This window comes from Emydura macquarii, unplaced genomic scaffold (assembly GCF_026122565.2).
Source record: "Emydura macquarii macquarii isolate MOO-44397 ecotype Brisbane River unplaced genomic scaffold, CSIRO-AGI_Emac_v2 contig_1790, whole genome shotgun sequence".
Taxonomy (NCBI): domain Eukaryota; kingdom Metazoa; phylum Chordata; order Testudines; family Chelidae; genus Emydura; species Emydura macquarii.
The window spans coordinates 25,315,092-25,459,270 of NW_027131927.1; the positions used below are offsets into that span (position 1 = coordinate 25,315,092).

The window sequence follows — 144,179 nt, forward strand, 5'->3', positions numbered from 1 at the left end:
TTCCTTCCTGTGGTAGGGTGTTTACCCCACACTTGCCCAGAAAGAGTTAATGCAGAGTTAGAAGAGGGCTAATTAACCCAACAAGCCACATCTGAGTGGAATCAGGTGGCCAAGTAATCCCCTGACTGAGTGAGGGAGCCTACCTGCAGAGGAACGAACTGGGTTGGGACTATAAAGACAGGAGATTGGAAGCAAAAGGGGACTACTGGAAAGGTCTACAGTTGCTCCCTGGGAGAAGGTGCTTGAGGTTGGGGTAGCAAACCTAGAGAAGGCAGAAGCCAGAAGCCAGGAAGGCAGACAGGGATCAAGGAAAGGTAATAAGGTGTAGAAGGAAATAGACCTTGACTTCTGGCTACAGGGTATCTGAGCTGGAACCTGGAATAGAGGGCAGCCTGGGTTCCCCTGCCAGTCACTGTAGGGGTGGCCCTATGAGACAGTGACTGGAAAGACTGCCTAGGGCTGCTGGTAAAGGAAGACTTTTCAACCTTGGAAGGGGAAAATGTGTACAGTGACCTGGCCAGAGGTCTGAGTCACAAAGAGGCAGCAGAAGGTCATGGAGTGAGAGGGGGCAGCAGTCGTAGAGAGGTGGAGGACAGTGCAACCATGGGAAAGGGTGTCAACCTGGTGAGTTATTCCCCAGAGTGACCAGGAGGAGGTGCAAGTCTAGTGGTGAGTGAAACACCCTGTCACACTTCCCCACTCAGATGGTGACCTACTCTCCCTTAGCTCCTTAGTTCACTGTTGCCTGATGTGCTTCAGAATCAAGCCACCATCAGTGCTATGGTGAGCTGAGTCTGTACGAACCACATACAGAGACTTCATTACCTCCATAGCCCTGCTACATAGGAAGGAACTCCCTAGGTAGCCCCACTATTCTCTCTCTCCACTAACAGCCCCACTCTACCCTTCACGGCCTGACAGATCTCCAGTCTATCCCCTATGGCTCCAAAACCTCTCTTAATACCTGCTACTGCCCATTTTTCTTCCTCAGCTCCTCGGGGTCTCTGTGCTGAGCAGAGACAGCAGGAGTCAAGCTGGCAGCATCAGACAGAAGTAGCCAGCAGAACTCAACATGTCTATTGACTTGTCGTCATAGATAGATATAAATGAGGTTATAAGGAGTAAAGGGAATAAGTCTGTTTCTGTTTAAAGTTTACATTTCCAAAAATTGCCTGTGTCTGAGTTGCAATGGAAATGTGTGTCATGTGTGTGTGAATGTTGGCATTGCTGTGGCTCTTTCGATAGAGGATGGGGGGACATTGTATAATCACTGGCAAAAATTCAAAAAGGGTTCACGTAGAAATTTTTCCTCTGCCAAAGTTAGTAAATCTTTAACCAAAAATATTACAGAAAATTCAGCTGGCCCACAGAGTGTGTCTTAAATTTTGAGACTAAATTCAATTGTTAAATATAAAATAGGCTTTAAGTGCAACATTTGAATGTAACTTTAACTCTGGAGTTACTGCCAATTCTTCCATAATAATTATAGTACTCCCTTCCATACCCTGCAGGGTAATGTGACAGTGATGGGGGCGTGGAGTATTAGCCAATGGCACATAGATGAAGTTATTACATTAAAGGTTTTATTGTATTCATTTATATTTTTCAGTCTAGTGCAAAGGCAATCTCTTCCTTACCAGATCCACTCCTGTATCAGTTGTTGGCTTGACTAGTCAAACCACAAAGAGAACAACAGCAAACCTTAAATCTTGCGTCATGTACCAGTGTTCTGCAGCGTATCAAAGTCCATCCACGTCCTTTTCTAGGTAACTCAATAGCAAGTTCACAACAAACATGAACAACCAAGTGACACACTTGACAAGTAACTCATGTTCTGTGCATGGATACACCTGAAAAGGAAATTACTTAACAGTTTTGATGTTTTTCCCCCTCAAACTGATTTCACTGATAATATGTTTCCACATTCACATTGTGCCATTAATCTTCATCCGGTAGCTTCTGCGGAGAATCCTTTTTACTTTCCCCTAAGGCTTTCAGGCTCCAGCACTCCAAGGGGTCACAGGTTGCAGAAGAATTCACAGAAACAGGAAATCGAGCTTCCTCAGTTAGTTTTGAAACACTAAAACCTGTTTCCTTTTCTACAGAAGCAAAACTAGCAGAGCCTGCCCTTGCAGGCTCACTCTGAGAGCTGCGGCTGAGGAGGAGGAGGTGACAGCTGCAGGTTCCTCACACAAGGAATACATGAGACATCTTGCGGCTCTTACTAACCAACAGGATGAAGGAGATAATCTTCTTATTGCTCGTATCACATTTACAGAGTGGCAGCCTGGAATCTGGTACCACTGGCAAGCCCTGGCCCACGACTAGAGATGGTGAAACCCAACCAAGCCACTCAGACTTTACTTCACCTTCTCCTGCAATTCACAGCCTCAAAAACTTGATGGCAAGCCCTGTATCCACCTCTTCTGAGATCCAAACAGCTGCAGCAAGTACACCAGGGGAACATGCTGTGAAAATCACCCCTGCATCCACAGTAGAAGTTCAGAGATTGAAAACCCTTCCAGGGACTCAGGAGAAGAAAACCTCCACTTCTACAATGCAGTCCAGTGGAAACAGCAGTCATGATCATGCTACTGCTAAGCAAGGAGCCTTATCCAACAGTACAGGGAGCTTTCCACGGAGCGTTCCTAGAAAGATGCCGCTCCAACAAGAGGTTGCTAGAAGCCAGCAAAGAACAGGGAACAGATCTCCCAGGATGTCTTACTACAACTCTGTCAGCACTAGCACTAAGAAGGATGCTGACTTCAAAAAATCCAGCTTCGAAACTACCAGGGGAAAGTAAGGAAAGCTACATATTTTATTCTCTTCTCTTATGAACTGCTTATAAAGGCTCTGGATCATATCATGGTCCCATTGAAATCAAAGGCAAAATTCCCATTGATTTTAATAAGTCTTGGATTTGAGGAAGGCTGTCAAAAAAAATAAGCCAGGGCCAACACCTGCAGTCGTTACTCAGGGTATGTCTATACTCAATGCATCCAAGTCCACGCACTTGCACCTGCAAACTCATGAGTGCCAAGTTCCTTTGGCCCCTTACCATCATCAAAACTCTTGTTGTAGTGACTGAGTAAAGACTGCAGGGTTTAGCCTATCATGATGATTATTTTAAAGCCAATGTGCAAGTCCTTAGTGTCATGTATGATTTGGAATGGAAGATGGAATAATGTAATTGTCTGTGGTCAATATACTTAAAAGGTTTTTAAAGACCTGCCCCCAACAAAATGTTTGTTGTAAATTGTTTACGCATGCTGTTTTAGGCACTCATATTGAGTAGTGAGGTGTCTATATTCTCCCTCTTCTAAATTTTTCTTTTTTGTGGGCGCAAGAGATTTCACACCCACTTGTGTGGATGTGCAAACATAGAGGCCTTTTCAAAAATGTTTGGCTTAATATTCCTGAATTGCCCCTGTTAAAGGGTACGCAATGGTGTTGTATCTGTATACGTCCCAGGAGATGAGAGAGACAAGGTGACTCAGGTAATATCTTTTATTGGACCCATCTCTTTTGGTGAGAGAAACAAGCTTTCAAAAGATAAGAGATGACCTCACCCACCTTGTCTCGCTGTTAAAGGGTTCAGGGAGCTGCACAAGTCATTAAAATAAAATGATGCCTAGTAATTAAAACATTTTAATTGAAATCCAGACTAAGTGGCATTCGCAGCAGAGTTTACATTCATGACTGGCTACCTATTATACCTACTGACTTTACTGAATAATGTTACCACTGAGCAGAGTAACATGGGCAAGTCACTTACTTTCTTTGTACCTCAATTTCTTAAAGTTTAAATGGGGATAATAATCCTTTCTTATCTCAGACAGGTGTTGTTAGGCTTACTTAATTGTTGATATGGATTTGGATATTTGGAGGAAAGATGCAAAGTATTGCTATTTTTCAGTAATATCTATGGCTATGTAGCTATACAATAGAGGTTCCATTTTCTATAGCACTTATTCTACAATTTTTGGTATTAATATGTAAACTGTTTTTCTCTTTAATTTAAACAAAAACAATTAAGAAACTCCTAGAAACTTCCCCAAGCATATTACATAGGGACTTGATCTAAAGCCTTTTGGGCAAGGACAAGATTCCCATTGGCCTTGTGGGGCTTTAAAGCAGGCCCTATGTGAAAGTGGTAACACAGAGACACAAATGAGCAAAGTCCCTTTGGTTTAGCCTAGGAAGAGAGATTATTGTAAGGAGAGTACTTCCATAAAGACCTTGAATGGAATACTGATTCTAAGGTGAATATAGTGTGTTATAACAAACACCTTGCTACAGTGGTCTAGGTAAACTAACTGGATCATTTTACTGGAAAGGGATTATGCAACTGCATCACTAATTTCATATTTGTCTGGATGAAGAAACAGGTGAAAGCTTTAACACACAACAAAACTGAAGTCCCTAGCCTTTCCCAGCTTGATTCAGCACCCAGTTGGTGTAACTACTGATCAGGAAGTGGAATTTCCCAGCCTTCCTAAGCCTCTCAAAAACAGCCATAGCACTCTGGCAGACTCCCTGAGCAGTATTCCACAAATTATAATTAATCTTCACAATACCCCTATGAAGTAGGTGAGTATTGTTCCTATTTTATAGAAGGGGAAATGGATACAGAGGGCTAAACTCAGCCCTGCGGTAAGTAAGCTGACTGAAGTCACAGACATGAGGACTGGATGGGGCTCAAAGACATAGAGAGAACCATACCTCATGTTGAATAATACTTATTCTATGAATGGCCCCATTGAAGTTAGTGGGGTTGCTTGAGGACTAAGCTACAAACAAAGATCTTGTTTTGCTGAGTTCCATACAGCAAGTTAGTTAAAAAGCAAGAACTAGATACCACACTCAGATACTATGGTGATGATTTGCAGTATAGGACAATAAGTTAAATCAGAATGCCAAGCTCCTCAAGCCAAGCCAAGGCAAGTCACTTCACCTGTCTGCCTCAGTTTCCTTATCTGTAAAATGGGGAAACTGATCTCCTTTGTTAAGCACTTTGAGATGTACTGATGAAAGTGCTATATAAGAGCTAGTATTAACTACTATTGCTTTAATAAATGTGTTTTAATGTCTACACCCCAAGTACTTAAACATGTTATGGCTATCCCTTTTCTGCAGTTTGGTGCTAAATAAAAATAGAATGGCACACCATAAAACTTGATATCAATACATATGGCTTTCTTTGAGTTTCCTTCATTGTGTAATACACAGTCATAGCACAAATATGTCAATAGCAGTTTAATAGCTTTAAAGTCTATTATCTTGAAGCTAAAAATACAATTGCCCTTTATTTTATTTTGAATGGGCACATTCAGCTTTTGTTAGACTGTGTTTCAAACAGAATTTTCCAGTGACCTTCTAGAAACCATCTGACATCATACTCTTCACAGCAACCCATTGAGTTTTCATATGAACAGGCACATCAATGGCAGTAGGTTCCGTATACAATGCACAATAGGAAGAGACATTGAAGGAAAGAAAAAAGATGATAGAGAAAAAACATATCACTTTTATATGATAAATACAAGCAAAGCTATTTTGTGGAAAGAGGAACTCAGTTTCAAGTGCTGTCAAATCAGCATCTTTCTCAAGATGGACAGTAAGTATGTACAGTACAACTTTAATTATCCAACTACTCTACCTTCTGAAACAGGGTCATGTGCCCTGCTGACTATTAATTACAATGAAAATAACTTCAGTAATACCTAACCTCGATTAATTGAACTTATTCATTGTCCCAAAAGACATTTCGATATTTGAAGTTGTATTGCATACATACACATCACATGTACATTAGAGCATTTTCATGAAAAACCTATTCCTGGTAAATATTCTAAATTTCACTAAAAAAGTCAAAATTGTCAAATTTTGGAAACATTCCACCAGCTCTGTGTTTGTATGCTTGTGTATATATGCATATAATATGGTATGTGTGCCTATGGGAAATATTTTTTTTTAAGTTTATCATAGTTTTAAATAATTTTGTGCTAACTACATATTATTTGTGATCATTATTTGCTCCCACCAGCAGGCCATTTGGTGTTGTGCAGACAATCAAAACAAAATTAAATTAATTATAAAAATCCCTAACAAAATAGTATGAAGTCAAACAATGTGGCAACACAAAAACAAGGGGATTCTATACAGAAATAGAATTAAAAACTGGATTAGCCACTTTAAAATTTTATTGTTCATTCTAATGTAGTTATAGAAATGTGGTAAGTGCTTACTGGGTAAGTGGAGATTTAGGTTATTGATTCTTTAATTGGGACATTAACTGTAATGTCCAATGACAGGGTTATGTCCATTAACTGACAGTAATGTATTCAGCACTACAAGATGAAAAATGAAGATAGTGCTTGTCCCAAAGAGCTTAAAATCTAGTAGACAGAAATACAAAACATAGGCAGAGACATACTGGATCAGAGCAGTGGTCCATCTAGTGCGGTCTCCTGCCTCCAGTGGTGGCCAGCACCAAATGCTACAAAGGAAGGTGCAAAAAATTTTGCAGTAGGTAGTTATGGGATAACCTGCTTCAAAAGAAAATTTCTTCCTAACCTCCATAAGCCTTGAAACATGAAGGTTTATATCCCTTCAAAACTTTTTAAAAATGATTTCCTTTTATATTTCTGGATTATCCATATAAATGTTCAAATCATTTCTGAATCCTGCAAAGCTCTTGGCCTCAGTGATATCCGAGGGCAGTGAGTTCCCCAGTCTAATTATATGGTGTGTGAAAAAAGTATTGCTTTTCCTCTCTTTTCAATTGCCACCTTCACTTTCAATGAATGATCCTTTAGAGATGGGACTCACTGGGGAACCCTGTTGGAGGGGGGGAAGAAACTAATAAAAGCATTGCTTGGTTTTGTATTATGTTCAGTTTAGTTCATTTCCTGTAGAGCTTGCAGAAGAAATGAGCCTCAAAGAAGGATGTAAATGTATCCATTGAATAGTCGTCTTCTTCTTCACCTCTCTTGTCATGATACCAAAGGCACCAATCACTCAAACTAATTTCTGGGTGACAGAGCAGGGTTTAGTCCTTCAAGTTAATGGGCATGCCACACCAGACGGTTTGCATAATTGAACACTAAGTAAGTGCTGGATAATTACTGGTGGGCTTAAGCAGTGAAGAATGAATCCTGACCCACAAAGGTCAACATTGCTCAGATGTGGGGTTCTAGTCAGAGACCCTTTCTGTGTCTCCTTGTTATCTACTAAGGTAATTAGTGATGAACCCTACTAACGTTGAATCCACATAAGAAAAATATTATTTGACTGGACAATTGGACAACCTGCATCAAAGCTAGTTTTCTGGCACAAATTGACTTGCTAGATGATTTATGTGATCAATTAGGACCCAGTTCTGCTCTCTATTACTGTGAAATTCAGAGTAACTCCATTGACTCTGTATGAGCAGAGCAGCAGGACAGCAGTGCAACATATCTTGCTCTCCTTTCCCCACACCCAAGCCCAGCATGGCTATTCAGACTGGCCGCTGGTCTGGGACATTGGACTTAATTACATTCCTAAAATGGAAAATGCTATAGAAGTGCAAAGTCTTATAATTGACTTTCAGTGGGCCTCAGAGAGAGAGAATCAGAGATGGAGTTTAATATTAACAACAATTTATCAACAACTACTCTCAGGCTTTACTGCTGTAAGTGATTTTAAAAAAAAATCCTGAATTGACAGCAATTTACTATTTTAGGACGAGTTCTCATTTAAATACTTAGAATGCCATAAGCAAGCAAGTTACCATGAAAATCAAATGAAGAGTTGTTTTGGAACTACACCATTGAATAATATCAGATCCAAAGGTATTAACTTACAACAAAGGCTACACTACTGCAATATTTCATTGCAAGTGGCTGTGTAATGATTTTATTTCTTTGGGGTATACAGCCAGTTAGAGGTTAGTCTGTACAGGGTTGTAAAGACATCTATATACCTACCCTTACACCCTGCATGCATTAATAGATGTAATAATAGTAATGAATAATGAGCACAGTAAGGTTTAATAAACCAAACATCAATGATGGATTTACTCAGTTTTCATAGCTGATGTGTGTGCTGCAAAAATTCATAGAAATAACCAGTGATCTGACATTCTCCGCAGTTTCTTGTATATTTGTTGTAATGTCATTAACGTGGAGGAATGTATAGTGTACATGGAAATAAAAGCTGATGCACAATGTTCACCAGTACAGTCTGGCTGCTTCAATGACAGATAACAGCTGTACACCCAGTTTAACTGTTTAGTTAAGACAAGTTTATGGATGCTTTGAATCACCAGAGTAGCACACCATGGTGATCTGGCCTTTGGACTATTAAAATCACTGGAGAGAGATTCCCAAGGGGATTTTGGAAGAACTTCTATGTCCATGTATTTTAAAAACACACCATTTTAAGCCCAGCTTTTTATTTTACCTCTTGGCTCTGATTACTGCACTTTCACAATGGTCTGTATGTAGAGAGGCCTCCTGTGTAAGGTTGTTCTAGTAATTAGCTATCAAAGATACTTGAAGAATGAGCGGTCCTCGTCCTTCCTTCCCAGAGCCTAAGTCCAGTACTTCTGCAACATGCCCTTCGTCTCCAGTAGTGTAAGGAGCATAATGGTACTCTTAGACCTTGTTTCTAATCCCAGGGTCTGGCAGCTCTTAATTTTCTTATCTGTGCACACTGAGCACATTTATTACCATTATGATCCTAACTCCCAAAGCACATTGCTAAGCCAGGTATTGGTATTATTTCACCAATTCATTGCCATGTTATAAGGCCTTAGGTGTAAAAATGCACCGTCACTGCTGGTCCATGTACATACCTGATATGTCACTATATCACCTTGGCAAGAAAATGCTAATGTCCCTATCAAACTTTGACAGGGAGTACTTACAAGAATTTCACTGTAAGCTGCTGAACACAGAAGTGAAAGGTTTAGTATAGATAAGTACTGATGTGTCACTAAACATGCTGATGTAAGGTGGCAAAGGAACTTCCAGGTACACTCTACCTGAAAGTTCTCATTTAGCTAGGTTGAATACCGCTGATACAGTTCAGGGAAGTGGTGGTAGACTGATTTATTTGTGTCAGTGCTGCAACGATGTTATGTTAAGGATGATTACTCTCACTAGTACTGCCACATGCACGGAAAGAATGGAAGGGTGATGGAGCTTATTTGTGATATTTACATTACAAATAACTACAATATACAGTTTTGGATGAATCACCTTTTGTAGATGGCATATATAGTGACAGTAAAGACTATTTGGACTTATTGGAGGAATTCTGCTCTACAGTTTTTACAGGTACCAAGCTAAAAGATATCACTTGCCTCTTTCCCCAACCACTCAGGAAGGAAGGAAGGAAAGAAGGAGGTGTTATGTGAGCTGCCCCTGTAATTCTGGAATTTAAGTGAAAATGTTAATTGCTGAAAAGAAACACTGTGGCTTAGAAAAACAGCAAAACCTAATATCCAGGTTTCCTAAGCCTCAGACTGGTGGTTAAGATTACTAGGTAGTAGAGTAGCAGGCTCTGTTTTCCACAGTATTGGAAATGCAGTACTAAAGGAATCCAGCCCATCTCATTAAGTGGCATTTTTGCACCATGAACTAGGAATTTATTACAGAGGGACTCTCTTGGTATCTCTTCCCTTAGGTTCTTCAGTAACAGGTCAAACTGGGGTACTTAGTTTCCTCTTCAGATCAAACTCAAATGAAGTGATGCTCTAAATGCTGATGATTTTGATTTCTCAAGTCTGCAATATTTTTAAGGAAGTAATAGCTGCTCCCACTCTCCCCATTATAATAATTACTTTAATGTTATCTATGTTTATTCTCTCTCTCTCTCTCTCTCTCTCTCTCTCTCTCTCTATATATATATATATATATTAAGGTAACACATAAGAATATATATATGTTTCCAGTGGTTCAGTCTTAGTCGATAACAATAAAATAGTGAGACAGGCGTAGTCAAGCTTGATTGCCTTTATTAATGAACAGGACATGCTCATAAGAAAAAGAGGTGTGCAATACCTAATGTTTATGGAACTGAAGCTTGCAGCCAATGACATGAAAGACAGTCTGGTCGCAGTATGGTCTGTTCCATAAGTAACTCAAACGTAGTCTTTTATAGATAGTTTGTTGCCAAGCCATAACTTCCCTTTTTACACACGACATTTAGTGTAATTTCCTCTGGTACATATTGCAAATTTTCAAGCACATATTGCAATATCCAGACTTTCCATAGTAATATGATTAGTACATTTTGCAGTTTAAAAACCCTTGTTATGATGCACAGGATATTATACAAAACATTCCACGCTTACTAAACGAAATTTTCCACTTTTAGTAAAGGTTGCACAATTTAACATTATTATTGCAAATTATTCTTAAAGTTTCATGTGGTTTGGGTCACTTAACAATAGGCCTTTTCTTAGCAACAGGCTCTTTGGCTTAATGGTCAACATACGCTTTGTTTCACTTTCCATGTGAGCAGCGAGTTTCTCACATTAATGTCACTCCTTCCCATTACACAAATTGGCTAGTTAGTGTTAGGATTTAGTTCCAAACCATTCACAAATGTCTGCCATTCAATTCTTTGCTGTACTTCATATCAGGTGTACCTGTAATATCTATTTAAATTTGCACAGAGAATCTGAACTCTCACCGATATGAATGCAATTAACACTATAGAAAATTACTGCACTATAATTCCTAGAATAAATGTGTCAAGAAAAAGAACAGTGCGGTGTCTCCATATATTCTCACAAGGTGTTGATTGTGTCGCCTGTTTCTTGTGTGCTGAAAGTGGTTTAAAAAGCAATTTTCCGACTGAAAAATCAAGGAAGGGAAGATTTTGCCATTTGTGCTTCTAGTAAGTATGCTAGGACCTGATCCATAGCCCATTGAAGTTCATGGAAAAACTCCCATTGACTTCCATGGGTTTTGGATCCATGGGTCTTACTCTGCAAAGAGTCCCACTAAAATCAATCAAACCATCTGAAGAGTAAGGTACTACTCAGTGGTGGAATCAGGTAAGTGATTGGTAATTTGATTTACAACATTTCCTAAAACTGAATGCAAGAAGTCTGCCCTTAGTTCCACGTGGTCTCACTGACCTTCAATTACTGCTACCCAGAAGGTGACGGTACTCAAACCAGTGAAGTGATCAGGGGTGGTTGGGTTTAACCAAGGGCAAACTTTGTCCCACTAAGCATTATGGTACATTTTAACATAACCAATGTAAATATCCTCTACAAAGACTATTTTTTCTTGTCAACATTTCCGAAAACAGAGAAGCCATTGCTGCTGTACTTTACTTCCACAGTAAGGATATCCTATTATTTGCAGATTAGAGGATGATTTAGAGGACTGAAAACCAGTTCTGTTGAATGTCAGGTGAAAAGCAATGATGTAAGTAGGCAGTAAGTCAAAAGGATGCTAGCATATGGGACTCTATGCTTGTGGCTGATTAGGTTATGGGAGATAATATTCAAGAGTAAAAAACATCGAGAGTCCTGAATTCATGACGAAGTGGGTTGCAGCCCACGAAAGCTTATGCCCACAGAAATTTGTTTGTCTTTAAAGTGCTACAGGACTCCGTTTGTTTTTGCTGTATATAGACTAACCTGGCTACCCCTCTGAAAATATTTAAGAGTGAAGATCTCAAATATAACTGTAACTATGATCTTTTTAGAAAACAGATATAGGGCTGGTTTCTCAGGTGTATTTTGAGGGCTTACTCTCAAACCAAGCTAATGGAAGTGGGGTTTTTTTTGAATGCCTAGTTTAAACTTTGACTGTGGGAAATGTTGGTTATTGACTGGGCTCCGAAAGGTCAGATGTACTGGTGAATTGGACTTTGAAATAGTGGAGTAAAGGTCTCAAATCCAACCCCAGCTTACCTGACACATCAATCACAGGATGGTCCTTATTTTATTTGACCCAGTGTACTGATCCTTAGAAATGATGATAAGCTAATAAGTGAGTGGAAGCTGTGGGTTAACACTGCAGCATTGGAAAGAAGATTTAATGGGTCATAGCATTAAAATAAAATTTGGATGACACAAAGGGACTGTTCACAGTCCAACAGTTCAGCATGGTATGTGTGACAAAGGAAATGAATGATGACAGAAAAGCATGTGTTTTGGAGTATTCAGGACAAAATGTCAGGGCCTTGAATCCTGAAAAAACAAATAGTAAAAATTTATTTTCCCCTATTCTTCTATATCAGAAAGAACGCTGTCTCTCAGGATAATAACTACATATTTAAAAGACAGCTTCCATTGCATGTGTTACCATTACATGCTGATTGATTTGAGCTGAATGAATTCAAATTTACTTTTCACATAGTTCCCTTTTTGCATTCCATTTAGTTTGGACAATGAAAATAGACTAGTCAATTTCACTTTTTATCGTCAATTTCTAGACAACATAAGCAATATTTACCTTTCAATTAAGATTAACAGAAGCAGAGATTTTAAGGCCAGAAGGAGCTATTACAGTTATCTATTCTATGCTATGCAGGAGTTCAGGCCATAGAACCTCATTCAGTAATTTCCCCATCAAGCCCATAACTTTGGCTTGAGCTACAGCATATTTTTAAACAAAATATCCAGTCTTGACTCCGGTTACGTCTACACTTGTGAGGTAGGGCTGTGATTCTCAACTCATGTACACCTATTTGTGTGAGCTCAGCGAGAGCTAGCATCAGTAGAGATGGTAGCATAGCCGCAGAAGCACGGGCAGCGGCAGCGTGACTCAGCCATGCTGAATACAAATTGCCTGTACCCTGTGGCTGCATATTCAGCATAGCTAAGACATGTCACTGTGACTAGGCTACCACTTATACTTGCATTAGCTCTCACTGAGCTAGCATAAGAACGTGTACTTGGGCTGAGAATCACATGCCTAGCTCATAGTGTAAACATAGCCTCAAAGAGTGCAAGTGATAGAGAATCCATCGCATCTTTAGGTACTGAACAGGTGACAAACCTCTTATTATGTCACACACTGGGTTCCAAGAGAATCACTGAAGGGAAAAAAAATGGATCCTGTCATTTTTGGGTACTCATGCAGTAACAAAATGCTGTGGTGTTTTTTTTCTGTCCTCTCAGTATGCTGATTTGCATGATATAAATGTGTAGACTCACTACAAATACTTGGCAGGTTGTTGAAATCAAACTAAGAAATATTCTCATTGGGATCTTTTCTAAAAAAAAAAAAATCATGGTAATATTTCTACTAATCATAGGCTTTGAAATACCTTGTTTCTACACAATCTAAATTGAAGGCCTGACTCAACCTAACAGTGGGACTTGAATAACACTCTTTTTAGCTGGGCAAAACTTATTATGAGGTTTAATTTTTTTAATAAAAGATGTAATCATTGCAACCCTTACTCACATAAGTAGTACCATTGAAGTCACTGAGGCAAATTCTACGCTGCCTTGCATCTTGCACAGCATTTATATTTATGCAGAGTGAGTGTAAAATGCTATCGGAACAGAATTCTTCTCTCAAGGTTTTTTCTCTGCATTGAAACTTGCACCAGTTCAAGGAAAACTCTTTGTTTTTTAAATGAAGTAATTAAACAAGTGAAAATCTGTCTGTGGACCCTTTTAAGTATGTTAGCTTAATTAAGATAAAGCTAAATCAGTATAAAGCAATCAATTTGAAATTGCCCACAGAAGGGTTTGCACTGTTTTTAACTTTCGATTTAAAAATACACCTTTAGTTAAACTGGGGCCATTTCTAATACATGCAAGGGCTCAGGCATATTACACTCACTCTATGCTCCTTTTGAACTGGTGCAAATAACTATACAAGGTGTAAGGCAGTGGAAAATTAGCCTAATGGATCTACATGCATGAATGTGTAGTAGCTGAATGTGCTAAAGGCTACAAGATGAAGCCCAAAGAAAGCAAAATCATCCTTTTAAGAAAAAAAGTAACATTTATTTGCACACCATACTGTTACACAACAGTATAGGGCCCTGCTTTAACAAAGCAGAGAAGCCTGTGCGTAACTTGAAGTCAGTAAGACAGTTCACGTGTTTAAAGTTAAGTAGGTGCTTGTGTTTTGCTGCATTGGAGCCTTAGAAAGGAAGTGAAGAATCTCATAACCTGTTGAAAACGGAAGGGGAATTTATGCAGATGCAATGTAATTTCACAAGTTGGAAAATGTTAAGAATGCTGGGCCCAACACGTCCATTCTTGCATTTTAAATTACTGTTCTATGAGCCTGATTCTCCACAGCCCTGTTTCTTGGGGAGACGTATATGTCTGTGCACAGCAGGTGTAACATGCTATCATTCTCAATTGGTAGCATTTTACATCCATTTTGCCCTGTTGTATATAGGGTGACCAGATAGCAAGTGTAAAAAATTGGGACAGGGAGTTGGAGGTGGTAGATGCCTATATAAGAAAAAGCCCCAAATATCAGGACTGTCCCTATAAAATCAGGCTATCTGGTCACCCTGGGTGTAAATGATGAAACAAAGGGCAAAGTAGAGGAGAATCAGGCTCTGTATCTCCTACACTAATCCATGCAATGTATATAGATACTATCATCTGAGTCACAGAGCCATGTGTTGCCTTTAACCAAAGCTCCACATCTAGGTCCTTTTGTATTCCTGCAACTAGATCGTTCTCCCATGGTTCAATGCAGTTCAGCTGTGCTGATTCAATATCGCATCAGTGAAAAGCAAAGTAATCTAATTTACTTGTGGATAAAAATAAAGCCTATGTTCAGCAGCAGTACAAAAGGAGTAGGGGAGCAAAACAAAATCCATGACCTTTGGGCTTTTGGCTACCAGCAGGGTGCATGTTGCAAGTGTTTAGGGACAGTTGCAAAGATTATTCAGAAGTATCATCTGTGTTTATAAGCAAATGAAGCAACTGCTCTAAGTTACATAGCTGGCAGTGGATGTTCTTTTTTGCTTTGCCATGTATTTACAGTGGCAACATGACCGGGAAGGGGTTATTACAGTCTCATAAACTTCCAGTTGCCCCAGGGAAATAAACATTTTTGATGGTTGATTAAGTTACATTTCATGTGACATTTGCATCAGTCATCACAGTAACAAGGGGCCTGAGCTGAAGCCCATAGAAATGTTCCCATTGACTTCAATGGGCTTTGGCACAAGCCCCCCAATAAAGAAGCTGATTTTGTCAGCAGGCTTGTAAATTGTCATGACGATTTTGCAAGGCTAGCCTTCTTTATATAAAGGGGGCTGATTGAACTGTTCCAAAGCATGATATACAGGTCCCAGCTTAAAAATACCCCTTTTTTTCTCATAGCTGTTAGAATTAAACAGAATATTTTTGTATTGTTTTTTTAATTACAGTTCAGTGATCCTTATCTTTCCTAAAATCCCAGGCTTGGCAGTGTCATTAGAATAAGATTTCTGGTCTCATTCTGCTTGTTCAAGGCAATACATGGTATCAACTGGTGTGCTTAGAAGCACCTTTATGGCTACAAGTGAATTTTGCACAACCACAAAGTGCAGCTAAGCAATTCTGGCTCACCAGCCACACCCAGGAGACAAGACCCTCAGTTGGTGTAAATTGGGGCCTCTTTATTGACTTCAGTGGAGCTTCACTGATCTATTCTTGTGGAGGATCAGGCACTGTGAAGGGAAAGCTATTTCTCCACATGCCTAACAAATATTTTTTCTAGTGCTGTTTAGAGTGTAAAAATGGTTTATATTAAGAGATTTTTTTAAACAATTGTTATTGATACGGGAAGTTCTCTTAACCAAATGAAAGATTTTCAGGTGCACGCACCACACTATACAGGGGAAAACAGAAACAAAATCGCAGTGTGTGTGGCCAGGTATACAGTTCTGCTGTAGTTAGTTAATGGCGTGAATATAGTGAGTGAAACCTTGTTCATGGTTCTTTTAACTGCGTATGTTGGGAAAGTCTGCCACCTGCTGGCTTTTACTGTTAATGAGTGAAATATAAATATACTGAGATGGACGATTTTAAAGCAGAAATTGAAAGAAACTCAGCAACCCAGAAACGGATGGTTTCAGCATATATGAAACCAAAGAAACCAGAACAGACCTCCAAAATTGAACCCTGTGACTGAGCAAAGTTTATGATTTACTAGTCTTCCCGTAATTTTTAACTAGATGTGGGGAATTTGAAAGGTCAGATGCTCCAACCACATTACAAAGGGGAAATGGTATTATTTCTAAACTCCAGTTCAGCAATGGACTTAATCATGCGCAGATCCAACTGGGCCCAAGAATGAATAACATATATTTTACTTTCAATATACCTGTTCCTGCAATCCTGCATTTTAACCAACCATCTCTTTCTTCAACATATACAATCCAACATCCATGCCAACTTCAGAAGTGCAGACAATCAGTGAATTATGTCTGCTCATTATCACGAATGTTATCATAAAATCATGACTGCTGTGGAGAAATTAAATAATGTAGTGTTATTTACCCCTTCACATAACACAAGAACCAGGGGTTACCTAATTAAATTAATAAGTGGAAGGTCTTAAAAAAAAAAAAAAAAAAAAAAAGGAAGTTCCTTTTGTAGTCAATTTGCGGAACTCAACTTCCATAGTCAACTTGTGGAACTCATTGCCAGGGGATGTTGTGAAGGCCAAAAGTATAACTGGGCTCAAAAAATATTACATAAGTTCATGGAGGATAGGTCCATCAATAGCTATTAGCCAAGATGGTCAGGGATGCAATCCTATCCTATTCAACCCTCCGACTGCCAGAACTGGGGCTGGACGACAGGTGATGGATTACTTGTTAATTGCCCCATTCTCTTTCTTCCCTCGGAAGCATCTGGCACTGGCCACCGTTGGAAGACGGGAAGAAGATGGACCATTGATCTGACCCAGTATTGCTGTTTTCATGTTGTTATCAAAGGTTAAACCAAACAAGTACAGTAAATAATGTGTGCAGTGATATTAGCTACTTTTCATCTGCTAAGGATGCACCGCAGCTCAGGGTAGGGTTAGATATGCTACTTGTTCTTATTCCACAGAAAGAGAGAGCATTTTTCTGGGGATTGGGATCCTTTTGAAATTCCAAAATGCTGCTCATACGCATGCTTCACACCATTCGATCATGAGCTTATTGCAAATCACTCAGAGATGGCTCAATCAGCTACAAATGGGTAAGCACCCCTACCCAGCAGTTAGCTTCATGATTTCAGAAACAAGTTCCACCTACTGAGGAGGAAAAAGCATTATTAGTGAATACTTGTTACAGCCTGGCAATGTGCTTGGTGGACAAGAGGTGGGGGTCCAGATGCTTCATGGGTCTGACTAGTCCTACTCTCAAGCCCCTACAGGATGAGAATTGTTTACATTGGTCTCTTAGCTTGTGCTGGTGGGAGACCTGGACCCTTAACCTCCATAATGCTTGCATGGGTGCCGGTGGGAGTGAGGTTTTGGTAACCTTTTCTGTAAGTGTAGTATGGATTTTCTTAACAATCCAAAACTACCCTGGCATGCATCCTAAGGGGCATCAGACAGGCCAACCACCAGCATGGCTGCTCCTTATATTGGAGCACTAGGGGGAAAGAAGGAAGCTTCCTGACTCCTTTCCTCTGAAGTGCACCATAATTGCATCCTTTGTCACTGTCCAGGCAAATGGCCTTGTCACTACTTAGTATGACCCTGATTCTCAGATCAGGCCATGAGGTGCTTGATGCAGAGGGAATTGTTCAGCAAAGTGGCTTTACACCCAAACACCACCCTAAATCTGGCCCCACTTAGAGGATTTTCTAGCAGCCAGGAACAGTGGGAGTGTAGAGGGATTTCTACCACAGCATCTTTCCAGCCATCATTCCCCCTATGCTGGGAGCAGCAAGAAGATCATGAAAAACTGCTACACTGGCTTTACACCACCCGGGATTCTTCCACAGTTGTTACCAATATGGTTGCTTTTGTTTTTTAAATATGATGTTTCACGAATCAAATCAAAGTCAGTGAAAATGGAACCCAATAACAACTGCGGGTCTTGACAAAGCCCACATATTTAGAAGTCAGTATTTCCAATCTGGAATAAATTATTCCATGAAAGGTAAAGAGGATTATTTTCAGGTTGAAATTCCCATTATGCAAAACAGTTGTTTTGAGTGGCTGCCTTTGCCTTTACATTGCCCGTCACCATCCTTCTGCCATGCTTCATTTTCTATTTTGAAACCTACAATGCTTTTCAGACCATTTGGTTTCAAAATTATATTTACATTTTCAACATCACTTAATGAGCTTATTTCATTGGTAGCACAAACCTAATTAGGAGTCACACCAGGGGTCTTTTCCTGTCGATATTTCTTCCAATTTAGGATGATCAAAGATTGCTAGGCTATGAGAGAACCACTTCAGCCATTGCCCTGATGCAGCTTGAAATCAGTTTAACCGTTTTAGATTCAAATGCTCTTTACACGTAACACTAGAGTTATTTTTTTTACAGAAATCAGAGATTTGTGTTGACTTTTTTTTTAGACAAAGCAATGCCTACCCAGTATTTTGGAGTGGGCTTTGCTGCTTTCTTTCCTATCACCCATTGGAATGCATCTAGCAACAACTATATGTGCCAGTTCTACTAACTCTTCCACTCTCAATAATTATGATAATTAGTGGATTTGCACCATGAATTTTAAAAAGTAGCTTACACTTTTGAAAAGTAAATGCTCTTTGTCTTTCAGGCCTTTAATACATGTGAAAGTTGATTCTCGTGGCTGCTTTCTTCATTTTGTCCAGGTGTAAAAAGACTATCTAATTTTAAAACAGCGCTACCAGCTTTATCTTTTTTAATTTATTTCTGTGGGCAGGAATGTGATCTAGCAGTTAAAGCACTGGTGTGGGGGACCAGGAATTCTCAAATTCTAACCTTTCCCCTGGCTTACTGTAACTGTGAGTGAGTTATTCCAGGCCAAATTTTAAAGTTTTGCCTCAAATTTTGGGTGTCTCTATTTCTGGATGGCCAGCTTTAGAAATTCAGAGGTATGATTTTTCTGACATTCTGGATACCTGCAACAGTTGGAATTAAGGATACTCAGCATTACTGCAAATCAAGCCCTAAATGTCATAGGCAGGCCACCCAAAATTATAAGCCAAATTCATCTTTAGCATAAACCACTAGCTTCAATGGGAGTGTTTTGGTTTGGTCCAGTTTTGTTTGCCAGATCTATAAAAAAGAGATAATACTCACCCCACATATGTGATGGGAGACTTAGTTTGTCTTTGTGCTGTGCATCAAAGACAAGTACTATCTCTGATCTCATTGTTATCCATGCAGAATCCCCACTTAAGCTACATCGGGTGCAAGGATTAGACATGCAAAGCATGGTGGTTCAGATGCTGGAGGAGCGCCCACTGAGGATTACTGTTCTAAATGGGAGTAACCAGTAACCTATTAGCACTTGTTGCCAATCACATCATATGCACAGCAGGGGAAGACGCCTGGCTATGTCCATGCACACAAGGTATATTTCCTTGGGATTACAGAACACAAGCCAGTACTATAGCCTGAATTCACTCCTACCACTCAGTAGCAAGGAACTGCTAGAAGCATATATTTTCCTACTGGTGCATGAGTGATCTGGGATGGAAGAGGCTACCTATGCCCCTTTCTCTCCTTACCTAATTCTCCTGTATAACACAGGGCAGCAGGTTAGCAAAAGTGTCATTATTATTCAGAATAACTCTTAATCATTTTTGAAGTTTCCTAGTTCCTCACTCTACTGATGGACATTTATGTCCCATACAACCACAGGATTGTTGTAAGTGATTTCATGATCTCTCTGATAAACCGCAAGTTCTCAACTTACTTATACCAGTTTTGCATGAGTGTAACCCCATACATGTCCATAGAATTACTCGTGACATACACCCTCTACGTGAGAGAAGAAGCTGACTCCGAAATTTATTGTTGGAGGCTGCATTTATGCTTTCCAAATATTTATTTATACAATTTGCAAATTGACATAAAAGAATGAAGCTACAAGTCCCAACTGTAGGAAGGAGAATATAAACAGAGCTTCACACACCAACACAGAATTTTTACACCCCCAGTTAAAAAAAATATTTTTCCTGATGTAAACCCCCAAGGAAATATACAGTGAAAGTTAGAGAAAAAACCAGATCAAAGAAACTACACAACAACTCTTGTATCAAGCACATTCTTCAATAATTAAATAATATGGGCTGTGTGCTGGTGCCACATAATGTGGTGTATGAAATGGAAAGATTCAGGATTTCATTTTTACACCGCAGAACCTACTCCAGGGGTTGCCCCACTGAGTTCATTGGGGCTACTGATAAGTGCTATACAACATAAGGGTGGTAATATTAGGAGCTCTGTAAGCAAACTTATTTACCTGCAGCTAGATTCTGATATTCTTCTTCATCTGTAGTACCATGGCTCTCACTTGCACTGGTGTAAATCTGAAGTAATTTCACTGAAATAAATGGAACTACTTCAGATTTAAATGAAAAATATTATATTGCATTCTAATCCTGCTGTTTCTGTCTTTTGCAGATCATAATAAGACATTAATTTCATAGATGGGAGGAGAATGAACCCCCCCCCCCACCTTGTTGATAATTCCAGTTTTTAAATGAATTTGCTTCAGCCTTATTTTTGTGTTTGTGTCCCATTAATGTTCAATATGAAGCTAGCAAATTTCAAAGAGTACCTGTGGAAACCAAACTTTGAGTTTTCACAGGTAAGTTTTAGTGCTGGAAGAACTTGTATGTTCATCTTGTTAGACAATAGGAATAACACATGCAACTTATTGACCAATTACAGCTAATTACCTATGAAATTAAAGACCACAAATACAGGTGACTTACTAACCAATCAAAACTAATAATTAGTTCATGAATTAAAATGATTAAAACCAATAGTCAAGGAAGGAGTTCAAACTAACAGACATGAAGAAATCACAGCCTGCTCACAATTGCATCCTGCCAACAGAAAAAGAGGATAAATTATTCTATTAAAATATTAATTGGAATGTATTTATTCAGCTGTCGTCATTTTCATAAGATGATGGTCGTGTGATAATGAGGTAGGGTAGGGTTTTTATCTCCGCCCTAAGAAAGGTGGGGGGTTGGATTTAAGCCGTTTTATGTAGCAGAAAATGGGAACATGACTCCTTCTGAATAAGGAAATACCTTCTCAAAATGAAGAAAAGTTTATGTGGATGTAAAATCTCAGCAGTCACAAGCATATACTTTATGCTCATAGCATCTTTCCTATAAGGATCTTAACCCACTTTACAAAGTGGGTATATATTAGAACTAATTAAAAATGGGGGAGTAAAATCTTTTGTGAAAACCTATTAATGAAACAGAAATAGTGCTAGCTGTAAGGATGCTAAAACTCTAGGACTCACCTCTTTGAGTTCTAGAGAACTAGTTTCTATGGCCTCAAAGCTAGAAAATGCCTGCTGAAGTATCCTATTGTTACTTATTTGTGTTCCTGTAGTACCTAAAGACCGCACCTGTTATTAGGATCCCTTTGTACTAGGTGCTCTACAAGTATTTAGTATGCAACAGTCCCTGCCCCAAAATTTACAGTCTAAATAGAGGGGCAGAAAGGAATAATGTTCCCCTTTTTACTGATGGGAAGCTGACACTGAGAGAGTAAATGAACTGCCCAAGATCACATGGAAATCAGTGACAGAGCTTGGTGCTGAACCCAGATCTCCTATATCCCAGTCTCCTGCCTTAATCATAAGACCATCCTTCCTCTTGAAAGATCATGTTCCCATCATATTTGGGGAAATGTTATTTGGATATTACAGTTTTGATTTAAAATCAGTGACGCTTGTTCCTTCTTTCTTGTACAGGAACTGGTGTGCTTATGTTCACACTAGACTCTCCCCTACTGTTGTTGTGGACAACATGGAAACCTTGACATCAGGCAGAGCGAAGCCATGTACCTGGACCACTGGAGCCTGCAGTGTGAGGTGTGTAATGCTGTGCAGAAATAGCATTTGCATGCACTTTAATTATGAATGATTAGGTAACCTGCTGTTACTTGGAATGAAAAATAGTAATTTAATCCACCCTGTTTATATGTTGGGACAAGCAAATTGTATGATTCTTTGATCCTATCAATGTAAAATTCTGAAGCAAAACGTATTAGGTGAGTCAGTGAATGCTGTTCAGCTACTGTTCAGAGTTCAAATACTGGCCCTTTAGCAACCCCCGCAAAGAGAGGCTAACAGGCTTGTGTAGGATTTCCAAGAGGTCTTATGGAAGAAAGGAATCCCTGCCAGGGACTGACTGACTTGATGCAGAGCAACTGTCCAGATACTCTGATACTAGAAGCAGTGGTGGCACTTGCAGTCCCTCAGTGTGGTGCTCCCTCTGCCAATACAGACCCTTCTATAGATGACTACAAGAAGGGCTGCAAATTGTTGTGATGAAAGGCGTATGAGAGCAGAGCTCTAAAGCGGGTATGTGGTGAGAGCCTCCTTTCCTTTCAAGCTCCCACAGCCATGAGGCTTTCCCCACACAAATGGGGAGGGCAGCACGTGGTCTGAAGGCAGTAGTGATCTAAAGCACGGATATAAAATTCAGCTGTGATATAAAGCACAGTGTAATGTGTTCAGAAAACGGGCGTACATAGGTTTAGCAAAGCAGTACCACCTGAACTGAGTTGGTATTTGGTGGATGTACAAAACTTGTATAATTTACCCCTATTTGTATGCCATGGGGATCAAATTCAAATCTGCAGTAAGCAACTGTAACTCCTGCTGGAGGCAATGGAAATTTCACTGTCTTCTGTAAGGGAGGAATTTGATTATTTGTGTGGTATATGGCCATTTAAGAGCTATGATGATTCTGTTGTTATTGCACCTTTAGGGTCTTGAAAGAAAGAGTTCATAAAACATGGCGGTCAGAACTGTTGCAACTGGAGTTGGCTGAAGACTGAGTCCTCGGTGCAGTTTACAGATTAGGAGCCGCTCACGGTGCTAAGCATATGCATATGGTCTATTCCAACTGACATTGCTATAGTTGAATTGCCTCATTGGATTCTGCAAACATTAGTTTTCTGTAGTCTCCTAATAGAGCTTGAGGGGGAGGGGACAAAATTTTTGCAAAACAATTGGCGAAACATTTCATCCCTCATTTTGTTGAAACTTTTCAGAATTTGATATATATTTTTTAAACAGCTCTACCTTCCAACCCCTCTGTTTGGCCTGGACTTTTACATGCATTGTCCATTTGGTGGCAGGATTGTGAACAGAGGACAGGATTCAAGTTTAGGAGTAGATTGAACTTTGGCATTGCTGTCCTTCATCATGCGTTCAGATCTGTCTTTCCTTGTCTGTGATACCCTTCATCTGAGGCTAATTGCCTGTTCTGAAAAAATTCTATTTCCAGAGTCCAGCTGAATTTCACCTCCTCTGTTCTTTAATGGTTTCCCTATTACAACTGCACTGCTAGTTGGGGTGTGTCAAGGGAGAAGTCCCTTAAGTGTGCATGAGTTGTTCTAAACCCAGAAGGTAGGATTTTTTGGCTCTCAGTCTGTGGCTCTGACCTCTAGGCTACACTTCTCTCTTATACTGTATAACCATCATGTGCAGGAGTCTGCTTTGCTACAGCCTATGTGTAGCAAGGTAGAATACTCTCAGCATTTTGGGAATGCTTTAAGTGGCTCCAGGGAGGGCCATAACATGTGTAAGTAATGCACTGTGCATAAGATGAGTCTGGCAATAACATTGTCTCTTTTAGGGTTCTTTTTTTTTTCATTCAAAAATTTCAGGATGCGAAAATCATCTAACTTGGTAGGAAAATAAGCTTTTTAGACTGGTTCTGTAAGTAAGTCTATTGTAAGTAAGTCAATCTTACTCATCTAGTCAGAGCTCAGCCATTTGAAGAACACAGGGATTGCTTCTGGGAGCTGCAGAGATGATGTAAGACTCTATCCCTTGGGATAAGGTGTTGAGATAAACCGTAGAGTAAAATAAATATAGCATTTTGGAGTTCACTGGGAAGATGTTTTCTGACACAAACCTGGTGTTAAAAGGGGCAGAGGAGATTTCACACACACACACACACACACACACCAGCCATATGCTTCCAATCTAGACTGATTCTTGTATGAAATTAAGGGGAAAAAACAAGAAAGACTAAGTGTCCAAGAGCGATTGTGGCATGTTTGTGCTGTCTCTTTAATGGGCCACAACAACTCTAAGAACAAAATGGCTACTGGCTATGGACCCAGGCAAAGTTCTTAATTATAAAGGTGCAGAACACCCCAAATGGAGGCAGCACAATTACACAGCTAAATCTGCCTTCATTTAACTTTCAGACTGGTTCTTGGGTTCTCTTTTCCCATCCTCTCTCAGTTCTTCACCAAGAGCATGCATCTCTGTCCCACCCCACAAGGTTTTCCACCTTAAGTCAATTCCTTGAGGGATCAGAGCTCACATCCCTGTTCAAATCTTGTACAATCTCTGTTGGAAAATAAATTCTGAGATACTCCACAGAGGGGAAGACACTGAGAGCATGATACCTGGATGGAGCAGAACAGACTCTCAGCCACTCTGCTGCAGGCAACATCCTGCCCCATAGTTTGATGTTGCATGAGGAGAATGATGTTTTAGGATATACAGGAAGGAGGAAGGTCCAAGACTACTTAGAAAGATTGGACATACACAAGTCCATGGGGCCAGATGCAATGCACCCGAGGGTGCTGAGGGAGTTGCCTGATGTGATTTCAGAGGCATTAGCTATTATCTTTGAAAGCTCGTGGCAATTGGGGGAGGTCCCTGATGACTGGAAAAAAGCAAATGTAGTGCCCATCTTCAAGAAAGGGAGGAAAGAGGATCCAGGGAACTACAAACCGTTCAGCCCACCTCAATTCCTGGAAAAATCATGGAGTAGGTCCTCAAGGAATCCATTTTAAGGCACTTGGAAGAGAAGAAGGTGATCAGGAACAGTCAATATGGATTTGCCAAGGGAAAGTCATGCCTGACCAACCTGATTGCCTTCTATGAAGAGGTGACTGGCTCTGTGGATGTAGGGAAAGCGGTGGACGTGATGTACCTTGACTTTAGCAAAGCTTTTGATATGGTCTCTCACAGCATTCTTATCAGCAAGTTAAAGAAGTATGGGTTGGATGAATGGACTATAAAATGGACAGAGAACTGGCTAGACCATAGGGCTCAACGAGTAGTGATCAATGGATCCATGTCTAGCTGGCAGCCGGTCACAAATGGAGTGCCCCAGGGCTCGGTCCTGGGGCCGGTTTTGTTCAACATCTTCATTAATGATATGGAGGATGGTAGATTGCACCCTCAGCAAGTTTGCAGATGACACTAAGCTGGGGGGAGTGGTAGATACCCTGAAAGGTAGGGATAGGATACAGAAGGACCTAAACAAACTGGAGGATTGGGCCAAAAGAAATCTGATGAGGTTCAACAAGGACAAGTGCAGAGTCCTGCACTTAGGAAGGAAAATCCCATGCACAGCTACAGACTGGGGACCAACAAGCTAGGCAGCAGTTCTGCAGAAAAGGACCTAGGAGTAACAGTGGATAAGAAGCTGATATGAGTCAGCAGTGTGCCCTGGTTGCCAAGAAGGCTAATAGCATATTGGGCTGCATTAGTAGGAGCATTGCCAGCAGATCACGGGAAGTGATTATTCCCCTCTATTCGGCATTGGTGAGGCCACATTTGGAGTATTGTGTCCAGTTTTGGGCCCCCCACTACAAAAAGAATGTAGAGAAGTTGGAGAGAGTCCAGCGGAGGGCAACAAAAATAATTAGGGGGCTGGAGCACAAGATTTATCAGGAGAGGCTGAGGGAACTAGGCTTGTTTAGTCTACGGAAGAGAAGAATGAGGGGGGGATTTGATAGCAGCCTTTAACTACCTGAAAAGGGGTTCCAGGGAGGATGGAGCTAGGCTGTTCTCAGTGGTGGCAGATGACAGAACAAGGAGCAATGGTCTCAATTTGCAGTGGGGGAGGTCTAGGTTGGACATTAAGAAAAAGGTTTTCACTGGGTGTGTGGTGAAGCACTGGAATGGGTTACCTAGGGAGGTGGTGGAATCTACATCTGTAGAGGTTTTTAAGCTGCGGCTTGACAAAACCCTCGCTGGAATTATTTAGCTGAGGTTAGTCCTGGTTAGTTCTGCTTTGAGCAGGGAGTTGGACTAGATGACCTCCTGAGGTCCCTTCCAATTCTATGATTCTATGATCTAGAAGCCAAGTTGCAAGAGGGTCAGTGAAGCATGAGAGGTAGGCACATGTGTGATTAAGGAAACCTAAAGAGGATCCTGGAAATATGAGTGGAGGGAGTGGATGGCCTTGAATATTTGGAACCAGAATCAATGTTCCAAACACCACATATTTACGTTGTTGATTATTCATAGTCATGCCCATCTTTTAGGACTATGCATAATTTTAGCAACTTAAAGATGAGTCCTTACTCAATTTGCACTCTGCCCTCATACATAAAAGCAGCTGGCTTTTGTATGCAGGAAGAGGGACAATACAAACACCGGCTCTTTACTGTGGTGCAATGGCATCAGTATGGTGACTTTCTTTTTTCAATGTATAGCAATGTTCTCATGAAACTTTTTCTGAAAAGAAAAGAAGGCTTAATCTTTTAGTGGTGATTTCCTCTGTGTGCGGGGTGGGGGGATAACACTGGACCAAAATCTAAAGTTCTTATTCAATTTATACTCTATCTTTACTCATAGGAGTTTTGCCAGAAGAAGGACTGAATAAAGACTTGAGGTGAAATTTCGATCCAGTTGAAGTCAATAGCAAAACTCCCACTGACTTCAATGGGGCCAGGATTTCACCCTAAAAATTTGTCTTGCTATATACAGCAGAGCATACACTATGGCCAAGACCTTCCAAAGTAACTAGGCATTTTGTACTCCTGAACTTTTAGGTGGCCAATCTAAGATACCATAAAGGGGCCTGATCATTTTTTAAGAAAGCACTGAGTTACCCATCCTCTGAAAATCTGGCCCCTTTAAGATGTCTCAAGTTGGGCACCCAGAATCCACAGTTAGTACTGAAAATATAAAAAGGGTTTTTTGGTTTTTGTTGTCTGTTTTTTTTAATTTGTTTCATTCCACAGTAATTGTAAAACAAAAATTCATAGATGATCTTGTGCAATGTAATGTGCTGATTACAGATTTCTTCCAATCATCTCAATCATCTAAGACAATCCAATCATCATACTCAATCATCTAAGACAGACTTATAACATTTGATTTCCAACATCTTCTTGATCTCCAGATCCCAGATGATGACCCGTCAAGCCTACAGAATCAAACATAAAATTGTGACATCACTGGAGTGGAAGTGCTGCCCTGGGTACAGTGGAGAACAGTGTCAACCCAAAGGTGTGTAAGAGTTGTGTTGGTAGGAATCCAATTCAGTTAAAAGAAAGAAAAGGCAATCTGATTCAAGAGCAAGAGTCCCAGATGAAAATCAGTCCAGTTCAAATCTTTTCCTAACAGAATGAAATCCATCTAAATCAGAAAAGTGCAGGTTGGGCTAAAAATATTGGGAACATTTATTTATTGTACCTGTCCCTACTTTCATTTTTACTGTCCATGCCACATTACTCAGAGAGAGAAAGAGAGAGAGAAATTACCTCCCACCCACCCTTCCCTAAATAAATCAAACTCATGAACTCTTGATTCTCGTTCTGTTCTTCAACAACCTGGAATTTGTATTAAATGCTTCACTACTTTTGTCTGGCATTTTGGTGGCGGGGGCAGAGAGGACATACAGTATTGCAGTCTCGGGGATATTAAATCAAGGTCCTCCACTGAATACCTACTGTAAAATTAATCGACCTAAAGTAGGCTGATCCCTTTGCCTTTTCAGATTCAGCCACTTGGAATATGTTTCAGTCAGTAGATAAGATAAGGTGCCCAATCTTTTTAGTACTGAAGTCAATAGAAAAATTGTTACTGATTTCAGTGGTAGCAGGATTGGGCCTGCTGACTGACTTTTACAAAAAAAACGCACAGGATATTATACATGTCCTGTGTATAACTGTGCCTTTTTAATACAAAGAATGTAGCGTTTTACCATTGCCCCGATGATCAAACATATGGCAATGTGCTGTCATTTAACATCTGTATAACTGCTACTACTTTGCTCCTAGCCTTAAACAAGCTGCCCTTGAAAAATATGATATGGCATCAGCATACATATTTTAAATGAATGACTATTACAAGAAAGGCTATTAGACGTGGTAGGGAATTCAATCAACAGTGGTAGAGTAGAAACTGTGATTAAAAATTAATGTAGAGGAATGTAGAGAAGCCACAACCATTCACATCGAGGAGAGGGAAATCTTAATATTGAAGAGCTAGTATCCCATTAGTCATGGACTTCTCTTTTAAAGTACTGAAAGCAAGTCGGCATTGGGTCAAGCTCTAATGTGGCACAATCACCAAGATTTACATCCAAAACTCTTGGTTGTTTTCAGTGTCTACATTTTAAAAAAAATACAAAACATTAACAAAAACAGATAAAAATCTAAGTAACTGGTCCAGCATCAAGGAAACATGGAAAAGTGAAGAGGGAAAAGGGATATATACCCCTCCTCCCCCAATTCATTGTACTTTAGTGTACAAAAAAATGGAAAGGGGAGTTGTCTTGGGTTACAGCTAGTAACCGAGAGTCAGAACGCCTGGGTTCTACTGCCAAATCTTCTTCTAAATTGCTGTGTGATTTGGGAAAGTCACTTTATGCTCCACATCTCAGTTGACACATCTAGAAAAATAGGATTATGCATCTCACAGGGGCATAGGGAAGTTTAATTAATAAATGCTTGTAAAGCACCCCAAAGGCCTTGGATGAAAAGTGTTATAGAAGTGCAAAGTATTCTTCTTCTCTGTCTCCAGAATCCTGTCCCCACTGAGAGTGGACCACCTGCACCACCACTCCAAAGCCACTGACACCCACCTCCCATGTGGGGGTTTCAGTGAGTGAATTGGCAGAGTTGTGAGCCAACGGCCATGTCCCCAGGCCTCCCTTTCACACAGCTGCAGAGAAAGTGACTGTGTACACACTGCTCTATCCCACACAGAGCTGAGTCTTCTATGTGGCTTCTCCAGACCTTGCCCACCCTACACAGTAGAACTGTGGCTATCTGATGCATTTATGGGAGTCACGCAGCTATGAGTGCATCATGGGTGATGTAGTCCATTCAGGGAGCTTGACCCATATGTAAGAATGAGGTCATCAGGTTTCCAAATTATAACTCCAATGAAGCAATATAGCGTCATACAAAAACATAGTTTAATGCTGAATTGACTTGAAATGAAACATTTCAGGTAAGTTCAAAACAAAATGTTTTGATATGGGAATATTGAAATGTTGTTTTGATCAAGAACGCAAAAACAGAATGTTTCACCACTTCCAAATCAACATGTTTTGTAACATTTTGTTCTGCAAAAAAAATTTGTCACCTTTTCATCCCTATATGGGATGAAAACAAATGTTGAAATATTGAAGTTTCTCATGGGATAGAAGTTCTGGGTTTTTGTTCAGCTCTGCTTATATACAGTGCATTGTGCATCAGGAATCATTTCTGAAAAGGGAAAACTGCACCCTCATGAATGTAAGTCAGGTTGCATCCAAATGCAGTATTGCAATGAAGGGCAGTAAGTTGATTTTAAGTGCATGGATTCAATCACCCCCAACTATTCCATTGACTCTGGCTGTGGACTAGAGCACACAATATTCTCAGAATTGCTGAGAGTATGGTAACTATTGCTAACTTTAAAAATATCTGCAATAATGCCCTTTTTCCAGCAGATGGCTCTAAAACGTTCTGAACAGGAGTAAGTGAGCCAGAGCATAGAGTGAAAGACACAAAGGGCAGCAATTCAAATTTAAGCACAGAACTGTCAGAAGGATTATAATAGGGATGGGAAGGATTCTTGTAATGAAACTCAGAAATTCCCTATAGTGATTCTCCTTTAGCTGCTCCTGCTGCATCAAAAATACATTCAGAGAGAAAGATCTAATTTCCATATTTTAATACTTCCTGAAAATCATTCCATGCATATATGTATTTAAAAATACATGTGACAATATATTACATATCTAGCCCAGGATTTTCAAAGTAGGCGTCTGATGTTGGGCTTCTGAATAAGTGACTTAATTTTTCAAAATTAAGCCCAAGAGCTGCTGCAGGTTGCTCAGCATTTTGGAATAACAGGCAGTTCTTTTACTTATTCTGTCAAAAAGTAGATTTCAGAGCCTAACTTCAGGCTTGTATTTTTGTAAATCCTGGCCTACATTTAACATCATGGGTGACACTTGTAAAAGGCAGCCTCATATTCCATATGTGCAATTTCTTCATTTAAGCCTGTACAAATTTCTGCGCACAACATTAAAGGCCAGGCTGGCTGAGAAATCTAGCCTTAGACCTGTGGCCAATTCTCCCAGTTACATGGGAAGCAAAAGGTGTGGTGTAGAATGCAAGTGTTTGCCATTTGATGACTGTTTACTGGCCTATGGGAAACAAATGTAGTGCTTTCAGTCCAATGCCCACATTACAACTGGCACTATTCTCACCCTTGTTAGGACGTCCTTATGTCCAATGAATAGACAAGCATAGAGATTCAACTACCATCTTATCCCTCCAGATAGTTCCTTCAAAACTGACACATATCAGTGGGATGAGAGAAGTCACCGTGCTGCTGACTGTTCGGGGCCTGTTTTGTGGATGAAGGACCTGAATTTCTAATGTTATCCATCAAGTATCTTTTCCATATGGGCAGGTTATTCCATAATTGGTCATTCTGGGTTTTCTTGTACTTTCCTCAGAAGCAGTTTGTTCTGGCTACAGTACAAGACAAGATACTGGACTAGAGAGGCCACTAGTCTGATGCAGTGTGACAATTCCTATGTTCCTGTTCTCAAAGGCATTAAATTAACTAGAAAATTTAAAACACTAGTGAAATAAACTTGAATGGACAAATGTAAATCCCTGAAACTATAAAAGTGGATAGAAAGGGCTGTAAGGATCAGGAATGTGCAACCTGTCTGAAGCACTGAACAAGCTACTTGATTTAATGGGGAAGAGGAAAGATAAGATTGATTGTCTGAAAAATGTGGTGTCTTTCGAAGTAATAGTGGTGGTGAATACATTTGGGAAGACAGAAAGATTAGTAAATGAAAGAATAGAAGGATGCTGATCAGCTGGTCCTTTATCTCCGGAAAGTAACTGACTCCACGGTCATAGATTATATCATCACATCACCACCTGATAAATCCTATGTAATGAATTGGGATGAATGCAAGTGTTTAACTGCTGTCAACAACCATGGTCAGAAGATGAAAACAGAAACTATTGAAATTGTAAACAGACCTTTCAGTTTCTTACCTGGCGTAACTGCAGATCCAGTCGGTGCAGGGGAACGGTCTGGTGATAATTTGATGTCATGAGCACTTGTGCAATAGCTAATTGTTCCTTCCCATATTCATTTACCACATAGTACATCTCCCTATGTCTTCTTTAAATGGAATCGATTGATTATGATAAATATTGCTGGCTGACGGAATTTAGGGAAGTGTGTGTGTGTGTGTATACACTTCATTCCATTCAGTTACCTTGGAGACTCAGTTTATGACTAAACTAGATTTTAGTTCTTGACTTGAGAATAGTCTCTCTAAACCTAGCCTTTTCTCCTTCTCCTGTATTTGGGATCAGAAATCCTGACAACCAAATTAACATCCTCACTCCCATCTATAAACTTCCAACTAGAGCCAAGTTCTTTGTGAAACATTTTGCAAACTTAGTAGACATATAGTGTCTGTTTCAGCCACCCTTACTCAGTGTAAGTAGTACCTTACACTGCAAACAGTCTTATTGATTTCAATAGTAAGACAGACATAAAAGAGGCAGCATTGTCTAATGGTTAGCGCAGGGAAGTAAGAAATCTTGGTTCTATTCCTGACTCTGCCAGTAGTTCCCTGTTTGGCATAGGCAAGATAATTACCATTTCTGTGACTTTGTTTCCTCTCCTGTAAAATGGGAATAATACAATTTGCCTACTTTTGTAAAATGCTTTGAGACCCTCATGTGAAAAGTGCCACACATTTGTAAGTGGATGGCGTTCCCACCCAGCTGCCGATACAGACAGTGGATGTTTTTCAAACTTACCACCTTTCTTGGATTTGCCTTTATTGTTAATTTACATACCAATCAATATCACCCTCGGACTAAGCCTGCTCTTCTGCTTGGCTATTTGGAGTTGTTCCTTGCAGAATCTCACTGTCCCTGCCACGAGTTCTCTTTACATTACAGTCACACTCAAACCCCTTAATATTCAAAGGTTGGAATTTATAGGACCCATCTGGTCTGGTTGCCAGAGAGAGTCACCAGGCTAGCTCTGCATCTGCATGAAGGTTCCATACACGACACCTTGCCAGGAAGTGCAAAGTATGTATTAATTATTATAGGAGTAATGAGCAAACTTCAAAAAGTTCATACAATTCCCTCAAAGTTTGGATTCATGAATTTATCTGAACCTTTTTCAGATCGCACCTTGCCTCTTTTCCATCTTGCCTTTGCCTTTCTTCTCTCACTCCAAACGGATCCTTCTCCCTTCCCCTGTCCTCACCTTCCCTTTAGCCTGACTCTCAATTCCTCCTCCCTGACTCTGAGATTTTGAATGCTATTCTAGGGTGTAGAGATTTTTAGTCTAAATATTCCTCTGAATTCTGGCCAGATATTACCCTCATATGACAATCGCCACATCTTGTCTTGAGTCAGATAACCCCTGAATGAATTGGGCTAGATTTATCCCTTTTCAGTTTGGGTTCACCCTCCAGGAGATTAGATAGTGTTTGCCTTAGCACCCTGAATCAAGGTTTCCAGAGGGAGAGATGAGCTTTAAATTACAGTTGTGGTCATTAAGTATCATACCAGGAAAGGTTGCCCAGGGCATGTGCTGAATCAGCACATTCCATGACCATTCCACTCCACCCCAATAGGGCTTCCCACTTTGGATTTGCACTGACTGGTGACAGGACCCCGCAGGTATCTTGCTCTGCTGTGACCCCTCATTAGGTAGACTTCCTGCTACCAGAGGTCCCCGCTTCTCAGGTTTCTATTACCCACCCCATGCCCCTAGGGAAGTCTCATAATCCCTGAGATCTGAAGAAAGCAGCCAGCCCAACAGATATACTGATACAAAGAGAAGAAAAAGTGGGGGAGGGAACTACTTAGCTGAAAGGTTTTTAATCTTCAGAAAGTCTCTGTTTTAGTTTCCGTTCACTTGAAGATTTGAGCTGAGATCCCAACCCCACACATTTGAAAACCTTACCATAAATACTGCTTGTTTTAAGTAAACTAATATAATAGGAACTGGGTTTTCAATAAATGATCACACAACCATTTCTCTTCTTTTAGCAAATCTCCTCTTTAAATAGATAGGGAGTTGTTAATTTTATTAAACGTTGTGGTTGGTTTGTAGAAAAATGCCCTGTAATACTTTAATATCTCCAGTCCCTTCACTCAGAAAAGCTCTATCCATTTAGAGAGGAGCCGCAGTACATAAAAGCCCTAATCTCAAGTCTCCCTTTCCTCCTCCTCCTGCAGGAAAGTTCAGATGCAGACATGAACCTCTACTTTGCAGCTCAGGCACATCTCTTATTTCTGTTGTAGCTTAACTCTTAGCAAAAGTTGATCCAATTAGCTGTGTTGTTCACGTATTAGTTATAATAAAACCTATCTCTTTATGGCACTTTTTATCTGCTGCTTGAAGTGGTAATGAGAAAGTACTGATAGTTCCCCCAGATATGACTGGGGGGTCTAGGCACAGAGAAATCACATAAAGACCATAGAGTGAGTCAGTGGCAGATCTGAGTACAGAATTCCTATCATTAGACTATACTGCTACCAGTATTCAACTAAGGCAGCTTTCATTACTTTTCTGTACTTAGTTTGATGCTCACAAAATGTATAGTTTACTCAGTTCTGTTCCTTTAATAAGGTCAATTTTCAACAAGCAAAACTCCATTCTCTATTCTTTGTTAGACACCAGCTGACAATTTTTTAATTAGTCATCAGGCAAAGACATAAGGTATTTTTATATTTATATATGTTAGGTTTTTTTGTATCTGTCTTAAAGCCTTCACTCCAAATTTAATACAGATTTCTGATTGTTCCTAATTACAGGGGAGGTTTAGCCGTGTTGTATAAGCAGCAGCTTCCACAAATCACAATCAGTTGCAATTTTAATGGGCATTTATAATCTTCTCTGGTCAGAATTAAAGCCCAGTCAGTGTCTTCACCAATGGTCCAACTTGTGTTACAGATAGGCTAAGCAGCTAACGCAGGAATCACCACAGACAGTTAGGTTTTGGCAGAGACAGAATAGAGAAATGAAGAGCAATAGCAATATCGCTGAGCACTGGATAAAGTAGTCATGCTGAATGTTTTGCTTGCCTCCTTCCTTTTTTCTCTCTTTTAGACCAACATCAATTGCTTATACATAGCAACCAGGCTGAGAGCAACACAGCTATCAATGGGGAGACACCAGGAAACCAGCAGGACTCCAATGATCCAGGTCAGTGGCTGTAGTTGCTGTCATCTTTAACACAATCATTGTCAACACTATTTAAGCCACTACAAAGGAAATCTCCAGCAGCCAAAAGCACTGGACTCTCTTGCCATCCTGTTCCACTGGTGGTGCTACTCTGAGATTGGTGAGGGGAAAGAACTGAATCTGAAGGACATCACTGATGTAAGGATCAGAGTATTTAAGGGTATGCAACTAAAAGAGTCTATCTCCAAAATAAAACCAAAACCCACTGTGTTACTAGCCATTAAAAATATACATATCTAGGCCAGATCCACAGGCAGTACAGGGTGGCATTGCACCACAGGAGAAAGGGGAGCTATGCGGACTTACACCAACTGAGAATCTAGTCCTCTCTGTTGAATATTTTCTTGTCAGACTGATGTGTTTATTCTAAATCAGTTCAAGACATTTCCGTCAGAGCACTCAACCTTTGACCAGAGGAGTTTGGTGTAACTTGAACGTAATATTTCCAAATGGAATCATAAGCAAGCAATACAACATTGCTTCACAGCTCTGTTCTGCATACAATCTGATGTGACCACTGCTTATTGTGCTTAATTGCACTTGTCTTTCTGTTATTCTGTTCTTCCCTTGTCTTAGTTGCAACCATCTGTTGTCTGTCATCTTATAATTAGATTGTGAGATCTTTGGGGCAGAGATTGGCTTTTTTGTTATGCATAAGTAGGCAGAGCCTAGCCAAATCAGATCCCAACTAGTAACAACAGTATTTTATACAAACAGTAAGCTAACCTAACTATTGATAAAGGTAGATACTGTAAGAAAGGACCCCTCATATATTGTATTCTCTTGCAGCTTTGGCCATGCTCATTTCCCTTTTGTATTCATTTTCCACTACTATTTATGTTGTTTCAGTTTTATTAGAACAAATGTTCCAGAAAATGAATTCCATAGTAGCCAAATATTCAAGGAAACCAACTTTTATTCATGCCAGTGGGTGAATCAGGAACACATACAATAAAATTTATTGTCAGACCAATTTAATTAGCCAACACAGTTTATATATCAAATACTCACAGCAAACTACTACTGATTAGTGCACTATATTTTTTAAAAATCACAACATAAATATGCTGAATGCTTTTGAATGATGAATATGTTTGAAGAAATTATTTGCTTGTGATATATTTATTCCCAAGCAGAAAGCAAGCCTCTATTTGCCAGATAAATTTTGCAGCAAACTATTTACTCCTCTCTAAATGGTGCTGTTAGCCACACAGTGGCAAGTCAGTGTGAGCCCCTGTGAACTGGTGTAGCTTACCTGGTGAGGTGCCAGAAAAGGAATTTGTGGGGTATAAAAGAAAGTGTAAGATAAAGCTAAATTACACCTTTTGTACATGCTCCTGTTAATTGTTTTTTCCTTTGGTCCCATTGGTGTTTGACTTACTCATGACTGCATCAGCTCTTTGTGTAACAAGTACCTTGTTACTTACCTCTCCATTTACGTCACCTCTGCATTTGGCCTTGTATCCAAAATACTTTGCCTGGTCAAATAATAGTAACAGATAAAATTCAGATTGCTGTATGCTGCTCCCCCATTGGGAGATCCTTGCACATAGGGGGAACAAAATGTCAGAACTGAGAGCTGCTGTACTGCTGTGAGAGAAGAATGTCCTCTTCCCCCTCCCCCCGCCCTTTAAATAACAACAGTAAGAGAGAAATTAAAAGGAAGAGGCAAGAGAGAAAGAGACTGGGTGCAGCACAGGCATACAAGGGTGTTGCAAATGGGAGCTACAGAGGAAAAGGCTCTCATATCAGCAAGGGTGAGACTATGTGAAAGGACAAAGAAGAGCTCAGTAGAAGACAATAGCAGGAGCAGGAAGGTGAGCAAAAAGAGAGATGCAAGTGACTCTAGATAATGTATCAATAAAAATAAACAGGCAAATGAATGAACACCACCTCTTCTCGTTTTTATTTCACTCCTAAATTCATATAGTGCAAATCTATCCTGAAAAGTGACTCTATAAAGATTGTATTTGAGGATTTCATGTGTATTTTCACTCAATGATTTTTATGTCAAATTTGCTCAGTTTACCAGTAAGAAGACGTCTTTTCTGGCTGCCATCCCTGCAAACAAAGCCTGGGACAAAACGCTCAAATCTTCATGTCTTAGGATTGTGCATGCCAAATTCTGTTCTCAGTTACACCTGTGCCATCCCATTGCCTGCAAACTCTTGCCTCGTTATATTTGTGTAATTCTACTGTCTGCAATGGGAGGCGAAGGGGCGGGGGGCGGGTCCACACACAGCTGAGGAAAGAATCTGCAGATGTTTTGTCAATTATACATGAGCCAAAATTGAATTCAACTTGCTTTCCCATTTCTGAAGTGAGTGAAAACAGGAGTGAAAATTAGTCAAAATCCCTTATTAATGTCACTAAGGCCAGCAGCTGACTAAAGATACCTCTCTACTGCAACCAGGGGGTGTAACTGCAGCACTCATAGACATACCTGAGCTATCTTATTCTAGTTAATTCAGGTATTAATAACAGTGAAACTGCAGCAGCATGGCCTTCAGAGCAGGCTAGTCATCTGAGTAAACCCAGGGTCTGTGCAGGCTTGTACACCCTGTGCTAAAACCCATGCTGCTGCGTCTCACTGCTACCCGTACTCAAACTACCTCAAGTATGTCTGCCTACTGTGGTCACGTCCCCTGAGAAGCATACCCTGAGATTACACACAGGGAGAACTGTTAAGTAAGAAAGTGCCAGTGTTAAATAGCCACTTTTCAACGTAGACACACACTTTAAACAAGATAGTGTAAAATTCCAAGTCTGCTGATTAGAATCTTGAAGAATCTTTGTCCCGTAACAGTACTGTACCATGGAAAGAAAATTCCTCTTTGCATGCTACTTCCTTGGTGCAGCTTTTATACCTCTACACTTCCACAATATTTGTGATTATTGCCCTTTGCTGCCATGGAAAAAGATACTGAACCCATAATAAAAAGTGCCACAAGATCAATACTAATGCTATAGATCTCCACTAATAAATATTTGTACAGATTACTAATGGATCCATTCCAAGGTAGTTTATTAAGTCAAAACATAATTTGGTCCATACAGGGTAGTCCATTCTTATCTGTCTTTATCTATCTATATTTAACATAATCATTTAGGTGGGATTTTCAAAGGCGTTAGGCACCCAACTCCCTCATATCTGAGTGCTTAATTCTCTCAGGTCCTTTAGAAAACCACAACCTTTAGCCCCACTCCTGAAAGCTGTTCAATGCTGGCATATGCGTGAACCCATCATGGAGCCCCAATAATGCAGGATCAGGCCTTGCTTCTCTACTGGCTCCTTTAAAAGCTTGGAACCAGTCATCCACCAATCTCAGTAGAGTACAACCAACAGGATGGGCAATCTGGATTGATATTTTAATAACTGAACTTCCCAAACTGGATAATTTGTTATTTTTGAATGATAGTGTCAGAACAATAATGGTTTTATAATTTATTATTATTTTTTATTTTTCTATTTCTCTGGTGCTCATTCTTTAGGATCTGGCCACCCTGCCCAGAGAGTCCTTCTTTTGACCCCCATCACTCATAAATGGATGAATTTTCTTTAGCCTAAAACTTCAAAACTGCATGTGGTCATTGATTTGTAAATGATAAGTGAAAATAAATATATTTGTGATATTAAGGGACAGAGAATTAATGAGCGTGGTAACTGAATCCTTCACAGGGTGCAAGGTGGGAGAAGATTGGGATTATGCTGATTAAAATAGGTTAACCATTCAAACTACTCTTCTAGAATTATAAATACTTGATAATTGATATGTGATGCTTCAGTAATTACTGCTATGCTTTTGAATGTCACTAATACGTGACACATGACAAAAATGAAGATGACTCACTCATGAATTATAACTCAGAAACTTTACACTCTACTTTCAGCTAATGTTTCTCAAAAGACAATTCACTTCCTCTTTCCCCTGTGATTTAATAAAGCTACTTTTCTGCTCTATTCTTCCACCAAACAGTTACACAAAAACTGAATGAGCAGATCAACAGCCAGGAGATTAAACTGACTTTCCTACAGAAGAAGGTTGACAACATTTCTGCTGCTGTGAGTGATGTGAGCAAGACACTCTCCTCTCTGGAAGGCAAAATCAATGAAGATAAGGGCAGAGACTTCCAGTCTTTCCTAAAAGGTAAAAGAAAGAAATTAATGCAATCACTCACCCAGTTAAAGGTGCCAGGAAAAATGTTCTTAGGCTGACCTCTATTATTATTCCATATTTGTAGGGGGAACTCTTTCTCTGTTTCTTTTGAGAGTAGAATTTTTAAAAGGCCTTTATTTTTGTCTCTTTAATAATAACAAGAAATCTATTGCAATGTGGTGTGTACTCTCCAACACTTAAACCAAGTTACTGCTATTAGGGTATTTGAGTTTATTTACAGCTTCTGCAAATTTCCTTTCCTTTGTGCTTTCTCTGATTTGCTGTGTTTTTGAGACATCTGAATAATATATCTGCAATACACATTTCATAGAGGTGTGGGGCAAACCTTTGAGGAGATGGTTTGTTGTTCAGTTTCCAATCCAGCATTCATTCTGTTGAAAAATTGGCCTGTGTGATAGAGTAAAATTTTCCAAATGGTAAGTGTGGGTATAGCCATATCCCTGAGGAGAAGAATAGCTGTGGCTAAGGCATTGAACTGAGGGTTGTCTTCACTGCTAAAAAAAAAAGCTGTGGTTTTTTACTTTGCGTTAAATATGGTGAGTTCTCCTGAGGTAAAAACACGGCGAAGATAAAAGACTTCAGTTTTAGCATGAGGTAAATCTGCTGAGGTCAGCCTAGACAAGGGATTTTACTTCGGGGAGCTCATGTGCATTAGTTACCTTGAGGTAAAAAAACACCTTTTTTTAGCAGTGAAGACAAGCCCTGATGTAAGAAAACTGGGTTCAATTCCCAGCTTTACTACAAACTTCCTGAAGGACTTTGGGTGAGTCACTTTGGCCCCAGTTCATCAAAGCATTTCAGAATTTGCTTAAATCCCTCCTTTAGTACTTATGTCCCATTGGCTTCAAATCAAGCGCCTGCTTAAGTGCTTGGCCAAATCTATCTATCTTAATATATCTGTGTGTCTGTTCACCATCTGTAAAATGGGGATAGCATTTCCCTGCTCTGTCTTGTCTATTTAGATTGTAGAGAGACAAGGTGGGTGAAGTAATATCTTCTATTGAACCAGCCCGTGTTGGGGAGAGAGACAAGCTTTCAAGTGTATACAGAACTCTTCTTCAGGTCTGGGAAATGTACTCAGAGGATGTGTCTACACTGCAATTAAACACCTGCAGTTGGCCAATGTCAGCTGACCCAGGCTCATGGGGCTCAGACTTACTAGGCAGTGTAGATGTTGTGATCGCCTAGACTCTGGGACTCTGAAGGGGGAGGATCCCAGAATTAGGGCTCCAGCCAGAGCCCAAATGTCTACACTGCCATTAAACAGCCCGATAGCCTGTGCCCTGTGAGCAAAAGTCAACTAACCCAGGCCAGTCTTGCGTGTTTAATTGCAGTGCAGACATATCCAGACTGACACTGCGAGATACAAAGTGGAACAGACTGCTAACATAAGTAGTTAACATATTTCAAGGGACCATTCAAGGTGAAGTGAACTGTTTAGTACCTCTCCAGTCATAGGGGGGAAAAGAGAAAATAAAAGTTGGGTGTGGGGTGGGTTGTAGATTGTTGTAATAAGCCATCAACCCAATATCTGTATTCAGTGCATGATTTTTAGTATCTAGCAAAGTTATGAATTTAAGCTCCCAGACTCATCTTTTGAAAGTGTTGTGCAGATTTCCTTTGAGGATGACATTTTTTCTCTGGATATAAAGAAGGGGCACCCTCAGTTATGTGAATCCAGGGAACATCCTCTTCCCCAGCAATCCTGATGGATGCCAGGTGGAGGACAGATTTCCCAAGAGAGAGGAGCTTCCAAAATGGAAGATTCTAGGACTGTTAATACAACTCCTCCTACACACAGACTGACAGAAACAGAATAAAGACTGCCCACAAGATGCTCAGCTGCACCAGTGATGAGCACAGTATAGACAGGTTTAGCCAGAGAAAATATAAAAAAAGGAAAGATTAGATTAAACATACACAGTGGAATCCTGGCCTCATTAAAGTCAGTGCCAAAAGTCCCATTGATTTCAATAGGGGAAGGATTTCACCCATAGAAAAGAATTCTTCATGACCCCAAAGAGTAAGTGGATCTAATTCACAGAGGGAAAACTCAAGGAAATATTTATTAGCCATGATCTTCCTTTTATGAAAATTTGCCATCTGTCTATAGTTAAGTCAGGTTCTTTCTTGACTTATATGTTTAAAAAAAGTGACATGAACCCCCACACCTAAAGTATTTAAGAAAATAGCCCCAGATATTGCTATTTTGGGAGGGTGACAAGGACACAGACAATGGGTCAGTGCAGATCCACCTGTACAAAACAAGGAGGAGCAAAGACGGACGTCGACTACTCCCCTGCAAACCCTGTAGTAATACCTATGGTCCAGCTGCACAGATACCTCAGATGTTCAGGGCTGAAAATTCCTTCCCTCCAATCAGCAACATTTTGCTCTGTTTCCCAGGATTTGCCCCCAAGTACTTATTTTGTTTGTTTTTATCCACTGGCTAAGAATAATTTTAGGAAACATACTGTAGGGATAAACAACATGCCTTTACTTCTCCCCATTTCTAATCCTTCTGCCTCTGGAGTGCATACTCCACATACTGAGTGGCTCTCCTTTACCCTTGATCACATTTATACTGTCTCTCTCATTCATATTGGCCTGCTTTCACTTCTACATTTATTGACCCTTGGGCATACATTTAATTTGTCTTTTAACATTTGCCATTTCCCTGCTGCATCTTTTCCATTCATTTCTTTATTCCATTCTGCCTTATCCACATTTCCACATTCTTCCAAGATGTGTGTTGCTGAAATCTCATGCCCTTACTCCCCCCCCCCCCCCAACCACCCCTTTTCGGGGCTCATTATAAACATAATTACAAATGCACATTATAAGAATAGCAGTTTTGATACTATATCTACAAATGTGTTTCGAGACTTTATTGCCTTTACCTAGCATGCCCCACGTTATACCTGGCTAGATGAAATCTCTCATTATTGGTTCTGTGTTAGATTACCAACATAAATCAATCTCCTAATCAAGTTGCTTTGATGAAAGTGCTGCTACCAATTGCCTTTATTAGCTCTAATTATAAACCTCAGGCCCAGGTTGTGGCTGATCCTTATGCAAGTTCACCGTGGGGAGACAGGAAACAAGGCTCTCATCTCCCCCCTGAGCTGTCTACACAAGGGCTAGGAACAATTGCAGTTTCTGCACTCCAGAGTACACAGGTACTGCTCCCTCCATATTCCCCCTGAGGCAAACAGCATACCAAATGGTGGGGGGAGGGGAGGGATGGAGAAGGGCCATGTCCTCAGACCACTTCCACACTGACCGGAGGAGCAGGACAGATGCATAGTGGATAGTCTGCTGCACCTCATGAAAAGCAGCACATTTCTCAGGAGCGCTGAGTGCTCCCCAGCTTGGGGCAGATCTGCACCTCCCCCAGTGCAGAGATTTGCTTGTAAGGCACTACTGAGCCCATAATGATTCTACACCGCTCGAAGTTCATCCTGTTTCAGTTACAGCCAGTCTTTCTTTCCACTCAGGTCTTCGGCTCCCCGGATGTTTTCCTCTCCCTCCTTATCACAACACTTGTAATATCTGTTACTTTTTTCATTACGGGTACATAATACCTAGCTCTCTTAATCAGTAAATCTTAAAGCACTTTACAAAGGAGGCCAGTATCATTTCCCCCAATTTACAAATGGGGAAACTGAGCCACAGGTGACTTGCTTGAGGTCACTCAGCAGGGTACCAGTGGGCCAGGACTCACATCCATGTCTCTTGTGTCCCAGTACAGTGCTCTGTCTGCTCGGCCACAATGGCTGCTTGTTGAGATCTGTTCTGTGAACAGTATCATATAGGCCACAGTCTTCATCTCTTGTTTGTACCTGAGAGCAGACCTGGATACGTCTGTCTACCTTAGACATATGGTACCAATCACCAAGGTATCTGTCATGCTTCTTGCATTTGAATAATGAGACTCATATACTCAAGAATAAAGACCTTTTCAGTGAGTTCTTCACTCCATTCCCAGACCTCCCTTCCTCATGCCCAAGTTATTCTCTCTGAACATTTTTCCTTTATTTTCTGTCTATGTTTTATATCCGTTTTCTCTCTCAAAGTATGTTCTTGTTCTCCCATTTGCTTCTTTCCTTTTCTGACATTTTTAAGTAGAACCCTTCCGTTACTATAATCATAGTTTATATTCTATTTAAAACGCTAAATTGACTGTCCAAGGAAGATAAGGGTACAATGTAGCTCCTAACCAACACCTCTTTCTACAGCACCCAGGTTTTCTTTAAAGGGGTCTCCCATCCAAATATTAACAAATCTTGATGCTGCTTAGCTTAAGAGATCTGATAAGAGACCTTGTCCCTCTCCATAACCGTTAAGGTCCTGTCTTGCCCTCTGTTTACTCTCTCAAAAATCCAGAACGTTTTCCAAAATGAAGCAACTCGACTAAATCCTGGGTGAAGACACTGTTTAATATATGTAAATTATTTTATTTTTAAACCACATCTTCAGTTCATCACCCACTGTGTTTTCATTCTCAGCTTTCCCCACAACCTTCTCTAACTTTGCTGCTTTCCTGAGGGAGCAAAGTCATGCCCAGCAGTTTAGCAACAATGTATTATCTATAAATTCTGCTTGTTTGTGCGGGGTGAAAAGTAAAAAACAGGAAGCAGTTCAATTTTCTTCCTTTGCTCTATTATTCTATGTATAAAAATCACCCAAACATCTGTGACCACAGAACCTGTTTGGTTATTTGTATTTTGCTTCTTTTTTTATTAGGTCTCAAGTCTAAAAATATTAATGAACTAGTCAAAGACCTCATCAGAGAGCAGTTTAAAGCCTTCCAAAGTGACATTCAGGAAACAGTGGCCCAAATTTTCAAGACTGTGTCTAGTTTATCAGAGGATCTTGAGAGCACAAAAGAATTAGTCAAACATCTGAATGAGACCCAACAAAAGTTTGCCCAGGAGAAAGGAGACTGGTCAACAAAGAATGAAATCCTGGAACTAAAGAGCGATATGGTGCAGCTGAAAGAGGAGATGAGCTTGGCTTGTGACAAGCCCATCAAAGAACTACAGGCAAAGCAGAAATCCTTGGAAGTTGACTTGAAGCATGAGCAGTCAAGAAGCACCATTTACTATGCATCTCTGAATAAGACTCTTACGGAAATGAAAGAAACCCATGAGCAACTATTATTAGCTGAACAGATGTCGGACCCAAATGTCCCTCCAGGAGATAAAGCAATGGATGATAATGTTACAGAACATATTCTGACTCTACATGAGAAAGTGAAGAAACATGGCCTAATCATGCTTCAGCTGTATGATGACTTAAAAGAACAAGATATCAAGATCAGCAATCTTACTGTTACATTAGAGATTCAGAGAGATTCTTTTCAAACAGTATGTGAAGACACATTGTCAAAGTGCAGGAATGATTTCCAAACAAAGCTAAAGGGCACAGAAGAAAATGTGCATGTCTTAAACAAAACCCTATCTGCTGTTGTTCTTCCATTGGACAATAAGATGGACAAAATGAATGAGCAAATTAATGATTTGTGTTATGATATGGAGATCCTCCAACCCTTGATTGAGCAGGGACCACCGTTTAGTCTGACAGAAGATTATGAACAACAAATTGAAGCAGAAGCAATCAGCAGGAAATTGGAAAACCTAACCACTGTTGTTAACAATCTGAGTTCCACTATCAAAGAACTTGTCAAAAGCCAGGAGGAACTTAAAAATGAGGCTCAAACTCGTGATGAAATCTTTGAGACACGTATTAATGAATGCCTAATGGACCTAGAAGATGGCTTAAATAAGACCATGATAGTTTTAAACAATGCTGTTGATTCCATTCAGGATAACTATGTTCTGAAGGATACTCTAAATATCCTGCAAAATAAGACTGAGGCCTGTTGTGGTGGTGCTGAGAAGATGGACAGCATATTGGCATTTATTCCCCAGTTACAACAGTTGAATGAGTCCCTTCAGACACTGGTCAGTGACAAGCAAAGGCATCAATATGCTTCAAAAGTAACTCAGGATCTTTCTGATTTTCCATCTGAAGGACATGAGAAAAAAAGCCTCTCTGACCTTAGAAAAGTTTACCATGTTTTAAATGAAACATCATCCAAAATGGCTGAGCATCAACAAGACATCAGTCGTCTAGAAGAAAAGCTTTTGCACTCTACAGAGAAATCAAAAAATCAAGAAGTTCGCCTGCAGACCATTGAGTCAAAAATAACCAAGCTTTTGGTGAATAATTGTATTTCACTAAAAAAAGGCAAAGTTGCTTCAACAGAAGAACAAATGAGCTCTCTCCAACTTCAGACACTGAGTTCCAGAATCAAGGCACTGGAAGCCAAGTCTATCCGTTTCTCAACTAATATCCCCCTTTTAAACAAGACTGTTTATGAAGTGTGGGGGCTGTGTCAGGATGCATCAGCCAGCATTCGAAAAGTGAATGCTAGTGTACCCCAGTTAATTAAACTTGCTCAACCAGATATCCTGCTACTGCAGAGAGGCCTCAAAGAGCTCACAGAGTCTGTGTTAGAAATAAAAACAGGGACTATCCTGTCTAATTTAACCTGGTATGTGGATAAATCCATGGCTGACGTTCTGAGCAATATTACCAAACTTCAGAAGCAGATGAAACAAGCTGTAAAGAAACCAGCTGCAGCAAAAAAAGGGACAGTGAATGCCACCACAAGTCTGGCAGGCCGAAGTCAGAGAAACACAGACAACGCTATCGAACCAGGTAATGGATTTTACAGAAACTAACTGCTGGGGTCTTTAATGTTATTATAAAGGCTTATGTAATCAGTGTGATAAACCAAATCAGTTAACAGTTCCAACGGAGTTGGCAGCAGAGTAAAAATGACTAAGAGCAAATAATGCAGCAGATCACTCTCAACTCAGGCTCATGGGGCCCAGCTGCAAAGTTGTCTAATTGCAGTGTAGATGTTCAAGTGTGGGCTTGGGCCCGGGGTCTAGGACCCTGTGAGGTGGGAGGGTTCCAGAGCTCGGCCTGCAGCCTAAGTCTGAGTCCTTTGAGCCCAAGTCAGCTAGCACGAGCCAGCCATGGATGTCTAATTGCATTGTAGGTGTCTCTTAAAGTGCATTTTCCTCCGGAAAGGGACTTCTTACAAAACACATCCTGAGGTTCCATGGTCTTTTTTCCTCAGTGATGTCACATCTGCTCAGTTTAGGATGTAAAAGTAATGATGGGTTAGCTTTTAAATACCAGCCCAGCCTTTGATATTCAACTGAGAATCCGAAAATCAAGTGGCGGTCCAGTTAATGCATCAACTATAAAGATTCTGCAGTTGGATCTCATTAACAATTCTGCTAAAGATGTGAAAACCAGAACAGGAATCCAGTTTGCTCTTCAAGAGTTGCATCCGCTTTGGAGTACTAACAGGAGTAAAAAACAATAAGAATGTAATTTAGGCCCCAAGCCTGCAAATACTTAGGCACGTGTTTAACTTTAAGTATGTGAGCAGTCCCATTGATTTTTATGGGGCTACTGCTAGCTACTTCAAAATTTCATTAAGACTACTAGTGTACTTAAAGTTAAGTATATGCCCAAGTATTTGCAGGGTCAGGACTCTAGTCAGTAAAATGGGTGTGACTGAGTACACCTAGAGAGCAGATCCTGCCAAGTAAGAAGATGCCATTTTTACAAAGGCATTTTCAGAGAAGAACCACACCCGTATGGTTTTCTAACTTGATGTCAGAGGTCTAATAATAACAAATAAAAATAGAAAATTTGAGGTACAGTATTAGGCATCAGATCTGACTGAAATTCAACAATACAAGCAGATGCTTTCTGGGAAAGTTAAACAAAATGAGGAAAAAATATAAGATGCTGAGTAAGACTTTCAAAAGTGATTTAGTGACTTAGGGTACGTTTTTACTGACGGTGGCAAATTCGCTGCCATCAGATCAATCTATCCAGATTGATTTAGCAGTCAGTGAAGACCCGCTCAATTGATCCAGAAGTTGACGTGTTAAAACCACCCCCTCAAGTGGCACAGCGCAGTGAAGACACCGCATAGAAGATGAGTTATGAAATCAAACTCTCCATAGTTTGCATAACTCCCGTTGACTGCCACCAAATTTGAAGGTAAGCGTAGACCAGGCCTTAGGAGCCTACGTCACTTTTATAAATGGGAGTTGGGCACCAAAGTCCCTTTAAAAAAATGTTATTCACTGTCTATTCAGGGTAAGTAATGGTCAGGGAAATAAAAATGTCCATGCTACAACTTCTTTGTTTACAAACGCTGGCAAACCTCTTTGTATCTCTCATCCATCTTTTTCTATCCCATCTTCTCCCATGTCCTTTGCTGGGTTTAACTGGAATCTGCATTATGTGCAGGAGCCTAGCCAGTTTCTTTCCCACTTGTGGTCAAGTTTCCAATTTCCACATATCCATGACTAAAGCAAGGCAACTGGTGCAAAAAAAGGATATTTCTAAATATCTATTTGATTTTAAAAAGCGAACTGCAGTTTCACTCCGAGACCCTTTTGTAGTAGCTTGCAAGTGCATGAGCGTTATTGGAATGAACACTGACTAAAGCCTCAATTCAAATATTTAAGTGTGTGCGTAAGTCCAACTATTCAGTAGAGTACTTAAACACATGGTTCACTTTAAACACATATTAACCTCATTAACCCAAAGATCACAGCATTGAGCCCAAAGTTGTCTTTAAGCAGAGCTTTCATCTGGCAACTGAAAGATGCTTAAAAACGCACTGAAATCCGCAAAACCCTTTCCATAAAATAAAAGCAATTTCAATTATTTATGCTTAGTACAGCAACTCCTTCTGAGTCAGCTCTGTTTTCTGCCTGCCTCTGTCATTGCAAGAGATGAAAATTCAAAAACCTTGATCCTAATTAAAACTAAAGAGGGGAAAAAATTGATGTCACTCTGATCCCTCCTGGATCTTCCACTTTGCTGGAAACTGTCACCAGTGCCACCTGCCTGGAGCACAGGAAGCTGCTTCAAGAGCTTCGTTTTAAGTGTTAGTGAATAAATGTCATTCCTATTTATTATTTAACTGACTCTGAATTTTAACAAATAGCTTTCTTGATAATTTTGGATGTGTTCTCGCTTTTTGTAGAAAGCAGGGATCTTTCGCAAAAGCAAACACCCAATTTTTTCAAGAAATTTTTCTATAGAGTTTGAAAGTAAAATTTCTACAGGATTTTTTAAAAATGCGGAGGCTTTGAATGCACTGCAGATAAGTCCCTAGCACTGTCACTAGTTTATTACTATACATTTCTACAAATAGTCAAACCATTATGCCTCTTATGCATCTGGTCTGCTCTGTCCTATTCCTTGTGGGATGGATTTTTCCCCTCCAGAAAGGCACCTCCTATTCATATTTTAAGAAAACATATACAACACAAGTGATATGTGTCAGCCCTACAAGAGTCTCCAAATACAAATGGTTAGCATCACCACTGAGATACAAGTCTCTAATTATACATTTTATTAGTTCTTAGATGTTTGTTTTTCTGTTTAGTTTTGTGACAGATCCAAGAGGCTAATCCTGCAGCCCATACACACGTAAGGCCAAAGATTGGTCCCAATGAAGTCAAAGGCAAAATTTCCATTGACTTCAATGTGACCAGGATTTGGCCCGACTTAAATGAATGGCAATTTTGTGACTGACTTTAATGGGGGTCAGGATTTGGCCTCTAATCTATATTTAGGTGAGTAGTCCCATTGAAATCAGTGAGACTGCAGTATGAGTTTGGACTATGTGTGTATAGAAGTATGGGTTTGCAGAACTGGGCCTAGCATCTTCATGTTGTAGAATGACTGAAAGGAAGGGCCTGATACTGCAGTTCTGAAGCCAGCTGTGGTTACAGGTGTACACAACAAATGCAGAGTCCATTCAGGCCCTTTCATCCTATCTAAGTAATAGCTCCAAATAACCAACTTCAATGGGATGATAGACTTTGAGCAGGTGATGTATTTTGTGCGTGTGTAAGGGAATAAGAGATGAGGAAAGGGAGAGATAAGCATAAAAGGCATTTTTCTTTGTTCTCATCTCCTGTATCTTATTTCCATTTCTTCCATCTCGGTACACGCACTAAAGTCAACCGTTCACAGTTCATCAGAGAACCAAGCACCCTATAAATTATAGTTTATTGAGGTTTCAATAATATTTCCACTTTATTTCTTATCTTCCTGCTTACTGATTGTGGCCCAGAGTCCCAGATGCGTGGTATGCACTGCAGTGAAATAATGGATAACAACAGCACAGACTGAACGTTTTTGTCTTTCGATAAGTGTATCAGACCATTTAATTTTAATTCATAATTCCCATTGGGGGGGTGGGACACTCAAAATGAGGGTGAAGTTGGAAGTTCTGCAGTCTGTAGATGTGGAAATAGAGTTCTATTTTTGGTCACATTTTATGGATACATGTAAATTCTGACTCTTCCTGACAGAAATGTTAAGCTTCCATTGTTACCTTATCATTCAAGCCTGCAGTAAAATAAGCCCATTTGTATTTTGCATTAACTGTTTTAATTGCAAGAGACTGATCATTCTTCTGATTCAGTTTGACTCTTCATACTTCAGTTGTGCATATTTAGTTTGATAGAATAATAGATGAAAGGTGATTGTGATAGTGTTTTTTTTTTTTTCAATTTGATGCTCACAAACGATATTGCAGTGGAAGTCGTGGAGACTTACATTCTCTGTTTTAAAAAAGAACCAGTAAGGATAGAGCTACTGCAGTACAAGACACGTCCCCAATGCAAGGCCAGTGTGCTTCTACCCTGAATGTTACTGGTGAGGCGAGAGGGTAATTCCATGTGTCTCCATGCCCGCTCAGTCTTTGGCCTCTCTGCTGAGATCACCTGTAGGGGAGTCAATCAATCTGTGCATTTTGTGCTAGGGACACCTAGCTGCTGGACTGAGACCAGGAACTCATTTCACCTATGCCACTGAACAGCCATCACTTTAATCACTCTCAGACTGGGCCCGATTGAGACTACTGAACTAATTGTGACTACAGTGTGGTATAACAATCTATGTGCGTGTTAGCAGTCATTTTGGCTCAGAATATTCCCACACTCCATCCATAGTTTAATGATCACAGGTAGTTAGACAGCCACAGTTACTGAAAACCAAGCATTGAGAAAGGACTTTTAAATCACTTCCTCTCAGGCCATTGTCAAATTAAATAATTGGACTCATGCCTCTCCATGAGCAGACCAGCTGCATTAATCTGTTCCATCAGATTATTAAATAGCTGATTTGTTTCTAAACAGCACTTCAGTAGATACTGACAAAGTTTCATTACTTGTTTGTACCATAATCGGCAGACTATTCCCTTCAGCTGTGTGCCTTCCTAAGAGTAGCAGAACTCTGCCTTAATACTACATCTGTTCTCCGTCCCACTGTATTGCATGTAACTAGGAACCTCATTTATCTTACCCTGTGCAGTTATTTCTGCCATTTAAACCTTTCATTTAACTGTCCTTGCAAAGTCTCTCTTCCACTTACCTGTCCCCGAGACTTGTGAAATCTTAAATAAAAAAAGACTAAATGTTGTGCTTGGAGACATTTCCCTAAGTGAAGTGTGTTTGCAACTCCATAGAGAGGATGTATGTAGATTGGCAGTTGTGTTTAGGGATGTCATGTAGAGCTGAATGGTGGAAGGAGAAGGGTGGCATGACGGGGCCATAGTGCGCTACAAACAGCACCAAGAGACTACAGGCATCAAATGATTCAGTAGACAGAGGATGAGCTCCTTCTGGACAATTCCTCACTTTGTATGGATGATTGAATAACTTGTCTTGATCCTCTCTAGGAACTGGAGGACCAAGAACACAGGGCCAGATGCTCAACTGCTGTAAATTGGTGTAACTCAATTGATTTAAGCCAATTTATATCAGCTTTGCAGACCTTTAACCATCCTTCTCTTCCCCAATGTTGATTGCTTCACTGTCCTCTCCTCCTGGCTGTTTCATGGATATATTTGTTCCTTTTTGGTTGTCCCTGGCAGCTAGGCACAAACACAGGCCAGTTAACAGACTGGCTGAGATGCATTCAGCATCCCAGGCACTCTGGGCAGTCCACCAAGAGGAGCAGATACTTTTGGACTATGGCACAATCAGCCCCTTTTCATCCTTCCTTACACATAAACACAACAAAAGCTGAGTGGCTAAGCAGTTGTGAGGGTCTGAGAAATGTGAGTCAAGAGTAACTTCAATTAAGTCTAGAGCAAAGCGATTATCCAGGGAAGAGCAAACAAGTGTTTCATCTTCGGCTGCCTGTGTTGTGACTTTTGACACTGCAATCTTACATTGCTTTACTTCAGGCACTATTGTGATGGATGATGCTCCCTGTAGGAAAAAATTACATGAGATATATAAGAAACTTTTGGTATTTCAGTCCATAAACCTCATCAGTCTAAACTCAAGGGACATTGCACAAAGAGAAAAAAGCTTTAATGTTGTGCTTGGTGAAATAAAATTCATCATATAAATGATGTGACTAAATGCAGTAGCATCTGAAATGGCTATGCTTGGAATAAAAGCTAACTCTATGACTGTTGGTGAGGTATCTGTGAAAAGAGACGATACAAAACTCCCCCTGGCAATCAGCGTTTATTTGAAAGGACCTTTCATCTCACAACTACCCCTTTAAATTTGCCATCCTATTCTTACTAACCTAGAAGTTGTCCAACTTCTTGTCTTTTCATAGGACTATTTACAATTTCAACTATTGTACTCTGCTTTTAAGACGCCAGTCTATTGTATAGTATAGCTGAGACCTGTGCACTGCAAATTACAGCAAAAAAAACAAAAGTTCTTTAAGGCTTCTGACTTTGATTGACCAATACAACAGGAGGGGAAAAGTGCATAAGCCTGCAGGCAGTTAGTGTGCTCTTAATCTTCAGCATTTTCCATTGAAGAGTATGAACATTGTACAGTCTTTAATTTCTGGGACAAATTTTCAAGCAGTCTCTTTAGTAGCATGCCCAAAATTGCAGGGGCAAGGTTCTGAGTGAACAAATCATGGTGTTCCAGTGCTCTGATGAAATATCTGAGGGATTGCCTCTGTCCCTGTGCCATATAGGCATAACTTCAGGGGAGTCCAAGCTAAATCTTGCTCCCTTTATAAGAGAGGGGCAGCTGCAGGGCTTCAAGACATGAGAACCTGATCCCCATCTTGGTCCAGAGTAACCCAAATTTGGTGACCTTTCCCAGTTCCGCTGCCACCAAATGGAGTTGTGGGCAATGAACTCCATCCCTGAGACAGCTTGCAGTTTACTAGTGGACAATGATTCAGGGCCAGCGATGGGCCTACTTGATGAGCACCCTTTACTAGATGAGCCTGGGCCAGCCATCCACCCACAGAAGGTGGGGTTGTAATATCTTCCACCTTATCTCAGAGCAACTAACGTGTGTGTGTGTGAGAGTGCTTGTGAAACTGACTGACTGGAGTGAAGATGTGCGGATAGAACAGATTGATTGACTGATAGAGGAGGTCCTGCACTGATGGAACCCTCTCTGAGCTTGGCTTTCACACAGAAATTCAGAAGGGGAATTTCATCTGATTTTGGGTGTGGATGAAAAAGTTTTATGTGGCCCTATTCAAGATCCAGGGCATGTTGTTAGAATTAATGTTTGTGCATATATCAACCATGTCAATTCAGGTTATTTTTTTCCCTTTAAAACAGGTGAGTATTTGGGCTGTGCTAGCTCCCCCTGCCAGAATGGAGGAACCTGCATCAATGAAAAGCAGAGTTTTGCCTGTGCTTGTCGCCACCCCTTTGGAGGAGTCAACTGCAGTACGAAGCTGGTAGATGACAATACTGTGACTATAGGTAAGTACAGTATTTAGCAAGGCGACATACTCATGCATATGAGCATTTTGCACCATGTACTCATAAGCCAGCATTTGCTGACATAATACACTGGCTAAATGTTTTGTGGCCCCCTCTAGAGACTGTCTCATAGAGGATAAGGGCTTACTACTGCTACCACTTAAAGTTGCTCCTTTAGCTCAAGTAGAAGAATCCTGTGCTTTAGCATTGAAGGACTTAATCCCTGCTGATGAGCCATAATCCTCTATTTTCATGTGGCCCACAGCACAAGATTTAAATTGGTGTGGGTCGCAGGCCCAATCACAAACCCAGAAATCTCCTTGGTGGATTGAAGAGACAGGTTTCTGGGGAAGGTGCGTTATAAATGTATTTGAACAAGCTGACATGGAATTTTGTTACAAAATAGTGAAATCCCTGGGAAATGATGGGCCCAGCATGTCTTGGGGTGTGCTGTAAATCCCAGTAGCTACTACTGAGCCCCTGGGGCCAGATCTTCAGCCAGACAATCAAATCAGAGGAATTACCAAGCCACATAGGTATCTGAGACCCTGAAAGGCACATAAATGTTACTGGTAACAGGGAAATCAGAAATGATACTTGTTCAGCCAAGCTTAAAAATAAATAAATACACATTTTACATCCAGGCCACATGAAATGTGATCTGATTGCTGCTTGCAGCAGCTGGTTGGCTGCTTCTCATTCATGACTACACATGAATAGTGAGTAAAATCATTTTTTACAGTAGCAGGGATATTAGCATGTATGTTCAGCTGGAATGGGAAAAAAAAACGTACATTTTTATTTCCCCCATTGGTTGTCAGGCGTGCTAAATCTTTCCAGTATTTGTCTAGGGCTTATGAGCACAATTCCTGGCTTCAGGACAACCATACACTGTGTAAAGATTTGTGACAAAGGGAAAGAAAGAAACCCTAGGGTGGGAGCAGGAGGGGAAAGAAGAAAAATAAAAGCTTTTCTTAATAATAATAATAATGCAGTACAATCAAGAATGAATTTCCCTTGCTATTTCTGACATACAGCTTTTGTAGGTGTGCTTGGCACTAATTGTAGAGGAAACTGCATTTTCTGCAGTGCATAGGAATTCATTTCACTTCTATAGTAGCTGCTGAAACTCCTTGACAAGATGACTTAAGAAACGTTTCTACACTGTGACCATTTCAATTCCTACTTGAAACTCTGACATACAGTACGGGTCCTCTTTAATTATGCAACACATGGGGAGTGGGAGGGAAAGACCAAGAAAAACATAACTCAAAAATACTCTTTACTCTTTGCAGATTTTTCCAAAGGATCTTACAGATATGCACCTATGGTGGCTTTCTTTGCCTCTCACACCTATGGAATGACTACTCCTGGCCCCATCAGATTTAATAATCTGGATGTCAACTATGGATCTTCCTATGTCCCAGCAAGTGGAAAGTTCCGTGTTCCATATCTTGGGGTGTATGTTTTTGAGTATACCATTGCATCATTCAGTCCTCGCGTCTCTGGCTATTTAGTTGTTGATGGAATAGACAAGCTTGCTTTCCAGTCTGAAAATGTTAACAGTAACAAGAACATTGACAGGGTAATAACTGGGCATGCTTTACTGGAGTTAAACTACGGTCAAGAAGTCTGGCTCAGACTGGCGACTGGCTCCATCCCAGCCAAGTATCCACCAGTCACTACGTTTACTGGTTACTTGTTGTACCGTACATAAGTCAGCCATAAACGCAAACTATCACTTTCGAATGAAGCAGCCTGCAGAGTTATTTATCTGTACCTTGAATTTCCTCCTCTCCTGCAGGGTAATTCACTGTGTCAGACTGAGTGTCTGAAAGAAAGATACTTCCATCCTGCAGGATAGGGGAATATCAAGAGTCAAGGGGCCTGATTATCCACAATCTTGTTCCTTGAGTAATCATTTACACCTGTGCAAAGAGAGTTCACAGTGGGTGTAAAAATCACCAGCATAAGTGAGTGGAGAATTCTGATCTGGTCATGTTTTATGCTCGCTGTGAAACGGGCAGGTCTGCTTATACAAGGAAGTGGAGAATCAGCCCCCAGGCCTGATTTTTGTCCTGACTTTCCCTGTGCAAATCCATTCACTCCAGAAGTGTTGCATAGGTTTGGCAGCTCAGAATTTGCACCCCTTTTTAGCTTATTGCATTACATGAGAACTATGTATGTTTTCTTTTTTGGCTTTTTGTGATTTGTGAATATCTTGGTATTTTAAGGATATATTTACTTCATTATTTTGTACAAGGTCTTGTTTGTAAACAACATAATAGTAAAAACTCTTTACTAGAAAAAGGCATAACAAGATACAATGGTTGGATACTGATGCTAGACAAATTAAGATTAGAAATAAAGTGCAACCTTTTACCAGTGAGGGTAATTGACTGTTGAAAAAACTTAGCTAGGGATTTGATAGATTTTCCATCACTGAGTCTTTAAGTCAGGACTGGATATCTTTTAAAATATATTCTATATTATATTATATATGTTCAGACAGAAGTTATGGGCTAGATACAGAAATTATTGGATTGAGTTCTTTGTCCTGTGTGATGCAGGAGGGCAGATGAGATGATCATAATGGTCCCTTCTGGCATTGAAGTCTATGAATGAATATATAAGATTTTGTTTGTTTCTTCACATTATTCAAATTGATGGATTGTTAATGCAAATCAAGATGGGTTCCTCCTATATGAGCCATTCCAAGCTGATACACTGTGATAAAGCAGCACTCACAGTCCATGGTATATAAACTAGTGCTTGCATCCAAATGTATCACGGTTTTGGTGATGGAGGAAGCTTGACCATATTACTGGTTTAAAAATTACGGGCCTGATTCTCCACTGCCTGATGCCAGTCACCAGTGTAAAGTGGGTGTAAAATACTATCATTGATGTGAATGAGCAGAGAACTCTGTTCTGGTAGCATTTTACTCCAAGTTGGTCCTCATTTTTCTCAGCTATAAATGACTACACAGGATGCAAGGCACTAGGGATCAAATTCCTAACTCGACTTGTTTAAATCATTTTTTTCACTACTGGATAATGGACCAGATCCTTACTTGTTATAATTCAGCACAGCCTCATTGAAATCAGTGGAGCTATATCGCTATACAGCAGTTGAGAATCTGGTCCAACATGTTTTAGATGCTCTCTACATTATTTTGCTTTCCTTCACCAAGAACTTTTCTCTAAGATATACACAAAACTTTATTCTTAGTACTCATTAGTAGATATACCTGAGTCTTAAATAAGAAAGGAAGAAATGCACTGAAGTAAGGAGAATGAAGTTAAAGTCCCATAATCTGAAAATATAACTTAAAGGTAGGCATTCTATTCATAACTCCTTTTTCTCTTTTAGGAATTCAAGGCATTTGAACACTGCCCCAAATCATGACTTATAACTTTAATGAAGGTCATTGGTTTTCTATGTAAATGAACGTGGTGGACAAACACTTGTTCTTCCAAAAGGCTCTGTCTCCCACGCTGACCAGGAATGAACATTATAGGCCAAATTTGCACAAGGTCTGCACTACCTTATGTCCTAAATGACCCTGATAGGGACCCTTCCCACAGAAAAATCCTCCCTTGAGAAGAGTGCCAGTCAGCTAGCGCACCCTAAATGTGGGCAGTTATGTTTCCTGTACAGTTCAATGTTTACTTTAGATTAAGAAAAACAACACAACCAGAAAGAACAAAACTAAAGTCTCCATGAGAGAGGGCAATGCATGTCTATTCTGTAATATGCGGCATTGACTCTGCCTCATAAAATGGCAGCTGCCCTTGCAGAGAGGCACATTCTGTAAAAAGTTAAAGGTGCAGCGCACAGAAAACAAAAGAAGGAGAGTTACATGACTACATTCACCACAAGCAGGGTGAAGGCATTCCTAGGTTGGTTGGGAGGTGAGTTGATTCATCATATCCCCTGGCAGCATATGCCAGCAGGAGACCCACTGGAGCCTACAATGAAGATGAAGGAAGCTCTCAACTGATGAAAACCCCAAGGGAGAGCAGAGAGTGATAACACCATCTGTTCTTACACTGGGTTTATCACCAATGGGGAATAGTGGGCCTGTTTGGGACCGAAAAGTGCATTTAACCTACCACAGGCCAGTTTCAACTACTGCATTTGTTTTTCCTCTGAATCCTTTGTGATCTGAAAGTAAGAATACCCCTTCCTGTTTCTTTGCCCACATCAGCCAGATGGTTATACAAGTGAGGCACATGCTTTGCTCTGGAAAGCCTATATTTAAAAATTAGAATTTCAAGGGGAAAAAAAACCTCAATAACAGTGCATTTATTGTAGGTCTAAATCCACCAATTATTTGTTTATGGGTCTCATAACACATAACTTGTCAGAAAAATATCCTGCAGCTCCTTGACCTATACACCCAAATGAGCACAACCGCCAGTTTTGGGAACAATGGCAAACCCTGCTAGTTGCTAGTACAGTGGTTTTGTAATCCTCTCTTCTGCTTAAGAGACTAATCCTCAACACACCATGAAACTTGAATGTGTATGTTCCAGCCCCTTCCTTCCCATTGTACCGTATCTTTCCGTAAACACTTGAAATCCCTGATTTGACACTAACTCATCCTACTTTATCACTGAATTTTATCAAACACACTGCCCGCATACCCAAATCCCCCCTTGTATGACTATGTCATTTTAATAACATGTTTAGTCCTTTTTATTCCTGCTGTGGTGACGGCTAAATGGCATGGAAATTACCCTGCAGATGAAATTCAAATGACCCACCAGAGATTGCATCTCTTTTTAATGTGACTTTCTTTGCCCTTGCTGCCCTTGCCACAAAATCCTTCTAGCTAGGTCTCTAGCTTCATAGACACTAATTATATTCTCACAGCAGCCAGATTCTTGATAGGTCATCATGTTTTTTAATTTTTCTGCCACAAAAATTCCAATTTCATTAGTTATGGACCAAAAACTCTGATTAGTATCCAGGCCTTAAGTAGCAATAAATTGGAAATGATCTTACCCAGTAGCATTGTTGCTATTCCTATTGCTTCAGTAAAAGGGAAAAAATATCTGATCCGCTTTTTAAATAAATAAGTACACACCAAGCTGCATCTCCCTGCAAGTATATATTGTGCATTAACTCACAATGATCTTTCTCCTCAGATATATACAACAAAGTAAAATTGCCTTTGTGTAACTGTTAATGTAAATGCAGACTGTACAGTGTGTGTATTTATCTGCCTCAGACTTTAAAGCTCATTTATGGCATGTGATTAGGTATATAAGATACTTGATCTAATAAAGCACATGACACTGACCATAACTGAGGATCAATAAAATCAGTAAGACTACCCATTATGCTGAAAAGATAGTGATAAATCAATCAATCTAGATTCTCATGAGAGCCTTTTAGAAATCGCCCCAAATGATGGCTCCAACAGCATTTTGACATCCCTCCCCTTCATTTTAACTCTTTGATTTGTTTTTCCTGATGATTAAGTGATACCAGGCTGCAAATCTAAGTGTTAGTACCTACCAAAAGCCCTCATAAAGGATCACAAAGACTATTCCAAACCTTTGTACAGTATAGCAAACATTGTTCTCTTTATCTGGGTGACTCAATAACCATGGCAACATTTTATCTGGTTTGGCTTTGACAAGCCCAGCCAATTTACTCTGGAGCTTGCATTATCATTTCCTCACCTATACAAACCTAGTTATCACTGAATGCATTCCCCCTCATATTTTTAAAATTTATGCTGAAATCTGCAGTTTTTTTCCTAGCAAACTGTATACCTTCTCTACCTGAACAAGCAGCATTACCCCAAGTTCGTTCCATCTCACTCCATTATACAAGCCCCAAGAATTAGCACCTGAATTGCTGACATGAATTGTAGATAGAAGATTATTGGCTTTCTTGCACTCGTGTTCTTTTTTCTTTTTCTTTATTTTTTGTCTGTGAAAATTCTTTTACAGAAGCCTACATGCTTTTGAAACGCCTACTAGAACCTTATCTGCATCTTTAGGCAACTAAATTACTTTAGAAATCTGGACCTACATGCCTGGAGGTGATTTAAAAGGATAATTGCTTCTTATTAAAAGCTAAAGTCAGCTACATGAGCAGGCGAGATATATACTCCTGAAAGACAGTTTCAGACTATTTCCAGAGGAGCTTCACCCACAACACATTTTTAGCAAGACCATGAAGTTGCAAGCATGTTATCCTTATTAAGTGCTGATACTGAGCTTGGTATTGTACAAGACACAGATAAAGACATGGACCCTCCCCTGATGAGCTTTATAATGTAAAATCAAACTCTCATTGACTGATCAGACCCTCAGTGCATTACACAGTGATCGAGTAACTTCTGAGACCTAATTAACCTTTTCAGGGGTATCAGATATACCAAAGCTAGGATACTGGAGTCCATATTTTCCATCTAGTCCTTAATGGATTAACTCCACACTTCTCCACACATTCAGCCTATTGTTAGACCGTACAGGCCCTTTCATTGAACCAGGTGAAATCATTATCATTCTGGAGATCTATGAAGTAGGTGGAAAAGGAGAATCTTCTTGATTTGTTTGGGAGGAAGCCTTTGTATTTGCTGAACCACATTAATCCAAGTCACTGTTTCAGTGAGCAATACTACAAGTTTAACATTGCTGTATATTTAAGGGGCACAGTGAATTCTTATTTTCATTTTCTATGTGAAAACATTGGCACTCATTCTTGAACTATAGCAATAATGTCATTTTGCCTTCATGAGTAAGATCTAGTAAACCTTTGCCTTTAAGTACGGTTTCATCCTCGAAACGTTTAGGCAAAAATATTCAATCTGCTATCTTGGTAATAAAATTGTTAAGAAATATATTATTGGCAGCATGTTGACTTTAAATGTACTTCAGTGCTCTAACACCCTTAAACATTTGAGGTGGCTGCTTAGCAGAAACGTGAATTGTGCATTCACATATTTTATATAACTAAGCAGAATTGCTTATGAAAATCTTCTTGATGGAGGGATGCTGTGTTGTTGTATAGGATTCTTATCTTAGAAAATGCAACATACAAACAAAACACTGCAAGGATATGAGTGTTTACAAATAGCATACAAGTCTTCCAGAAAGCTTGCTATTCAAATCTCAGGGTTTTGTGAAATACAGTAGAAGTGTTATCTCTGCAATGAACAAACGTTCTTTGTAAATACCATAAGTCTTTTGAAAGCTGTGTGAACACATTATTGAAAATCAGTACATTTCATATCAATGAAGATTTAGCAGGGCGAAGGCTCGATTGTTTTAGACGAAATCACACGTGTCTGACACTGAACATCTGTTGCAGCGTCCCTTCTTGTTATCTTGTTGCAAAACCAGGAAAGAGAGCAATTTAAAAATATGGCTAAAATGATAGAGATGTTTAGAGAGAGAATTATCCGTGGCTCTATCTGAACAATCTGACCCCTCTGCAAATTGCCTTACAGAGGAAAAAAAATGAGGTCAGCATTGTTCTACGTATTGATTTTTATTATGAAAGGTAAAAACATACATGTGCATTTGTTGTTTATGATTAGTGTCTGTCAAAGAATGTGCCATTATCTTCTTATAGTTACAAAAGACATCTTTAAGCCTCAGAACACAGGGGTATATGCTCAGTGGGCTGAGTCCTGGAAGTACCCCAATGACTGCCAGGATATAGCACAAAATGTATATATTTAACACCCCCATTCACACTATATGCCCCAGAGACCTAAACAATAGTGCAGTTTGTCCATAGATACCCATTGACATATATACAAGACACAGGAGAAACATAAAATATGCTTGGCTGAAATGAAAGAGTGCTCATTAAAAGTCATCAGTAGAGCCAAATGGAAATAGAAATTTCTGTCCCATGGAAAATGCTGAAATTTCAATATTTGTTTTTATGTTAAACTGGGACAAAAGGTTGAAATATTAAAATTTTTCACAAAATGAAATGTTCTAAAAAATCCAATTTTGAAACTGTGAAAGTTAGTTTCAGCATTTTCAGCTAAAATGAAACATTTTGATTTGCTTGATTCAAAATGTTTTGTTTCAAGTTAGTTCCAAATTGAGCTGACTTTTCTTATGGTGCTCCCTTGCCTCACGGGAGTTGTTATTCAAGATCCTGATGCACTCATTGTCCCCTCTAGGCCAGGCTCCTTGGCTGCACTACATCTCCTCTAGTGCACTGGCAGTCATGTGACTCCCATGATGTACCACACTACTTATTTGCATGGAGACTGCATTGCATCATGGAAGGTGCAGTCCAGCTATGTAGCCTGGCTCACAGAAGAGAATGGGGGCCCAAACTACAACTCCCATGAAGCAATAAGCCACCATAGGAAAATACAATTTAATGTTGAATTTACTCAAAACGAAATGTTTCAGTTCCTTTCAACAAATGACAATATTCAGATTCAGGTCCACGTGACCCAAAACAAAAGATTACATTTCAGTTTTTCCAATGGAAAATCAAAATATTTCACCAAAATTGAAATTTTCCCATAGTAAATTTCCATGTTGTGGAAACAGCTTTTTGTGTCAAAAAATAACTTCAGTGGAAAATTCCCAACCAGCTCGAATCATCAGCATTATGAAAAGAGTCTGCCATCAATATTATTAGATAGCACACTAATCTGAAACATTACCCAATCTTCTCCCAATCCAACTGCATGCAATCCCACCTTTCCCACTATTCTTCTCCTTTCTCCCAAACACCCCTAATATGATCTCCATGTTAGATTGCCTTCCTGGATTTGAGTACAATTAGCCCTGGTACCGTCCCATGTTTACTTCCTCTCCCAACTCTTAACTCTCTTTCCTTGACTGCTAGATGCTCCTAACTTGAGTAATATAATTTTAGGATGACTGTCAGTCTCTGCTGAACTGGGGTTGGATATTCTGTTCAAATATGTGATGGTGTTTCCCTAAAGTCAGAACTGCCGCGTCCCCAATGAGCATGCACTGAAGTACTGTAGCATGTGACAGAGGGGAATTCCATTCAACCGATCAGCCCCCTGGGTCAAGCAGACTGACTTTAAACCCGCTGGGTGCCTTTGATGCCACTATCACATAAAAAAAGACATGTCTGTGAGAGAATAGATAATTTTCAGACTCTAAAGTGGTCCAGATTTAGATTGTGGAGGCTGTTTTTAAAGAATCACTTTACTCACTTTTGTGCTTAAATTCTTTAGACCCACAAAATAGCCAGTAGTTTCCATCTCATTATATGGATTCGGCTTTGTTAACTGGGATAACTATAGGGATCAATCTGGCTCCCTCTGTAGTCAATAACAAAACTCTGAGTAGTACCCACAATTTTCTAATCTGTGTTGAGACATATATTCATACACAAAGATTTAATCTGTTACTTTTACTACTTCTGTTATGCTTGTTTTGGTCCATTTCTCAGCCACAAGTGAAAAGAGCTGATGAAAATTACTTTTTTTGAATAACCTGTGTGGCAAAGTCAGGCCAGATGGCCACAAAAGGATATACCCCTATTTGCGATGGGACGGTTTACCTTCCGAGATCGGACGAGATCGGGGCCGTTTGGGCCGGTATGGCCGTAGGCAACCTGCTGCCTCACAAAAGGGTATACCTAGCCTAAGGGGAGGAGCCAATGGACCTAGGATACAACTAATTTCGTGGGACAACAAATGTAAAAACAGGAAGGGGCGTGAGGGTCATAGGTATAAAAGAAGGGAACCAGAAGGGGACACCGAGCAGAGAGCCCCGGACAGTGCACACCGCTCCCGGAAGGTGTCAACGGAGCTGGTGGACGCCGCCCAGAAGAACTCTGCCCGGAGACGTGAACGGAGAAGGGAACGGAAATAGGTCCCACAGTCGTAGGACGCCTCCCCAGCCAACCTCCCCTCCCTGGTATTAAAGATGGCGACTTTGGCCAGGGCCAGGAGGAGGTTGACGAGGAGGTCCCGCGACTTTGTGGGGCCACGGACGGGGTGTGCATAAACAAACAAGTGTGGGGAAAAGTGCAGCCAGAACCTCAGCAGGAGGTTCTGGAAGAGGGGCTGCAGCCTGGCGCACTCCAGGTATGCGTGTGCCTGGGTCTCCCTCATGCCACAGAAGGGGCAGGTGTCGGGGTGGGGGGGTGAACCGCGCCAAGAACACGCCCATGCCCACGGCTCCGTGAAGGAGCCGCCAACTGATGTTCCTGGTGGGCCGTGGGGTTGAGGTGGAATACGGGCTGGCCCACTGGGGGTCCCCGCCCTCCATGGGTGGCAGTAGGGCCCGCCATTTGGTGTCTGGGCGGGACGCGAGGGCGGGGAAGTGAAGGGTGTGGAGCACGAGCATGTAAAGGTGGTCTCTCGGCGCGGTTTGGAAAGGGACTGCTCGGGGCGTAGGGAAGGGGAGGGCGAGCGGGCTTGCGGGGCCGTGGCCCGATGGAGAGTGCCGGAGGGCCGGGGATGAGGGGCGGGCGGGGAGCACCCTCTCCCAGGACCTGTTCGAGGTAGGCGTGAGCAGCGGGGGGAAAGGCTGCCCTCACCTCCTGGAGTAGGCACCGGGGGGTCCGAAGGGTGGAGAGCCCCATGCGCCAAGCCAGCGCATGGGGGTCCACCCAGTCCCCCCGGGCGTAGTCCAGGAGGTCTCCGATCTTGGTGACTCCCGCCAGGACCAGCCTCCGTCGCACCGAGAGGGTCTCCACCACCTGCACACCGAGTTGTGGGTTGTGTAGCAGGGGCTCCGCGAGGAGATCCTCCCCCTCGGGGACCAAAGGGGGCCTGGAGGCAGAGACCAGCCTCCAGGTCTGGAGGAGGTCCTGGTAGAAGACCGGCAGCTCGGAGAGGTCGCGCGGAAGACCCCTCGGGTGGAGAAAAAAGAGCTGCCGGTCGTATCGGAGCCCTCGGAGGCGGCGGAGGAAGGTGTGCGCCAAATGGCTCCACGCCGGACTACCTGCACCATAAAGGAGTCTCTGCAGGGCCTGGAGGCGGAAGGTATGGACCTGGCTGCGGATGCAGCACGGGCCCTGCCCCCTCTTCCTCCAGGGGGAGACTCAGAATCCCTGCAGAGACCCAGTGCAGTCCTGGCCAAAAGAACTCCAGAACTAGCTTCTGGAGGTAGGCCAGGAAACTCGGGGTCAGGACCAGGGTGTTGAGGCGGTACCAGAGCATGGACAGGAGCAGCTGGTTGAGGACCAGCACCCTCCCCCGAAGGGAGAGGCACCGGAGCAATCCCGTCCAGCTCCGGAGCCGCCGCACCACTCTGTCCGTTAAATCTTGCCAGTTCTCTGCCGGGGAGGGATGGGTGGCAGAAAGGTAAACGCCCAGATAGAGCAGCGGACCCGCGCTCCACCGGATGGCTTGAAGCACGGGTGGGAGGGAGCTCGCCTGCCACCCGGCCCCTACCATCAGGCCAGAGCTCTTGGCCCAGTTGACCCGGGCGGAGGAGGCTGCCGAGTAGACGGCCAGGCAAGCCTCCAACTGTGCCAGGTCGCCCGGGTCCTGGATCACGAGGAGCACGTCGTCGGCGTACGCTGACAAGACCAGCCTCAGTGCTGGCTCACGGAGCACCAAACCTGTCATCCTCCGACGGAGGAGACAGAGGAAGGGCTCAATGGCCAGGGCGTACAGCTGGCCTGACAGTGGACAGCCTTGGCGCACTCCACGCCCGAAGCTGACCGGTTCAGTCAGGGTCCAGTTGAGCTTGACCAGGCACTCCGCGGAGGCGTACAACACCCAGAGAAAACCCACAAAGCGGGGCCCGAAGCCGACCGCCCGCAGGGTGCCCAGGAGATACCCGTGGTCCATCCTGTCGAACGCCTTCTCCTGATCCAGAGACAGGAGGGCGAACGACAGACCATCCCTACACCCAAGCTCTAGGAGATCCCGGACCAAATACAGATTGTCGAAGATGGTGCGGCCCGGGACGGTGAAGGTCTGGTCGGGATGGACCACGTCCTGCAGCACGGACCCCAGCCTCAGGGAGATGGCTTTGGCTACGATTTTGTAGTCCGTGCAGAGGAGTGAGATGGGACGCCTGTGCCGGAGGTCGCGGAGGTCCCCCTTCTTGGGCAGCAGGGCGAGCACGGCCCGCCTGCATGACAGGGGGAGCTCTCCGCTGGCCTCGGACTCGGCCCAGATGATGGAGAGGTCCGGGCCGAGGACGTCCCAAAACACGCAGTAGAACTCCACGATCAGCCCGTCCATGCCCGGGGATTTGTTGGTGGGCATGAGGCGGAAGGCTTCCGAGAACTCGGCCAGAGTGAGAGGGAGCTCCAGCCGGTCCCGGTCGCCCATGCCGACCGTGGGAAGTTCGTTCCAGAGCATCCTGCAGGCGGCGACTTTGGTCGAATCCGGGGAGAACATGTCGGCGTAGAAGGCCCGGGCCCTTCCACGCATCTCCACCGGATCCGTGAGGGGGACGCCGTCCTCCGCCAGGAGGCAGGTGATGTGCTTCCGGGCCCCCTGTCTTTTCTCCAGGGCATAGAAGAACCGGGAGCCGTGATCCATCTCCCGAAGGAGACGGATGCGGGATCGAACGAAGGCACCCCGAGCCCGGAGGTCTTCGAGGGCACGGAGCTCCTCCCGCTTCTCCCGGCATGCTCCGCAGAGGGATGGATCCTTGGGGCTGGCGGCCAGGCGCCTCTCCAGCGCTAAGACCTCCCACTCCAACTGCTCTATCCCCACATCCCTCCGCCAACTGGCCCCCCGAATGTAGTCGCAGCAGAAGAGCCGGGCACGCATCTTCCCCATATCCCACCAGTGCCACGCTGAGGGAAAGGCCCGCCTCTGCCCCAGCCAGACCAGCCAGAACTCCCAGAAGGACGCAACGAAGCCCACATCTTCCAGCAGGCTGCTGTTAAAATGCCAGTAGGCCGGCCCCGGCCTCTCTACCATCAGAGAGGCCGTCACAGTCACCAGGTGGTGATCCGAGAACGGGGCCAGCCGTACGCTGGAGGAGTGGGCCCGCGAGAGATGGTGATGAGAAAAATAGATGGCGTCCAACCAGGAGTGGCTCGACTGCTCTTCCCCCACCCAGACAAAGGTGAAGGTGACGGTGTCATCCGGGTGGTGGTCCCGCCAGACGTCCACCAGGGAGTGGTGTTCTATGATCTCCCGGAGGAAGTCTGCGGTGGCCTGGCTCTGCTCAGTCCCCGTGCGGTCCCACTCCTCGAGGGTGGTGTTAAAGTCCCCGCCCAGGACCAGGCACTCACGAGGATCCAGTGCACCGAGGAAGGCGGCCGCCTGCCAAAAGACCTGCACCTGCTCCAGACCCGCAGTCGGGGCATAGACGTTGACAAGGTTCAACGTCAGCCCCTCCATGCGGACCCGGAGATGCAGCAGACGGCCCGGCACAAACTCGGTGATCCCCAGCACCTCGGGCTGCAGGTTGGGGGAGAACAGGGTGGCTACTCCACCCATGCGGGCGGAGAGATGACTCAGGTGCACCCCGTTCCCCCACTCCAGCCGCCAGCTGGCCTCGGCGGCTGAGTCCGTGTGGGTCTCCTGCAGGAACGCCACCGAGTACCCCCCCCCCCCCCGAAGGAAGGAGAGCACCTGCGTCCTGCGGAGACCCGTCCTGCAGCCCCTGGTGTTCAGAGTGACAAAGATGACAGGCATTATGAGGAGGGCTGGGGGGGATCCTTGCGGCCAGGAACGCCAGTGGTTCTCGCTGGGCTCTGCAGCAGCCCATGACCGGTCCTGAAGACCATGAGGGAATCACGGAAGCTGCGGGCCCTCTGGTAGGCCGTGGCGTCCTGCTGCCCGGTTCCTTTCCCCTCCTTCAACGTGGCCCTCACGGCCCGGAGGACGCGGTGGAAGTCCCCCCAGCGCTGCAGCGCAAGCTGCACCCGATTCCGGGCACCACAGGAGTCCCGGAGGAAGGTGCGCAGCTCTTCACGCAGTGCCTCGGGGGGTTCGTCCTCCGGCCTGGCCCCTGCAGTGGCCCCACTGCCAGACGGGGCAGATGACGGGGGCAGCGGCGGAGGGAAGACAGCAGCCCCTAAAGGGCTGGGAGTGACAAAAACAAAGGCCGCCTCTTGGGAGTTCTCCAGGGGGAAGGAGACAACTCCAGGGGTGGTGGGGGCACAAGTGTGAGCCCTAGAATGCCAAAAACCCTTTTTCCTGCAAGCAGGGGAGAGATTATTGCAGGGCAATTAGAGACACCTGGACCCAATGAAGGGTGACTCCAGGTGTACTTAAACTCTGCCTTCCCTAACAGGGGAGGGGGGAAGCTGTCAGAAGGTTAGTGGCAACTGGTGGAGAAACTTCCCTGAGCTAGGAGATGGTGCTTCTCTACAGCCAGAGGAACAAAGAAGGGGAGAACCCTTGGCCCCATCCAGCAGGAGGGAGCCACAGCAAGGTACCTCCCTGAGGAGGCAGGGTAGCTGGTGACTCCCTGGTCCACTACAAGGGGCAGAAGCGTAAGACCCACTAAGGGGAAGCTGGCTGTTTATCACACCTGGTCTACATTCCTCTGGTTGGAAGCAGATGGAGTTCCTAGCCTACTCTGAATAGAAGCTGTGCAGAATGGGACTGACTTTCCATCATCTTACACTAGGTGCAGTCAGTTCTGCTTGTGTAAAGGGAGTGCAAAGAAAGTATATGATAACACCATTATGATTTGCTAGTATGTTTTAATCCACTTTGTGCCAGTGACTTTGTCTTAAATGACTCTGCCAGTGACCATTTCTGAGAATGTGCTGATACAGCAAAGATTGACATTATCTTGGGGTAGGAAAATATTAGATGTAGTATACAAATATTTTGGTGAGCTCCTTCCAGGTTTCAACACATGTTACTGGAGTGCCTATGAATGATCAATAACAGAAAGAAGGCAACAGGAAATAGAGGGGAGGGTGATGTTTAATGCAATGAGGTTGAAAGAAATTAAACACTTAACTACAGACTTTTTTTATTCATCATAAATTGAAAATCTAGTATTTATTACATCATTGGTCCATAATCTAAATTGAGATTTTCCACTTGCACATATAGATTGAGGAGATGCATGAACAACAGAATCATCTGGACTATAATTTGGGAGATGAGAATTTGAAGAGGAAATATTAAACAAATTGAAATCAGGCATTATTTTGCGAGCAGGCATGTGACACAGTAAGGAATATAGTTTCCCACTGCTACATAATAGATTTATAAATTTTATTGCTACTGAAATTTAAGTGAATAAATTTCTGGTGTGCTGGTTAGCAAAAACATCTACTTTTTATCTAAGACAGAATTGGAATGAAAAGAAAATTGATTGATATATAAAGTATGGATTTAAAAGCTTTAGTAAAATATAGAAAGGATATAGTCTATAAAACAAATTAATCACAGAAGGAAGAATTATGTAGGTTTATGAAACTTGCTGAGAAGAATACTGAAGGAAATGGAGGAAGAGGAGAGCTGGAGGGGAAGCTGAGTAGTGTACAACTTCCACTGTCCCTGAAAAGATCCATGGATAACTAAGTAACCACAGTAGAAGGGTCCCAGCTATGGAACCAACTCCTTCTCAATGCACATCAGCTTCATTTAGGAGTGTCCAGGGCACAGCACAAGCTGTGGCCTTGATCCTGCAAGAATTTATGAACATGTGTAATTCACTATGGTTCAGAGCCTCACTATGCTCAGAATTTCCATAGTTGGAGCCTATGTATGTGCCTTTCCTTGACTATTGGTGCTGCAGGTAGCCAGGAGAAGAGCCGATCAAAAAATGCACATGAACACACAACAAACTGAAAAATGTCAAAACAGTGTTTATTTCACGGGATTTGAACATTACCCATTTTGTGGGGATAGTTTTGCAATAATTTAAATTGAAAATGTTATTGGCTTGTTTGTCAAAATGGATTTTGAATTTTTTTGCAGACAAAAATGGATTTCAATTCCAATTTCAAAATTATTCATTTATGAAAAACAGTTCTGATGAGTGAAGAATTCTGATAACTATTTTAATTCAAATGTAGTAATCTTAATCATTTAGATCTTAAAAATAGCATGAAAATTCTTTGAAGGCAAAAAAAGTTGGGGTTTTTTTAAATGCCAGGTTTTTTTACCTGTAACAGTTCAAAAACTTTCACCCAACTGTAGCCAGGATGTAGGATGTTTTATCCTACCCGCTCACTTATATGCAGGCATATTTTTTTTAAAAGTCCTTCAGAACCAGGTGATATGGTGACAGGCACCAATGGGCATTTATGGATAAATATAATACATTTGTAGGAGTGCTATGCAGAATGGCTATAATGTCTTAGGTCAAGGGTTCTTTAGCTTAGTGATGCTGGAAAGACTGCCCTCTAAACAGATTTAAAACAAAAGTGTGGACAGGCTCTGGTGGGAAAAGGAACTAACATCTTACACACACACACACACACACACACACACACACACACACACACACACACACACACACACACACACACACACACACACACACACACACACACACACACACACACATATCTGCAAATTTAAAAATGTGAGGAAATCACATTGTACTTAGATTCCACAGATTATGCATGAAATCCTTGACCCCTTTGAAACCCATGAGAATTTTGCTACTTACTTCAATTCAGGCAAGATTTCACACTATGCCTTCATCACTGGGCATCTCTACTGATTGTGCCACTTCATTATGAAGTCCTTTACAAAGGAAGTCATAGAATCATGAGCTCCACATCTTACAGTCAGTTTAAGAGTGTGGCTGAATAGGGATAAGATACTGAAACGGAGCCTCAATTTCCCCATCTATAAAATGTGGATAATAATATTTATCTACCTCCCTGGAGTATTATCAGAATTACTTAATTAAATCACTTTCAAGGTGACTAGCCCTAGATAAGTTTTGAGCAGTATTCTTTCCTGATGGCAAAGTTGTATGTAACTCTTTGTTTGCTTTCATCTTTTTAAACTGGGTAAGTTCTGTTTCCCACACACTGAGAAAATTAAAAGGAAACTGCAGAGTGGGAAAGACTGATGACTTAGGGCAATTTTTTATCAACATCCAAGCTGCTACTTTTCTAATGAAGATTATTTTAAAAAGCACTGACAATGACAATAAAATTACAAAATTGCTTCCCAGCTAACCCCCTTAATTTAAAAATTTCTGTCTGGGTTTTGATCTTCCCACAGCATGATGACCGCTCTTTTCAGAGTTACATTACCAGTCATATGCTCATGTATGCTGGTAACAGTACACTGCCATACCTTACATTGCTGGATCTGTCTATTGAGTGTGATGGAATTGATCATGTGAGCTTCTTTCTCTATGGGCCTCAGTATTCCCTGCTAGTTTTAGTCTCTTATTTCATGCATCATACACAGTTCCTTGCTTCTAAGATGCTTTTTCTGCCAGTTCAGCCCAAACATGCTGTAAACTCCCACAAGGCTCCATCCTTAAACTAACACTGTTCAGAGTCTACATCTTTCAGGAACCAGCAGTCTGGAGCATAATTTTCAGTCACTGTTATTTATTTATCAGCCTCCCATGGAAGCTATTTCAAATTTGATTAAGTACTGAAGTGATATTTTAGTCTGGGATGTCTGAAAATCTCATGAAGTTAAACTGTGAGGAGTATCTTTCTCCACCATCTAAATATTGTTTTGCATTTCTTGTTAACAGATGTAGGGCTGTTTTTGGTTATGAACTTCAGTTCCATCTCAAAAACATCACTGAGCTGATATGCACCAGTATATAACAAAAAATGGTGTCTCAAAAAGCTAAGTGGTTCATTCATAATGTGTGGATTTTTCCCCCAGGCTATATCTGGATTCCCTCATCTAAGATGTGTTGAGCTCTTTCTCAAAGGTGCTGATTGCCCTTAGCTTTTCTCAGACCAGACTGTGCTCTTGGTTATGCTAGTCTAAATCCATCCAGCTGGGAGACAACAATTGGCACCCTATATGATCAGTCTACAAACACACAATACATGTCAACTGAGAGTGTCCAAAAATAACATAATGGGCCATGTTCTCCCCAGATGTAAAATAACTTCAGTAGAGCTATGCTGTCTTATACCAATGTAGAATCTATACTAATGGAGCCCTATGTTCCTTCCAGCCTAACTGTATTTTTTGCATACTAATCTGTTATCTGAGAAGGCTCTATTTATTTATGATGAAAAACAAAGCAGACACTGAAATACATTTAAATGTTCGTGTTTCTCTTTCCCACACAGAGTTCTTTTTTCCATGGTGAGATGTTCTCTTTTGTTGGCACTGAGTCCTTTGACTTGTGAAATTGAAAAAGAGAATGGCTCAACATTATGGACCAAATTCTGTGATCTTTGATTGAGTGAAATTCTCATTAAATTCAGTGGAGATTGGATGGATTAAAGATTGCAGAATTTGGCCCAAGCTAAATAAGGGCTTAATGGGATACTGCAAAAGGAAAGGAAACAAATGAAGTCAAACCACAAGTGAATCATTTCTGAAAAACTCTGTATTAGTCCTGTGCAAAATATTCACAAATAAAAAATTAAATAAAAAACCCGATTGAAATTAGAGACTTTGTTTCCCCATGAATTCAGAAAAACTGTCTGAGTTAATGAAACCCTTCCAAAATTTCAAGGCATTTTTGCTCAAAATTTCAGTTGTACAAAGATTGTGTTCTTCATTGAGCATTTTCAGCCATTTCCAAGAAATTTTCACAAAATGTTATTTTCACGCCCCATTCACCAGTATGAAGGTTCCTGAACTCTGCCAAGTCTGTCTGTAACTATTTAGCACATGATGCAGAAGATCTAGTTGAATATTTTTAAACCAGTTGACTAGTTTAATCCACACTAATTCTAATAGATAGCATGAAATGAAATCCTCTATACCGTTTTGGAAATTTACACCTACTTGTGAAATTCTGTCATTTTCTTTACGAACATGGTAAAAGCTTATTTTGGGAATTTACTTTAATTGGCCTGCATATATCCATCAACAACTAGCAAAAAATACTGGCAAAAAAGAAAAAGTACACAAAGGCCAAATCCACAAAATCTTACGAAAACAACATTTTCATACATGAACACAACCCTGAAAATCCCTTTGCCCAACTATATTTTACTTTATTTGTCAATGTTTTGCCAATTATTTATTATCTGACTACATGGAACAGGTTTGTAATACAAGCCTTAAAAAAACCCTAATGTAAACATTAAAAAGGCATGGGAAATACTTTACATTGTGTTATGTGCTCTTCCCTCACTCTATGCCACTGAAAGCGCACTCTCTGGCTACAATTAAAACAAGTAACTTGACCCTTAAAGATTACACTTAGTTGATAACAAACCTGATACTCTGGAAAGTATAATTATATTGCAACAGAGTTCACTTCTGTGTTTCTCCAATGTTCATAGTTCTCTATCTCAGACTTCCAGCTTCTATCTCTAACAGAATCTCTGCCTCTTAGACTGTTTTAACATTGCTATCAGTCTAATACGTTTCTGCTCATGCAGTGATCAGTTACACACCACCTGCCAACCCATCGTAACTGATCGCCAAGTAGATGAATTTGACAGGCCGTTCCCCAGAGATTCCTGTGCTCTGCTTTGTAACAGGCGGCTGCACAGCAGGTTCAGAACCTAGGAATGTAAACCTGAAAATGTGAAATGGAGAGAGAGAGAAACTAGATTCAGGACAAAAAGCTTTAGAAAGCCAAAAAAAAAAAAAAATTAAAAGTGCTAAGTGAGAGATGCATCCTGACAATAATGATGAGAAGTACTACATAACAGGAATGAGAGACAAAAAGAGAGAGGAACAGATGTGGGGGGAAGGCAGCCATATAATGGAAAGGAAAGAAACTGTTTATAAGATGAACATTGCAAAGCCAACAGAATAAAACATACATACAAAATTGGAAAACAGGAAGTGACAAAGGAAAAGCAGTGCTTGGCAGGCAATACTGAATCAGATGAGAAAAGGGAGAAGAATATGGACCATAGCAGGAACAAGAAGAAACACAGGAAACACAAAGAAAGATGACTGATTCATTAACTTGCACTCAAAGGGCTGAAGCTTACCTAGAAGTGCATTTCATAATGCATACCGGTCTCTGGAAACAATAGGGAATGATTAAAATTATTTAGCAAACTAGAACAGAGAAATATAGTGGCAGAAACAAATAAATTAGAAAATGTTCTCTCATCCTTCAGCCACCTCGGTAGGGAACTTAGTCTTTCTTAAGTGCTATATGGCCCCCATTACTGTAGTATTTGAGTGCCTCATAGTCATTAATACATTTAATCTCAGCACATCCCTGTGAAGTAGGGCTATGCAATCATCCCTATATTAGAGAGGGGAACTGGGCACAAAGAGGCTGAGTGATTTGCCCAAGCTCACACAGAAAGTCTTTGGTGCAGCAGGGACTTAAATAAACCAAGTCTCCCAAGTCCTAGTCTATTGCCCTAATCACTTAACCATCCTTCCTCTCTTAATAGCTTAATCATAATAAATTAAATACTTCAGCTTGGTTTTTATTTATTGTCCAACTGCTATTGGTCCCTCCAGCTTATTTCTCTTTCCCACAGAAAGATGGGTAGATGTTCCCTGTCCTCAGTTAACCTGGCAGTCCCTCTGTGTTGTCTAAAGGTTTAATGCTATGACCCAACCAGTTAATCTGAGATGTTTGTTTAGCACATCTTTCCTGGCTAAATGAAAAATGAGTATCAAATAAGGCAGTGGGAAAAGCTGAATTCACTGGTGGATATTACTGTTCCAATTTTAGTGCACCATTCAAACATTAAGGGCCTGATCCCACAAACACTGAAGCACAGGTATAACTTCACTTATGGGAGTAGTGCAACTGAATTCACTGGGACTACTCACATGAACAAAGTTAGTCATTTGCACAAATGTTTTCAGGACCAAACCTTTACTGTGCATAACTGAAGAATTTAGAGGAAAGGGAGGAATACATTTTTCCAACTCTCCATTTATTTATTTTAAAGCCAAATCACTTCCTTTTTCAATTGTCTTTTCATCTCCTCAGAAATACAATATAACTCTTTAATAGGCTTTACTCCTTTCCTACAAACTGTATCCCATCGTGATTTAAATAATACAGAACAGAGAGAAGGGAGATGGCTCTTATGTCATAGCCAAAAGTGGAAACATAATGTTTTCAGCTGAAATTTGAAGAAAGGAGAGACAGTGAGATGAAGAGGCTGTTCCAAAAGACAGAAGCTGCAGAGGAGAAGGGTCTCCAACCAGAACTAGTGCAATTCTGTGGAAGGAATGAGAGGAGACCAGTATTAAATGAGCTAATCAACCAGTCTGTTCTGTAAATCAGTGCTGCCAATTATCCTGATTTCCTTGAAAGTTATGTGACTTTGATCCCTACTGAAACCAAACTAAGGATAACAAGACTGTTTAGCCCTTGTGGGAATTTCAGCCCTATCTGGCAGAAAGTCACTTCCTCTGACTGGCTGGCTGGCTGCTTTTCCTGCTTTTTGGGGAAGAGTAGCCAATTAGGTCTGCTGCAGGAGGCAATTAGAGATCTCCCACCTCCCCTCAGGAACTAGAGTAGTGTGGGGGTAGAAGAGGAGAAAGGGAGTAGCAGATGCCATTCTCACAGGAGGAAAACTGGGAGCAGAAAGAGACCAACTGGTCAAGGTGACTCTGATTCCCCCCCCCCCCCCCCCGTGAACAATGGGGCAGGCTGGGGGATGTAGAATCCTTAGAGCTAGGCCCTACTGCAGATGCCTCCTGCTAGGCCTGACTGAGGAGCCATGAAGGAGCTGGAAAGGAGATGAAGAGGACCTCTCTGCAGCTTCTGCCCCACCCCAGGAGCTTCAGGAGGAGCACAGGTGCACTGCAAGGCAAGGATTAGACATAGGGATGGGGGCACAGAATTAATTAAATTGAATTTTGGGTTTGGAGAGAAGCTGGAAGCTCTGCTCCATGAGGCCATTAGCAACAGTTCCTATAGCAGGGGAGGGGGGTGGTCTAAAAATCACTTTACTGTATAAATGGGGGGTAGAGTTGGTGACAATGTAACTGGGGATGGGCAGAGAATGTTCAGAAATCAAAAGACTGACCAAAAGCACGATTTCATCTTTTTTTTAAAAAAAAAATCTCCTGATTTGCAGGTCTGGCTCATGATTTTTGAACTGTTGGGGTTGGGAACAATGTAATCATGAAGTAGATAATAAACTTCCTTTGGAGTCTTCTTTTATTGGGCCAGATCTTCAGTAGGTCAACTTCAGCATAGCTCCATTGACTTCAAATAAGCGAAACTGAAACCAGCTGAGAATCTGGCCTGTTGTTGTCTTTTATCGGAGGGTCACAAGACCAAAGTTAATAGCAACACGTGCGTTTCTATTCTTACTTCTCGCTGTCTGTGTTGTTGTGACAAAGTACATATTAGGAAACTTTCCACTTTCTAATCTCCAGCGATATGACTTTTTTTTACTGTATGATGAGGATTCATTTGGTTTCGGAACAGTCCATGCAGCGGTGCCTGTCACATGGTGAGGCTTTACCAATTCCTTGAGCTTCCAGGAGAAGTTTATCACCCTCTAGCAGTTCGCACTTGGGTTGGCGTTAGAGAACCCCCATGCCTTTGCTTGTAGTAAGGGTAAATTCAGGATTAAAGATGCAAGCAAAGAGAAAATCCCTCTGTCCATTGATTTGCCTGGCTGTGGTGGTGGCAAGCTCATTATAAAGGGCATAGGTTGCAGCAAGTCTGAGCCCTGAATATAATGCATGCACTTTTCTCTAAAAACTCTGCTGTTTAACCCATCTATTGGACTAGGCAAGAGTTAGAGGAAGGAGCCAGGGCCTGACCCTAGTCTAAGAGTGACCTGCAAAGGATTTCCCTTGGAAAAGCAACCTAGGTAAAACCAGTCAGGTTCTCCTGCACTGTTTGTTGTTCATTATTGCTCATGGAACTTGCTTAAGTGTTTAGCGCTGCAGTATTGTCAACCCCAAGCCATATTTTCAATCCCAAACCATAACTTCAGAAGCCATAAATGAGGGTTCAAAAATTCATAATATGTTTTAAAATGAAACATTTTGCATTCTTTTGATTTGCCTTCTGGATCTTGAACCTTTCAAGTTTGAGTTTTCAAGCTTTATTCCTCAACCTTGAGGGCTACAAATTTATTTGTCAATAAAATCTGAGATCCTCTGATAAAATGATTCTGAGGACGACGGGCTGTAAGAAAAACACCGAACAGCATGTGACTTGCAATAAAATCATGAGAGTTGGCAATAGTGGCATCGTGTTTACTGGTCAATGTCAGATAAATGCACCAGATCTGTAGCTTTTGGAAAGTTATTCCCTATCTGATAATCTGATACCCTGAAACCATCATCTCTGGAGAATGGTGGTGTCTCTCTCTCTCTCTCACACACAGAGTCCCTCAGCAGACACCCTACTGTACAGTTCAATATAGCTGAACTGAAACATTATTTATTATAAAGGATTAGGTGTCAAATTGTTATTACAGATATATAGTAACATTAAAATGACAGTGGGATGTGTGCATCTGTCTGTCTGTCTGTCTGTGGTTTTTGTCACTGGAGCTTAAATATGAGAAGCCCAAACTTGTATCCTGTATAACCAACACTTCTCATTTAAGTGTAACTCACAGTAAATGACAGATGTTGAAATAAATAGACAAACAGAGGAAAAATTAAAAGGTATTAGCTGTATGCAGTCATCTATCTTCTGATACTGTGAGCAAAGCTCAAGTCAGATACAATTAAATGGATTGAAGCTTTAACAGTGCCTTTTGAACTGCTTGAATTAACAAAATCAATCCTCATAAATTAAACTATCATTGATCTATGATACAATTAAGTTTCATAATCAAAAAATGTTATCGGTGCATGCAGTGTCACCATGCTAGTCCCAACACTGAATTTTAACCATTGCTGGCTAAGTACTCCTGCCGTGTTCTGAAAACTCCCATCTGGTGCATGAGACACTAACATTATGATACAGTATTTCTTTTCCATTTTTCATTTTAGGCTGACATCTGCTGGTCTAAGCAAATTGTAGGCAACACTGCTGAATGTAAACCAATTTCAGAGCCAGCTATTTCAGTTTTCCTTTTGTCATTTTATAGACCTTGGAACAGCAACCAAGCCACTTAATTATGTAGGAAATTCACACAGAATAATAATTTGTGGGGGGAAGAAGGAAGGAAGGAACAATTCTGGGTAAAATAAAATGACTGACATGATAAATTATATGCACATTAATTCAGTGTGCTGTGCATTTACTAAAAGGACTCAATAGAAACTTCTTTATATTGGCCAATTACACCTACACAAAAGGGTGCTATTTAAGGGCACTACACTGTGGATCATAATGGCAAGTCTGTAGATATAAAAGTTCCTTCTTTTCCTCTATCAGTAGAGCTAAGGAGAGGAGGGGTGGCACCATAGTGGGCAGTCAGCAATAGATGTTTGAACAGACATAAGGTAATTTTCACAAAGCGTTTTTCTTTCTTTAGGGGGTAAGGGGTACTTCCATTAGTTAGTGGCAGTACTTAGTGGCAGTCCAGATGGAGAATAAGTGTACATTTGTCTGGAACTAGCAGCAGAAATGACAGGCTGGCTTCACTACTTTTGCTAAATAAAAATCAAAACAGGAAATTCCACAGTCTCGGTTTATGGTAGGTTTTGGTCCTCTGGCTACATAGGTGCAGAAAAAATAATGCAATATGGATATTAGCACCTTATGACTTCCATACTGTTCCTTGCTCAGTTAGCTAGCAACTAGCCATTTAGAACACACTTCCAGTATGTCTGAAATTCAACAATGTGGAAACTGAGCTATATGTCTTCAGCCGTGTCTTACTGGCTTTTGGAGTGGCACACAATAAGCATTTCAGAACAGGAGCATGCATACGCTTGTCTTCCCCGCTGCAGCTTGATAATGCAGAATGAAATTGGAAGCAAAGGGTATTCCGGTGGATGGAGGCATACCGTTTTAACACTTGTGGCTTATTTAGATTCTGGGGAGGGGTGGGTCAACACTTGTGGATAGACAGCTCTGTGGACTAAAAGGTTCTGTTTATCCATAGAACAGTTTTGTGTATTAATTATATTGATTACGTAAGAATTCCCAGTTAATACTCTATGGTTTGGTAGGTTCTAGTCCCGAGATCAGGCCTGGTGTTGTTAGAATTACTGTTATATGGGGAATTCCGGTGTGTACAGTTGCAACACTCACACTTAGACAGAACCTTCTGTATTTGCAATAGTTTTATTAACACGGTTAGCAAAATCACAAACATGTCAATTCAGCAAGGTAGATAGACCTGATACAGAATGAGCATGCATATATTCATACCATTCCTTGCAGGAAAAACCTAAAGTGTTAATCATCATCCTCATCTTCATCCTCACCAGTGGTCATCATCCTGGCATCTTCCAAGGTGCTCAGGCCAGCATACAGCTGTCAGAATGAGTTATGCTGACACCACTTAAGCCTAATGCATATTCAGTAGGGATTTCAGCTCCTTTTCCTTATTTGAACCTCCACACCTGACTAATGTTGGAGTGTCCTTCTCCCGTAGGTTACTAGGCCCTTTACCTGCAGTTTATTAGTATATATGTCAATTAGCTAACATGGCATTCTTGTGGTCAGACATATGCTGACGTTTCTATCTCAAAAATATCTAAAGCTGATATCCACTTGCATGCTTGTCCACAGTTCAGTCATTACAGTGTTCTATCCTGTGGTGTCATGTGGTCTAAGTTAGCTGCTTATGCGAAGGCCTGTGGGCCTCATGCCTTGTTTAGCTAAGATATTGTCTTACAAGCCTTTCGTTCAATTTCATTGCAATAACACTTTAACTTATATCTATGCCTTAGCTAGCAATTACCTATACCTATAGGCTATAGCAGGCACAATATGGTCAGCAAAAATGCAAGCTTCTCCAATAGTATCCAGTGAGTATGCCTCAGTCTTGTCCTAGGGAGACCACTGAACTACTCTTTTAGTCTCCTTTGCCTCTGCTGAAACTACTAGCAGCCAGCTGTGATGGTGATATTGTGATGCTGACATTTGGACATTGGGAACTGGATTTAAGATGACCATCTCTTTCCCCTCTGGCCACTATACAGCCATCAGGCAGTAATAACTTGTGATCACAGGTGCCACCATGGGCATAATTTGAACCAGTGATTTAGAAGTGAAAGTATCGTGTATGCCACAACACCTGAGCTGTCCACTCCACTCAAACTGACTTCCTGACTGAGGTTAGATCCTGTGCTGAGGAACGCTCAGCACAACTAAAAATGGATTTAGCAAAATGATTTTAGGCCATCTTTACATTCCCCTACTCTTGGGGCCTGATGGTGCTGCTGTGGTCCCTAGCACAAAACAGAACCGTTTTCAGTGGCCAACATCCCTGGAGGGCCAACCGGCAGCTGGGAATTTCTAGGATTCAAAAATGCCCTGGCCGCAGAGTTCCTTCTCCAGCTGTGCCCCCTTTGCTTGGAGGGGGAGCTGGGCAGGGGGCAGTGTAGGAGCCACTGCAGACGCTCAGCACCACCTGAGGATTCTCCTAGACATTGAGACTTCTCCAGTGGCTGGCTAAGCTGCCTTTTAGGTTGCTTCATTCCCCACCTTCCCTTCCAAAGCAGTGCAAAAGGTGCCCTGGCACATGCAAGAAAAAGCACGAAAGTGTATTCAGTTTACATGTAAAAAATATGATTTTAGCTCAATGCCAGCACTCCAAACCCAGCTTGGAATCTGAAAGTCAAGCTGTTCTTCCTGGCTCAGACATAATGGTGGTTATTAAGCATTATTAATCGTTATTATTTGTTAAGCCCCGACAGACACCAAAGATGACACACTGCCTTCCCTGAGGACTTTACAACCCAAATAAATCATCATTCATTTCCAATAATTCTGACCCAATGGAGGCTTCTTACAGGCATTGATAAGGTGCAATTGAGATGTACAGTCGCACTAAGTAAGGGTTTTACAGATAAAACTTAGCATTGCTTGTGGTGATGTGTGAGCCAACAGAATTCTTCTTGCTCTGATATAGCTGAGGTGGCTGCGCAGTTGTAATAGAAGCAAAATGCAGAAAAAACAGATTTTTGGTCCGGTAAGTCTCTGAATGCACCCTAGGGACAGATTTGTTGAGTAATAAGATTTTACATTACTACCCTTCTGATCATAGCGATTAGCTTCCATAAAAATTAAGTCTAAAACTTCAGCATTGATGACTGTAGTTCATTAATACAAAAATCTCCATTGATCAATCACAGATGGATAATATTTTTCTGTACTTAAAATCAGGTTAGAGCCTTGGCTATATCCTTAATAAATAATGATATGATTAGAAAACTTAACAAGTTAAAAGACAGACACCCAAGTATAAACCAACCAACAATGAATGTAAGTATGAAGGAAATCCTTAAATTACCTTAAATCTTTAAAAGTTTTTTTCCTTTGTCAAGGAGAAAATGCCTGGTACAATATGTACTGTATATCTGGTTTTATGATTCATAGGTGAGTTTCTTCAGCTTAAAGCCTTCTGGATGCTCCCTATCTCATCTCTGAATTAGTGTTCAGATAACTGTCTAAGGTCACTTTCAAATGAAAATGAATGTGTTTACCAGTGAGTTTTCATCTTATTGTTCGTATACATTTGTATTTCTCTCAGAAATGCTACAGGTGTCTTGTTTCTGTCAGATGCTTAATCATCTATCTTCAAAGATTTCTCTTCCAGTATTGTATGACCCTTTGCAGCAATTGCATTGGCACTTTTCTCTACATCATCTTAGATGTAAACGACTCCCCCCAGACATACTTCATCATCTAGTGAAAAGCACTTACCCATTAAAGGCAACAATTTTACATTGAGCATCACCTGCTAATAAACGTGACTTGTTGATTTTTTGTGTTCCTGAAGCCATAGGAAAGCTAGGAGGGTCTCAAAAGTGGCAACTCCTCTGTCCCCTTCTCTGAGCTGATCCTGCCTTTCTTCAGCTTCCCTGGAGTACCTCCCCAAATCATCCCCAATCCCCACATTCCTGCAGCAGAGCTGCAGAAATTCCAGGGCATAGGGATGAAGCCAGCCTCCACCTCCATGGCCATGGAGGCTGGCTTCATCCCTATGTCATCTCAATTTTTCCCACATTTGCAATGGGCCCATTCTATTCACTTGATTATTTGTAGGCTCGCACACCTACTTTATTTCTGCTGAAACACGCAAGGTAAACAGCAAAAGAACCCTCCTTCCCCCGATAAAATCCTTGAAGGCTTTTCAAACAGTTGAGGGGAATCTAGAATTTGCAGTCTCTGAACTTGAGAAAGGAGAGATGGATGGAAATTGCTGTCTTTGTGACCTTGGTGACCTTTTAACAAAGTCAAGCTGTACAAATCTCTCCCAGCAATCTAGGGGGGGAAAAACCCCCAACAACTTATATTTCACAGCAAAATCATTAATAGAGCAAGATTCAAGGCTATGATATGACTCCCACCATGAAATACAACTTCTTTTTAAAGCACTAATTTTATAAACAAACTATCCTGCTGGCAACTGGTATTAACCTGTTGCTGCCGTTAAAGATTCTGACCTAATTCTCTAGTGGCTTACATCTTGAGTCATCATTTACACCTGTCCAAAGAGGATAAATCATTGCCACATCAGAAATGTAGCATTTTTACACCTGCTTTGCATGAATGTAAATCACTACACAAGAAGCAGGGCAACCGAGGATCCACCACAATGTACAAAGCATAATAAGACCACTTTGAACCTCCCCAGTAGTGCCAAGGATTGGCACCAATAAGCTATGTGGGGATTTTCCTTGCACAGAAGAACCACTGGGTAGCATGGGGCCATGAAGCCGGCCCCAGTGTAGGTTATATACTGTATGTACGTACTGGGGACATTGTCAGGGATAGGTACAGTGCTGGTGTGCTTCTACGCTCAAGTGATCTCCCTTTGTCAGACCCTGGTGGGAGCAATTGCATTTGGGCATAATTTAGAACTGTGCTGAGGTTACTCTAAATCATGCTCTGGGCTGACTCAAACCTCAGTAGTCCCAAGGATTGGGAGGGTTACACAAAGATGGTATAAAGCTACCTTTGCCTTTCCTCCCCACACAGTTGTGCAGAACTTTGGCTCATCTGAGAATCTGGCCCAAGGGCTTGAGTGTTGGCTGCTAACTACCGGTCAACTCTCAGTGTCTATTAGTTTGACTCAGGTATCTTTAAGCACTTAACCTATGAGTTACATCCCTCATAGGCAATAACCCTTTCTGTGACTTTACAACTTTGTCACCCTACAGCATAGAGTAAATAGAGCAATGGTAACATTTGGTTTAAATTGACCAAAAATAAATCATTTTTGTTTGTACTCTTACTGTAAAATCCTTTCCCCAATCTTCTCCCCTTCCTATCATAGACTCAGGTGGACTCAGGACTGTTTATACTGTACATCTGTTAGGTGCCTCTGAGTACCAGCTCTTCAAAGTCTGGTGGTCAGATTATTGAAAGAGAGATTTGGCTAAAAATGTCATGATACTTCAAGATTGGGCCCTGAATAGATGGATTAAAGAGCTTAACTTTGAAAAACGTACCATAAATAAAATGAGCAGGAGCTCACAAAGAAAGCTATTGTCTCAATATGTGTACTCTGACCTCGGCATTAGCTCTCCATCTGTTGCCAGCAACCAAGGTTGAAAGAATGCACTTGCGTTCCACAGCAGCAGGTAATAGTAGGAAAATAACCTGAGATAAGAAAGAAAGGAGCAAAATTTCCAATTTAAAACCTCAATTTTGCAATAGCTTCACAGCTCCTTTCTCTAGCTTCACAGCTTCACAGAGTGAGAGAAACAGTGGGGTTTTCCTCTCAGTTACTGAGCTTACCCAGTTCTCTGAGCATCACAGCACAGGCTACTTCCTTTTTTTATAGATGACATCTTTAACAATAAGAAAACCTTAAGAGTAGGTAGAGGTTTTTATTCTATGAATATCAATGCAGTTTTCTCTGAGGCACGTATTATGGGAATGCATCTCCCCTCCCCCCACTCCTAACCCACCCACACTTCTCATTTAATTGTTAATGGAAAACAAACTGACTGCTTCCCAAGGCTATGTGGCTCTTAGGGTTTCTTTTTGTCTTTTTCTCTCACGAGTCAGACACAAACATTTAATTTACAGAACTGACACATTAACTCCAATGACCTAAGAGAATAAATGAATAACACTGTATATTCATTTGCTAAACAACAGGTCTATTTTCCCAAAGATTTTTTTTTTTAATTGAAACAATTTATCATCTTGAATGTGGAATATATTCATTAGAAAGCTACCCCTCAGAGGGACAGGATCGCTCAGGAGATTAGTAACAGACTACAAAGCTTTTTGCCTCGAGGTCACCGGTTCCAAATCTAGCCAGGTCATTATTGATCAGAAGAAGTCATTACCATCTGATAGATGTTTGGTGGCCTATATAAAAGTGACCTTGAGGGATTAGTCCAGTTCTTTGTGAAGAGGTGTATCCATATCACAAAAACCACTGTCACCTTTAGCACCCTTCATGGGAGTGTCTCAGCATACGGAAAGACTGTGAGCTAGTTTTTTCACTCCAGATCAGAATTGAGGTATATTGGTCCACATAAGAGCTGGCTGAAAAATAAGAAAACAATCTTATGACACACTTTGAAATTTCAAAGTTGTTTCTGTTTTGCAGGGTTTGAAATGAGTCTGTACCACCTCAGCTAGAATGCTTTAGCTGAAATTGTAGTAGGTCATGTGCTTAGCTCTGGAGGTTCCTGGTTCAATCCTCAGCATGTTGGCTAAGATGCTGGCCATCACATAACTACAGAAGATATCCTTCCATTGAGAACAGTGGGCTCAGCTACTTCGATAGCACCGTTCTCCTCTTCCAGACCCCAGAGAGGGCATTTGCAGGATGAGGGAGTCTACGTAGAGGAGGAATTTAGTGAGCTACCCCTTCAGAAGATCCTTTAGAGAAGATAAATCAGCTTGAGACTGAATTATCATTTCTGATGAGCACATGTTCCTCAGCTCTTTCCTGAGAACAACTGCAGCCATGGGGAGTCTCTCTTAGCATAGCTCCAATGGAGCTGAGCTGCCATGAGGGAACAGAGCTGGTAGGAATACACAGGGCCTCTATGCAGAAAGTTCTGGTATCCACCAGGCTTGGAGGTGGACTCTGTGGCCTGCTTGGGGTGAGTGGGCAACAAACCCCACATGCCCAATGTGGTGAACTCCCCATGGGGAAACTCCCAGTGATCCCTCCTCTTGTGGATTTTATCCTGGGAAGGATTGATCTATCCCAAATCTGTCTCATTTTGCAAATGAAAAAAAGGGTTGGTCTGGCTTTTCTAATTGCTTGTGCTGTAAACTGAACCTGTGATAGGCAAGTCAAGCTGAACGTCTCAGCTTCTTACACTGTTATCAAGTAATAACTATCCTGCATTCAGTTCTGCTTACAGTTTTGCTGGTTGTACAAAAGCAGAACAGATTCCAGAGCTGCATTGGGTCTGTAGTACTAACAATAGGCCAAAGGTGTCTTTGTTGATGAGGCCCAGCGTATGTACTGTCACTTTTCTGACTAATTGCTAAATTCTGCACAAGGATCAGTGGATAGGGCTCTGTAACCTGATCTAAATTAACCCCAGTGCTGTTTGCACTCTTTAAGACCATACAGTTCCTCCATAGGGGGCTTACGAGGTACAAGGGGCACAGTGGTGAGTTGCCCTGTAACACTAGAGGTTTAGCACGCTTTGCTGTGTCCTTGAAGCAATTACAGCCTATATCTTTGGCTCCTTTTTTGTCAAGAATACTTGCTGTAAAATGCCTCAAGGATATGGTGGCTTGTGGCAAGGCTTCAGTGCGCCTCAAAGCATGGTCACGGTGATGAGACTAAGAGCAATCATATCATATGCTTAATGGTGGAAATTCACCGCATTACAGAGCACGTGGCCCAGTGCACCACTTAAGTCCTGTGCAAAGAGATAAAAATCTGCATTGTATTAAAGATCTGTATGTGATGCACCATGTCAATAACTAGCAAAGATCCATTAACCCATGAGTCTTTTACACAACAATTTAAACACAAGCCTGATGAGCTTACTCTGAGACTTCCTGTCAATGTATATTATTTAGGCACCCCTTACTCTGTAAAATAACTATTTCTGCAAGACATGAGGATTTAACCAATACTGTGTCTGTAGGTAGAAGTATTTTAATATTTTAGCAGGTGTATTTTAGTATTTGACCTGCCTCGCCACCATATCTGAGCCCTAATTAAAGAATGATTACCAAGTGCTTTGAGACTATATAAATGCAAATTATTTGTATTGCAGTAGCACCTAGAGGCCCTGATGAAGATTGGGGCCCACTTGTTCTAGGCATTGTCCAAGCACACATTGAAAGACAGTACCTGCCTTGAAGAGTTTACAGTCTAAATGGCAGAACAAACAAAGGGTGGGCAGGAAAATAGAGAGATGAAGGGACTTGCTCAAATCACTCAGCAGATCAATGACAGAGCCAGCAATTGAACCCAGGTTTCCTGATGACCGTTCCTGTACCCCATCCACTAGATCACCATGCCTGCTCAGATTCAGACCTCTGAGAAGGCTACTTAATCAGCTACATGGGAATCACTTTGTCCTAGAGGAATCTCTGAGTGCTGCAGTGTTACTCCAGGATTACGGTATAAAGCCCACCTCCCTCTCCGCTACACAGAGTGATACTGCAGCACTAAAAAGGTAGCTCTTTAGTTACTATTATTTATTATTAAGCTCACTTCTACAGTTTTTATGTAAGTGAAAACACTCTAAAATTTAAAAGTAAGATAAATAATGATACAACTAGAAACATGCTCCTGTGAATTTCATTGATCTTTCATGTAAAGGGAGGGGAAAGGCTGATGTTTCAGCATACTTTCATCCAACAAGCAAAATTAACAAGCAGCTCAAAATAATAGTCCTCCTACCTGGGAATGTTTCCCGATGAAGCTTGCGTAGACATTTGAGCCCCATGCACAGGGTTGTAACTACATTAGAAGAGCTATCTTTGACTTAGTCTTCAGTTAATTGGACATTTACTGCAGTACTTCAAAAGTGGATTAAAAAAGTCAGTTGAGGGAGCCTTATTAAAATGAAAACCCATTCAAACACTGCAAATTAAACACTGCCTCTGAAAATACACAGAATAGATGGTCCTTGAGGAGGAAACAAGGAACAAAAGTCAGAAGGGAAAGGTATTTCTTGTGACTGTGTTTAAATGGAAGCACTAAGGAGTTTAATTCATTTGCTTTTCTGAGAGCATTCAGACCGTGTACAAAACCAGTTAAAAGGCCAACAAAGAAACATTACAGAGCTGTACAGTAAGGTTAAGGAAGTGAGACAATTACAGTCTGTGGTAAAGACTTCCTTTCAGAGTTTGTGTTCACTTTTGGTTCTTCCTTGCATGGGGAAAAACACTGAAATATGTTATCTTAGAACATAAAAGGCTCAGAAAAACATAATTTGTACCAGACCAAAATGGGGAACTCTGAAGCAAGGGTGAAAAATCAAAAGAAATGGACAAAATAAGACCAAGAGTTTAACAGGACAAAGCACAAAAATTAAAATGGTACAAATTTTGCCAATGAGATGCTATTTTTAGCCAGGCACTGATGGTTGGAAAAAATAAAATAGAGTGTAAATAAAAATGAAAGCATGAACATAAGAAGCATTATTTTCAGGGTTAGAAAAAGAAATGTGAACAAAAGCTTACGAGGCAAAGTTATTAAATCAAAGATAATTCATGAAACAATTATTGCTAGTTGCCACACTGCAGGGTATACTGAGATGTGGAAGGTAAAACTAAGCTTTGATGACCAAATGGCCTTTTCCCCGAAAAGGTCATGTGCTTTTATCTACTGAGTGGCTTTTATTTGCATTTCTCATTTGGTCGTCGTCATCATCCCATCAGGTGTCCTGTAGAGATCAATACAAACACACCACATGTCAAAAGTGAAAACTCTGCATTGTATCTTCTTTGTAATTTCTTTGCATCTTTGTAAAGTATAAGTAGAAAGGGTGTAAGTAGAAAGGGTGATAGGATGATTCTGTAGAAAATTCTTTGTGGTATGAGTGGTGATTTCCTAAAACACCTAGGCCCTTATCTTTCAATGCAGCCAAGATGTTTTTCACAGAGGAACCATGGGGAGGGGCAAAGGAGGTCTCCAGTCCCCTATTGGTTTATTCAGGGCTGTCCTATCTTCCCCCACTGTAACTGCCTTCAAGGTGCTGTTAGGCCAATTGAGGATTCCCAGATTTCAGCAGCTTTCCAGTTAGGAGGCAGATCCCCCAACTCATCCCTGGAAGAGTAGCATACAACCAGTTATGCCAATTCGGGATTCCTCCACCCCACATACGCTTATGTACTCTCCTGAATGTGGGTACTTTGCTAAGAGCTAATGATTTTTTTTTTTAATTTTTTTTAAATCTTACTAAATTATTTTCCTCAGCACTATACCGAGGTTAGAATGCCTGCTGATAAGATTCAGTGCTGTCCTGAATAGGGGCCTACGTGAATAATAACAGTAGTTATACATTTTTGCTTAGCTAGTGAAAGGAATGTCAGCCCTCATGCTACAGGACATCAACCACTATTGTTTGGGATTAGGACAAAAATTCTCCTTTTATCATTATCCACTATGGCTCTCCATATATCAATATAGTTCATTTTAGTCTTAATTCTGACCTGTGCTGTTCTTTGATATTGACAATGTTCTTGTTAGGTTTATAAGGTTGTTTTTTTTCCTTTTTTTGATATGTGCACTTGAATTTAACACCAGACTAACAAAGTTTTTGTCCAGGATCTAACTGGAAATGCCATCTGTATAACCTTGTAACTTTTACATTTTAAATTTGAGTTGCAACTGTTGTAAAACCCTTGTTATTGGCAAAGAAAATTATACCTAAAACTAAATGTTCCCCATAATAAAATGGATACAGTTCCTCCTTGTGATACAGTTTGTACAGTCAAGGCTCCTTCCTGCTGATGAGTAATACATTAACTACAGTGATAAGCATCTGAACAACTGATGACATAGTTTTATTCACTTTTTAAAATTTTGCAACATTTGGTAAAGGCAATATAATTGGTTTAATGCACAGTCTGAGAAACAACATCTGTTTGAGATTGAAAATTGAGTTTATGGCCTTGACCTTACAAAGTGCTAGGCACTCTGGCCCCTATCCATCAAAGCACTTAAGCACATGCTTAACTTTAAGCACATATCATCCTATTGACTTCAGTGCGACTACTTATATGCTTAAATGCTTTGCTGGATTTGGGCCAGAAGGCTCAATGCCTGGCAGGATGGTGCCACATGAAAGACATTTTACAGAATATCCAGTGTTGTAATAGAGAGATTTCTTGACATAATCAAAACTCTGAAGGTTTTCTTTAATGCTTTAGGGCATGTCTTACGGAGAGTCTGAAGGAGAGTTTATTCACTCCACCTACCTATCCCCAGACCAACCAGTCATAAATACTATCCTTAAATCCTCACTCATACAAAACAGCCATATGAACTAGAGTCTGCTCTCAGGGTTTGGTCACACAGCCAATTAAAATCAATGGGAGTCTTTGCACTGATTCCTGTGGACTGTGTGGGTAAGACCTGAATGCATCTACTGAAGCCAGTAAAGTTACTCAGCATTAATTTGGTGTAACGCAGAGAACAATCATCTGTTCTAATGACAGTTTTGCTTGAATAAGAACAGAGTTAGGCACCAAAAGTAGAAAAACATTTACATTCACAGAGTTGCCCCTTCCCCCTACAAGGAAATGTCATTAAAAATCTGCCTATTTTGGCCCTGATCTATTGCTACAGGCAAGGAATTCACAGTGCATCAGGAGGAGGTTGCAAAGGTGGCTTTCAGTCATCTTTGTGCTCCCCCATTCCTAGAGTTTTTATACACCAGTCAGATCCCAAATGCACTTTAGGGCTTGCCGACACGGCACCACAATGTGAACTAGAGGGGTATGAATCGCAGAACACTTTAACATGTTGAGCTTCTACTGCCCCATGTAGACCCTTCTGGCATGAACTAAAAAGTGCACATACCTTTTAGTTCATACCTAGTGCACATAGCTTTTAGCTCGCACCAGCAGAGTCTACATGGGGCAGTTAGAGTGCCACACATTAGACAGCTCTACGATTCATTCTTCTCTAGATTGCACTGCAGTGCCATGTAGATAAGCCCTTGTATCATCTTGATGGCTGCTGCTCTAATTTATACTGACTACATTAGTAGCCAGGGGTTGCTGGGGTGCCAGGATAACACGCCCCCTTTCCCCCAGCCACATCATTCTTCTCAGCTATGGGGAGAGAGGAGTAGTAGATCTTTGCCTCCTATGGTTCCCCTTACAGTAGAGTGTTCCTCAAAGAGATACTTTGGGTTGCTGGAGTGGTAGAAAGCAGGCCTAGGACGGCTGAGAATCAAAGTCTTTGGTGGCAACCGCTGAGGGGTGTGTGTGCAAATCCTCCTCTGAGTCAAGATAATTCACATTTTACCCCCAAGAGATTTAAAACAAAATGTTAATATAGTATATTATTTTCTTACCTGCTTTCTAGTGAAGGATGGAGGAAATCAAAAGAGAGACTCTAACAAATAAGTTCAGCGGTAACAGTTTAATATAATTAGAGGATGTAGTAACAAATACTTCAGATTTCCTAATGTTTCAAATCCCAACAGCCTTTCGATCTTCCTATCTATGGCACTGATGTGACCTCTGCTGCTGTAATAGGTGAGTGCCTCACAAACATTAATGAATTTGTCCTCTCAGTCTACCAGTGGGGTAGGAAAATACTGTCATCCCCATTTCACTGAACAAGAACTGAAGCACAAAGATTGCTTTGAAAATCAACTATGTCAGTGAATTCCCTGAGGTCATACAGGAAGCCTGTGGCTGGTTCAGAAATTGAACCCAGATCTTTTGAGTCCCAGTGCTTTACCACGAGAATAATCTATACCTGCCAACATGTATATCAAATGGGCCTTGGGTGCAATGTCATTCCTGGTTGCATTTGTCACAAGGCATCTCCATTTTACTCTGTGTTGTGCACCTTTAAAGTTGAAATGAAGCTTTGCTGATATCCTCTGGTGGAAGGCCCTGGAGAGAGGAAAGTGAGCAAGGAAACCAGAAAGAATGTATTATTGATGACAGCAGCTACAGTAAGTGAGAGACATAAGCATGAACCAAAGATTTTATTAATGAGCAAGTGGAAAAAGAAATCAGGCCACCATGTATGCTAAGTCAAGGGGAGAAGAGAGTGAGGCATTGGTTCTGAGGAGGACATCATAAAACCAGTGAAGTTGGATTTCTGATATTACAATATTATTCCATATTATTCCATCTGGCTAAGACTAGAGCTGTTCAGAAAAACTTTGATGGAGCCGTTTTCTCTCTGAAAGCACAGTTTTATCAAAATTGAAACATGTCACAAAATCGTATCAAATTCACCAACATTTCATTTTGGAGAAGAACTAAAAAAAAGTTCCTACAATGTTGAAACAATCCATTTAAACATTTTTGGAATGAAATGTTTTGATTTTTTGTTTTTGTTTTGAAATTACTTTTCATTTTGATTTTTATATTATGTTCGTTATAACATATATAAAAAGTCAAAATTAAGATGAAGTGTTTCAGCTTTGTCAAAATGAAATGTTTCAATCCAAAACAATTTCTTTTTAATTTTTTCATTGCAGAACATTTCAAAATGAAGCCAAATTTCAAATTCCTTTGTGAAACAGAATTTTTGTCCTCTGTTTCCACTTTGCATTCCGTAGCATGCATAGCAGACCCCCTTTTATTATCTACATACACCACGTTACAGTCAGGCAATACTTGTAATCAATAGTGTATTTCCTTCCCTCAATTTAACTCAATTACTCTTAAAATGCACTAAAATTCCTACTACTTCAAGTTGACCCACAGAGGGCCTTATCCTTCACCAATGAAATCAATGGGTGTTTTGCAATTGATTGGAAGCAAGACCATGGCCTTATTTTCTCTACTTTTAAATAGCAGTGATTCCACTCTTCTTAAATATGTCTTTTCTCTGTAACTTCTAGATCTCTCCTTACTGATATATATATCCCCCTTCCCAGTTTATTATTGCCTCTCTTCTAAACAATCACCCTCAGTATTTAACTCCTAGTGACATTCTTTCCTCCACCATTTGTGATTTTTCTACAATTAGTATAGTCTTTAAGTGAACATTTATTCACATTATCTTATTCACATCTCTTCTCAGTGCCCTTGCCTCTCTAATCACTGCTGTGGTGCAGTGGAACTTCTCCAAAACACTCATGAATGATAAAATCCCCAGCCAAGGTTTTCAAAATCGAGTGCATCAACCTAGGCACCTAAATCATATTTAAGCATCTAAATAAGAGATTATGTTATGAAAGTGGCTGAGCTAGAGAGAGAGATATCTATCATATACTGGGCATATTCTGTGTATGTTAATTAAGGAGACGTTACTTAAAGTGCATGGCCTCTCTCTGCCTAACTAGGAAATACTGAAAAACTTAGTATGTGAAGTCATCTTAAAGCCTCAAAATATTTGAAAATCACACCACTAATTAAAGCTTTGAATGGAAGATTTTCAAAGGCACTAATAGGAGTTAGGTGCCCAACTCCCATTGATTTTCAGGGGAATTTGTGTGCCTGAGGCTTGGTCTACACTTACCTCTGCGATTCGGCAGCAGTTAACGGGAGTTACACAAAGTATGCAAAGAACTTGCATAACTCCCATCGACTACTGTGCTTCTCTTCTGTGCACCGTCTTCACTGCGTTGTGCCGGTTCCTATTGATTCAGCGCTATGCCACTTGCGGGGTTGGATTAATAACATCGACTTCTGGATCAACTGAGCGGGTCTTCACTGATCGCTCAGTCGATCCAGATAAGTCCATCTGATGGTGACGACTTTGCTGCCGTCAGTGTAGACATAGCCTAAGTGTTCCTTTGAAAATCTTCACCTAGTAGCCAACCTTAGGCAATCACCTTTGAAAATCTGGAGCCCCCATCTTTTATAAAGCTTTTGAGTGCACACACCAACTTTTGCATTGCTGCCTACTGCTCAGACAAAAAGAGACCATAAACTTTAAGTGATGTCTTCTCAATGAATGTACATAGAGCTCTCTCTCTCTCTCTCTCTCATTCCTATCACTATAGTATCTGAGCTTCTTCTGTCACACTCTATCACCTTATCTCCTATCTATATTTATGTATTTACTGATATAGTACACTCAAACAAGGTTTACATTGCACAAGAGGAGAATGAAAATAAGCAAGTTTAAATAGAAACACATATTGGACTTAGATATGTTTGCATACCTTGTCAATTGGTGAGAGATCGTTCAGAAAAGAAATATAGATAATACAGACTTATGGACCAGTTATTTTATCCTGTTAGGATCATAGGATCCTGTTAGGATTGTTCTTAACAATGTCTACTCACAGTGTGCTTTCAGGTCATATGAGAATGACAGCCTGAGTCAGTCAAGGTCCTGCTGGGCTTGGAGTCTCAACTTTTCACACCATCCCCTTTTGATCCTTAATCACACAATGTGAGGGAAACAGTGAGTTTTAGTTTCCTTTGTAGTAAGGAAAATAATTTAGTTTTAGAGGGTCTCTTTGAAGGCACTTCTAACTGATGACAAAATAGACAATGAATTTAATAAATTATATTTGTTGGGGTTGGTCCTGCTTTGAGCAGGGGGTTGGACTAGATGACCTCCTAAAATCCCTTCCAACATAATCTTTTATGATTTTGTGATTTCGTATAGAGAAATAATCTAATCATTTATATTTTCAAGGAATCTCTTGGTATAAATTCTTGTATCAGGCTGGTGTGAGTGGACACCGTATGCTTTTGTTCTTTTTGAAATGCAGTCAGTGTTTTGACATGCAAGATAGTTAAATGAACCAGTTTATTTTACTGGTTTAATTATCTGAATTCCTTTTGTCTCCACTTAGGCTACGTTTATACTGATGGCGGCAAAATCGCCGCCGCCAGATTGATCTTTCTTGATCGATTGAGCGGTCAGTGAGACCTGCTCAATCGATCAGGAAGTCGGCTGAGTAAGTCCACCCCCTCAAGTAGCCTAGTGCTGTGTTGATGGGAACGCTGCTCCCGTCGGCTCAGCGCAGTGTAAACAGCGCACAGAAGGGAAGCAGAGCAGTCGACGTCAGTTACGCAAACTACGCCCGTCGACTGCCGCCAAATCGCGCAGTAAGTGTAAACCAGACCTTAAAGTCTTAAAAATAAAAAAGGTGTGTGGAAAAATCCACCTTTAAGAAATTGTCCTGTACTAAATTCTCACTGCTTCATTATGTTGGATAGAAAATAGCAAGCAATATCACAGTCTTATACTAACTCATATTAGCCCATGCAGGACTGAGTCTGTTTCTACCAATTAAGAGGAATGCCAGGGCACAGAGGTGAACTAGACTGACGTTTGACTAGACTGAACTAGACTGACGCTTGATGCATTTGCTTTCAGTATGGATTCCACAAAATAGATAAAATGCTTTTCCTCTGCACATGTGAAATTTGGACTAAAAGATACATCTGAAAGTAGAGACTCGGTTATAGGGAGAACTGTCTACAGCCCTCCTATTCCATTCCATCCCAACTACTATACAGCAGCCTGGGGACAAAAGAGTCCCAATAGCTACTTTTCCAAAGCATGTGCGCGCGCGCACGCGCGCACACACACACACTTTTATTAAACTGGAAAGACTATAAAATGGACAATTTAAATTCTCTCTCACCTAAAACTGAAAGTCTGACTACCTTATTTTTAATACTATTCATTTAAAAGAAGACTATTTTAAAACAATGTATAGAATTAAGCGTATACAGTCATTTTTAATTTGAATTCTGAGTTGTCTAGAAAATGTGATTGCTTATTTTTAATCTGATAAATAAAATGGTAAATTATTTGATATTCATATTTTGATGGGTGAGTAATTGGTACCTGTTCTGAACCGGGAATTGTCTCTTCCTATTTATAAATCACAATTCTGACTGTCAATTGAACATATAAAATAATCATTGTGCTAAAGAACAGCCTTGCAGTTCCCACTCTTTCCAGTTTCTTGCATTTTTAATTTCAACACAGAAATCTTTTGTGTGAAAATCACTAAAAACAGCATCAGAATATTTCATAGCTTAATTCAGGGGATATAAAATTTATGCCCACAGAAGCAGAAATAGCTGTGTTCAATTATAATATGTGTCCAGAATTGCTGCTACTTTACCGTATATTACTAAAAGAACCAATTACATGTCACTGATTTCTTTCTTGCTACAGTTTACCTTAATCAGCAACTGATGACTTGCATACCACAGACACAAGAAAAAGGAATTGCATGAACTCTCCTTAAAATTAATAATCTTCATTGATTTCTTCTCTAATGACAATCCATTTATGATTTTTGTTAATTCCCTTCTTTTGTGGAAATATAATGTATGGTCTAACTACAAAGGAATAGGTACCATTAACTACAGAATACTGAAATTGGGAGGTGTAAAAATCCTATTCACTAAGGACACAGTCCTACAAAATATAAAGCAATTCTGGCCTTGAATTAGCACACCATTTAAGCACGTGCTTAACTTTGAGCAAATGAATAGTCACATCATAATCAGTAGTGGTCACTCACAGACTTAAAATTTAGCACTTGCTTAAGTGCTTTTCTGGATATGAACCAAGGAGCTCTGCACCTTGCAGAACTGACCCATTACCCAGTCTATTCATCCACTTAGGCCTGATCAAAAACCCATTGAAATAAATGGAAAGATTCCTACTATCTTCAATGTGCTTTGGATTAAGCCCTCCTAGTGCTAGATATTGTTCCCTAGCTTTCCTGACTGTTTTCTAAATTAAGTTTCACTGACCAAAGAGATGGAGATTCTAACATACCTCTTTTATTCCTTAGTCTGACTGCTCTTAATTTAGGATATTTCTCCAGATAGCCTCTACATATGTTCTTGGTATCATTCCGTTACTTTTATCAGCTGTTTCCACCCTATTATCAAGGTCTTCATTAATGCATAATTGCCTGTACCCCTTCACTTTTTTCCTCTTCTAAACGATTGATAATAAATAGCAGTTCATTAACCCTACCATTATAAAATTCATGTTGATTTCATTACCCCCTCATTTATCAACAGTCCTACTTTTCTCTAGTATTTATGTTATGCCTGATATAGTTGTAAAGGCTGTTGTTGTTACCGTTAGCTAGCAATAACTCATTTTCCATCCTTCTCTTTCTCAGACAAACGTTTACTAACTCTATATATTATTTTCATTTCCTCTTTTATTTTCCATTTCCAGTATAGTTTGTCCTTTGCTATCAACTCCCTGTGAAGCAATGATACATAACGTATCATTTTAAGTCAGCCACCCATGATAAGGACGTTCTTTAGTTTTCTCAGCACAGCCTCAGAAATATGGATAGAAAAAATAATTTCTCAATAATATACAGCAAACCTGTTGCACAGCTCCCACTGACCTCACTAGCACATAGGAATTGCCAGACCGGATCAGACCAGAGGTCTATGTAATGGTTAGAAAAGTCCATATGCTGCCTTCCAGAGGTTTGTTTATGCCCTGAAGCATTAGAATTAGTGGGTAACATTTTCAAAAATGTCTAAGACTCAGATCCTAAGAAGTATTTATGTGCCTAACTCCCACTTATTCTGAGGATCTGGGACCAAGTGACTTAGGAGCTTTCACAAATTTTATACTATATCCCTTCTTTTATACCCCTGCTAATGATGTATGCATGCTTTCTACCTGGAACTCACCAGAGTAACAATATAATTTTGGAGCATGTCCTATAGTTATTGCTGAGGAGAAACTCCCACTGAAATCAATGGAACCTTTGCCTTAACAAGAGTTGTATGATCAAGTTATTAGTTAGGGTTCACCGTGCTGTAGTATATACTGCCAGGCCTGGAAGCTATAGTGGTAGGAATCTCTATGGGGGGAGTTGGGGCAAAAAGCCTGTCCTTGTAAGATTTCCAGCCCAGTTTTACAGACTCAAAGGTTTAAGAATCAGAACTTTTGTGGATGTTTATCTGACCCAATTTCAGACACCTTGAAGTTTGTACAGCACTGTTCAGAAGAGGAACTTAGCAGTCATATCAGGCAGAGGCAAGAAGCAAAATAAAAAGGAAAATGAATGCAACCTTCTGATTTAAGGCAGGAAAAATAAATATTTTTGCAAGTACTTGCCCAACAAGAAGTAGTCATATACATGATTTTATAGAATAAAGGAAACAAAATAAAGAAAACCAAAAAGTAAATAAATCAGCACAAAAACAGCCATGTTACACATACATTAATATGATGACTCTACCATGTAACTCATTTTAGTCCCAAAGTTACCTGTGTGACCTTTGATTCAAATGTGGGGTCCCATCACTTTCATTACTACAAACTGTTTACCCCAGAAACTAATCACAAAGCGAAGGTTATAGAAAGACTCATTTACACAATGATTTAAGTTTCCTGCATGATTAATTTTTCTATGCCATCATTCTAGAGATTTGTCAAACAGTATGTCCCACATTTGCCCTTTGAGGATCTGTCTACACTGCAACAAAAGACCCACAGCTGACCTGAGTCAGCTGATTCAAGCTTACAGGTCTTGGGCTGTAGAGCTATAAAACTGCAGTGCAGATATCTGAGCCTGAATGGCAATTTTATAGCCCTGACAGCCTGGGCCAGCCATAGCTGTGCTGCGGCTCTTTTATCACAGTTTAGACATATGCCGAGAGGTATGGGTCCTACAGTCCTTATTCAGGTAAAACTCCCATTCCTGTCAATGTGATTATTGCCTGAGTAAGAGCACCTACAAAAAGCCCTCGTTAGATTTTGTACTGACTGAGTCATAGATAGAAAGCAGGCATATATTTCTCCTTCAGTTGTGCTGTTATACTGATAATTAGGTATACAACAGTCACTCTCGTAGGTCTCCCTTTTTTCCTAGACAATCTCACTTCTCACGGCCTTTCCACTAAACGCATGGCTGAGTCTTTGTCCCCCACTATATATATACTGAAAACTGATGGTAGGTGTCATATAATAGCACTAGACACAGAACTACTGCTGCTACTAAATCCTCCCCTAGGAATGCTTGCTTCACTGTTGCTAATTCTTTCTGTTACCCCGAGTGATCAGACTGAAATCCAGAAAGAAGACTAGCTTAGCTTCCTCAGGGAAAACATTTTTTATCCTCTCCTGATCACCTGCATCTGAAAGATTTACAGCCAAGGTGATGCCTTTGTCATCAGTCCATATTGGAGAGAGGAGGGGGAATTTTGTAGTATGATTGCTTTTGTTTTCTTCCTAATAATCTTTGCTTATTCAACCAAAACGCAAAGATTAAAATAAAAAAGCCACAGACACATTCCCAACAGTAATGGCATAACCAATTCTACTTTTGTGTTTCCCAGTAATTCTTATCATGTTTTAACCTCACAATTGCCAAAATTGGTGGTTTGAGAAGGACAAATAACAAAAGTAAAATAAAAACCTGCAACTAAATGGAAGGAAAAGAAAAGGGGAAACCACAAACATTCAGCTTGTAGCAACTGGAACCATGTCAATGGGTTCTGCTGTATAATGGTATGTTTTACATTGGCCCTGAGCATTATGCTTTATGATAGCCTTATTCAGGAAGTTATTGTCAATAAAAACACAGAACAGAAGCCAAATAGGCAAGTTATCCTGCTGTTTTATTAAACTTTCATGCAGAGGGGGAACTTTTTCCTTCCAAAGCTTTTGCACTTCCTCTCTCTATGCTTTCCTAATTTTTTCCTTATTATTCTTGTACTGCAACAAACGCCCAAATCAGTGTGCAACATGCTGCACAAGCACATGGGAAGTCATTGTCCCAGGCCCAAAAAGCTTATAGTCTCCAGCCCCAGTTCTGCAAACTTCTCTGTGCAAACAGACCCATTTCAACTGCACAAAGTTCCATTATTTTAAATGAGACTCTGCACAGGCACTGGAGTCCACCACCTTCATGGAAGAGATTGGAAAATGGGGGACTAATTTGAGAAAAGACACTCGTATGTGTGACAAAAAAAAGAGGAAAGTGGGAAAGAGAAAAGAGGAAATCTACTGAGTCCATACTTTTAAAAAAGGCTGGGGTGGCAATTGTATTATCTGTCTGTTCTCACACACAGAAGGGATCTTTCCCTGAAGACCAAGTTATTTGAATACATGTGGCTGACATGGGAGTTCTGAGAAGATCTAGTGTGGGAATTCTCAGAGTGCACTGGATACCTAACACCTCTGCAGGCTGCACAGATGATCTCCTAGAGCAGGCCTCAAGGCTAGAAACTCCAAAATCTATCAAACCGCCATCCAGGACATTCTGATACATGTGGTTGACATCTATGGTTCACTGTCTGAAGATGTAACCTTAACTATGGTAACTATAGGATTGTCCAAGTGGCCTCTAGCCCAACCCACACAACTGGACTTAACCTGCATTTCATATTTAATTGAGGATTAGACATCACAACATCTCCCTAAAGTGATAGGATCATCTCCTTCAAGCAGAGGTCAGAGACTTCCCAGCTGGAAATAAGTTAGATGGAACATTTCACTTTTGAAGGTTCATGAATTCAAGAAGATGCCATAGCACTTTGATGGAACACCTCCCAGCCATCTCTCTGAATGCAGGTCCAATGCAAAGACAAGATGACAGCGTAAAGGCAGTGATCAAATATAAGGCACCTCCTCCAAGAGCTGAGGACATAATCTGTGTAGGGTGAGGCTGCTTTTAAAAAACTTGTATCCAGCACCTAGAAGGTATAATGATTAGTCAAACATAAATAAGTGTACAGATAGATAACTGACACATAGAACATAAGTGTTGCGGGAAGTGACCAAGACGTGGAGCAAGCCCATGCTTCTAAGAAATATGGCATGGGATCTTACATGTCCATTGAGGACAAGCAGTGGATTTGTTGGATCTCAGTTTATAGCATCTGCCCCAGAAAGAGACAGCTGAGGAAGACCTGCCAATATACAAACCTATGGCTGAAGGGAGTCTTGATACTTCAGACAGCTAACCCAGCTCTGCCAGGCTTAGTTAGTTTTTTTAATACAATCATGTTTTGCTTTATTTATTTATTTATTTTTAAAGAGAACCTAAAACACCACAAAGATGCACCTGTTTTTCTAATGGGATTCTTCTTTGTTTAATCTTCTCACTGAATTTTCTCCCCCTCTTTCTGTTTTATTAAACCTCTTGTATTGCTAGCTAGGACACCGCACTTGCCAAGAGATGCCACTGTTTGCTAATACAAGATTTCCTTTTTGACCTATCATTAACAAGTCTTACATCTTGTTTCTATTGCTTTGTTTCTCTAACACAGGTCTTAGCCTTAAATCAGTCACCATATTTTGCTAGTGCAGATGGGTAATAAGCTCTCCTGACCTAGATTTTTCAGAGTTATACATTGCCTCTAAACAGATGTGACAAGATAATGGTCAATCACTGTAGCATTCTTGACATCCACTGAGTTAAATGCCTCAAAAATCCCACTCATATCAGAAGTGGATGATTGAAAAAAAGTGTATTTGCCTTTTCCTTAGACTGCTGAGAAAACACATGCAGATATGCAGCTGGTTTTTCCATGACTGCTTTGCAGACAGACTGTGGTATTCATCACTGAGCAAAATAATGCACAGAAATAAATGAGAAGGACTTGCCTAATTAAGATAATTTGTTTGGAACTAGGGATTTATTACCTTCCATCCATACCTATTGTTCATTTGAACCATATTTGTCTCCCTCCTGCTCAAAAGAAGCTTACAATTTTTAATCAGAGGACACCAGTAATTGTATTCACTCAGAGTTTATTATATCACATTCTTCTGTGTTCTTCATCAGACAATGCTGGTATATTATTTGGCTTCTAAAAAGCAAAATCTGTAACAGGAATGGGATGGGGGTGAGGAAGGGAAATTAACTTTTTCAACCTATGTCCATGCAGCCATATCTAGAATTGTGGAATGACTGCAATAAATCCCATCTTATTATCCCACAGATGAAATGTAACTAGCCTAATGACCATGTGGAGCAGATTAATGTGAGCAGAATTTAATTTAGTGAAGACATGAAAAAAATGAAATTTCTTACTTTAATTATCTAGTAAAGAAATACAGTAGCAGAGAGTATAACAGGAGACATGTATTTAACAGACTTCCCATCATACGTTCTAACAGCGTAAAGGCGCTGAGGCAGACATGGAAATGGCTGGCACTCTTTGTGTGCCTTAACTCATGACAGGGTTTGGCAATGAAAAGGACTGAGGCTAAGACTTTTAAAACTTATTAGTGATTTTGGGTACTTTGATTTCAGCTGCCTGATGTGAAACACTTTAAAAAGTCCTGATTTCCAGAAAGTGCTTGCTCAGTAATTTCTGAAAACCACGCTCCTGTACAGTACTTCAGTTTGCACACTTAAAAACGAAGGCAGCCAGAATCACTGCTACTCACCTATGAAAATCATGGCTCTATCTTTGCTCCTAAAGAGGACAAACTTTTACAAACAACGCACACCCAAATGTAAAGTATAAGCAGAGGTGCTGGCCTCAGTAAAAGGCTCCTGAATTTTCATAACAGAAAATTGCAAATATAATTGCACAATGAGAAAACTTACATCCTGCACAAACATTTGTTAATATTCATAAGAAGTATTTTAATTCATTCTCTTGGGTTGAGTTTTATACCCATTATCCATCCATTTCCTGGAAACTTTCTAGGGGATAAATTTAGTGGCAGGAATGATTGCAGACAGCATTAATTTCAAGGGCTCCGTATACTGTTTAGGTATGTGGCTGCACTTGGGAAGCTCCAGTAAGAATTCTGTTTCAGCCTCAGGGGAGTGTTCTACACACCTTTGGGAACGCAACATAATCCCCTTGCTCAACAAGCCAGAAAGTAGAAGGCAGGCAATTGTGTTCATCTGCGGGAAGGGGACTCAATAGGGAAGTGGCTATTTTTGCCATCCCCTGCTTCTTGCACACCCAGTCACAATATGGCCCTAAACTAATGTTGGAGCATATTTGCAGGAGGTAAATTTTAAACACACACTGGAAATCTGATTCTAAGTTATGCTTTTCCAGTTAGGAAACAGAAACCTATTGATTAGCCAACCAACTTGCTCTGATTTATATTTTTGGAGAATAGATACTTGCAACAAAAGGCTCACAAGCTTCAGCACAAGAGTTATTTGCAGAAATTATTCAGCCAATAATTCAGAATTTATTCATGAATCATTTCAAATCTGAGACAGTGGCAGTCTGTGCATTGGCAATTTATGAACTGAAAAAAAGAGGCACAATTCAGTTCAGATCAATTATTTATAAAGAATTATTTGCCCAGCGATAGCATGATATCAGATTCTATCATGTAAAGAAATCAATATCATAATAATACTGGAAGGTCTTGAAAAGGAGAAAGATAGAAAGAAACAGAGCAGGGCAAAAGGAGGAGGAAAACAACAATAAAATCCAAACAAAGCAACATTCTGGATGTTACTGTTGATCCCAAATCCTAAACAAATAGCCATCAGGAGCATATGGGATGGGAAAGCCGACAAGGCAAACCCAGATGTCATTAATTCACAGTAAAACTCCAGAAACAGTTTCTATATGAGGGAGTGGGATATGCATTATATTAGTATAAGTAAAGCAGTTTTCTGACATCTTGCTCTCTTCAGGAGGGCAATAGTCCATAAATCAATGTGTACAGCAGCTTTTGCTTCCCTAGTTGATCAATACAATTCCTTTAGCTGCGATTGATGCACTCAGAAGCCACCTCTTTTCCCATATATTCAAAGTAAGTAGAGAGCTTGATTTTCCTAGTACCAGGACTTCAGCAGGAGACACTGTGGAGCTTGTTTTCCTTTCAGTGTTTTTATTTGCTGTACAACAGCATCTAGAGACCCCTCACCAATTTTGGCTCCATTGTACTGGGTCCTGTACGAACACATAGCAAGAGACAGGTCCTGTCTTGAATAGTTTACAGTCTAAACAAACAAAACAGATAAAAGGGGAGAGAAAGGAAATAACCTGTATACATTTTGAACTAATATTGATGCTGTTTTTAATGCAAATTATATGCATATGGTTGGAGTCTGGGTTCATACTTTATATTTTTGTGATTAATATAACTTCCCACTGGCAAGTTATTCTAGGATTCCAAATAAAACATAGGTAAGGCTCACTTTTTTGTCGTTGTTCATGTAAAATCCATCCATCTAGAATCTTCTAGAATGCATGAAAACACACCTAGCATTTTCACAGTTCTCCAGAGTAGGAATTCCTGGACTCTCCATTGAGATTATTTGTTTTTATTTTTTCTCTTTAGACTTTATTCTGCATAGTTACAAACCTGGTTGTATTATACTTTTTTAAGTTAGATTGTCACATCTTCAACAATGAATGGCATGCTTATTGTCTAGTAAAATGTAATTAAAGATATGCATTACACAGTAGAGGTAGAATCACCAGGGAAAAGGAGATTTGCCTGAGCAGAAATGAGGATTAAGCCAGAGGGAGATTTGCACAGACTAGAATATATCAATGTTCAGAATAGCTAATACAGCCACCCAGAAACTTCTTCTGTTGTCTATGTTGAAGTTAATGCTTCCCCTGACTAGGGACCAAGAAGAGAGAATGCTCCTGTGATGATGGACTGGACCTGAGAGTATTTTATAGGAGGTTCAAAGCATTCACAGCATCTGCTTCCTTATCACAGGTCCTAGATAGAAGCCAAAAGCCATATAGCCAAGGATCAGGGTAATTAGGTCATGAAGAAAGAAGCATATCTATTATTTGTCCTTTTGGATTTTGGTGAGAAGGAGGAAGAAGCTGTCAGCAGCTATTTTTTTTTTGAGCAGATCCTGGGACCAGTATCTAATCATGTGATGGATTTATATTTCTATTTCCTGGTAAAGTTCTATCAACAAGGCAAGAAGATAGAAACACAACACTGGCATTATCTCTGATTTCAGCCAATTCTTTCTAAAGCCAAAGGAGCTTAAAGCATCTTCAGTGGTTCCCAATGTTTCTACAGGGGGCAGAAACCTCAGGGTTTGGTATAGAAAGAAGGATGTCATTTGTAAAGACTCCTGTTTTCTGGGGCACCCTGTTACCCTTGGTACATTGATACATTCATTCTCTTGTGTGTTTTCTGGGGCATTTTTGCACTTCTGTGGATTTGTTATGCATGTGAAAGTATTTGAGCAATAGAAGAGTGAATAATCTAGTGTAAAGATATCCTACTAATATAACAGCACTACCACTGTAAAGAAAGCAAATGCAATATGTTAGAGAAATAAAAACAACAAACACCATAGTGTTATTAATCACAAATGTATGTTACATTTGGAAAAAAAAGAGGTTTCTTGTAGGTAGGATCAAGGTGAGAGACCCTAAGCTGGTGTAAATCAAGGCAGCCCCACTGAAGTCATTAAAGCTTGTAGGAAGGCGCAGTGGCCTTCCTCTGAGCCTGGGCCCGCGGAAGGGCCGCAGGCACCCAATCAGATTCTAGACCTGCTGGCAGCCCAGTCTGCCTGGCAACCAGGCAGCTGGGCCCTGATAGGTCCTGTCGGGCGGCCAACCCGGCAGCAGTGGGGCGGAGCCTTAGGGAGGCCGGCAGCCATAAAAAGCGGGCCCTGCAGCTCAGAAAGCAGAAGGCTGCTGGTGGAGACAGATGTGCTGTCTTGCTGGCTGCAGTAAGGGGTGGAACTGTGCCAGACCTCTGCTTCAGGTAACCCTAGCCTGGCCTTGAGGACCCTGTGTGACCCTGGCAACCTGCCTCTAAGGCCTGGGTCGGGCCCCCTGGACTGGCTGAGGCCTACAGGCCTGAAGTGCTGGACCCAGCCTCAGACCTGCAGTGGCTGGGATGAGCCCCCTGAACCAGAGAGCTGGGAGTTCCACCCAGAAGCTGGTTTGGACTTGTAAGAGCTGCCAGATGCCCAACCCCTGGAGGCAGGACCTGACCTGGAGGAGTTGCTGGAGGCTGAACCCTACCCCCAGCCCTGTGATCTGGAGGAGCTGCCCCTTGCTGAGGAGCTTCCCAATCTACCCCCCCGTGGATGCGGAAGGACTGACCGGCCTACCCTGTGCGGTGTACCCTGATGACCCAGAGGAACTGATGAACACAGGTACCGGGGAACCTGGGGAGGAAGGAGCCCAGGGACAGCCAGAGGCGTGGCTGTACTAGGGGTAACACCCAGTCGGTGTGTTGCGGCAGGAGCCCTGCTGACTGAGTGGCAACACCTGTGCCACTGCTAGGGCCCTGGGCTGGGATGCAGTGGAGTTGGGTGGGCCTGTGTCCCCCTCCCCTTCCCCTGATCCTTGCCAACCCCCAAAAGTGGAATAGCCTCTACCGCCTGCTGGACTTGAGCTCACTGCTCCTTGCTCGCCCGCCCTGCCTGGGGGCCGGGGCGAAAGACCCCTTGCTCGCCCGCCCTGCCTGGGGGCCGGGGCGAAAGACTCCTTGCTCGCCCGCCCTGCCTGGGGGCCGGGGCGAAAGACTCCTTGCTCGCCCGCCCTGCCTGGGGGCCGGGGCCCCTTGCTCGCCCGCCCTGCCTGGGGGCCTCCTTGCTCGCCCGCCCTGGGCGAAAGACCCCTTGCTCGCCCGCCCTGCCTGGGGGCCGGGGCGAAAGACCCTTGCTCGCCCGCCCTGCCTGGGGGCCGGGGCCTGCCTGGGGGCCGGGGCGAAAGACTCCTTGCTCGCCCGCCCTGCCTCCTTGCTCGCCCGCCCTGCCTGGGGGCCGGGGTGAAAGACTCCTCGCTCGCCCGCCCGCCCGCCCTGCCTGGGGGCCGGGGCGAAAGACTGAAAGACTAACATTCCCCTGTTGAGTAGGAAGGCTCAGTGGCCTTCCGCCAAGCCTGGGCCCGCGGAAGGGCCGCCAGGACTGGACCGGGCAGGAGCCCGTCCTACAAGCTACACTGAGTTACACTAGTATGAACTACAATGCACTGTACTTATTGCCAGATTCTGCCGTCATTACTTGCCCTTGCTGCGTAAGGCACTGTCTTATGTATATGCCTAATCAGAATCTGTTCCCAAACTGGGACACACATCTGCCAGGCAAATGATTTAAGATATTTAATAGCACTGATTCCTGTTTAATGGGGGGTGATCGTTCTGCTTAATGGAGACACTGTCAGGTGATTCAGTGGTGTTTAAGATGGGCCTTTCTGGATCTCAATTCTGTGCTGATTCGGTCGGTCTTGCCCTTTAGCAACAACTTTCAAACTCTAGCAGAGATTAACTGCTCAATGAGGCAGTAACTATGGTTTTTCTAGGAGTTAGAGCATATCTTTAGGCACTGCTCAGAGCCAGGGGAGTGAATTAACTGCACCACTCCAACAGGAGCCCTGGGAGGCATTGCCCCTCAGACACCTCTCAGGCACAATAGCTCCCCTGTTTCTTCCTTGCTCCGGGAGAGAGGTGTTCATTTGCTGCTAGCCAATACCAGCAGCAGATTACAAAACCTCTGCACTAGTTCAAGCATAATGAAAACTGCATTCGGAGCAGAGCCACAGTCCCAACCCTTCCTGCCCACCCACCAACCACACACCTGATGTAGGGGAATTTTACACTTGTGTGCCTGGCCTCCAGGTCCATCTAGTCCACAATGGGGTATAGGAGAGACTCTTCCTCGCCCGTTCTCCACTACATGGGTGTGTAGTCCAAGTCATAACCTAGCTGATAATTTTGGTCAGGGGAGGAACCCTAGTGCATTTCCTCATGAGGGTGGAAAGATAATATCTTCCATCTGAGAAAAAAAAAAAAAAAAAAAAAAGGAGCTTCTCCATTTTCACTTCCTCTTAGAAGCAAAGCTGTGAAATGTTCAATGTTTTCATGAAACTGCAGAAATGTTATTAATTTTTCACCAGTTTTTCACATGGGCACTAATTCATTTTGATTCAGTCTGAACAATAGGAAATTTTCCTTTTGCATTCCCAAACTCTCCTAGTGCCAGTGCTCTTTACAGAGACATAGCCTTTCCTTTCAACCCAAGCTGGTTTTCCTAAACCCCATGGCATTCTCTTGAAGAGGTATAAGCTTTCGTGAGACTCAGCTTACTTCGTCAGATCTGCATCTGATGAAGTGAGCCGAGTCTCATGAAAGCTTATGCCTACAAAAATTAAATTTGTTAGTCTTTAAAGTGCCACAGAACTCTTGTTGTTTTTGCTGTAGACAGACTAACATGGCTACCCCTCTGGAACTGTTCTTGAAGAGGTGATTCTTTCTAAAGCCTTTCACTCCTTAGCTGTCCCTGGATTTCCACTTGCTGTTTTTCTCCAGCTCCTTTTCCCTTCCATTATGATGCGAATTCTATATAGTATATATATAATTCCCTGCCTGTCACACAGGATAATCTGCAGGATTTGGTCATATGTTTGTAAATACATCTCTACATAAATGTCACAACATTTAATTTTGGTGCTACCAAAACGTGTTATCCTAGCTGTATTTTCTACATAGTGTAAATCCATGTAGGGATTTTAAAGGAATCCATATAATATAGCTTGCTTTTCATTGTCACGCTGAAATTTATTTGTACAGCTCAAAGGGGGGAAAAAAAAGTGCAGTCAGCCTGAAGTTCAATGAAACTTTGCATTTTGTCTTTTCTACTATGCATGCATAAATAATTTCCTTTTGAATACATATTAAGTCTTTTTTTTTTTTTAATTCAGGGATTAATTGAGGATTGGGCTTTCTTTCAACTCAATGTTTGTTGAGACGGTCAAAGCAAGTCCCTCTGAACTTGAGGCCCCACAATAAATGTACAGAGACTCATTTCATCAGCTACCCCAAACAGATCTAGTTGTACAGAGCAGGTGACTTCTGTTTAGTGCTCTATTTTGGCTATTGAGCCTTAACTTGCAGTGGGGTCATTGCGATAATGCACTGAGAATCTTCTAGAGTAGAAGTTTCCAAACTTTTTTGCCATCACAACCCCATTTTAATTAATTATTTCCTCCTTAAACCCCAGACAGCGTGGATCCTCGGCACAGTAAGACCTCACATGCACCGTATGTGCTAGGTCACGCCATATGGAAGACACCATTTTATAGAGCACATACATATGGAGCGTGTGAGGTCATGATGTGCAGCGGATGCCATTTTGTTCTACAAAATGGCATCCCCCATACATTGTGACCTTGCATGCATCATGATCTTGCACTCATCATACTTGCAAGGTCACATTGTGTGGAGTAAAATGGCGACCTCTGCACGCTAAGAATCACTGTGACCCCATCTGCTGATGGTGCGACCCGATTTGGGTCACAACCCACAGTTTGGGAACAGCTACTTTAGAGGCATGATGGCTAATTTGGCTAGGACTGCTGGGGAAGATTCCCTACCCTACAAAGTTCATGCTCCCCACCTTTGTCTCTGCTCTGTTAGTTGGTATATAAATGGTGAGTCCATCATAGCCCCACTGCTGCCCTACATCCTTGGGAGAGTCTAGAAGCCCTGCCCACCCTAGTCCTTATGCACCGGAAGCTAAATGACTAGGAATCCATCTGACTCATGTGCATGGGCAAAAAATGGAAGGAAAGGTTCCTTGAGTCATATTTTTAAAGGTATTCAGGTGCCTATCTGCACCTTTAGGTGCTTAATACCATTAAAAATCTGGCCCTGGGTGCCTTTTACCTCCTGGCCTTTGTTTGGCAAGTAGGGAAGAAGCAAGTCTTACCTAAAAACTGGATGAAAAGCAAATTCATCCAATCCAAATTCAGGATTAGGTCTGAATGGCATATTAACTTCTGAATCCAAAGGAAACTGTGCATTAGTCATTCTGTTAATAATAAAGCACCATCGCTGTTGAACTACTTGACAACTAGAAGCAAACAAATGATCAGCATGATGTACAAAGAGTTAATCACAACTCCCATTAACACAGTGGTAATAGGAGTTCTGTGGTTCATTTTCTGTGTATCATACAGAAATTGAATCTCAGTACATATGATATGTGCAAGTGGGTTTACATATGGATGAATTTCACTGGGAGTTGAGCACCTAACTTCTTTGGGCCCCTTTGAAAGTTTTAGCCAGACTCACTGGCTGCCACAACACCGCCACAGACCCAGATGGTAGATCTTCAGCAACCTTGAAGATGATGATGACTGCATCTCAGGAAATCCCTATTATAGCTTAGAGGTACACAAAGCAACAATAGGTTAGTCACTTTAATAAAAAGAAAGGAAGAGGAAAGGCTTCGTCCTGTGAAATGCAAAACTAGAGATGAGCCCCAGCAACAGGGTTTGACTGGATTCTGATCGATAACCAAATTGCCCTAAAGTTCACATCTGGTGTTTCTCTGCATTACAAAAGCCAAGTATGTTAGCCAGTCTTATGTGACCTTAGTCAGGCAATTGGTAGCCAATCAATAGTTTTTAGTGCCAAAGATATTGGCCAGCAGATAAGAGAGCTATATATGCTAAATGATTATCATGTGGCCCCATCTCAGCCACCCAGTCAGGCTGTGGTTGAACATCAAAGATTGCATAGCATAGCATATGGCAATGTTAGGGTTCCCCAGAAAATCATACAAGTTCAGAGTTTCTTTACAATACAATCTTTTTTTTACAGCAAAAATGCAACACACACGTCTTAAGTGGTAAGGAAAAAATTCATTCCCCTCCTGTGTAGCTGCCAAAGGCCCTTTCTAAGACAATTGAAAAGGTTCAACTGCACAGTGGGGGAACCTGATTATTGGGGTGTTATGTAAGGAATGCATACACTTTGGGATAGATGACTGCTTTGCAGTAGCCTGCAGCAGGTTGTGAAGAAGCAGGGCATGTATGGAAGAAAAGTGGGGGCAGGGAATCCACTGTTGTATGTATCTTCCTATTTTGGTCCCCCTCTGCTGAGAAGACTGTGTAAGGGCCTGGCATATGTTACTTCAGCCTTTAATCCTTTCTCTACTTCCACTTGACACACATCCCCAGCACACAGCCTGACTGTTCAGGCTCATCAGTGGGGGTTGGAGTTTAGCCTACGTTATATATTTTTTAACTTGCATTTATTGTGCCCTATAACACTCAATGTCATTTCACTGCACTGAACCACCTGTATATCTTGATGGCTCATGAGATCTTTACTTCTAGCCCTTCAGAACAATTACACTATCAATGACCTTGACTAAGAAGGTCAGATTCTTTTCACTCTTCTCCCAGTCAAGTGTTATCTTTTTCATGCAGCTTACATTGACACTTAAGTAATCCGCCCAATGTAATTAGCAGGGAATGGCCGTGAGTTTTAGGTCCAAACTGGGGGGAGGGGAGGGAAAAAAGGTGAGATTTCTCTAGTATATACTTGACTATTCACTAATGAACTGACTCCTGCTGCATTATCAGCTACAGATTTCAGCAAACGTATCCTTGACAATACTGGAAGCAAAGTACTCAGCACACCCTGTTGCTCTGAAGCATCAATTCTAATATGAACTAATTTATTCCCACAACTTTGTCTCTATAATAATGTAATGTTTTGTTTCCATTATAAGTGCTCTGTATACACAGATTATTAGAGATCGCACCTATAGGGAGTTTCTTGTAGTTGCAAAATTGTAAAGATGACCGTTAAAGCCATCTATTAATAAATGCATTAAATGTATAATTATATATACTGTATTTCTGGTCTGAGACAGTTATATTCTCACTATAGAGAGGAACTGATCCAGACAGACATATTGTAATGGGCTTCCCCTCCTTTCTTAGCTTGGTTGCAGGAGGAAGTGGATTGACATGGGCTGGGGGAAACAGTAAGTGAAATAAAATTATTTTGGGAATGTCACCATTTCCCCAGTCCAGAGACAGATGTAGTGGCTGTTTACATTGAGGTTTGAGCTTCAGCTCCACCCCTAAACTTTTACTCTTCAGAGCCAATGCAGAGCTCTTCTACAGTCAATGGGTGTGTCCATACGTTCAAGTCTTTTCATTACCCAAAATGTTTTTTACATACCATGTAAGGTGCTGAACTATCTTCAGTGTCCAAAGACAATAGTAAAACATGTTATACAATGAAAAGACATCAGCCCTTAACAATTTCTGTACACAAAACGAAAAGAATGAGCTAAAGGGTGGCTGGCCCTCTCACCTCTCTCCTTCCCAACTCCCAGTCAAAAAAAATCTACATCTAAGATCTCAAGTCCATGCTCACACCAAACACAGGCCCAGGACTTAAAGGCATGGATGGACTATGCCTGCTGCTGAGCTTCTAAATGTTGTGACTGTTCCCAAAGCACCTAGGAGCCTCACCAGAAGTGGATGTGTTGGGAGGGAATGCAGATCTGGACCCACAGGCCTCTTTTCTCTAGGAAGAAAATGAGTAACATGGACAAAGGGGAGAACAGACACAATTCTGAGCACTGTAAACTTTTTTCTTCTGAGGTTCAGCATTTGCAGGGATCCATGCACCTAGGAAGTTTCCCTACCCTAATCCTCTTGTCTGGAAACTTTTACATGACAGATTCTTGATGATGATAATGTTATACATTGGCTTTGATGATATGGAATCAGTCAGTAATGACAGATAATGCTAATAGCTCTATTATATATTCTATTCTAATCTCCGTGTTCCTCCATCCCTCACAATTGTCCTCTACTTCTCCCTCACCAGCTCCCAGTCCCACTCTCCTCTCCTAACTATCACCACTTCTCCTTGCCCTCCCAGTCTGATCCTAGTCCCAGTTTCTCGCCAAACCCCTTTTACTAGTCTATTTGTTTCCCCGTTCCTCCTTCCTCAGTCTACTACTGTTCCCCTGTGCATTAGAGTCAGGTGGTTTCCTCCTTCACGTTGCCTGGGGGTGTTATGAGGCTAACTGCCCTTCAGGAAGGAGCAAGATCTAAATGGCCTACAATGACCTTGTGGGAAATACCTGGAAGCAAACAAGTGCTCCAGGTGGTGCCACTTTAGCTAATTAGAAATAGAGCAGCTGAGTTAGGAGGAGACTGGTAGAACAGTATAAAGAGGAAGTTACAGTGCTAGAGGAGTTCTCTATAGAGAAGTTTTGCTAGTGTTTCAGGGTAGAGGAATGTACAGAAGATAGAATAGGTAACTGTGGAGTAAGCCCTGAATGAGGTGATAATAAGAGCCCTAAGAGAACTGTCAGACTTCCTGGGGAAGGGAGAGAGCAGGGAGCTCCTGGTAATAAGAACCAGGAAGAGGTTTGGTGTCTGCCTTTAAAGCAGAAAGGTCACAGTTTGAGCCTGTTTCCTGGGAAGCAGGTAGAAAAATAAAGTGTGACGAGGGGGAAGAGAGAGAAATATCCCTTAGAGAGAAAGAAAGTAAAGATTGAATCCCAGAATGGGTGGGGGTAGAGCAGCTGAGTCTGGGAAGGCAACAGGGGCTGCTGCTGACTTATTGATGACAGAAGGCAAGAAGAGGAAGAAGACTCCAGAAAGGGAAAAACTGAAGCCAGGAACTACTATTTTATATTGGTTATTAATTAATATAAAGTTCCCTCTGAATAAGGAATTATTGAAGGCAAAGTCTAAACTGGAACTGATTTACATGGCTAAAAGGGGAACCTGATGCCCAGCACATGGGCCTGTGACATGCCCGCCTGTGAGATCATAGGAAAAACAGGCTATCTGTTCTCCGTTCTGGTTCTGTAGGAGCCACGAGATACAGCCCTGGCCTGGACCATGCTCCTTTGTTCCCTGGGATTGGCACACATGCTGTCTGGTCACAAGCTTTAAGGGGTTGGAACGTGCTCAGTGAGGATGGGCTCTTCAGAGATTTTTAGCTGTTAAACTTTAAAATGTCTCTCTCTTGTGTGTCAACTGACTTTTTTTCCCAAAGGATTATAACTTGGCCAAATTTTGGTGGATTTTCACAGAAACAGCAAAAAGTGCATCCCTGATACAAAGGTCACCCCCACCCTGCTAAATTTCAAGCACAGTTCAAGTCCCTGCTTCAAAGTATGGGAGTGCAAAAAGGTTGCCAGAATTCTTTTTTTAAAGGCAAGGCAATGTATTTGTTCCCTAGCCTTGTTCGCTGAGCTGTTTTCACAGAAAATTTCCAAAAGAATTCAGTATGAGGCAAACAGCCTGTGTGGAAAAATTCAGCCCAAACAGTTAGTTTGTCATAATTATAAGCAACTGATCACAGGGTCTTATAGGGGAAATGTCAGGCAGCCTTAATAATAATCAGAACAGATAGTACTGCCTAGCATGTATATTTTAAATCTAGCATAAACATGAGTTTTCACAGGTATTTCAGTTTGAAGTGTAGAATTAAAACTGTAAGAACACACACACACAAAAGTTTCCATGTAACTCCTATAACTTACCAAAAAAAAAAAAACCAATTGCAGGGAAAGTCCTGCTCAGCTCTTCCATCCTTGGGCTGGAACATGCTCAATACAGAACTATATACTATAAAAAGAAGGGTCGGGGAGGGACTGGAATGCCATGTGCTCTGAAAAAAGTTGTAGCAAATAACTCCCCTACCAGAGCAGAAAAGTAGCCTTCATGAGACTTTTCTGGGAGAGGCCCAGTTGAGTTCTATCACTTGAATAGTGCCTGTGTATCCTAAAGGTTTAGTCTGCACAAAACAATTTATATCAAATAGTTACATTACTAAAGAAATTACTTAGTATCCATTTTACCATCCTTGTAAAATTGCTCCTCAATTCAAAAGATTGTGCTATTTCCATGCCATTCTATGCTTGCATTTAGCATAATTTCCAAATTGGTACAGTGGGGAGATTTGGAGCTTTATCACCATAGTCTTATCTTGATCCATCAAATCCTAGTTATTACAATAAGGGTGAATTAGGAGGATATGAAATTAAAATACATTTATTTTCTAGGGCACTGCTTTGAGAATATAGGAGCAAAGGGAGAAATATTGAAAGATGCCACACTCCACCAGTCCACCCCTTAGTACTGCTTTTTGAGGTAGAACAGATAGTTCTACAGATGAGGAAGGTTAGGAGGAAAGTTAGCTTACAAAGTGGACGGGCACTGAATGGAGCTGAATCTCATGGGTTCTTAACAATAATTACATAGTGTTTCCTCTGAAGTGAATTGTGTTAGGTTATGTATCTCAGCCCTTAGCTAGAAGGAATTTGGTGAAATCAGCACCTTTATGCACAGGTGGTCAAAGTGCTCTGAAGCAAATGTTACTCAAATTACAGTTCCATTTTATATGTAGATAATAACTTGGGACAGGGTGGATTTCAGAAGAACAGACCTTAACAAACTCAGGGAATTAGTAAGTAAGATCCTCTGGGAAGAAAATGTAAATGAAAAAGGAGTTTTAGAAGACCTGGCAATCTCTCAAACAACATTGAAGGCACAAGAACAAGCTACTCCAGTTCAAAGGAAAGTCAGAAGAATAGGAAGAAGCCAACATGGCACAATCAGGAGCTCTTTAATGACCTGAAAATCAGAAAGAAATATTGTACAAAATGGAAACAAGGGCAAATTGCTAAGGAGGAGTACAAAAGAATAGCACAAGCATGTAGGGATAAAATCAGAAAGGCTAAGGCACAAAATTAGTTACATCTAGGAAGAGACATAAGGCACTAAAAGGTTCTTCAAATACAGTAGGAGCAAGAGAGACATGAAGGGAAGTGTAGGTCCTCTACTTAGCAGGGAAGAAGAGCTAATAACTGACGAAATCAAGAAGCCTGAAGTGTATAATGCCTATTTTGCTGCAGTCTTCACTAAATATATTAATGGTGGCCAGATACTCAACACAAATAATATTAACAACAAGGGGGAAGGAACACAAACCAAAATGGAGAAAGAATAGCTGAAATAATATTTAGATAAGTTAGAAGTATTCAAGTCAGCACGGCCTAATGAAATTCATCCTAGGATACTTAAAGAACTTAAAGCAATTGCAAAACTACTAGCCATTATCATAACCACAAACCATTATTTTTGAGAACTTCTGGAGCATGAGTGAGGTCCCAGAGAAATGGTGAAGGGCAAACATATTACCCATTTTTAAAAGAGGAACAAAGAGGACACAGAATTATAGACTGGTCAGCCTAATTTCAAAACCTGGAAAGACACTAGAACAAATTATTAAACAATTACCCATAAAGGCACTGGGAAAACTTGGGAGAGCAAAATGAAATTACCTATAAAGATGGCTGAATTAGAGAAGATGAGTCATTATGCCCATTTCACTTGGAGCCTATTGTCCCATGGTCAGAGCGGAAAAGAAACTGCTGGATCAGAAGGGAGAAGCATCAAATACATCTCTATTGAATGGTTATTTCCTTCCACAGGGGCTTCAGAAGGTTTGGGATCTGCTCTGTAAGACAGGGCAAACTGGAGGTGTGCATGGAACCAGATTGGGGGCAACTGCTATCCACAGCATCAAATTGCCTGGCCCACTGGAAACCTATGGGACTTCTGCAAGTAAGTGAATGACAAAGCTGTCAGCATGAACATGCCTGCTTTCCTTTCACTTCTGTTCTGTGAGGAACTGGGAACAACAGGTGGCTGAGGGAATTCTCTGGCAGTACAGCTGCTTCAGGAGAGCTGTGGGGAAGAGAACAGCCAGCCAGGAAGCAAGGGTTTTCACATAGTTGGCCCTGACCTCTGAAGATCTTGGGAAATCTGCTTCAAGTGGCAAACCATTCCTAAGAGAGAAGAATTCATATCAAACTCGACGTGGAAATGCACAGTTTCCTCTGTCTTATGCAGGGTAGCTCATGTCAGAAACCTTAAAGCCTTTGGGTTTTATTGTTGATATCCTGCTCTCTTCTTGCTAGAGTTTTGTTACTATTTTAAAAACTGTGTTACTGTTGTATACTGCATAATCAGTATGTACTTCAAACAGTGACTTGGTCCCAGGTGAATGTGTGGTGATAGCACAGAGGCCTGTGAGCAAACACATGAAATGTATTGTTTAAAAATATTTAGCTACTGAAATGTGAAAGGCTGCTAAGGTTTGAGAATGAAATCCATCTTCCACTAGCCACTGATCATAGCGAATTCCCATACAGTTCCGTGCAAGAAGCGATAAAGCAGTTTTTTTCTTCACCACCCCACTTGGGGCCTCCTATGCTGGAGAGGTACTGTTATTTTCAGTCTCTTCACTCACACAGCTCTCAGATTTTCAAGTGACATATGGTTTAATTATATTATGTTAGTTTTGGAGTGTGGATTACTGTTTGGTAGTTTATTAGCTAAAACCAGCAAAGTCATGTCTCTCAAGACTTAATTTGGATTTGCAGTGTCTTGGAAATGAACATCTAGTGCTTGGCATATGAATATATAAATATTATTATTCTATATTAAAACTGGCAATGTTCAGGAATTTAAATATAGGAGGGAATTTAAAAGATTATCATGAAGATGTCTTTTTGTCAATGACCTAATTACTGCACAAAAATTCTCTTAAGCTTTTTCAGACTGCACCCGTGTACTCAGACACTCTACTGATGGGTGCAATTTAAAAATTTAGAGAGATACTCCAGAGAGATTGTTACCTTTTAAAAATATAGGCCAGCTCATCAGCTGAGGTAAATGGGTGTACCTCTATTGACTTCTGTGGAGCTTTGTAAATTGGCACCAGCTGAATATCCAGCCATATATATTTACCAAGGAAAGGATTCCGTATTTGTTTTTTTAGGGATAGAAATGGAGTACTTGGTTTACTCCAGACATTTGTTAACAAAAATGACTTTATATATTTTTAAGTACTGTGAATTATTAAAAAACCCTTAGCTGAGAAATTTAACGTTTTTTTTTTAAACTGGGAGGATTGGAATAACCTATCTAGGGATGTGGTAGATTTCCCCCCGACACACACTTGAACTCTTTAAATCAAGATTGAATATCTTTCTAAAAGATGTATTCTAGAATCTAGCTCAAGCAGAAGTTATGGTCCTGGTGCAGAAGTTACTGGGAATGGTTATCTGGCCTGTGTTATGTAGGAAGTCAGACTAGATGATCATAATAGTCCCTTATGGCCATAAAATCTATGCAACTATTAACATTTTGGTTTTTATCAAGCACTGTAGACTAAAAATATTCCCAGCCCAGAGAGAATCCCTTCTTTGTGACATATAAAGAGAGGCACAAGATTAAAGTCTTAAAACTGAATTCATTAAATGGTATTTTGTTCTTCTTACAACTGTTGTCACCAAATTAGAGTTTTCTTCTGCTGCTGTCATTATAAATGTGTTGTAAGAAAAACTTATCAGAATTTTAGGGCCCAATGTCATTTATAACAAAGCAGCATGCAAGGCTAGTTTAACTAGTGCAGAATTAATCCCTTCCTGAGCCCTGAAGCCAGACCCATTATGGAAAAACACTCTGAAATATGTTTATGATCTGCTGTAAATCATAAGAACCATTTTAATTACATGCTGTAGTTGAAGCATTTTACTGACTATGGGCCTGATCATGCAAATACTACACAGCATAGTTTTGTTTTTGTTTATTTTTTACTATTAGTAAGCACTACACTCAGTAGTAAGTGTTCGAAGGATCAAGTACCGCGATGAATGGTTTGACTCTTTACATTACTCTCTGTAAAATTAAGTGCAAATTCTCCTCTATGTTAGGCCCACCTTACGTTCTGCTGCCAGCACATCTGCCATGCTACTGCCCTCTTTCAGACCACAGAAAGGAGGCATAGCTAGGGCTTCTCAGCATCCTATCAATCCTCAGTGGTCATTGGTAACTGGCATAATTATAATTTAAGTACATCAGAAGTGAGAAGTCTGCCAAACAATCAGTGGGGCCACTGGATGATCAAGATGCAAAAGGAGCACTCAAGGATGATAAGGCGATTGTAGAGAAGCTAAATGGATTCTTTGCATCAGTCTTCCCTGCAGTGGTTGTGAGGGAGATTCCCTCAGCTGAGCCATTCTTTTTAGGTGACAAATCTGAGGAACTGTCCCAGACTGAGCAGTCAGTAGAGGAGGATTTGGAACAAATTGATAAATGAAACAGTAGTAAGGAACAGGAACAGATGGTATTCATCCAAGAGTTCTGAAGAAATTCAAATATGAAATTGCAGAATTACTAAGTGTGGTATGTAACCTTAAATCAGCTTAAATGACTGTAGAATAGCTAATGTGATGTCTGTTTTTAAAAAGGCTCCATAGGTGATCCTGACAATTACAGGCCAATAAGCCTAACTTCAGTACCAGGCAATTTTGTTGAAACTACAGTAAAGAACAGAATTATGAAACACATATGAAACAATTTGTTGGGAAGAGTCAACATGGCTTTTGTAAAGGGAAGTTGTGCCTCACCAATCTATTAGAATTCTTTGACAGGGTCAACAAACGTGGAAAAGGGTGATATGGTTGATGTACTGTACTATTAGAAAGCCTTTGACAAGGCCCCTCACCAAAGGCTTTAAGCAAAGTAAGCAGTCATGAGATATCAGGGATGGTCCTCTTATGGATCAGTAATTGGTTAAAAAAACAGAAAACAAAGGGTAGGAACAAATGGTCAGTTTTCATAATGGAGAGAGGTAAACAGTGGTGTCCTCCTGGGATCTGTACTGGGACCAGTGCTGTTAAACATAGTAATAATTATCAGGAAAAAAGGGTAAAGAGTGAGGTGGCAAAATTTGCTGACGGTACTAAACTACTCAAAATAGGTAAATCCAAAGCAGATTGCCAAGAGTTATAAAGGGATCTCCCTTAACTGGATGACTGCGCAACAAAATGGCAGATTAAATTCAGTGTTAATTGTTGTGTTGAATTCCTTTTAATTGTCTGTATTCAGAGAGAGAAATCAGCACAAGATCACAGAGAGATGCAACACAGGGAGCATCTTTATTGAACTCACATTAAACCAGCCAGGACTGGCTGAGCTATCCCCTAATAGTCTAACTCTATTGCTATGGCAACAAGCTAAGCTCTGTTGCTATGGCAATTTAGGCAATTAGGCAAGACACAAAATACACAACATATTCCTTCCTCCTTAATGAAAATGCCCATTTAAAAGAACAATCACTAAACTAAGGAATGAGGGTAGACTGCCTCATTTCCCGGCTAAATCCTGGGGATAATTCTGCCCCGTTACATGGGTTTGCCCTAGCTAAAGATTCAGCCGTTGAGGAGGCCTTCTCTCTCTAGGTGGAGTACAGAGGACTTCTGGTGTTCTTGCACCAGAAGGTGTTGTTGGTGAGGGTCTAACGATGGGCTCAGGACTCATAGCTTGGACAGGTGAGGATGTTGTATCTGCTTGAACAGCGGAGGGGGCTTTATCTGCTGCATAGGTGGATGGAGAAGGGGAGTCAGGAACGGGTGACTCTTGACTTGATGATATCTCACCTGTAATGGTGAGGTCAGGCAGTTCAACTGGAGATGTGTCTTTGGGATACGTATGACCTGGCAACAACTGATCTACATGCCACCACCAGGGGAGATCATCTGCAGTCTGGACAGTGTAGAAACAGGTCTTGTTTGGGTGATGACTGTAGCAGGGACTCATTTAGCTCCAGAAGCTCTGATCTAGGACAGGCTGTCCAGGACTAAAGGTTCGGTCTTTTGCTCTGTGTGCACATCTGATGACTTGGTTTTGCTGTTGAAATTGCTCAACTTGTCATGCTTTGGCGGGTTTCAGCAGATCAAAGCAAGTGCACAGCTGTCATCCCATCATTAGAAAGGCCAGGGACTCTTTGGTTGTAGCATGAGGTTTGTTTCTGTAGGATAGCAAGAAGGTGTCCAGATACTTTTGAATGGAAGAATGTCCCCTTGCAGATCTTAAAGCTTGTTTCATGGTCTGCACAAACCTTTCAGCTAGTCCACTGGTGGATGGATGATACAGTGCTGAAGTGATGTGATGTATCCCATTTGCTTTCATAACATTTTCAAAATCCTGAGAGACGAACTGCGGTCCATTGTCACTCACAAGTTGTTCTGGCAGACCGAAATGACTAAATTTCATGCAGTTTCTGGATAGTACTTTCAGCAGTAGTGGACGGCTTAACAGAGACTTCTGGCCATTTAGAGTGGGCGTCTACAACAACCAGGAACATGCTTCCTTCAAATGGGCCAGCAAAATCAATGTGAATACGCTGCCACAGGTTTTCAGGCCAGTCCTGTGGGCGCCAACTGAGGCGCATTCCTCACACTGACATGAAGTACAAGCTCTTGCCTTCTCTTCAATGGCACTGGCCAGGCCAGGCCACCAAAAGTAGCTTCATGCAATTTCTTTCATGCGCACTATTCCAAAGTGACCTGAATGTAGCTGTTCTAACATCTGTGGTCTCAGTAGTGGTGGAATAATGACGCGCATCCCCCACAACAAGCAACCAAAAGGGATTGATAACTCCATCCTCTTGTACATGTAGGGAAGAAGTTTGTGTGAAACCTGAGAGTCCCGTAGTGATGTTCCACGCATCACTAAGTCCATAACTTGGGACAGTACTGGGTCAACGCAAGTTGCCTTCTTTACTTTAGTAGCGGTGGATGGGTGTTTTCTCTACCTGCCTGAAGTAGAAAGTTTCTTTCTGGCCAATATCTTGATGTTTAACTGGCATCTCAAGGCAGCCTTGAGAGACCATCTGCATTGCAGTGCAGAGTGGATTTCCAATATCTGATCTTGTGTGTGCACGGAAAGCAACAATCCCCATCATTGCATACAACTAGCAGCCAATGGTGGAATGCCTGTGCATGGTCCAAAAATTGATGTTAGAGGTTGATGGCCAGTGAGAAGTCTGAACTTCCATCCAAACAGGTACTGGTGAAATTTCCAAATAGAATTCCCAGTGCTTCACATTTGATTTGGGCACAGTTAGTTTCTGCTTTGCATAAGGTGCATGAGGCAAAAACAATGGGTCTCTCCTCTCCCGAAGGCATAATGTGTGACACGACCGCTCCCACTCTATAATGGGAGGCATCGCAGGCCAACTGTAGAGGTAAGGATGAGTCAAAATACATCAGAACCTCTTAATTTAGCAATGCACGTTTAGCCTTGTTAAATGCAACATCACAGGCTTCAGTCTACTTCCAGACCTTGTTCTGGCCAAGGAGTTCATGTAGTTGTTTTAGTAGTGTTGCTATAACTGTGGAATAAACTTTCCATAATAGTTCAATAGCCCAAAAAAAGAGCAAAGTTGGATTATGTTTTGAGGCGGTGGAGCTTCCACAATAGTCTTGACTTTTGCAGGAGCCTTACAAAGGCCCAGTAGCATCTATGATATGTCCCAAATATTCAACAGAGGGTTGGAAGAATTCACATTTGTCTTTGCAGACTTGTAGGTTATACTCTTCCAGTCTTTGTACAGCAGCTTCCAAATTCTTACAGTGATCCTCCTCATTCTTGCCAGTGACCAGGATGTCATCAAGATAGCACTGGACTCCTGGCAAGCCACTCAGGATCTGGTGCATAGCCCTCTGGAACAAAGCTGGAGCAGATGTTATTCCGAAGGGCAAGCGACAGTATCAGTACAGCCCTTTATGTGTCACAATAGTCAACAGCTCTTGGGACTTCTCATCAATGTGCATTTGTAAATATGCCTGACTCAGATCAATCTTGCTGAACTTTTGTCCACTAGCCAAGCCAGCGAAGAGGTCATCGATGCAGGAAAGAGGGTATTTCTCTGCACAAAACACCGGGTTAACCGTGAGCTTAAAATCCCCACAAATCCAAATGGAGCCATCTTTCTTCAATCCTGGAACAATTGGGATTGCCTGTTGTAGAAGAAAAGAGGCTTCACTCTGTGTTTTTATTTGAGGATCATCAGAGATATGAGGCTCTTTTATTATTATGAAGTACAAGCATATGCAAGGGGAGAGCCACTGACAGAGTTGTCTCTGGTCAGTAAAGGGTCTCTGCCCTCAGGCAGATTTTAACATATATTTATAGCAGTATTAGAATTACAGCATTCATTCTTCTTATCATCAGTCAAGGTTACAAATGTAAGCGAACTGCAGTACAAGCATTTTTTCGATTCATTCTCTGTTTTACCCCCTCCCTTTACCCATAAGACATACTTTTCTTGACCAAAGTTTAAGGCCTAAGCAGTTTACTTCAACACTATTGGCTGTGGGTAACTGGTACTAGGATTCCATTTTTGACCAGGCACTCCAGGTCCACTTCAACTTCTAGTTTGATGGCATATAGCACAGTTCTGGCTTTCAGACATTTTGGTTGACTGTCAGGCTTAATGTTCAATTTCACAGTGATTCCCTTCATACTTCCCAGGTCCTCTCCCAAAACAGCAGCATGTTTCTTTAACACAGCTGTCAGACCTGTTTCTTCTTTAGCCATCCTCTGCACTTCTGCCCAGTTCAGCTGGATCTTCCTAACCCATGATCTTCCCACTGTCTTGTGGGTAGGTTCTTGTGATACCTTATACACTCTGGTCGATGCACTAAGCTGCTGGGCTTCCTTTGCCGCCAGCTCTATAGAGATTGCAATTTCATTGGCCTTCTGCCAGGTGAGCTGCCTGTGTCAGTAGGTACTTCTGTATTGCTTCATTGTGCAGACCACACACTAACCAATCATGTAGGGTGTCATTTAACACATCATTACATTCACTGTGCTCAGCAAGCTTCTTCAGAGCTGCTACAAATTGCACAATTGTTTCACCTTCTTCTTGATTCCTTGTGGAACCTAAATCTCTCTGCAATTACCAGTGGTTTTGGAGAAAAATGTGCCTCCAGGATTTTCACAATGTCACTGTAAGATTTTGTCTCTGGCTTATCAGGGTGTACTAAGCTCCTACAACACTTAAGAAAATGCACCTTCTTTGCATTTGTAACTTCATTTGCAATAACAAAAAGCTGAAAACACTCAGTATATGAGTTCCAATTCTCTAGAGTCTCATCAAAAGGTCCTAGGGGCCCCGTAAATGTATCCATTGCTGCCCCCTCTTTTTTCCCCCTTTCTTTCTCTTGTCTTTGTGTCTTCTATTCATGTGCATCGAGGCTATTCACACACAATTGCCGGTGATTTCCTTTCACTAGCGCGGCTTTATTTCTGTCTGCTTCACTTCAGTCACAACAAAGCAGAGTCTGTTTTAGTTTCAGTTTGAATTGTCAGCCCAGCCCTCAAAACAGCAAAAAGGTTTTTTCTTAATTGACTTTTAGTTTTACTTTTTTGTCGGTGCAGCACAGGTTGATCCCATCCTCTGTCGCCACTTTTGTTACGTTGAAATCCTTTTAATTGCTTGTATTCAGAAAGAGAAATCAGCACAAGATCACAGAGAGATGCAACACAGGGAGCATCTTTATTGAACTAATATTAAACCAGCCAGGACTGGCTGAGCTATCCCCTAATAGTCTAACTCTATTGCTTTGGCAACAAGCTAAGCTCTGGTGCTATAGCAAGCTAGGCAATTAGGCAAGACACAAAATACACAATGTTGATAAATGCAAAGTAATGCACATGGGAAAACATAATCCCCACTATACCTAGAAAATGATGGAATCTAAATTAGCTGTTACTCCTCAAGAAAAAGATTTTTGAGTCATTGTGGATAGTTCTCTGAAAACATCCACTCAGTGTGTAGCAGCAGTCAAAAAAAACCCCAGAAAGTTAGGAACCATTTGAAAAGGGATAGATAATAAGACAGAGAATATCATATTGCCTCTTTATAAATCTATGGTACGCTCACATCTTGAATACTGTGTGCAGATGTGGTTGCCTCATCTAAAAAAAAATACATTGCAATTGGAAAATATACACAGAATGACAACAAAAATTATTAATGCTGTGGAACAGCTTCCATATGAAGAGAGATTAAAAAGACCCAGACTTTTCAGTTTGGAAAAGAGACAAGTAACGGGATATGATACAGGTGTATTAAATCATGAATGGTGTGCAGAAAGTGAATAAGGAAGTGTTATTTACTCCTTCACAAGAACCAGGGGTCACCCAATGAAATTAATAGGCAGCAGATTTAAAACAAATAAAAGAAAGTACTTCACACAACGCACAGCTAACCTGTGGAATTCATTGCCAGGGGAGAGCCACTGGAAACCACATTCTGGGTGGCCATCTCATATTTGCTCATTAAAAGGGATAAAAAAAAATTAGACAAGTTTCTGAAGGATAGGCTCTCAATGGCTATTAGCCAAAATGGTCAGGGATGCATTCCCATGCTATAGGTGTCCTAGCCTCTGACTGCCAGAAGCTGGGAATGGATGACAGGGGATGGATCACTCAGTGATTACCTGTTCTGTTCATTCCCTCTGAGGCACCTGACATTGGTCACTATTGGTAAACAGGATACTGGACAAGAGGATCATTGGTCTGACCCAAAATGGCTGTACTTATGTTCAAGGAATCAGCCTGGATGAGTCAGTCTAGGACCAGAGGAGCATGATGTGACATAGCCTTCTTTACACAAATCTTTTGCACCGAAGTTGCAGAGTGTATTCCAATGCCGAAGGCCAGTGTTTTTGGTTATTTGTAATTTGTAATACTCAGCCCTGTTGAATTTTCCAGATTGCAGTCTCATGTGATGTAGAAGTTTCTGGATAGCTGTGGTGTAATCATCCATTAACTGATTGGTTTCAGATACATTCTGAAACATTCAGAAATTACTAGCAAAGAACAAAATATTCCAAAATATCTAAGTGAATAGTCAGTAAGAGCTAGATGAAGATTCCTGATTATGGAAGCAGAGCCTGCTTCCCCTCCCACGCTGATACCTATGATTCAAGTAGCCAAAAAAGAGTAAGGGACTGCCCTATAAGGCCTCCCATTACTGCCTTGTGCCTCAGAACAAGCCAGGCTACCATTTGATCCTAAATATATAACAGGCATTAATTATGAAAACACAGTTTCATAAATCTTTTTATTAAACTGCATACATCAGTTGTGGACATAAGGGTGAGAGTCCTAAATCTGCTCCTCCCTGCCTTCTGCTTGAATGCAAACCTGATTTTCTTAAAAGTAATGAAATACAATATATTTTGGTGCAGCTAGCCATTCATTCTGCTGGGTTTCTAAAAAGAAAGAATTAGAACAGATAGCTTAAAATTAGCTTTATAAAACCAGTTACAAGAAGCCTTGTTTTTATCACATGTTTTGAAGAGTAGAAAATAGAACAGGAGTCTGTTCAGAAGATGAAGGGCTCTGTTTTCTTTGTGATCTGTCTGTGTCGTAATTCCACTTAGTGTTAATATAATCATGTGCTGCTCATCAAGATGAGCACTGCACTCAAAGGAAAGGCAAGAACGGTGATACATACAAAACCCATTCTCACAGCAATCCTGAGGCTTGTTTATACCAAAGTGTTTTATTGCTGCCAGCACTATTGCAGAGAACTGCAATGCTGGCAGTACCCATTGTGTCAATACGAATCAAAAGGGCTTGCAACAGTGCACAGGCATTGCCAACACCATTGCAATGAGCAAGACATGCATCAGTTGCATCCTGCATCAGGCCACTCTGCACCACTGCATTGTCTGTATGGATAAAGCACTGACATTTTGAATGCACTGATATAGTTGGGTCCTCCTGTTGCAGTCCCACAATGTTCCTGACATGTCTCCATTCTGCCAATATGATACTTCATATGTGATGTTTATATTTCATATGTACACTTTTTATACATACAAAGCCACATCCTCAGTTAATGCAACATAGCAACACTAGGAGAGGATCTGGCTCGTAAATATGAAATGGTTATAGATTACAAATAGGAATCTGAAGAGGGCAGTAGATGGAGATCTTTGCAGAGAACTGCAAGACAGGTACTCACAAAACAGTCCTACTGCAGTGCTGCGGTATGTGGAAATGGTGAACCCAAAACAGAATAACTACCATGGATAGTTTCTTCCCTGCAGCTTACACCCATTCATTCGCACCAATGTACGTGCAATGGTGCAGTTCTCTAGTATAAACAAGGCTATCGCTGGGGGCAAGGCAGTCTATTAGATAAAGCAAGGTACGAGGAAACAGGATAACTTTGGTTCTATTCCTAGATCTACCTCTGACTCACAGTTTGCCCTCAAGAAAATTGTGTCATCTGTTGGACGTGGATGACAAAATTTCCATCAGATTTATATAGAAAGTGTTCTCTCTTTGATGTTCACGTCCTTCTGTTGAAGCTAGTAAGAATGTTGTACATGTCTGTAGAGGATATATGTCCCAAGGAATTCTCAACAGGTACTTTATTGTACGTGTTGTGTAGATATTTTCTGAAATTGACTTAGTGCCTGAGAGAAAGCTCATGGAAGTCAATGGGAGTCTTTCCTTTGACTTGAATGGGCTTTGGAAGAGGCTATAGATTATATTTGAAGTTTGATTAAAACTGTTTCTGTTGTACTGTTGGGGGTAGATCTCTTGGAAACTGTGAGAGAATAATTATAATGCAGGTAATGTGTCAACCAGTGGAGCTGAGTTGGCCTAGAGGAGGAAGTAAAATTGGTCAATACCACAGTATATTATTTACATCACCACCAGCAGCACGGAGCAAGGGAGGAGCCAAGGAACAGACTCAGGGCATGTGTACACGGAGACTAAAAATACACGGCAAAGCTGGGATCAGCTGAGTTGGACTCATGGGGCTCGGGCTGCATGGCTAAAAATTGCTTTGTAGATGTTGAAGCCTGAAACCGAACATCTACACAGCAATTTTTGAGCCTTGCAGAGCAAACTCCACAAACCCAAGACAGCTGACCCTGGCTAGCCATGTATTTTTAGTCCCCTTGTAGACATGCCCTCAGAGTGACAGTTGAGTGTCTGCTATGCTTTTGGGTTAGTGCATCTGTGCATTGCCCCGAATGAGGGCAGATTGTGGTGACCTACTTAGACAAATGTAACCTCTACTGCACTTTACAGATTATCACCTGTTTGCTACATTGTTTTCCCCACTGTCACTTTACTATATTGTGCCATGTTTCTAAAAGACTTTTTCCTGATTGTGGACACTCAAGTTCTGTTTGTATTTTACACGTGCACTAATGCTTCACATCTTTATGCCTGCTCAAAATCAGTTAGGCAAAAGAGGAAAGCCCTGTTTATATTGGAGAGGAATTTGAGCATTTGTATGTGAGGGTCATAGACCACTAGGGTGACCAGACAGCAAGTGTGAAAAATCAGGACAGGGGGTGGGGGAAAAATAAGCGCCTATAAAAGAGAGAGCCCCGAATATCAGGATTGTTTCTATAAAATCAGGACATCTGGACACGCTATAGATCACTCAGCTGATGTATTTAAAGTGACAGTGACCAAGTGAAGTTCCCATCCTGCTTAGAACAGAACTGAAGTACCAAACAACCATATATAATAACCTTAGTAAATAGGAGAAGTAGTCTGAACCAGGTGTAGACCAATATGACCATGGTGGGTTCCTTTATGATAAAAGGGAAAACTGTCAGACAGATTGAGTTTCAGAGTCACAGTCAGGTTCCCAGAATGCTCCTGGTTAGGGTTCGGCAATGCATTGCTCCTTGTTTAGGGCTCATGGCAAAGCCATGATGCAGTCCCAAGTTTTATTACTTTAACCATAAAGTCTTTCTCAAATACCTAGCTTGTTCTCTGCCATTCCTTCTCTTTGGTTTGCCCTTCACTGATTGCCCTTGCAGCAGTCACATGGGAGAAGGAATAGAAAAAAGTGAGTTGAGTTCCGATTTACAGATTTATCAACTTTTTTAGTTTCCTGTTTAGGAATCAGCTAAATCTAGCACAAAATGTAGCCATTCACAGACAGCTTTAGCAATCACTGCTTTATTAGGTGCAAATGAAAATACTCCGTAGCTTACAATGAAGAAATATGTCTTTAATGTGAGAAAATAATGGACCAAACTGCAAATTGCTGGCATAGTCTGAAAAGGAAATTAAACTTTGATTTTATTTGATTTGATTTTATAGATTCAGATTGTGTGTGATACACTTGCACAAGTTAGGTGCTATCTTATTCCGGGTCCTTTAAAACCAGTGGGACTCTTTGAGTAAGTTACCACTCTGCATGAGTAAGGGAATTGCAATCTGGCCTTAGCTGTGCTTCTCTTGCATTGTATTCCCATCAATAGAAGATAAGAAGGGAGCCAGATTGATTGGCAGTTTATTTTACAAAACTATTCATTGTTGATTTTCAATTAACCTTTCTCAGGAAGCAGATGGGAAGGCAAAAAAATATATAGGCTAAATTTGTCCCTGGTCTAACTCCACTGGAATCAATGGAGGTAGATAAAGGATGCATTGTACCCAATAAGCACAAAGTTAAGCCCTCCTAGTAATGATAGTTATATTTTAAACATATAAAGGTAGTATATATACACTGTCTTTCATTTGAAGATTTCGAGTAACTGTACAAAGTTGGGGCAATATCATTATCTCCAGTTTACAAACGCAGAAGCAGGCACAAGTGTGTTGAGCTGACCAGTGAGTCGGTGGAAGAATCACAGAGAGAACCCAGTACCCTTGACCCTCAGATGCCTTCTCTAGCCCTAGATCACACTGCATTCTTTTGTGCGCTTCCAAAACAATTCTTTAGGCATCAACCTATCTGAGTATGAACAGTAAACAGAAATTAAGCAATATTAATAATTAACTGGTTGACACGTATTTGGCGGATAAATTCTCTACACTTTACAAGTTTTCCTTTAGCAGTGCTGGAACAATTTTTATAGGGGGGTTGTAGAGAGCCTTGAACTAATCTGTAAACCCTGTATATAATGGAAATCACTTCAATCCCGGGGGTGCGAGAGCACTTCCCGACCCCCCTCCCCGCACCTCTAGTTCCAGCACCTATGCCCTTTAGTGACTTGATGGGATATATATTGCCCCATTGATATCCAATTTTACTAATAAAGTGAAATAGAAAAACATAGTTAAAAACTCAGTTGTCTGATTTACACTTATACAGTAAAGGAATGAAGACACATTTTTAAGATATCTGAGGCACTGAATATATCAGATTCTGAGGGTATGCTTATATTTGTTTCATGACTGCACTGTTTAAATTATAAATGAAGTATGACAATTTAAGTATGCCCTGTGAATTAATCTGATATTGCATTGAGACCGTGCTGATCATTATTATCTCATTTAGTACTTATATGGCCATTGGCTGTATTTTAATTTGTGCTGCATAATGGTTTAGTGGCATTAATCACTGGACACTTAAAATAGTTGACCATGGATTCACACATAATGCAAATAGATCACCTAATAAATAAATGGGATTTAAAACAACCCATGTGCACCTTCAGTTTCACAGGACATATCTGGTATTTCTTGTTGGTTTAAATTCAGCACCCTATTGAGGTCTTGTCTACAGTACTATCATTAAAGTTCTGTCATTCTTTTTAATTATAACCCACATCATTTTTAGCTGTCTATATACCTCAGATCGTTATAGTATATGGATATGTATAATGCTCTGGAATAAAACTTGGGATTTGAGACTTTGTCTGAATAAATTAATAGAATAGTGAAAACCTGTTTGTTTTTATTCTTCTAGAGCACCAAATAAATGTGTGCAACACATTATAATAGTTGCACTGCACACAGCAAAAGCGGAAATCCCTGGCCCAGAAAGGATGCACTTTAAAAGCTCAGGCTTGCTCTTGTTGAAATCAGTGGGAGTTTTGCTGTGGATCAAAATCGGAACAGCACTGATCCCAATATGGATAAAGCAAGACAGTAGCTTAATAAACAAGCAGCAGGAAAAGGAGATGCATGTGGGCAGTAGAGCGTAAGGGCCTCTGAAATAAGTGGGAGTTCAGGTGTGGTTTGAAGGAGGACAGGGAATAAGTTTGGCTAATGTTGATGGGAGTTGTTTCAAGTGTAGGGGGTAACATTTTAGAAGGCATTGAGTTGGAGTGTGAATGAAACAAAGGGGGAAGCTAGGAGAGCAGCTTGGTAGCATGGTAACACTCATGAATTAGCATATGTGTTCTGGAGTATTTCAGTGCAAATATCACTACTTTGGGGTAAGAAATGGTTGAAAGGCCAGGGCTATATTTTTCCAGCACCTTGTCCCTTTAAGGTTTGGAACTGTGCTGAAGAGATCGAAGGGACATAGCAGAGTTTGGTGTTCCAGAGAAACTCTCCCACAGTGGGGTTTGTACAAGCTGTGCATATGTTTGTTTTATCGCAAATGTTTTAATAATATGCTCCAGTTTGAAACAGCACCTTGCTCTGGGAGTGTAACAGAGTGCAGAAAGAAAGGGGGGTTAGAGGTGTGGGTGGGAATAGGGATGTCCAGTGCCTTGTATGTGAGTAGAAGAACCTTGAACAGGATATGGAAGACACGGGGCACATGAGTGAGTGGCTATCTTTAATAATTGTAGCAATGCAACAAAATCCAGTTTGTATCTTGACTGCATGTCTCTAATAGTGATGTGTGGTCCTTTTTGGCTGCCAGGATAAGGCATGTAATTTTGCACTTGCTTGTGGTTCCCAGATAATGTGGTACAACTGTAGATAACAATGGAAGTTAGAGAAATGAACCCAGAACCTATTTGGCCCATGGAATAACATTTAAGAGTTCCAGATAATAGGCCAGATCCTCAGCCCCTTCTAAGTCACCTTTGTGAAGCTGGATTTAAAGCTGCCTTGATGCAGCTCTGGAAGATTCCCTACCACAGGGGAATCCTCAGCTTGCATAAACCTGATATAGTCACCCGACCTTAGCTGCTCCTGCTCCCTGCAGCAAGAGGTTGCTTTGGGTGGTAAGGGGTCATATCAGGAGTGTGAGGGGACACGACCAGAGTGCATTGTGCTCCTTGCTGGTGAAGTCCCTGGGAAGCATTATGCTCTGGTGCAAATTAGAGCAAAAGAGTTACAGTACCTTTTTTGTTAACTAGTATTATGTGATAGAATCTCCTTAGCAAGCCCCCAGTGTAGTCATGAATTTTGACAGATCTGCAAGTGTTTTCTCCTGAGGTGGATGTTGTAAAATGGCAAAATGTAGCTCTCACATACTTACAAATTAAACTGTCTTTTCCACTGTCAGTGATATTTTTACCACCACATTAAGAAAACTAACCGACATGTACACTAAACAGAGACTTACTAGAGAACAACTTGCATGTAGCACTGGGAACAAGAATCAGCCAACCAGATGGTCTGAGCTATGAAAGTCACAATACCGCCCTCCCCCCCTCCCCCCCCCAAAAAAACCCATGCCAGATCCAGGAAACACATGTCATGTTCCACAGTGTATTCTGAACAAAAGAAAATCTCTCATCTTTACAACGTGACCGTGGTTTTCAAGAATATCTCTCTTCAGCCAGTCTGAAAAGAAATCATGCCAGTGTTGCAGAGATTTCCCTCGTGACAGATCTTTGCACTGTACTCACTAGAAATTTCAAGAATGAATCACTCTCTCTCTCATTTCTGTTGTGTGCAATTAGAATTTAACTACCTCTGAGCAGTGTCATCATATTGCAATAGAAACTTATGGGAGAAAGAGCTGGAGTGTATATGTATCTTTTCCCTGGTGGGGGGTATTTCTGATTTCTACGTAAGCTGTGGAGAATGTAGACGTATTTCCATATTAGTCACGAGCTAGGCATCAGGTTTTAGAGCTTAGTTTTCTGTCAGTACTTCTACACAGTGAGGTGAAGTGAACCATATTAAAGAGGATTTTTCAGCAATTTCTGAGCAAATGCTCAAGCAACCGCCTCTCTATTTTTTCCTTGGTAAAATTAGTATATATATAATATATTGCATCTGAACTACATGATGATGTAAAGCTGGCTATGTGGATTATGATAATAGATTTGATTTAATGCACACTGGTAGAAAATAATTAAATAAGTAAGATCATCTCTTTTACTAGAAAATGCTTGTTCAAGTGATTTTCAGTTTATACAAGTGCCAGACACTTTCTTCCTATTATGAGGAGCAGAAGAAAGGGTACGTTTTAAAGCAATAATGCCTATTTGTTGTTATTATGCCTTATTTATAAATATGCATATACATCAGCAAGAGGGACTGATGTACTATTTATTAGCTGTGCCTCCATTCATTTAAAAAAGACGTGTCCTTTCACAACGGATATTTTATTTATAAATGGGATTCAACTGTATATTGTGCAAATAATTTAAGGAGAAAGCAGGGGCTATTTGAAAGCTTGTGTGTGAGCTGTACCTTAGTCCTGATAAAGCTTAGTTCTTACACCTACTTTACCATTCCTTGCTTCTGGCGAGGGATTGGCTTCATTAGGAACTCAGGTAGCAATACCAGAACACCAGCCTCAGCATAAGCTTTCTCCCCTAGTCTAGCTGTTCACAGGTTTTCCTGCAGGACCTTCTTGTCCTTTCCCCCTGCCCATAGGGTCACTTCCACTTGTCGCTTATCCAGCTGGCATTAACAAACTGCACTTGCCACAGTGAGACCATGGAGTTCATTCAGTTGTTGTATGCAGGGTCTAACTCTAGTAAACCAGGTAGGTCAACAAAAGTCTTACCTTCCTGTTATTCCATGACATAGATATCCCATGAGTTCCCTTTTTCATACAGTGAAGAGAAATGGAGACATGCAAAACTTGCAGAGCTCACATAATGTTCCTCCAGCTTACACAAAGCTATGCTCGTACCAGCTTGTGACAGGGTATACCCACACTGGCAGAATTAACTGGAGCCAGAGCAATTAGTGCACCTGGTTGAACTTGGAGTGTGAGCCAGTCCCAGTTTGGATTTAGGCTTAATTGGGGAGGATGTGGGTGGACAAGTCCCATCTGAGAGAAATGGGGGTGACTAATAAAGGAAGGATTTCAAGGCAGTAGAAGGGAAGCAGGAGGCTGGGAGCCTCTACCAAGGTGAGAGCTCTGGCAAAGGACCAGGAGACACATAGGGAATCCACATGGGTGAAAGGGCACCTATAGTGAACCTTGACAAATGAGCAAGATCCTAGGCAGGAGACCTGGAGGTTGGGTTGCCAGAGAAACACAAAGCATCTGGAGAGGCAGACAGGATCTGTGCCTCCACAGAAAAAATCTGTGGAAGGCGTCATTAAATACAGGACCTGGAAAGTACTCTGCAGAGCCTGGGAAGGGGGCTGAGGAGTCTGCAGAGGAAGAAGCCTAGGAAGGGGCCGGGGAAAAGGGCTTTGAGACAGGCTGAGCTAGGAAGTGGTTCAGTGAGGTAGCAAAGAGTGTGGGGAAGCACTTAGCTGTTTATGGCCTGCCCCTGAGACAGGAACCCAGAGTAAAAGGAGGCCCTGGATTTCCCTACCAGCCACCAAGGAAGCTGGTATGAAAGTTCTGTGAGATAAGGGGTGTGAGGACCACTGAGCCCAGCATTAGGCTAAAGACCTGGTGTGAGGTGACTGGATTATTTTGTGGAGCTCTGTGTTATCCTGGAAGAGGTGGGACTGAATATGACCTGACCAAAGGACTAAGGCCTGGTCTACACTGACAATGGAGGTCAACGTAATGTAGCTTACATCGTTCACTTAAGGTATGCGTCTCCACTGGTATGTCAGTTCTGCTGACTTAAATCGTGGTAAAATTTGACTTAATAAAACCACCTCTGCAAGTGGTGTAGCATTGAAGTCGAATTCTACGAGCAACAGTGTAGGCAAAGCACAATGTAAATCAACATCATTGGCCTCCATAATGCTCTGTTGTGACTGCTCTGAACATTTACACTCTACTGCACTGTGGCCATTTAAACAGAAAATAGCTCCTTCCCTCAAGCCCCGCAAATGTGCTCCAGCCTGGAGTCGACCTGAGGTCTTGGATCTCATCAGCCTGTGGGGTGAAGACTCTGTTATGGCTCAGCTCTGAGCCAGCAAAATAAATGTAGATATCTATGAGAAGATATCACGTGGTATGGTGGAGAAGAGCCACAGCAGGGACACACACAGCAGTGTCACATTAAAATCAAAGAACTGAGGCAGGCATATCAGAAAACTAGGGAGGTGAACAGTCGTTCTGGCTCGTTACTGAAGATGTGCCGCTTTTATGAGGAGCTGCATGTGATTCTCGGTGGTGATCCCACCACTGTGTCACCACACAGCATTGATACCTTCAAAAAATCCCAGTCCAGGATGAATGAGGACTCTGTGGACGAGAAGGAGGAGGATGAGGAGAACAGGGGCAGGAGAGCAGGGCATCCATTCTCCCAGAGAGCCAGGACCTGTTCATTACCCCAGAGCAGCACAGCCGGGAACAGAACAGCGTTACTGACCGAGATGCTGGGGAAGGCACATCTGGTGAGTGTGTGTAGCAAACAGCACTTCTGTGGTCATGTCCCCAGTCCAGCTTCTTATTTTTGGGGAACAACTTGTGTTTTTGTGAGGATGGGCTTCCTGGGGATTGGTAAACTTCAGCAGAGGGTTACCCCCTGAACAGAATATTTATGTGCACAGGGATGCTCCAAGAATCCTCTGTGGATATCTCCAGGAAACTTTCATGTAGGTATTCTGCAATCCTTTGCAGAAGGTTTCGCAGGAGGGCAGCCTTATTTCTTCTGCCACGGTAGGACACTTTGCCCCACCACTCTGCTATTACATGAGCAGGCATCATGTCGGGATGGTAAAGGGGAGCCCAATGATCCTTCTCCTTGGTTATGTGTGCATTATGTGTGGATTGGGGGAATTTAGTGCTATGCAGACTTCCCTGTAATGGATGCAAGGGCCCCTTACTTATCATGTCTGGAATGGCACGCTGACCTGTGCGATAGGTACAGCTTGGTGTGCGGGTCTGGCTTTGCCTTATGAATATAAAAGGGAGTTCTTTTTACATTGTAACATTTCTTTTACTCCATGGGGTCAGCAACAATGGCAACTTTGTGCTTTGCTTTGCTTGCAGTGGACACCTCGGCCATCACCACCATCTTCTACTCCCGCAGAGCGACTTTCCCAGGCTAGGAAGTGGGGGGGAAAAAAACTTGGGATGACATGTTTAATGAATGCCTGCACAGCTGCTGACACAGAGCTCAGAGCCTGGAGGATGTCCTTGTCAGAAGAACTAAACATGGACATGGAACACAGAAAATCAGCACAGGAGAAGGAGTGTGCAACGCAACGGGAGATGTTGCGTATTATGATGGATCAGTCTGACATGCTGAGGCATCTGGTAGAGCTCCAGGGAGAGCAGCGGCAGGAGAGACTCCTTCTGCAGCTCCTGCGAAACGCTCAGCCAACAAGCTGTTTCCCAGCCCCTATCCCCAAGCACTCTAGGAGGAGGTTGAGCAAGGTGCAGTATGTGCTGCACTCCATGCTGGTGGAGGTGAGGAGAAAAAGATGACGGCCCCTTTAAGAGCTAGGAATGTGCGTGATTTGCTGTTTGCACAGTCACACTTTGCACTGGCTGCCCAAGCAGCCTTATGAGAAAGGTAAATTATCTTTCTTTCCCCCCACGGTAACTGATCACCAATAAAACTTTACTGCTTTAAAAAAACATTTCTCTTTATTCATGGGGAGGTTGGGGATTGCCGACAGGGAAAGAAGGGGAGGGAGCCGATGGTGTGAGGATGGGGGATGAGAACAGAAGGCACGGCACTGACAGAGACGTACTTTACTGCGGTTCATACCAAAAATGGGTTTTCAATGCTTCCCTGAGGCGCAGCGCTCCGTGGTTGACTCTCAGCGTAGCACTGGAATCTGGCTGCTCAAAATTAGTGGCCAGCCTATCAGCCTCCATGACCCAATCCTGGTGGAACTTTTCCCTCTTTGTTTCACAAACATTATGGAGCACACAGCAGGCAGAGATAACAGTTGGGATGTTGCGTTCACTAAGTTCTAACCTAGTGAGCAAGCAATGCCATCTTGCCTTTAAGCAGCCAAATGCACATTCCACCACCATTCCGCACTTGCTGAGCCTATTATTGAAATGCTCCTTCTCACTGTCCAGGTGTCCAGTGTAGGGCTTCATTACCCAGGGGAGCAAGGGGTAGGCAGGATCCCCCAGGGTCACTATTGGCATTTCAACATCACCAATATTTATTTTTTGGTCAGGGAAGAAAGTGCCCACCTGCATCTCTTTGAACAGAAAAAATAACACCCACATGTTTGAAATTTAGTCTTTTAGTCTTCAGACCTATTTTCCATGCCAACTAGTTTGCATCACCTTTGTATTAGCCACCAATTATGAATTCCCCAAATATTTTTGAATTTTTGGTATGTTTGCATTATGGATCATACTCATGCGCTCAGCCATTTACATCAACTCTCCAGATGGGACAACTAAGGATCAAGAAGGTCAAGCAACTCATCTAAAGTCAGACAGTAAATCGGTGGCTCAGCTCGGATTAGATCAGCAGCTGCTTCCAGTTTTAGCGGCAACTGACAGACCACACCACTGCCTCCTTAACTTAAATCCTAAGTGCTGATGGAACTCTCACTGTTGCTTGGTCTTCACGATTAAAAAAAAGATGTTATTGACTGTGCGTAGCTGAAAGGTAAGAAACTTTCTATCCCCTAATCCTAATTCCTTGGGAAAAAATATTGCAAACAGCATGATGGTTATGTTAATGTTAGCGGTATTTTCCTTGCATGTTTTCCAACACCTATCTGATTAGAAGTTTTGACAACTTGTGCAGAAGGAGGGCTAATTCCTTCCAGGCTTTCCTCCTCACAACCCTCTAATGGATCTGAATCTTTGTGATATATATTAAGGTTACCCAGACTGAGTCATGGTTTTTTCCTCTGGAACTACAACTACTGTAAGTGTTGTCATTCACATTCTATGCCACATTTTCTTTATTTAAATAATAATTTGCATACCAATAGAGACTCTGTCTATTGAAACAATAGAGTTTAGATTCTGTCTCCCTGCTGCTGCCAGCTGCAGAACTTGAAACACACTCTCTGTTCGTTGTCACATGGCTCATACATTTCTTTTGGTTAAAAACAAAGGGTCCTGACTCTAATCTAATTAACATTGGTGCAAATCAGGAGTAACTCTACTGAAGCCATTGGAGTTCTACCATTGCGCAGCATTGTGAGATCAGGACCCAGCTGTTTGTTTTATTTTCAGTATCTTACAGCAACAGAGAATTGTTGGACTAGAACTTCAGCTGTTGAAGTTAATGAAGCTGTGCCTATATACACCAGCTGAGGATCTGGCCTAAAATACCAGCTTGGTTTATTTAATATTTTGTTTGTTTGGTTTGTTAAATGTTATTTCCTAAGATGTTGATCTTGAACCTACTTCTATTGAAATCAATACTTTACTGTATTTCAGGTGGGGGAGGGTTATTATTTTCAAAAATAAGGAAATCAGTTAAAGGTTAAGCATGTGCAGAAGTGCTTTCCTGAATAGGGATGCATTACTGAACCCTGGAGATTGCAGTGCCAGAGTTGTAATGTAAATCCTTTCAATATTTTGAACAAAGAATTATTATTACAAATTGTTGGCATTCCTCCCATTGATTGGTAGAGTCAGGGACTTGTACAAAATTCCACACACACCTTTGCCAATACATTTCAGCTTAAACCAGCAGCATCCTTGCTATTCCAATTCTGAACCAATCTTGAACAGCCAGCCAATTGTTCAATAGTTTTGTGACATTTACAAATGTCCACAGGGAACAACTGCAGCATGAGATCACCAAATTCATTTTCACTTGTGACCTTACCAAGAACTGAATTCAGAGTTTCACATATTAAAGACTAACAAATCTACCAGCAGTATCACATACTGTGTATTAACTGTGTGCTTTGCAGCTAGGGAACTGAGCCAGCAGAGGAGTGTTTGCAGGGTCTTAGAACTACATCGTAAATGAGGTACCACATTTTAAATCAATGCCTCAGTAATATGGATTGGCAATACTACAATAATAAATAAAAACTCATGTCTAAAGGAGGAAGATCTCAAATTAGCTTCAAGTGATTTACCTGGGAGTAATACTTTTATAAAGTGAAAAACGAATACCAAACTTCTGAAAGAGTAAATATGAACAAAGGTCTTGATCCATATATTCAGTATCTACAACAGTGTGTGTGTGAGAAAGAAAGAGCACACACAAAATAAAAATAATTTAAAAAAAGCTAACAATGATCATCAGCAGGCTGTGTCTTTCATAGACACTCTTGAGGAAAACCAGTGACTATGTAACATCTATAAACATTCATCTTTGAATTGGGCCAGCTAAAAACATTAAAAAGCTGATGACAAAGGGCCTGCTCCTGATCTCTTTTACATAGTAATGCTCCTTTGTAATTGTTAAATCAGTGGAATTACTCCTGACATAGGGTCTGATCTGATGCATTTGAAGTCAATGGACAGGCTCCCATTGTCTCCTGTAAATGTTAGATCAGTGCTGAGACTGCTGTGAGGACTCAATGCTGTGCTGAGCAGCTCCTGCCAAGAGCTGCTTAGCAGGGGCATCGTCTATCCATGGAGTTGAGGGTGTTCAGTGCCTTGCAGCATCAAGTCAAATCAAAATCAGGCCCAAAAGGCTCAATTGCATACTCCTTATAGAGGGAAAATATTCTGCTGAAGTCAGTGGCAGGAGTTTTTCTTGCATAAATAGTGCAGTAGAGGGTCCAAGTGAGTTTTCTGACTAGCTTTGAATATGATCTTTGCTTAAAATGCTGAGTAAATACTAGAATCTTACTTCCTAGAATATTGCCTTACTGTAGGTCAAAGCATGTTTGTACAATAGTAAAAGTAAAATAAAGATAACATAGGTAAAGCTCTGAACTTTAATACATACACAGTTTCAACAATTATATTGATTTAATGAACTTTATATTGGAAGGGAAAATTAATTTTTGCTTCTAGCTTGGAAAAGTTAGCAATTGCATTTCACTGCTCCAAAATTGGACGCTTTAAATGAATCATAAAGGAAGAGACAAGGTTATATAGAATAACAATGTATAGGTAGTCTAATGGAATGAAAAAAATTTTTTACAAAGATTTGAGCCTGCAATCCTTATTCCTGTGTAGTTCCACTAATGCCAGCTGGTCTAATCATATGAATAAGTGGTGAAGGATCAGCCTCAAAGTAAAACTTATATTACAGTGGACCTACCATAGCTGCCATTTAAGTCAAAGAGAGTGTTGTCATTGACTTCAGTGGTTTCAAGGTCACACTTACTACATCCCAGAAGGATTGAAATAAAATTAATACTATTATGCGCTCATGGTGATGGTGATGGTAGTAGTAGTAGTTGGTATCTTCAGATGTTTTGCACAAAACATGGTGACCCTTCCATTCTGTCCGGCAGTTCCTGGTAGATGATTGTGGTGCATTACAACAAGTGAATTGAGAAAGAAGGACAGATCATTCCTCTGAGATCTACAGGTAAATCGATAACCTCACAGCTATCCCTGCAGCAACAACAGCCCTTTGTCTGCACCACAGAAGGACTCACAATAGGTCTGGAAAGCCATGCAGGAGAAAGGGAAAGAAGTAGGAGGCCATATTCCACCTTTGGCCCTGACCAGCCTCTGTATTACTGATCCCTCTTTAATAGGGTCCCAGGGCTGCCCTAGTCATGGCAGCTGTTACAGAGCCCTGTTCCCAAGGCAGAGCTACAAGAAGATCATAGATGAATGTGGGGCTGTTGTAGAAATGGTCTCTGGTAGATCTTGGGAGTCAGTTCCCCAGAGTGGCTGACAGTGTCCCAGATAGAACAACTTGGGGGAAATATCCAGCAGGAGAACCTTACAGAGATTTTCTCCCCTTCCGTCCACCTGGCAAGTTTTCCCATAGGAGCAATGATCAAGCCCAGAGTTCAATGGAGTAGGAAGCCAGAGTACAGCAGCCTCAAAATAGGTCAATTACAGAACTTAAAGCTTTACATTGACAGGGAAGTGTCATTCCAGGAATATCAAATCACTTTTATGATAAAAATGACCTAGGTATTTCCCCTTTAGGGAGTGTCTCTGGCACTGTTTTCCTCACTGTGCAGAAAATCTACATGGTCCTTTTAGATAATTGTGTTTTTTTTCACACTAATTACAGGAGAAAAAAATGTAGTAACATCAGTCACTCATTACTGGCAAGATGCCATACTCAATCATACAGGGATAGATTTGCTTACAGTTCTTATATTAGCTACCCTTCATAGTGTATTGTGAGTGGCATGTAAAAAGATCAGTGAAATATTAGAAGCGGGGAGTTCAATGGGGATAAAAACAATATCAGTATTAATCTAATAAAATCGACACCATGATCATTGTGTACAGCTATAATTATTTTTCCACTAAGGAGGAAAGAAAGTATACAACAAAACAATTTGCTTTGCTAGCTGACTATGTAGTTACACTCCTACCCATCTCCTCTTTTTCACTCTCGCATACACACATCTAACAAATGCATTAGCACTTCAGCTGCCTTTTCTTTTTTTCTCTTTTCACACCATTTAGGAGCTAAACCAGAGTGTTATTGATGGTTGAGCCTAACAGCAGGTCTTACTTGAATACAACATATACTACCAATGCTAATTTAGAAATCATTGAATGTAAGAGTTCTATTTGGGAGTTTAATTTTTAAAGATATACCGCTGCATTTACAAATGGAACACATCAATATTCCTGGCTGGTGAACATGGGAACTGAGATTATGTTTCTGCAGCAAGGCAAAATGGGGAAATCATGAGTTAAAATTCTGCCACCTATTCACAGAACAGTGATTTACACTTGTGTGATTCAATTCCCCAACTACAATTTTAAAAAAGCATTTATATATTATAATGCTCTTTTTTCTTACTCACAAAAGCCATTATAGTTAAAGAATACAGTTTTAATATTTCACATTTATGGTTAGCTCTAATAATTTGGAAGCAACAGGAAAGGTGGTTGAATAATTCTAGATACTTTCTAAAGACAGCTGCTGCTCCCTCGACATGTTTTAAACAACATTCAGATTAGGCCCAAAATATGTAATTACATTTATGCTTAGAAAGCTATCATCATGTAATAGTTCTATCTAAATGTTGTGTTATAGCTATAAATGTAATAGTGCCTTCAAAATGCCCCACTACAGACATAATCTTGTTCTCATTCAAGCCAATGCCAGAACTCCCATTGATTTCAAGATCAGACCCTGACGGTGGACATGCCGATATGATGAATCTCTTACTAAAAGATAAGTGTATTAAAGAAATTTACTTTGCTGATTTACTTTTTGGTTGCTTTTAATAGTCCTGTGAAGACTGCATTGGAAATGGGCAAGACATTTGGTAACTTACCTGGGTCCAATTCTGCAGCCTATGCGCACAGATAATTGAAATCAATGGGAGTTTTCCATGCACAACAGCTGGACTGTGCACATGAAGGCAGATGAGACACAAATATATCACAAGAAAAAATCATGAGTTCTTTCTTGTAGTTATAGTATGAGGCCATTTACCAAAATATATTGTAGTTAAGCAATAATCTGTGGTATTTACAAGATTTGTTTGAACTGACAAAAAGTCACACATTTCAATAGATATCCATCAGCATGTTGGTGCATATACAGTATAAGATACATGGAAAAGATGTTTGGACAAGGCAAATATTTCATTCAACCCACAAAAAGTGATCACACAAGGCTTTTCCAAGCAACACGTAGCTTTGTGTGTTGGAGATTACATAGGCAATTTGGGCCTTTTGGCCAAATCCATTGTGGTGACTAATTCCAATTCCAAATGGAAAACATTTTAAATAATACAGTCCTTAATGGGTCTGCTGAATGCCACGTTAAATACACCAGGCTACCTTTCAGCATGGAGTTCGCAAGTTGACCAGAGATCTACATATGCTATCGTTAATTGAATCTGCTGAGCATATTCTGAAAGGCCTTGGTATCCTATTGATCTTATTCCTATCTGACAATAAGAACAAACAAATCTATCAGCAAGGTAAAAACATTAAAGAAGCATTTGTCTTTAAGTGATTGGGAAGGGGAAATGCTCTTGAGATTTTGATGCCATTCAGTAGACTGGGAAATAACTCCTCTCATGGCAAAAAAACAGGATATTTAAAGAAAATATAAACCCTTACATCCCCTCTGTGTTCCGAGTGATGGAGAGTAACTCTTGAGGCTATAAATGTAACTACTGTTTATATCCAAATATGGGGGATGTTTACATTTCATACAGTGTGCATGAACTACTCACCCACTGATTATGGCCCCAGCCCTGCTCCCTTTGAAGTTAATGGGAGTTTTGCCATCATCTTAAATGGGTACAGGATTGGGTCCTGCAATTTCCCACAGTGTGGTACTAACACAATGTATATTTTGCTACTGACTTCCATGGCAAGCTTGCTTCTTTACTGAATCAGTAGAACTGCTATAGAACTAAGATTCACAGCATTCTGTCTTTTGTTGCCTGTTATGATGTAGATGGTCACAGGTAAAAGGATGACCAGATGTCCCGATTTTATAGGGACAGTCCGATATTCAGGGTTTTTCTTATATAGGTGCCTATTACTCCTCACTCTGTCCTGATTTTTCACACTTGCTATCTGGTCATCCTAAGAGGTAATAATCTACAGATGGACTCCAAGATAATCATTTGATATTTGCATGACAATTTTATAAAATATGCTTTTGAAATAGTTCTCCAAGAAATGTGACATTAACAGAGATTTCTTTAATCTGGGATTTTCATAGGAGGCTGTCAGAGTTAGGACCCAATTCCCACTTTATTTAAATGAAATTAGGGTCCATATCTCCTGTAGACTTGTTTGAATATCCCAGACTTATTTAAGGCACAAAGGCTCCTAACAGGATCTGGGCCCCATTGTGTTAAGAACTGTACAAATGCTGAAAAAGAGAGAATCTCTGTCACAAAACGTTCACAATCTTAGCTTTCACTTTGAATGTCTTCAAGATAGGATCCTTTTTCAAAAGAAAAGAGAAACATATGCTTATGTAAAAGTTGCATATTCATAAAATAGAAAAAGAATATTAAAACTTGGTGGAGTTATTTTGGATCACTAGAGTGCATTTTCTTTTTTGAAAAACATAAAATGTATAGAAATTCCTAAGATATTTTTCTGAAGGAATTCTAAACACATTACTAAATGATGCTTGTAGAAAGAATTCTATATCTTTGGAACAGACAGACATGATTGTGAAGGGTCCATGGCAGGTATAAAATTTTTTACTGAGTAGAAGAGTATTTAGGGACAAAAATCTGCACAGTTTGTTGAGGCATATCTTACTATTGCCTCGGGGAGGCAAAAACACTCTCCATTTTCAATTTATTTTTTGTTGATTAACGCACATTTAATATACTGGCATACTTTACATGCTACAGCACTTATTTTTCACTTTCCTTTTTATTTAACATCTCTTTCAATACTACGTTAATTGTCTAGGCTCTAGGCATAGATGTATTAAAAACCCTGAAAATTAAACAGAGCTGATAACAAATGCCTGTGTGCTTATTTAATAACTACTCCATATAGGTATCTTGGAAGAAGCCTATTTATTACCCATATCTGATTCAAAGGTGGTCATGATGAATATAAAAATTTTACTTAGGGGCAGAGCAAATAGGGACACAAACATTTATATTGACATATAAATTATTACAGCTCTATTAACTGTACAATAAATTCTTCATTTTGAACGTTTTTTTGTTATCGATTTAATGTTAAGCTAAACATATCTGGCAATATCTGAGCACCCCTGAACTGAAAAGTTTTCTGGTGGGTTACTGCCTTGATCATCTATGCTGCTATGTTTGCTTGTCATTTTTGAGAATTACAGTGTTCATAAAACTGATATTTCATGCCATTCGTCGCACTTATGTGAATATGAATAGCATCAATAATCAAACAGTCTAGGGTGATATTACAAAATCTATCAGGTGTTATATTTCAGGACATATAAGCTGATCACCAGCCGGGAAACAAACTTCCTCAGCAGTTTGAATTTGCATAGTTAATAGGGTGTTTACGCCTTCATCTGAAGCATCCAGTATTGGTCATTGACAGAATTATGATACTAGCCTAGATGGGTCATCACTGGTCTGATCCATTATGGCAAATCTTGTGTTCTAGCAGCACAAACCCCATAAAACTTGTGTGTTTCAAGAAATGATAAGAAAACCAGGGTCTCGTCTCAATTAGTAATACATGAGGGGAGGTAGAGTATTTGGGGGGCTATGAAGCTAAGCAGAACAGACGCTGAATGTGAAAATGCACCTTGGCACCCTTGTTTGATTTCACATTGTTAAGAAATGGGAGGAACTGAAGCTTGATACCCTCCCTTCTTCTGAAGCCTTATGGTCATGTGATCCAGTGTAATTCTTTTTGAAGGAAAGCCATCTGCTACAATAATGGAACGATATACAACCATGTGAATCTCTTAGAACTCTTGGGTGTTGGCCAGCATTTGCCATATACACCATGATACACAATTTTGAATTTTCTTGGGTCAACTATTTTATGAATGCACTGATTGATACCTAAATGTATATTCTCCAACAGTGTTTGAGACTGTATTTGTGTGCAATATCAAATGTACAAGGAAGGATGATCTAGTGGCTAGGGCACTGGCATGAGAATCAGGAGACCTAGGTTCAGTCCCCAGCTCAACTACAGATTTCCTGGCTATGTCTACAAAGTTGCCGCTGTCAGATCGACTTATCTGGATCAACTGAGAGGTCAGTGAAGACCCGCTCAGTCGATCCAGAAGTTGACATACTAAAACCACCTCCTCAAGTAGCGTAGCGCTGCGTCGACAGGAACATGACGATGCAGTGCAGTGAAGACGACACTCAGAAGAGAAGCACAGAAATCGACGGGAGTTACACAAGTTCTTTGTGTGCTTTGTGTAACTCCCATCAACTGCCACCGAATTGCCGAGGTAAGTATAGACCAAGCCTGTGTGACCCTGGGCAATTCATTTAATCCCCCATCTGTAAAATGGGGGTGACACATCCATTAATGATTTTATGAGATGCTCAGACCTACTTTATTACAGAGGCCCAGAAACGATTGGCCAGCAGCTTTATGAACTTCAAATTGATGGCTAAACTGAAATGCTTTCCTTTTTACCTAGATAATGTGTGATGGGCTCTTAGTGTAATTTCGCTGAACAGTGAAGGATGAACAAGAGAAAAGTCGGGTCTGTTTGTGGTGGAGGTGGATAGGCAGAATTTAGTGAAAAGAGTGCTGGAGGCTGGCATCCTTACCAGGGCAGAGTTACGGTTGTGGTGCATTCTCTGTGGTGTATGATGGTTGTGCTAATGATGAGTATCTCTCTATGTGGAGGAATAAAAGATATGTACATTCAATAGCCTTAACTTTTTCATTTCCTTGCCTTTTAAGGCTTGTGCTTGGTATAATGTGGGTATATATAGAGAAACCGGAGCTGACACACTACACAGTATTTCTGTGTATTAATACATTTAGATGTTTTGTGTAATATACACTTTGATAAGTGGGATAAGATATATATATATACCGGGGTGTTCTGATTAATTCCACTGAGTTTTTGTCTTGGACTATGTCTGCAACCCGTGTGCCCAGTATAGGCATTTTGTTTACAAAATGGGAGGCATTTTGTTTGCAAAGATGAGGAGCTGTCATTCAATCAGTGAGGTGAGCTAGAGTTATGCAGTGTGTTTGCAATGGAGTGGGGGAAATTTTTTCTAGAGACATATACTTTTGGGGCAATGTCAGTTTCCACTTGACCCATTCCATCTGCCTCAGCTGTACTGACTCTCTCTTTTATTGTACTTGTTGTGAGATAGCATCAGAAGACTGAAGC

The 144,179-nt window shown here is 41.1% G+C and overlaps 1 protein-coding gene across 1 annotated transcript; it reads left to right on the forward strand.

The window, feature by feature from the left end:
* Positions 1-2,221: 2,221 nt before the first annotated feature.
* On the forward strand, positions 2,222-55,973 carry MMRN1 (multimerin 1). The gene is made up of 8 exons (XM_067557173.1): positions 2,222-2,799; positions 21,857-21,976; positions 27,273-27,379; positions 34,484-34,579; positions 38,596-38,766; positions 43,543-45,522; positions 52,472-52,618; positions 53,914-55,973. Exons 1-8 carry the CDS (start codon positions 2,237-2,239, stop codon positions 54,333-54,335), a joined length of 3,606 nt encoding a protein of 1,201 aa, XP_067413274.1. The 5' UTR covers positions 2,222-2,236; the 3' UTR covers positions 54,336-55,973.
* Positions 55,974-144,179: the final 88,206 nt, after the last annotated feature.

Coding starts and splice junctions, on each gene's coding strand:
- MMRN1 (XM_067557173.1), top strand. CDS start 2,237: ATGAAGGAGATAATCTTCTTATTGCTCGTATCACATTTACAGAGTGGC. Junction 2,800..21,856: donor TTCGAAACTACCAGGGGAAA/GTAAGGAAAGCT, acceptor TTTCTTGTACAG/GAACTGGTGTGCTTATGTTC. Junction 38,767..43,542: donor CTTCCAGTCTTTCCTAAAAG/GTAAAAGAAAGA, acceptor TTTTTTTATTAG/GTCTCAAGTCTAAAAATATT.